Source organism: Trematomus bernacchii, unplaced genomic scaffold (genome assembly GCF_902827165.1).
Source record: "Trematomus bernacchii unplaced genomic scaffold, fTreBer1.1, whole genome shotgun sequence".
Classification (NCBI taxonomy): Eukaryota; Metazoa; Chordata; class Actinopteri; order Perciformes; family Nototheniidae; genus Trematomus; species Trematomus bernacchii.
This window is the reverse complement of record NW_022987869.1, coordinates 411,729-532,775: the sequence shown is the minus strand read 5'-3', so window position 1 is coordinate 532,775 and position 121,047 is coordinate 411,729. Positions and strand designations below refer to the sequence as shown.

The 121,047-nt window shown below is 41.5% G+C and overlaps 4 protein-coding genes across 6 annotated transcripts; 1 reads left to right on the top strand and 3 right to left on the bottom strand.

Moving 5' to 3' along the window:
• Positions 1–8,666: 8,666 nt before the first annotated feature.
• si:dkeyp-72e1.6 (transmembrane protein 238) lies at positions 8,667–10,754 on the bottom strand. Its single transcript, XM_034113560.1, has 2 exons — positions 9,913–10,754; positions 8,667–8,939 (listed from the first exon to the last, which is right to left on the bottom strand). The coding sequence occupies exons 1-2, from the start codon at positions 10,382–10,384 to the stop codon at positions 8,860–8,862; spliced, it is 552 nt and encodes a 183-aa protein (XP_033969451.1). The 5' UTR covers positions 10,385–10,754; the 3' UTR covers positions 8,667–8,859.
• An 8,733-nt stretch (positions 10,755–19,487) lies between these two features.
• Positions 19,488–47,927, bottom strand: gspt1l (G1 to S phase transition 1, like). The gene is made up of 14 exons (XM_034113769.1): positions 47,494–47,927; positions 46,345–46,389; positions 35,072–35,323; positions 27,096–27,129; positions 26,906–26,983; positions 26,456–26,636; positions 24,615–24,769; positions 24,131–24,271; positions 23,947–24,040; positions 23,443–23,523; positions 23,138–23,311; positions 22,385–22,474; positions 22,041–22,209; positions 19,488–20,125 (listed from the first exon to the last, which is right to left on the bottom strand). The coding sequence occupies exons 1-14, from the start codon at positions 47,684–47,686 to the stop codon at positions 20,073–20,075; spliced, it is 1,740 nt and encodes a 579-aa protein (XP_033969660.1). The 5' UTR covers positions 47,687–47,927; the 3' UTR covers positions 19,488–20,072.
• On the top strand, positions 37,138–40,982 carry LOC117469337 (piggyBac transposable element-derived protein 4-like). The gene is made up of 2 exons (XM_034113768.1): positions 37,138–37,888; positions 39,004–40,982. Exons 1-2 carry the CDS (start codon positions 37,761–37,763, stop codon positions 40,832–40,834), a joined length of 1,959 nt encoding a protein of 652 aa, XP_033969659.1. The 5' UTR covers positions 37,138–37,760; the 3' UTR covers positions 40,835–40,982.
• Positions 47,928–48,316: 389 nt separating the features above from the next.
• pdxdc1 (pyridoxal-dependent decarboxylase domain containing 1) lies at positions 48,317–90,286 on the bottom strand. 3 transcript variants are annotated; one of them, XM_034113765.1, is made up of 24 exons: positions 90,056–90,286; positions 79,726–79,867; positions 79,548–79,613; positions 77,562–77,645; positions 76,888–77,034; positions 75,836–76,025; positions 74,997–75,065; positions 74,825–74,903; positions 74,611–74,695; positions 73,672–73,720; positions 71,697–71,798; positions 71,031–71,156; positions 70,794–70,844; positions 69,967–70,011; positions 67,631–67,691; positions 64,720–64,790; positions 64,294–64,399; positions 64,028–64,202; positions 62,614–62,732; positions 62,389–62,510; positions 61,394–61,486; positions 59,451–59,547; positions 56,002–56,100; positions 48,317–53,173 (listed from the first exon to the last, which is right to left on the bottom strand). In XM_034113765.1, exons 2-24 carry the CDS (start codon positions 79,800–79,802, stop codon positions 52,884–52,886), a joined length of 2,403 nt encoding a protein of 800 aa, XP_033969656.1. In that variant the 5' UTR covers positions 79,803–79,867; positions 90,056–90,286; the 3' UTR covers positions 48,317–52,883. The 3 variants fall into 3 exon arrangements, with proteins under 3 accessions (XP_033969656.1, XP_033969655.1, XP_033969658.1); XM_034113764.1 differs by having other exon boundaries at positions 76,888–77,037; positions 90,056–90,285; XM_034113767.1 differs by lacking the exon at positions 69,967–70,011 and having other exon boundaries at positions 76,888–77,037; positions 90,056–90,285.
• Positions 90,287–121,047: the final 30,761 nt, after the last annotated feature.

Genomic DNA, 121,047 nt, shown 5'->3' with positions numbered 1-121,047 from the left:
GCGAGCTCCGCGCTGTAGTGGAAATGTGCCATAATTCTCTCTGGTTAGTCCACCAGCAGATGACAAACACCCACCTCTCCGCCTCTTCCAAGGAATGAGGGGACCGTGCGGCAGAGTTTCAGTTAGGTTTTCTTTCGCCGGTCAAGATGTCCGTTAAAGTTTAAATCTTCCGGACAAAATTAGAAAAGTGCCGGTCAAAGGTCTTCTTTGTTATTTATTGAGCTTTAAAACAAATGAATAACGACTCTATATAATAAAACGCGGAGGACGGAGATCTATTTTCTCCCCCTCTTCTGACTTGATCAGAGCACGCTATCCTCTCCTGCAGGGGGGCGTGGTCAGCTGCAGCTCACAGAATCAGCCACCTGCAAAAACAGGGCTGGAGAACAGCAAATAGAGCGAAATGAGGCATGGCTAAAATGCATGATCTGTTTGGTATTTTGAAAACAGAAACGTATAAATATACCTTATACAGGTATGGCCCTACAATATATCATTTAAATATAGCATGATAGGTCCACTTTAAATCAGACTTTAGTTCCACCTGGAGTAAATTCACAAGCTACCCTGCAGTATACAAAGTCATTCAAACTAGCTGCACCTTTACCAGCTTTGAGAACACTTTGATGATCAATCATTATAAAACATATCATATATATTATTCTGAAATGGACCAATCTGCACAATGACTACTTTTACTTTTGGTACTTTTACTATATTTAGATGTTAATACTTTTGTACTTTTACTTGAGTAAGATTTTTGAATGCAGCACTGTTACTTGTAACAGAGTATTCCTACACTCTAGTACGTCTACTTTTACTGAAGTACGAGATCTGAGTACTTCGCCACCTCTGATGTTATCTTGTACAATTCATACAACTAAATGAAGCATTGTTTGTGAACAATCCCCAAAGAGATATGTATCCACCATGACAACATGTTGACTGTTGCCCTTTACAGTCCTGGCCGTGTCTCTTTGAAAGGTAACTCTTTGGAAGTTACTGTCAAAACGACAAATAATCAATGTGATACTGAAGAAAATGAACAGTGATACAAATGTGTTACAATTAAAAAATGTATTCTGTCAGTTATTAATTAGTTTCTTATTTTGTAAGTGTCACAAAATAAGCACCTGCAATTGCATAGGATCAATTCAAATAATGTATTGGCTGGTTCCTCGAGGTGGCCTGCGGGTGGATATAGTGAAACCGCCCCGCACTAAAAAGAGCTAAAGATGTGGGAGTTGAGTGCTGAAGGATTCGGCTGAACCAACTAACCTTTTATGGATATGAGATGTCCATAAAAATGATGTATATGGTAATATCGTTGTGCAGGTATCATACAACAAAAAAGAATCTATTGAATGAAATAACATACATGTTTAAATAATACATCTGCAAAAGTCATTCAAGGAATAAAGGACAAAAAAAGAATCCAGAATGAGTGAAGATGCCTTTTCCTCAGAGCTTCTGGATTCAAGTCTGTTTTCTGCTTTATGAGGGACTGGATTAAATACACACCATGGTCAAAACATCTCAGGTATAAATATGTAGAACAGTGGACAGAGTGGTTTTATAACCCTACCACTAGGAGTCGCCTTAGTCTTTCACAGAGCGGCATTAGAGATACAAACTGTTGGAGTTCACTTTAGTAATGCAGCTTCAGCTAATTCATACATGAAATACATGAGATCAAATAACATATATTTCTACAATATATTTTATTCCAGTCTTGCACATATTTAAGGAGACTAATTGTTAACATTTATATTTATATTAATTTATATTAATACCAGCAAACGTTTGGTCCTTCCTCAGGCAGGTGCACATGGTGAGGAGGACGAAGGGTTTCTCTGAAGACCAGAGGTGTGAAGTCATTAAGTACATGGCGTTTTCTCCTGGAGGCCAAGGGAAGCCAGGCTTCCCCTGTTTTTTCGGATTGTAGTTATAATTTTAATAAATAAATAAAAACTCTTCGTTTAGTTTCGGTCATTCTTCTTTGCTGTGTGTTGCTGCCGGTGTCAGTACCATATGGCTGTGTTTCACTTCGGTTAAATGGATTCCTTGCGTCCCTCACTTGTGTCGTTTCCCTGCGACTAGTCCCTCCCCACCAGGGAAGCATGGAGAGACGCAAGGAAACCACGAGAAGCAGGGAAATGAGTTTTAAGAGCAATGGGACGTTGTTTCCTCCGGAGCGTCACGTGAAGCGACGTCTGTTTGTGATGACGCCTTTTACTTTTGGTACTTTAAGTATATTTTGATGATAATACTTTTCTACTTTTACTTGAGTAACATTTTGAATGCAGGACTTTTACTTAACAGACTATTCCTACACTCTGGTACTTTTACTCAAGTACAAGATCTGAGTACTTACTGAGTACTTTCCCACCTTGGCTGAAGACTCTTCCTCTGAGGAAGAATCAGAGGTCTGATCTTTTGGTTGATGTCATTAACTCGATCTGTTGTCCTGCTGAGGAGGGAGTCTGGAATCAGATGAACAGCCAACAGCTCACTGCTCTGAGGCCATGCGAGCGTGTTGCTGGGTTCTAAGACACTGGAGGGGATTAGCCTCCTATGATTACATCACTTTACACATGTTGGGTTGTTAACGCTGATCTGTAAAACTCCACTACTCATGTATTATCCATTTAGATCAGCTATTCCTTTTAGTAACATTAATGTTACAAAACAAGTCATCCAGAGCAGGAGCCAGGATCTCCAAAGAAGCGTGCGTTTACCCTTCACTGTGCATGTTATTCCTCACAACACAGCACCCACGGCCCGGTGTGTTTTCCTGCGGAGGACCGAGCCCCGTTCAACTCACTAGCAACACAGATTGGGCTTCGCTCGTGTGGAGGCTACTGCCAACTGTCATTGCCGGCGCCGAGCCCTGCAAGGCCAGTAGTCCGGGCCCCGTCTATCCAGGACGGGCTTCCATCGGCGGATCGGGTAGGCCTATGCTTACCTGCTGAGTGGATCTTGCCCCGCTCTTCCCCTCTGGCTATTACGATGGCGTATTTTCCTGTGTTCCTCTGCCTTGTCGTGGCATGGAGTTTTAGCGGCTATGCTATCGGCAACCCAGACTCCTTACGCCCGCGGCTGGTTACCACAGATGGTGTGACATCCACACTGGGCCATGAACATAATGGATGGTTGTCGCATTAGTTTTGGAAATGTTTCTCATTTGAATTACTGCCCCTGGGTTCGCGAGATCTGTTGTTTTCCTGGGGCCTTCACCGTGGGAAACCCTACGCCCTTTGCCAGTATTCTTCTTCTAACTCTTCTAGTCTCCCGACTATAACGAAATTTAAGCAGAAGTGCTTAATCATGTTGCTTCTTCTTCTGTCTGGTATTCAGCCTAATCCTGGTCCTTTAATGGCATGTAATACCCCGACGGACTTTAAGAACCTGTCTGGGTTACACATCATCCATGTAAATGCTCGCATTTACATGCATACCCAGCTTGCTTCCCAAAATGGATATGTTGCTTATTTGGTCAGAGTCAACTGGTGCTGATCTAATTATTGTTTCTGAGACTTGGCTTTCAAAGAAAATATTGGATAAGATGTCGGAATTGACGGCTTCAATATTTATCGTTCGGACCGCCCCAGGAAAGGTGGTGGCATGGCGATTTACGTAAAACATAATCTTGCTGCACTGGTCATCTTCTCCAAATCTGCTGTTAAGCAGTTTGAAATCTTAGCACTAAAGATTGATTTATCTGGTGGTCAGTTTTTAACTGTTGTTGGTTGCTATAGGCCCCCTTCTGCTACAAACGACACATTATCCTCGCTCATGCAGCTTTTATCTCAACTACAGTTTAAGGAAATCATCCTGGTAGGTGATTTTAACTGGGACTGGCTTTCACCACTGTCTGATGATTTTAAAGCTCATTGTATGTCTCTAAATGTTACACAAGTAATTGAAAGTCCTACTCGTCTTAACACCAGGTGTCTAGAAAAATCATCTCTTATCGATCTTTTAATTACTAATCAACCCCATAAATATACTGCAACCGGGGTCTTTTTCGTCAACTGCGTAATCGCTGTACTGCTTCCATTAAAAAAAGCCAAAAGCGATTTTTACTTATCCCAGACCACAGACAGTTTAAACGATCCTAGGAGATTTTGGCATGCCATAAAATCCCTCTCTGCCAGCTCTCGCTCCTTAGAGCTGCCTCCAAACATTGTTGTTGACACCCCTGTGTCAAATAAGACAGAGGTGCTTAATTGTTTTAATAAACATTTGATTGCGTCCAGTTCCTTGTTTGACACATTATCTTTTGGTAAATCATCTCCCTCCATCGCCAATAGTCATGCCTCCAGTAGCCACACTTTCTCCTTCAACCCCTTCAATGTTGGGGAGGTTTGTAAGGCTCTAAAGGGCCTAGACCCCAAAAAATCAGCAGGCCCGGACGATCTCCCCCCTTATTTCTTACGGCTAGCTGCAGATATTATAGCCAAACCACTGTGTCATGTTTTTAATCTTTCTATAACAAACAATGTCATTCCAGATGTTTGGAAAACTGCAAATGTTCTCCCCTTATTGAAAGGTGGTGATCCCATGGTGATGAATAATTACAGACCAATTTCCAAGCTCTCTATTTTAGCTAAAGTACTTGAAAGGCTGGTGAATGATCAAATCAAAGAATATTTAAGCTTGAACAACATTCTGTCTCCTCACCAGTCAGGCTTTAGGAAGCAGCACAGTACAGTAACGGCTGCTTTGAAAGTAGTGAATGACATTGTTGAAAGCTTGGACGCAAAGAGCTACTGTGCTGCCCTTTTTATAGACTTATCCAAGGCATTTGATACTGTGGACCATGGCATTCTATGCCAGAAGTTATCTTATATAGGCCTGTCTGACCAAGCTGTTGGTTGGTTTGCAAACTATCTTTCAAATCGCAAGCAATGTGTAAAATTCAGCGGTCTCTCCTCAAGCTTTCTTAATGTGCCCAGAGGTGTTCCTCAAGGTTCGGTCTTGGGACCGACCCTTTTTACTATTTATATAAATGATGTGGGTCAAAGTATTGATGCCTCTGTACATCTATATGCAGATGATACTGTTGTGTACTGTTGTGCTAGCACTGTTGCCCTTGCATTTGAACGTCTGCAGTCTGCTTTTGACACTTTTCAGTCACATCTGTTCCACCTTAGGTTGGTGTTAAATTCAGATAAGACAAAAGTCATGTTGTTTTCCAATAAGAAAAGGTTACCAACTGTTCTTCCCTGCATCATGTCTGCACAGCATAACCCCATTGAAGCTGTTAACACCTACAGATACTTAGGCATTACTATAGATGAAAATCTCTGCTTCAAACCACATATTGACAATCTCTTAAGGAAATTGAAATTAAAACTGGGGTTCTTTTTTAGAAATAAGGCCTGCTTCTCCACAAGTGCGAGGAAACGGCTTGTAGCTGCCACATTTTTGCCGCTCTTGGACTACGGGGATGTTGTGTACATGAACGCCTCAGCTCACTCCCTTCATCTGCTGGACGCTGTCTACCATGGGGCTCTGAGGTTCATAACCAACTGTAAACCCCTCACACACCATTGCACGCTGTACTCTTTAGTCAACTGGACATCATTATCAATGCGCAGATCACTGCACTGGTACAAACTCATCTATACCGCTATGCTTGGACTGCTGCCCCTCTACATATCCACTTACATATCACACAAACAGTACAGCTATAGCCTACGATCTCAAAATGACATCACTCTGTCCGTCCCCTCAGTACGCACGGTGCTTGGGAAAAAAGCCATATCATACTCTGCCCCCTCGACCTGGAACCCACTTCAGCAGGAGCTTAAGCTGACCAGTTTGATACCCATCACGGATTTTAAACTCATTTTAAAAAAGCTGGAGAAATCATCTGTGGGTGTTTGCACCTGCTATATCTGAATACTTTATATGGATTTTAATGACTACTTTTTTTACGATGTTGTATTTTAGTGTTGCCTCTGTGTTTAGTGTCCTGTCTGTCTGTAACTTTGTGTGGTAGTGTTACCACTGACAGGTCTCTCTTGAAAATGAGACCTTGTGTCTCAATGAGATTTTACACCTGTATAAATAAAGGCTAAAAAAAAAAAAAAAAAAAAAAAAAAAAAAATGTAGCCCTGTGATTACAAAGGTTTTTTCTCTTTTTTTGATGTGCTAACTTGAGCTGGCATTATTTTTCCACATTTAGAACTGATGATAAGCGGTCACAGTAAATGTGTTAACCCCCCTCAGAGCGGTGGAATGGCTTTATTTCCTCCTATTAGTAGAATCAATAATGCAGGCAGAAGTAGAGCACAGCTGTAATAAAGCCAACTGGTTCCAAAGGTTACACTCAATCTTATCACCCTGGGTGGGACCAAGAAGCCTGCTGCACCTCTGCACACAGTATTCAGATCACCAAACAACTCAGTGCACATGAAGGGATTTTATTATATTTTTGTATTCACTTTTTCCTGCTGTTACATGTTAGCTTCTGAAACGACGTTAAGTGCCCAGAAGATTCAACATGACCCATCTGAACACTTAAGACAATATATAAATCCTATTCGCAGGCTTCAGTGAGGTAAGGGTCACAGCATGTTGACTCATTTACAGCTACTCCTGCTTTAGGAACTACCTGAAGGCTGGGTCGTCATATTTCCTAATGAGCTTCATTTGCTTTTCACAAATACAAGTCGATAACGTTTAAATGAATGGATTCTACTTCAGGGGCGGACAGAATGGATTGACCCCTTCTCGTTCCTTTTGCTGCACTTATGTGCATCAACCTCTATGAAAACATACACACCAGGTGCCATTGTAGGCACACGTTAAAGAGGAAGTACCAAAATGGCGGACATGTTTGTGCAGAAAAAGCAGAAACATAATGTGAAACACGGAGAAGTCTGTAAGCTGAGGCGGGGAGGAGAGGCCAGCTGCTGTGTTTACTGCACCCTACACATCCTACTGACTGTAGGGTGGAAGTGAATCACATAAACCTACATGTATTCATTTTTTGAGCACTAGGGTCACCTTTTGAGGGGATTTGTCAAACTTTTTAGGAATCAAACTATTGTTAATAGCAGAAATAAAAGACATTGTCATGAGTAGGTGGTGTGCAGTGGGTTTTCAAGAGTGTATCCCATTCAAAACAGCTGCCATGCTTCATCTGAAAATGACACTATGAGAGCAGTAAGAGTGACCCAACAGCCTGTCAATGAGCTGTCACTCACTATGAAGCCTGTACAGGAGAACTGCTCAGCTCATATTAGCCTCGTTCACACCAAGTACTTTGCCGTACTTAGTGCCCCGGCACTTATTACCCCAGGGCACTTAGTACAGATCGCGTTCACACCGGAATAAGTTCCCTGAGGGAAGATTACGCAAATGAGCCGCTGACGTCACTTCTTCTTCTTCTGCTTTGGGTTTACTGGCAGGCCGCAAACCACTTCACGGCGTATACTGCCACCCGGAGTCCCCGGCCGGAAGTCGCCGGAGTTGGGGACTGGCTTCAGTAGAAGCTGCTGGGACTCCCAGCAGCTTCTACTGAAGCCTTCCGAGTAAATCGCCAGAACGCCGACACCTCCTCATCTCCACCGCTCCCATGTTTTCTTTTGTGTTGCCATAAGTTAGTCTCTCTGCATTTGTGCACTGGGCGAATGCTAATGCTAATAATGCTAATGCGAGGATAATAAAATGGCGGCTCTATAAAACATTTCAGAATTTTACGGGGCGTGGTTTGCAATTTGCCCAGCCAATCAGAACTGGGGCACTTTTTTCCCCCAGGAAAGTACCATCTCTCACTAAAAATGGGGGTAAAAGTTCCCGGCACTCAGTACTCTTTTTGGTGTGAACGCGACATAAGGGGTACTAACGGAACTAAACGCGAAAAGTACGGGGAAAAGTACTCCGGTGTGAACGCGGCTATTGTCTGGAGGTTCATCCCCTTAAGTCACCTTGTCATTTGTTACAGAATGTCCATCATACATGCCAGAAAAAAGTGTTCTACAGTATCCTCACCCGGAAGTTATACATGAAACTTGAACATGTATGTTTACATAAACTTCAAGAAGTTTTGGTGTATCCATATCTACATAACATACACATGACAGATCAGGACCAAACTTCTTATCATCTGCATACACAAAGCAAGACCAAGTTTCCCCTAAGGAACTCCGCAAGGCACTTTGTGGACAATAAGACACAGGGCGGACAGAATACCCCCTCCAGAGAAAGACACAAATACATTCAAACCTCTTTTTAGATTCTATCTGTCTTTTCTGTTTGTCTTTAAGCAGATCTAGGAATCCCATTGATGTAAGATGTTCCTCCATAAGGAAACATAGTGGGAAAGCCTTTCAGCTACCAACATACACCAACATATACAAACATGTCACATGATATCAGTGATCAGTTATCAGTTATCAGATTGGATGTTTAAACACGTAACTAACTGATTCATTGTAAGTAAGCTAAGCATTTTGATCAGGAAGTCTCAATGACACCAATAGCTCCATCACGAAAGAGACCTAAAGCAAATGAAACAAATACAAACAGACAGTGAGTGATGTTGGGACATAATGAACTGTCTCAACGTGAGACCTTCTAGGTTCTCCTAGAGAGCTGTAATGCTGTTGACTAAAACATGTCAATCTCAAACAGACTGGGGTAATGCTGCCATACTGATTCAAACACATTTATTAGGAAAGTATACATTTTAACAAAGTATTTAACAAAGACTCAAAAAACAAATTTTCCACATATCATTATTAATTATTAAAAATGTCTCATGAAACTCACAAACAGTATAAAAGTGGAGGAGGTCTGGAGGGTGAGGGTTGAGATCAGAGCAGGTTCAGGTGAGTCGGCCATTGTTCAAACCACGGGCGTGTCTGTTAATGTGTGAGCGGAGATAAGAGTCCTCCCTGCCACAGCCTCAGGTATTCCTCTCCCTTCTGCATCCAAACACATAGAGGGAAGAGCATGAGGCTACGCACAGCAAGAACACCTTCATCAAGAGTGTTGTAGTAACTAAAGGTCATTTAGTTTGAACCTTGAACTGCTACCCTCACACATTTTAGATGTGTCTTTCGTGAACACATCATACTTTAAACTTCACTTTGTTGATGTTTTATAAAAGTAATTATAATACAAATGCTTTTTTGTTGCTTTATACTCTTTAATATTGTGTTGAGATCATGGGTTAACAATTGAACAAAGACATACTTATTCTTATCAAATTGAAGGGCATTTGTTTGAAAGCTACCACTGAGGACACTGTGTAATTACTGAGGAGGGTCTTACATTCTAAAAGTACCCAAAAGGACACGTGGTGTTTTCACAGTCTTTTGACATCTTCCTGGAAAACATCCAATGATTAAAGCTCATCAGAAGCTCATCAGAACTCTATTCAGTAAAGGGTCATTGGAAACAGCTTCAATCTGCACTTCATGTATTACTGAACATATTATAAATATAATACAGAAACAAATAAACAAAAGATGAAAGGTTATTAAATGTCCCTTTGTGGTGTTAGTTAAGGTGTTAGTTAAGGTGTTAGTTAAGGTGTTCTTGTTTGAGTTACACTGATCCCTGTTTATTTTTTATTCTGTTTATGTGCAAACTATCTCATTTAAATTGCCAACATTTTTAAATATATGCATCTAAAAACGAGAATTCATAGTTTGAACATCACTTTCCACAATCCGCATTTTTATATTTCTGGTTTCAAATTATTGGAAACAAGCAACAAAATCCTTTGTATCTCAGTCTCCCTCCTACAGGGCGCTGATGTATGATGGTATGAAAAGATATATAGGCTCAAAACAGATATGCAAGTGGAACAAAGTCAGTAAAACATGAGGATGTAATACAACAGGCTGTATAACACTGTACAGTGTAGGCTGTATGTGACGTCACAGGCCTTACCTGCAGGCATCTCTACGTCACAGCCCCCCACTGATGAGACAGGAGTTCGCGGGGTGTGCTCCTGTGGGGTCATCGTTGTCATGGCAACAGCCACCTGCTCGGCCCCTTCTGACCTGGTCGCGCGGGCCGGTGCTCCGTTCCTGCGGAAGGATGTCCTGATGCCGGAGGTCACGCGACTGGAGAGGCGCCGCACCGCCCCGCTGAGGCCGCCCAGAACCCCGCGGTCCTTCTTCAGTAACCCCACATCATCCTCCAGTTCCGCGGGGGGCACCTCGATGTTCCCGGAGTACCAGAACACCCACCAGATGAGGCTGAGGAAGATGACGATGGCTCCCGCGTATATGAGCAGGTCATAGAAGAAGACGTTCACGAACACCCCGAGCAGCAGGACCAGAAGCCCCACGATGTCAAAGGCTACCGCGAGCCAGAAGCAGCACACACAGCGGCCCAGCCCCCGGTACACCGGCTCCATTTCGACCTGGAGAGACCTCTGACCGTTTATCTCCAGGAGCCTTTTGTGCCTGGCATCGAGTGTCAGAGCGGGGTAAGGTGAGCCAGGCTGCCGGGGAGGGGCGGGCTGCTCCTGGGGGAGGGGCTGAGCTCTACCTGGCGGTTAGGCAGGGCCGTCCCTGGCCAACTTGAGGCCCCACGCAAAGTTAGATGATGAGGCGCAGCGGCGAAACCGTGCCGCGCCACACTAATTGCGCCGCATAAACGCATAGGTGCGCCGCATTTGCGGCTCAGTTGAGGCTCCGTCCGCAAGATGAGGCCCCCTCCGCGAGGTGATCTTCCCTGTAGGGAGGGAGGGCCCTGCGGTTAGGTGTTCTTCTTCCCGGGGAATAGAGCGTCAGCTGCAGTCTGAACAGTTATGAACACAAAATGTCTGCAACACGTGTTTTAGCCCTGCCCTTAAACATGGAACATTACCTTCCATGTCACTGAGGCTCAGATAAATAAATATGAGATAGGCCAGCGCAATGTTGCATATGACCAATGTCATTTCTGACAACACTCATGAAGCACACATAAACTAAAAGAAAAAAGTTTATAAAGATTAACAGATTCATTTGTCTAAATGAATTTTTTTTTTAAATGAAACGAAAAAAAATGAAAATGCTTAATGAATTTAAAGCAGTAGTTTAAATGTAATGATTCTTACTTAATTCACTGGAGGGGAGCTGTAAGACTTGTGTGAGTTTATTATATGTATGCACTGTTATCTGCAGCATTCAGCACTCTGTAGACTTGTATTAAAAGTAATGGAATAAATACCACTATAATAACAAGGGTTATTCCAGTACCAGACTCTGTTCACTGTACTGAACTGTGTCACTCGTTCTTCTGTGTAAACGTGTTGCTTTTCTTCATCTTTGAGGTTGCATCATGTGATCCCGTTCTATTCATACCTTTGTAGTTGGTCGACCGCCCTTTGCTACTGTACTATCCTTTTAAATGCTACACCATAAATCTTATTTTTGTAAGGACAGATAATTGTATGTAAAACAGTGAGTGAAAACAGGCACTGATCTTCACTGTATTATCAATGTAAAAAAAAACAGAAACACAGGCTCCATTTCCAGACTTGATAGTGCATGTTTGCATAACAGCTGTTATATGTTGTGTTGTGTATGGACTGCACACAGACAGATGGACACGCTGCAGGTCACATCGGGTCAGAGCAGGTCATACACTGCTCTTTGGGCTGCAGCTGTGTGTGTGTGTGTGTGTGTGTGTGTGTGGTCTGCAGCCATGTCGGTCTCAGAACAATCACAGATGGATGTCCAGCAGCATTTCTCTGCCTCATTAATCCTGTTCTGGATTTACACAGAACACCAGCTTATGGAGAAGATGAAGAAAAATAAATAACAGAGAGCAACAATGATACAACGAGACAGATGGGCGGCAGAAAATGACCCATTTGGGGCGGCCTGTGTGACATATTCCTCACATAAATCATGACATGTGTTTAACACACTTTAAACCATGCATGTCTTCATATGTAGAGTCTCATACACACATGGTGCCAGAGCGAAGCACTGCTGGATTCCAACAATAATAAGTGTTGATTTATTGAAGGAGAAAGGCTATATAAGCTCCATTGAAAAGGTGTTTATTGTAATAAATAAAAAATATGTACAACTATGTAGTGCTTAAATATATTGACTTTTAGATGGACTAAACTATGATCAACAACAAACATCTCCTCAGCCGTAGTTTCTGTATTCTGATGTCAGTGTAGTTTACAAGGCAGACTATCATTTTATAGGTGTGTGAGAAAAGATATATATTATAAGAAAAACATGTAAAGTATTCTGTATGCTTTACTTGACGTCAAATAAACAGATTTCCTATTTTGTATTTATTTTTTAGCTAATTTGCCTTTTTTCCAAACCGTTACAAGAAAAAAAGGCTCTAGTTACGGCTCCTTATTTCCATGGAACCATTGCATCGTGACAGAGATGCGTGCAGGTTGTGGCCATAGAGCAGCAGAGGCTGGGATACAGCTCAGTCCAGCAGAACCTCACGTTTGGATGGAGTCCACTAAAGGGTAGCCCTAGATTTACCAAAACTCTTGCAAGACCCGCTGCCTGAGGATCTTTCCTAACCTTAACAAATCGAGGGTTTCCATGGCGACACAATACCAAAATGCCAAGCACCAGGCTTCCCAACACGACAGTACAGACAGTGAGTCCCCTTCTTTGACACATTCTACTGTCCATGTGCTTTGCATCTGTTCAGGCTGCAGCCCCCCCAATAGGACTATTACCAGGCAGGAAAGTGTTACTGGGATGGATCCACTGAGGTCTTAATACATTTACAAATTATAATAAAAAGGTTGGTACCACTTTACAATAAGACTACCCTTATAAAGGTGAACAACAGATACCAAGGATGCTGGCTGATGAAGAAGACGAAGTAAGCTAAGTAGCCAATATAAGGCTTAGCAGTACAGATAAATGTGGGCTCACTATTTGGCAAGCAACCGGTCACAGTGTTTATCTCATGTCTTATAAAAGCTTATTAATGATTTATAAAGTGTTCACAACCTAATTAATAAATGAATGACAAACTATTCCTAAACCCTTTATAGGGGTAGTCTTATTGTAAAGTGGTACCCAAAGGTTTGTAGCTCATCACTGTGCCCTTCAAACTGCTGATCAATCATACAGTGATGACTAATCAATCATATATGTTCCAACCGATCGATACAAATGTGTATTTTTTTTACATTACATTTGTTATGAAATGTAATAATGAAACTCCAGCAGTAGTAGTAACATGTTCAAGTGGGAAGAAAGTCATTTATTCAAGTGAAATATAGAAGGAACAAAACAGTAGAAGAAAGAAGTTGTGATGCTGGCCTTCCAATAAATCACAAAGTGGTTGATGCAAATGATTACAAAAAAGCCTATATGCCTTTTGAGTCTCCAGCTTTAACCCTTTAAACATGAAACCCTTTGTTAAGACATAAAGATCTGAACACAGCCTAAGAAGCTACATGCTTCAGCTCACTGGCAACATCTACCAACGGTTACTTTAAAGACTACACAATGTTTTATACTCAATAACATGTTGACATGTTTTCACATAAAACACATTTACTGTGGGAGTACACAGGACAGAGGAGTTCATGGTGGAAGAAAGAACGCTCAAACAAAATAACAGAGAAGTTATCTTAATAAAGGATAAAAACATCCTATTAGTTCAGAACCTTTTGGTGACCTAGTTTTGAGGGGGCAGGTCAGGCAGGGGCTTTGTGATCTCAGCATTTCTACAATCTTAAACTATGGCTGATCGGCCCACCAAACAGAAAACAGTTTGAAAGATTCAAACTAAAACATGGAGGCAGACGCAGGTTGAGATGTCCTGACCTTTAGTCCCTGGTGTGGGTCAAGCCTCCTACACTCACACAATGTCCATTCTGTCCTCAAGTGTGAGCACACACGTTTTACAGCAGATCGTGGGTCCTGTCAGTTCCCCATCAGTGCTGCCGGAGCTCCACCTGCAGTCCCTTCCCACGGCTGACTCTGGCTCTGTTTGAGCACGGGGATCCAGACCAGGCCGGTGACCAGGAACATGAGACCCACAGAGAGGAGGAGGGGGCCCAGCAGGTAGGGGACGCTGGCCATCTGGGTGAAGTAGAGCAGGGACAGGGCAGTGCCGGAGCCAAACAGCAGCGCGCCCACACCGATGGCCAGGATGGGCCTGGAGTAGAGGAGCCAGCAGGAGGGAGCCTGCTGAGGGTGGAGCGGGGTGGAGGCCTCAGTGTCGCCCCCATCCTGGCAGGAAGGATCCATGGTGGATATGGTTGAAGCTGTGGAGAGCATGGGCCCACTGGAGGGCTGATGAGACGCACCCCCCCTGAGCTCACAGTCTGATGGGCACAGAACAGGATCATTACTTTTCCTGTTGTCAACACATGCCATGAAGACTCTCAGTCCACAGCCTATTGGGTACTGAGAACTTAAATGTCATAATGTATAGTTTAACATGAGTATTATTACTAGTACTTTTTTAGTACTATTTATTTATTTTTATACTAAAAGTTGGTCAGTCCGTCCTACACGTTGCGGTACACTCCAAGAGCCTCGATTTAGTACACATTCATGTTCCATTTATGAATTTAATAATGTTTTTATATGCTTTGCCTCTACTACAACACAGCAAATGTTAGCATGCTAGCACACATAAGGTCATAATAATTAACCTCAAATTAGCATGTGACATTGTCCTTGTTCGCATGAGTCAGGGCTGCAGGATGCTGTATGATTGATGGCAATGTGAGTTTATGGAGCTGGAGGTGATGAAACATGGCGGCCCTGTTTCCAGCTGAAGGCAGCACAACTAGCTCAGACAAAACATACACAAACTGAAGGACTATATTTGAATTAATCTCGAGTGGAATGGATTCCCCGGATTTACCGGACCTACTAACAACCAGACAACACAACAAGATTAACACTCAGCTACAGAGGACCTCAGTCAGTGCTACTGGGCAGCATTCATCTGTAAATAATGTGATATAAACATATAAGCATACACTGAAGAAATCACTATAATTAAGAGTATTATGTCAACAGATTTCACATAACTGTATTAGGTTAGTTGAAAGCAATAATATTAAATTGAACCCATTAATAAACCTACGTTTAATTTAAACCTAATAGTATTGCTTTTAACTAACCTAATACAGTTATTTGAAATGTGTCATCATAATAAACGTTTCAGCTTTTTCAGTGTAGAATATACACACACCGCATGACATCTATCGCCAAAATAAGATTCAACCACTTCTCACAGAGATTTGTCAGAACTCTAACTGAACAGATTGAAAACGTCACTAAAGAAAAAACATCTTGGAACTGCAACTTAAAGCTTTCCCGGCAAAATATATGATCAGCGTTCATTTGTGTACCCCATACGGCAGGAGAATAAGAAAGGGCGTTCCTGTACGATCTATGCATGGACAGTTCTACACCGGCCTCACTCTGACTCCTCAGGGGCTCAGAGAAGGCTGCTTTAGAGTGAGGGTCCTGATGACTTCCTGTTACACATGGATAGAACAGAGCCCTCACCCTCTGCACAATACAGGGAGATCTAACCACAGCTGGATACACACAATACTTTTTAGTAGGATACATTTATTGTTTCTTTCTTTTCATAGGATGTGTTGGCAATAAGAACAACACAGAATGATGGCACACTTATCTAATTATTAAAAGCACAGAAAATCCTTTCCTGGTTGATGAGAAAATGACTTTTCAGTAAACCTGTCTGCAAATCGGAATGGAAAACAGTCGCCAGCCCTAAACCATATCAAATATCACAATTCACATAAAACAATGATGATCTCAGTCGAACAGCCTCAGAACAGAAGATCAACTATACATGAATGAAAAGATATTAGTGTCCAGCTTACCCAGAGCCTTGCTGTGTGTCTCCCTCTTGGACCAGCGCTGACTGACTGCTGTCAGCTGCTCCATCACAGCCCCCCCCCCCCCTCCACACTCATAGCTTTACACTGTTAGCCTGTTCTGCTCCCCAGCACTGAAGGATTAGTGATATCCTCATATAATATAATGTAGAAAAACAATACAATTGTGATCGTTTGAGAAAAAAAGATAATGTCATTAATCCTACTGAAGGGAGCAGTAATGCATAGCAACCATGGACGGTACCGGGGTACTTCAGCCCCCTCCCCCAGGAAACAGGCAGAAGGAAATGCAAAGATGGGTCATTTTCTCATTCCTGAAACTTCTGATTTGATCGAATAAATTAATGATCAAATTAAAACAAGCCCCGTCTGAAACCAGAGCCCAGTCTGCTCTGATTGGTTAGCTGGCCGGCTCTGTTATGATTGGTCAAATCGCTTATATATCCTGCCCTTTAGCCTATCACGTACAATGTGTTGGAGCGCTAGCCAATAGAAGCACAAGTGTTACATAGTGATGTCATTATTTTAAGTAAAAGTGGAGGGAGTGTGTGTGAGACAGGGATTTTATCTTTTGCAGACCATCTACATACACCAAAACCTATTGAACACACTACAGGAAAGGTAAACCCCCCACAAAAAGCATAATAGGGCCCCTTTAAAAAGAGAGTTGAATCTGGGTCTTCTTCTTCCTCATATTGACTTATCACCTGTAGAGGATCACGGATGCTCATTTCAGTTTATATCTCTGCAACCCTACAGACAGGACACTAAAACATGACCCTAACAAAAAGTTGAGTTGCTTAACTGCATCATTGTGTTGCCATGACAAAAAGAACGTTCAGGGATGCAAGCAGCTTATATGGGTTTTCTCCGGAGGGTGGCCGGCATCTCAGTAAGGATGCCATTGGATGAGACCGAGGGGCAGACCCAGGACCAGGTGGGGGGATTATATCTCCACCCTGCCTGGGAGCGCCTTGAATCCCCCAGTCAGAGCTGCTCGATGGGGCCAGGGAAAGGGAGGTTTGGGGCCCTCTACTGGAAGCTTCCTCCGTGACCCGACTCTGGAGAGGAGGTGGATGATGGATGGATGGCCTGATGGAAGTTAACACTATCTATAACACTCGCTTCTCTTTGTGGAATGTTGTATCATTTGAACTAATGGAGTACTGAGATTTCAGCAAATTATTATCATTTTTAACATACTTGAGTAGTTAAAGAGGGAAAACGTCACTTTAAATGAACTGCTGACATACAACGTGAAGCAGGGACAAAGACACTGTTGGATTTTTGTGTAAGTGGGAAACGCTGGTCCAATCTTTAGCTTGTGTTGCATATTATCTCAAATACTTTTTTTTCATTTATAAAATGTTTACCTGTAAAGGAATGTACTAAATACCTGCAGCTGCCGGATATATGAGGTTAAGTAAAAACATATGATTGTCTAAAATGCACTGCAAAAGAATGCGAAGGAGATACTACAATGCTATATGTACTAGATACTGATGTTAACTGCAAGGAAAAGAGAAAAAGATGCAAAAGCTAAGAAAACTGTAAAATACCTAATAAGAAAACAAAAAATGATTGTTAATGTGATTGTTAACTGATAAGAAAACAGAGAAACCAAAAGACACATCATTTTTAAATGGAGAACATTTACAGAAACATTCAATCAGGGATGCAGTGTGGAGAAGTAGCTTTAAATGTAGCCTCTATCATTGACCAAAAGTCCATGGAAAACTAATGACTGATGTAAGGTTCCTTTCAATTCTATTATATCTCCACTGCATTCACCTTCCTTTCAAAATAACTTTGATTTAAGCTCACTCGGTGCTGAACTGTCGGTAAAGCCACTTCAAATGTGCATCATAAATGTCTGGATAAAGTGCAGGTCACAGCACAGGCAATAACAACCCCACCAATAGTTCAAACTACCTTTTGCATAAACTAAAAGATATTTAGATCATTAAATGTAAATGGCGATGTGTGCATGTAGATTCAAAATGAAGTGGTCAGTGCTCTCTGGTGGACAGAGCATGTAGCACCGTTTCCATGATCCCCAACAGTAAGGAGTTTATGATCAGGGGCCTCATTTATAAACGGTGCGTACGCTCAAAAGATGGCGTACGCCAGTTTCTACGCAATGTTTGCGATTTATAAAAAACAAACTTGACGGGAAAATGTGCGGTCCTCCACGCAAACTCTGACCCATGCGTACGTACTAAGCACAAAAACGGGAGAGACGAGAAACTGCGACACCGTTGGCAGAAGGAAGAATGGAGAGAAATATGTGGAAATAATACCATAAATAAAATGTTACCTCATTTATCAAATGAATTCATTTTCACAAATTGATTAAAATGATTTAACAAACGCCTGTTTGAGACTCCTCAGTGCACACAAAAACATAACTTGGAGAAATAAATAAATACGGAAATGTTATAGATCACCCCTCGATTATGTTCTCTTGTTAAGAAATGTATTCTCATAAATGATGCGGTAAGCAGAAGGACAGAATTACTTTAAACTGACGCAGTTTTGCATTTCTATAGGTTGTATAGATACGAGCATGGTTTTATATACTATCATGTTTAATCATGTGTTATGCCGTTCGCCAATAGCCTACTTGATAAGTCGCTCGTAAAACACAGGAGGTATGGAAACTAAGAACACCATATGTGGTAAATTGTAAAGCTAATATAACACAACACATTAGTTGTATTTCCTTTAACTGGTGGATTATGGATATATAGTTGCTGCAGGGGGATGAGATACACAGGCTGCAGTGGAGACGCTGCGCACAGCTGATTGGTGGTTTGTGTTCCAGCTGTCAAATACAAACAAATAATTCAGATCCAGTCGTCATGACTCCACTCCGGAGGGATTCCCCGATCATGTCTACAGTTTCTAATCAAGGGGGTGTCTCCTGTCCCGGTACAAACACACTGCCTGAGGAAGGTTAGGCTATGTGTATTTCTTTTTGTCATTAACCTTTTTCGGACCACTTATTTATTTATTTTGGTGACGATCCGACCTCCATGCTGCTACTCTGGTTCAAACTGCATCCACCAAACAATATGATTAATCTCGACCTCCCCAAAAGAACCAAAATCTGACACGGTGCGAGATGTCTTTTTTTAGCTGTTCTGTCGTCATTTCCTGCGATCTTCTTCATGCAGTCAGTCAAAATGAAGATTAATACGGGGCGTTTCTTTGACTATAGGCAAATATGGGCGTTATGTGAAGTCCGCAAAAGCTGCGCCGCATTTCGAGTCGATTGTGATTTATAAAAGGGAAACCGGCGTAGGACGTGCGCCGGTGCGCAGTGTTTTATAAAATCGGAAAATGTCTGCGTATTTATTTGCTTTGTCCTACGTAAGCAACCTTCCTACGTGAATCCTGCGCAAGGCTTTATAAATGAGGCCACAGACCTTTGCCAACTATCAACTGATAAATATAAATATAGTAAAATTTAAAGTAGCTGAAAAGTTGTTAACAAACATTTCCCCATGTGCCCGGACAGTGTTTAAATATAAAATAATCAAATGGACTGTTTGGAGCTTCGTGATTTGTGGTAAATGTAACAGAAAGTGAGATATATGAAACAGCCACTGGACAGTGCTCTGAAAATGAACACACTCCGTTTTCCCAATTTATTATTTTATTGTCATAGTCGTTTGCTTTAATAACATTTGAACACGCTCAAGCACACTGCCAGAACGCCACGAGAAACCAAAAGGTGGGTAAAAGCAAAGGGAGACATGTACACCCAGGACACATTTTGGTTTCAACTGGTCAAGTTCTTTCAAGTGAAATCTTTTGCAAATTACTTCTGAAAATCATCCTTTATATTCCGAGCAGAAGCCTGGTCCACATCTGTTTACAGATATAACTCCCGCCATTTCTCATTGTCATTCATGAAAGCAAGAAAAAAAGTGGAAGAAAAAAACAATTATGTAATGATGAGTAGACCAGAGTAGGGGGTGGGGGGGGCTAACCCAGGAATGGCATAGCTGAGCTCTCAATATGAGAAAGCTGACTCGTGTGGACTTCATCTTGGTGCGTCATTTGCTTAAAAACTGGTTCTTTTTCACATGAGTTTTTTTCAGAAGCTGTTCTTCGACACACAGAAGGTACAGGAGGGTGCCGTCGCCGCTGACAAGTGTGGGCGGGTTTGAGCAGGCTCCGCCCATTCCTACTCTCCAGGATCTCAGGCAGCGCTGTGTGTTCAGTCCCGCTCCGCTACCAGCTTCAGAACCTTACCGATGGCGATGGTCTTACCTGAGACACAAACAAACAAAGTCATATACCTCTCTCTTATCAATCTCATCAAGTATATTCCAACTAGGGTTGCAAAGGGGCGGAACATTTCCATGGGAAGTTAAGCTGGGGAATTTTGGAAATATTCCATATTGGAAACTTTCCATTGGAACTAACTGGGAATTGAGGGTAAAGTAATCGAATTGTATCATATCCAAGCATAAATATAAACATTTTGTTTTGTCATCCATGCAAAATGATTCATTAAAAAACATGACATTTCAACAGATTTATTTCTAAGTAGAAAATAACAAGTTTTAATTATTTTATTGAACAAACATTTGTTTCATTGAACACCAAAAACATGAATGTTGACTTAAATATTACTTCTAGAAATCATCTGTGCATGTGATGGAGGAATGCAGTGCCTGTAGGGGGTGTGGTCTCAATAGCCATGCAGTAAGCACTGTCCTATGTGCATGTGATGGAGGAATGCACAGTGCCTGTAGGGGGTGTGGTCTCAATAGCCATGCAGTAAGCACTGTCCTATGTGCATGTGATGGAGGAATGCACAGTGCCTGTAGGGGGTGTGGTCTCAATAGCCATGCAGTAAGCACTGTCCTATGTGCATGTGATGGAGGAATGCACAGTGCCTGTAGGGGGTGTGGTCTCAATAGCCATGCAGTAAGCACTGTCCTATGTGCATGTGATGGAGGAATGCACAGTGCCTGTAGGGGGTGTGGTCTCAATAGCCATGCAGTAAGCAGTGTGCTATGTGCATGTGATGGAGGAATGCACAGTGCCTGTAGGGGGTGTGGTCTCAATAGCCATGCAGTAAGCAGTGTGCTATGTGCATGTGATGGAGGAATGCACAGTGCCTGTAGGGGGTGTGGTCTTAATAGCCATGCAGTAAGCAGTGTGCTATGTGCATGTGATGGAGGAATGGCATGGATATTCAAGTGTACTTGAATGGCATCTGTTTGTTTTAGTCAAGATTATGCTCAAATATACTTTCCCCAACTATATTTAAGTTCCCTATGAAGAGCCAACCTTCCATTTAGAAAATTCCCAGTTTATTCCCATAAATTCCTGTTTATTCCCATGGAAAGTTTCCATCTTTGAAAATTCCCGGAATTTTGCAACCCTAATTCCAACTTCCCCAAGAGACAAGAGAAATTATCCAACTTAAAATGATCTAATCTTCATTTGTTGTCCGAGCACAAATATCAGTTTTTGCCGTTAAGTGGTTTTATAGCTCCAACATGAAATGAGAGAAGCAATGTAATGTATGAGATATTATATTCATGTTTCTGCAGCCTCTGATTCAAATCAAGTTTTATTTATAAAGCACATTTAAAAGCGATTTTTGGTCGAGCCAAAGTGCTGTACATGTAATAAAAACACATTACTACAATCACAATAAAAGACAATAAATTACAACATATATAAAAAACACAGGGAAAAGTCAGGAGTCGTGCTCCGCTCTGACTAGAAGGCCAGGGAGAAGAAGTGTGTCTTAAGAGTAGATTTAAATACCCCTAGGGTCTGGGCCGACCTCACATGGAGGGGCAGAGTGTTCCAGAGCCTAGGGCCAGCTGCTGCGAAGGCTCGGTGCCCTCTGGTTTTAAGCCTGGTCTTGGGCACTACCAGCAGCAGCTGGTCAGCAGACCTTAAAGCTCTGGCTGGGGTGTAGTTCACCAAAAAGTGAATGAACTAAGTTTGCTCTCATTCGCCCTAAAAAACTAAACTATATTTTGTGGTTATTTGTTTAAGTCATTTATCAAACATACACCAGAGTCTTAGTGACACTTTTCTATATCTCTATTTTTGGGAGTTAAGGACTAGAGACAGTTGGAGACACCGCACTGGGCCCTGTGAAATGTGACCCTAAAGTGTAACTCCACCGGCCCCCAACACCTGTGTGCAGACGCTGTACCTTCGTCTCGTAGGGTGAAGCGTCCCATCTGAGGAAAGTCTTTGAAGGTCTCGAGGCAGATGGTCCCTGCAGTGCGCAGACGGGCGATGCAGACTTGGTCCTGTTTGACGAATCGTGGTCGTGTCTTACTCTTGTCTCCTGTCTTCTTGTCTACCATACAGATTAAGGCCTGCACACAGGAGGAACAGATTATCAGCACATGCTCAGGTTAAACAACCATCCATACAAAACATCACACTGCTACAATCCTAGCAACATGCTAAATGTGTTCAAATGTCTCTAACCAATCCTTGTTCCTGATCAGGTTCAGTCACCATGGAGGGGCACAGTTAGGTCAGACTTACTGTAATTTGCACTTCTTCAATGCAGGTGTGAATGTGAAGCACGGCGTTGTAACCCGGACAGATGATGGATTTGTGTTCAATGATGACGATCTGTAAGGGAAAGATTAGTTATGAGAAAAACATTCTTTAACTTTAAAAAGCTTGCACCAGCTGAGTTTAATGATATGAAAGCCTAACGGAGTTTACACACGGCGGCGTGCGTTGAAGCTTCAATGCTTCTGCCCATTCACTTTGAATGGTGTGACGTCACGCTTCGCCGAACTGTATTGTGGGAGCAAAGCGTAGCTTTGCTCGCTTCAAAAGTAGAGCAATGTTCTACTTTTGAAGCTTCGACGGAAGCGTCAGCCAATCAAATCATATGCCAGTACAAGCTCTAGCCAATCAAACCGCTGCTTGTGTGTCCGGGGCGGAAGATTCAGGTGATTGGTTGTTGGTCGAGCGTCAGACATGCCCGCCGGCAAGCTTCAACGCACGCCGCCGTGTGTAAGCTCCGTGTTGTTGTGAAGTCATGTGACTGTGATGTAGTCCCTTTATAGCCGGATATAAATCTTTATATGGTGTTAATGTGTGGAGATTAGCCTACTCGACAAAATGTGTACGTTTTTATAAACCTGCGTTTGCCACAGATCTTTTCTTTTGTCAACATTCCGAAATTCAAAGGAAAGTGCCCATTGGTATGTGGAGGGAACCCTTGTGATGCTCACTGTTTCAGGATCAAACTGCTTGAGTCTCTAGAGCTGCTCGGACACTGACCTGGGCGTCGAAGGTGCGCCCGGAGTGGCACAGGTTCTCGGCGTTACACAGGATGAAGCCGGGCAGGATCTCCTCCTCCTCGATGCCCTTCAGCCGCAGCTTCAGGTTTTCCCCCGGCTCGGCGTCGTCCGTCTCCACGTCATCTGACAGGAGACTCAACACCTCCACCGTATGCTGCAGGGTTAGGGTTAACAAACATGGTGGAAGATAAATGGTCATGTTTTACATCAGAGTGGGAGGAGTTTGGATTTTGGCATCTTTCTCAGCTCAATGTGATGGAAGCAGAGGCTTGTGGGATATCTCACCCTGTTTGGCATCATGACGAGCTGCTGTGCTTTACTGATGCAGCCCGACTCCAGTTTGCCCAGAATCACAGTGCCCATGTCCTGAGGAGACAGAAGGGAGAAGAGTGTTACAGAGAGAGGAAACATGCTTTACATCACAGACAGGAAGTGAGTTTGCTACAGAGCTCAGTCACAGGAGCAGTGTTGGTCGCGTTAACGGATTATTTTCCGTCTATGACGGAAAAATCCGAAAGCAGTCTGTCATTTTGACAGATTAGAACAAACCCAGAACAGCGCCAAAGTTTCCCTGCAGCGAGGCTCCGGTGTTATTCCGTGTTATGCATGCCCGTCAAAAAGGAAATGATATCGTTTCCAAACCTAACTTTGCCGTACAAATCATTGAAATGTCTGAGTTTATGCTTTACGCTGTGCGCGCTCCCGCGAGGTGCAGTGGGCATGCATAACATGGCGTTACAGTTCAAGAGCTTTGGGTGCTGGTGCTTCCTCCTCCTCCTTCATTCTTACCTTGTATTTGTCTACGATGGGCAACCTGACTGGCCCATCAGTGGATCTGTTAAAACTTGGCAAACTGTCCAATTGTGGAATGAATGGTAACCCTCTGAAAAACATCAAATATAAAAAGCAGTTAGTAAAAAAAAAAACCTTCAGTCAATAAAGTAAGAATTTCCAAAGTAGAGAGTGGACTCACATGTACCAGGAGCACATGTCAGTGGGCTCTTTCAGGTTGGCCCCTGTGAGTCCAGAGCACGGCATGAAGTGAATGTCTTTTTTTGGGTTGAAGCCCACCTTCTTCAAAAATGGCACTAGTTTCTCCTTACACTCCTCATATCTGAGGGAGCAACAACAGGAGCCATGTCAACATCGTCACAGGAAGAGAACACAGAGGGCAACAGACTGTGTGTGTGTGTGACATAGATCCAGAGTAACTGTCAACACTTCTCCATATGGCCGTGAGCATACAAAATGGGGGAAAAATATTAGAGCACCTCTACAGAGTGGTGCAGGAATGAGTCATAAATGTCAGAAGTGAGTTAGCATTTTACCACTTCCCGTTCCCATTGCTTTAAGTTGAGGGTAAACTTGCGATGCTAACTTCCATGGTTAGCCTAAAACCCCAATAAAATCATGAACTAAGAGCTACTTGAGAAATGTGTTTTTCTCCATGTGCCCACCTCTCCAGGCTCCAGTTGACTGTAGGGTCGTCCATTTTATTCACCAGTACGATCAGGTGCCTGACCCCTGCCGTTTTGGCTAACATGGCGTGCTCCCGCGTCTGCCCACCCTTCTCAAAACCAGTTTCAAACTCTCCTTTCCTGGCAGAGATCACCTGAGGGACAACACATTCATTTGGTTAGTGGTTCTGTTTTCAGAGCAGCATGGAGATAATCAAACTGCATGTATGTGACTCTTTTTTTCAGTTATTTATCTCAGCAGCTTTATTTGTCAGACACATTCAGTGATAAACTACATGAGCTACAGGATCTGTGTACAAACCAAAAACAATCCTCTTAACCTGTTAGACCCCAAGCCTGTTTTTCAGGTTTCAGGCTCGAAAATGACATTCCCAGAACAAATGACCATATCTTCCCTTCTAAAAGGGTTAAATTAATAATCTTTATTCTCAAAGTAATGATAAACCTGTGAGTTGGATGTAGAAAAGTCAGAATCAATATAGATGTTTTTTATTTTAAAGAAAATTCAGATTGAACATAGTAAAAAACTGTAAATGATAGTGTCCGTCCAAAAATTCTGTTTTACTTATAGTGAAAACTACCCTTGGATGATGGGTTAGTAGACTAAAAGCTTTAGGAATCCAAAGTACAACATATAAGTACCCTGTATCAAGATTGATGCAAAACAAGTGACATTTGACCTTATTAGAGAGGTTTAGCAAAGAAAAAACACTTCTGGGGTCATTTTCCATATCTCTGGCCCCCCTTGGTCGATTTTGATGATTGACATCTCTTTTTAACCGCTAGAGCCAATGGAATCGAGGGAAAGGTTACCAAATACCAGGTTACCAAATAAGGAGTGAGAGACGCAGAGAAAAACCGGAAGCTGCGCTAACCTCTGGTGGCTACCATTAGCAGCTAATTTTTCTTCTCCGATTTTTGCATAAAAATGGAATTATGGATTATCAATCATTTTTTCAAAGTGACAGACACATTGCTATAACCTATGGATTAACCTTCAGTCGCGTTTTTTCTCGTTTTAATGCCATTGAACACGACTTTTGATCAGAATAACAGTTAAGGTGAGCATATCTCCGTGTTTTGCTACCTAAAGCTACGTTGTGTGTTGTCTGTATTTGCTTCCCCTGTCACGAGTTCTGATCGCTCAGTGATTATATTTCTATAATCTGTGGAATCTCAGGATGTTATCTAAGCTTGTTTGTGCAGATCCAATAAGTATATTGATCGGTATAGCTAGAGTTCTGTAATAACAGCCTTAAGATTTTTTCGCTCGCAGCTAATTCAGAGGCTTGGCGTTAGCTTTGTGTTTTTTTTTGCAAAAATAAATAAAAATTATCAGTTAGCTGAGTTTCTTCCCGTTACATGGATATAAAACATTCATAGTTTATTAAATATTAAGAAGCCCTCAGACGCTGTTTCCTGCAGATGACGCTTCAACAGGTTAAAAATTGTGGATTTCATTTTTCAAGAGTGTCAATTAAACAGTGAAGGCTGATTGATGGTTGAATTGTGTGTCTATTTGAATGTTCCTGCTGAAAGGAATTGTGAGACAGTTGTATCTACTTTTCTTTGGTAATGTTGTTCCAGAGTTTCCCATGCTAAAGGAGATGAGAAAGGAAGCAGGAAAGGTGCTTCAATGCTTCATCTCCTGCACCACTCCTTAGTGCTGTTATATTTATCATTCAGGGAATTTGAACAGCTCTCATAATGGATGACACTTCAATGACTATTCAACCGCAGCCCAACACTCCTGGGTAGAAAAAGGCTACAAGCCAGGTTTTGCTGTGATGTTCCAACATGTGGTCCTCCTGTGAACTCACCAGAACAGCAAGGTCGGCCTGTGACGCTCCTCCAATCATGTTGGGGACAAAGCTTTTGTGGCCTGGAGCGTCTAGGATGGTAAAGTGCTTTTTGTCCGTCTCAAAGTACGCTCGGCCCACCTCCACCGTCTTTCCTTTGTCCCTCTCCTCTTGGTTGGTGTCTAAAGCCCAGGACAGATACCTTGGAGACAGAAAAGTGATTTGGTCACATGTGGGAAACCGGAGATGATTTCTAAAGTTTGTCATGTACACAATATTATGGATATATCTATAATGAACACCAAAGATGAGCTAACAGCTAGCTGTACACATGGCTGAAAAATAACAATTAACAATCAAATCTTAAGTATACCTAGTTGGCGTTCACATTTTATTTCAGCATAGAGTATATTTCCATGTTGAAGAAACAATACAAGAGCCTGATGGTTCAGACAGCAGGGAGCCACTCACCAGGTTTCCCTGTTCTTCTCCTTGGCTTCTCTCTCGTACTTCTCCAAGGTTCTCTTTTCTACCATGCCTGTCAGATACCTGTGAGGACAACAGAGAAATATACAAAAGGTCAAAGCTCTGTTGTGTTGAAAGAAACTCTGCTCAATATAAGAAAAGGCGATGAACCAAAAAAAGGAAGACCACGACTCACATGATTTGTCCGCCAATGGTGGACTTGCCAGCATCTGTAGAAGAACAAGCAGAGTGGGTTTAGAGCAGGGGTCTCAAACTCAAGGCCCGGGGGCAAAATCCAGCCCACGACTTCATTTTATGTGGCCCCGCAAGAGCTTGCAAAGAATATAATACGTTTATTATACGGTTACATGCCACTTTACAGAAGCAGGTTGCCCATAAACTACATGTCCCACAATGCATCTTGTTTTGTGACATGCGCACTGAAGAGACTTGTAATTATTTGCCCTGGACTTCTGCTTTCAGACGTATTTAAATACCAAGTTATTATCCTATCCGATAATAATCCAATTCAGAGGCAATAATGTAATATAATACATTATTTTATATATATATATATATATATATATATATATATATATATATATATATATATATATATATATATATATATATATATATATATTATATAGTTACAACCGGCCCTTTGAGTGCAACCTTTATGCGAATGTGGCCCGCGATGAAATTGAGTTTGACACCCCTGGTTTAGAGGACATATACTGGGACATTAGCCGTGTTCACACCAAGTACTTTGCCGTACTTAGTGCCCCGGCACTTATTACCCCAGGGCACTTAGTACAGATCGCGTTCACACCGGAATAAGTTCCCTGAGGGAAGATTACGCAAATGAGCCGCTGGCGTCACTTCGTCTTCTTCTGCCGGCCGGGGAACTTCGGGTGGCAGTATATGCCGTGAACTTGTTTGCGGCCTGCCAGTAAACCCAAAGCAGAAGAAGAAGAAGAAGTGACGTAAGCAGCTTCATTTGCCTAATCCTCCCTCAGGGACTTATCCCGGTGTGAACGCGATCTGCTCTTTAGTTCATCAGAACTAAGTACGGCAAAGTACTTGGTGTGAAAGCGCCTAATGACACTACAATGATTGAGTGAGGAGTCAGATTCAGCACTGCAGGATTGCTTTGCATCTACGGAGTGGGGTGTGTTTGACGACAACATCAACACACATGCGGACACGGTCATCTGCTACATTGGGAAATGCATCGATGACGTGGTACACAAGGTTTCTGTACGAACAATCCCTAATCAACGCCCCAACGACTACCGCCCAGTAGCACTCACTTCCATCATAATGAAGTGCTTTGAGCGGTTAGTCAAAACCTTCATCACCTCCTCCCTCCCTGACTCTCTGGACCCCCTGCAGTTTGCCTACAGAGCAAACAGGTCCACAGACGACGCCATAGCCCTCACCATCCACACTGCCCTCTCACACCTGGACCAGAGGAACACATATGTGAGAATGCTGTTCATTGACTACAGTTCAGCTTTCAACACCATTGTGCCCTCCAAGCTGGTCATCAAGCTCAGAGACCTCGGGCTCAACAGCGCCCTCTGTGACTGGATCCTGAACTTCCTGACGGGCAGACCCCAGGCAGTACGGGTGGGAAACATCACATCCTCCACCCTGATCCTCAACACCAGAGCCGCTCAAATCGTGAAGTTTGCTGATGACACGACCGTCATCAGCCAGATCACCGACGGCGATGAGACGGCGTTGTGAGAAGAGGTCGAAAACCTGACATCTTGGTGCCAGGATAACAACCTCCATCTCAACGTCAGCAAAACCAAGGAGCTGATTGTGGATTACAGGAAGCAGCCGAGAGAGGGACACGCCCCCATCGCCCATCAATGGGACTACGGTGGAGAGAGTCAGCAGCTTCAGGTTCCTCGGTGTCCACATCACTGAGGACCTGACACAGGGTGTTTCTCAATCTCGAGTAAAGCTGCTCCAGAGCCACTATTTCAAGCATACTACGTCATCGAGTGCCGCCGAAGGACTGTTCCAATGTCCAGCATACTTGGAATTCTACCGAGCCCGGCGCACTTCGTTTGGAGAAATTTCGAGGCTGCACATGCGTAGACTCTAGGGCTGTACCCGAATATCCGAATATTCGTTCGTTGGAGTCCTATTCGGGTTGCAATTTCGTTATTCGGATATTCGTTTTGTTTGTTTTTTCCCTGTTTTATTTTCAAATTGAATTGATTGAAATCTCCAATATCAACGTAAGAGCTTGTGCCTCTTCGGGGGGTGCTAACACTTAACCATAAACGTTATCGTTTACTTTCTCCGTCTTTATATGTAGATATTACTTTTCTCCGTTAATCTCCGTCACGTTGTTTCCAAAGCAAGAACAACTTTCTGTCAACTGCGCTAACTCTCCTTCAAAATAAAAGCATGGCCATAAATAGGAAGCCAAGCCAAATTACACTTAAGACATACAACTGCAACGAAAGTAACAAACACAATGCGATATCCTTTTCAATTTCAAAGAACACAAATTGGGTTACATTAACAAATAACTATAAAACAACAATACTGTAGAATAACAAAATGAATGCCGTGAATACACCGAAATACACGTGTTGAAGCGCTTTGCTGCTGATTACTACGCCGCCGCCGCCCCCCCTCCTCCCGGGCCGAATATTCGCTGCTGATTACTACCGTATATCAGGAGCCCGAAAAATGGTATTCGGGACAGCCCTAGTAGACTCTGGTCTTAAAATCCCCACAATGCTTTGCGCACGGACCACTTTCCCCAAAATCTGTTGCAAAAAATGTAATGCGGGGCCTCTCATATGACGCACACCTGCACACTTGCTCGCCTGTTCCACTCTTCGTTTTCCGAATGCCAGGAAGTATGCTTGCCTCGCTTCTGAAGCAAGTGACTCGGAAGACATGTGCTACCAAGCAAGCGTACTCGACATTGAGAAACACCCATGGACTCTTCACACTACCACCATCACCAAAAAAGCTCGACAGTGGCTCTTCTTCCTCCGCAGGCTGAGGAGGTTCAACATGGACTCCAGGATACTCTGCAACTTCTACAGGTGCACCATAGAGAGTATCCTGACCTTCTACAGGTGCACCATAGAGAGTATCCTGACCTTCTACAGGTGCACCATAGAGAGTATCCTGACTGGCTGCATCACGGCCTGGTACGGCAGCTGCACCGCCCTCGACCGTAAGGCTTTACAGAAGGTGGTGAAAACTGCACAGAACATCACCAGGACGGAGCTGCCATCCATGGAGGACCTTTACTCCCAGCGGCTCAGGAAGAAAGCCCTCAGGATTATAAAAGCCCCCATCACCCCAGCCACAAACTGTTCAGTCTGCTGCCGTCTGGTAGGCGCTACCGCAGCATCCGGTCTAAAACCACCAGACTCAGGGACAGTTACATTCCACAGGCAATAAGACAACATCTGTTAACCTGTTGAACCCCAACCTGTTGAACCCCATCCCCCCGCCTCATCTGCAGGAAACAGCGTCTGAGGGCTTCTTAATATTTAATAAACTATGAATGTTTCATATCCATGTAACGGGAAGAAACTCAGCTAACTGAGGATATGAACCATTTTTAGCAAAGAAAAACACAAGACTAACGCTGAGCCTCTGAATCTGCCCTGAGCGAAAAAATCTTAATGCCGTTATTACAGAACTCTAGCTATACCGATCGATATACTTAATGGATCTGCACAAACAAGTTTAGCTAACATCCTGAGATTCCACAGATTATAGAAATATAAGTATCATCACTGAGCGATCAGAACTCGTGACAGGGGAAGCAAATACAGACAACACACGACGCAGCTTTAGGTAGCAAAACACGGAGATATGCTCACCTTAGCTGTTATTCTGATCAAAAGTCGTGTTCAATATCATTAAAACGAGAAAAAACGCGGCTGAAGGTTAATCCAATGTGTGTCACTTTGAAAAAATTATTGATAATCCATAATTCAATTTTTATGCAAAGATCGGAGAATAACAATTAGCTGCTAATGGTAGCCACCAGTGTGTCGCAGCTCCGGTTTTGGCTACGCGTCAATCTCACTCCTTATTTGGTAACCTGTGTGTGTGTGAGGAACTTTCCCTCGATTCCATTGGCTCTGACGGTTAAAAAGAGATGTCAATCATCAAAATCGACCAAGGGGGGCCAGAGATAGGTCAAATCCACCCAAATGACCCCAGAAGTGTTTTTTTTGTTGCTATATCGCTCTAAAAAAAAAGGTAAAATGTCACTTGTTTTGCATCAATCTTGATACAGGGTACTTATATGTTGTACTTTGGATTCCTAAAGCTTTTAGTCTACCTTACCATCATCCAAGGGTAGTTTTCACTAGAAGTAAAAAATATTTTTTGGACGGACACTATAATTTACAGTTTTTTTACTATGTTCAATCTGAATTTTCTTTAAAATAAAACACATCTATATTGATTCTGACTTCTCTACATCCAACTCACAGGTTTATCATTACTTTGAGAAAAAAGATTATTAATTTTCCCCTTTTAGAAGTGTAGTTATGGTCATTTGTTCTGGAAATGTCATTTTCGAGCCTGAGACCTGGAAAACAGGCTCGGGGGTTAACAGGTTAAACACCTGAACTGTTGAAACAACATCCACAATATTCATCTGGCTGCTACTTTAAAATGATTGAACTACTTAGAAATTATTTATCTATTTACCTAATATATCATATTCCAATAACTTGCATGTAGACTGTTATTGCACTATTTCACTTTTTTAAACTATTTTTCTTTTTGTATTTACTATTTACTTGCACTATATTTGTCTGTTTATCTGTGTTTTGTGTTGCTCTGTTGGAGAAGCCTGTGACCTAAGAATTTAATCGGCATAACTACATTGTAGCTATGTTCGTATGACTAAATAAAGAACCTTGAACCTTGTCTGTGATGTAGGATGAGCAGGGAGTTCCTGAACTTCTTGAGTTAGCCCCCAGAAAACAACAGTTTTGCTGAGTGATAACAGGCCATAATGACTCCAGACTGTCGGGGCTACGTCACAGACAGTGTGAAGGTGGAGGGTAATGTGTCAGCTGGTGACACACACAGTGACTGCAAACCACACAGCTGTGTAAACACAAAACAAGGACATGGAACATAAACATGGCAGCTGCCGAAAGAGTCCAGTCTGAGGGACACGTCAGGACATTGTTTCTGTTCTTTACAATGGCTTGTGAACACCTGCAGAGGACGCAATGCTTAAATTGGTTCCTACAGTTTGATGAACAGCAATGCTTAAAGTAACATTTGATTTATTAACATAAGTATTTTCTTATATATTTAATATCTTAAGTGAAAATGACACGTTTTACGAAATATTTCCAGTTGTTCACTGACTGTTTACACACAGACACATAAAGTGATGCAATAACCAAAGCGCAATCTCAAATGATATTCCTTTAAAATATTTCTTGATGAATGAGTACGTGCTTGTTTTACAAACTTAATTTTTTTGGAAATATTGTTGTTATTGTATGTCATGATATATCAATATAAGATTTCATGAATATATGATTTTATTGAAAAACAAAACGTTATGAGTGACTGCAGAGAGTGATGTAAATGTTTTCAACATCCCTTTAGCAGGTAAAAAGATGAAATATATCCACCACAATTAGACATAAGGCTAGACATTTGTGTTAGTTAGGCCCCCCGATCTCTATACAGGGTTCTTACACCTTTTCCAAAGTCAAATTCAAGCACACTTCAAGCATTTTCAAGGTGCATTTTCAAGCATCTTACAGCTGTTGTAAATTACATATTTATATACACATACTTATACTCAAATGATTATTTCCCTACCTCACATTAAATCAGATGTTCTTTATGCTATAAACAACCAAATGTGTGTTTCGTAATAGCATTCTACATGAGGATGAAAAATTAAAGAAAAGAAAACTAAGTTTAATATTTCAAAATGAGTGACCCATCTGTACGTAGACTGGGCATCCCATATAACCTGGCTGAGCCAATATAAAACAATCAGCCAAATAACTTTTCAATACATTATTGATGACTATTTTTGAGGTACTTTTAGCTTGGCAGTAAACATAAGTCAGAGGTAAATGGTGTACTTTTCCTCCACTACATGTATTTAATACCTTTAGTTACTTTACAGATGTGGATTAATGATGTGAAATATAATCAAGTGTTAAATCAGACTTTAGTTCCACCTGGAGTAAATCCACAAGCTACCCTGCAGTATATAAAGTCATTCAAACTAGCTGCACCTTTACCAGCTTTGAGAACACTTTCATGATCACTCATTATAAAACATATCATATATATTATTCTGAAATGGACCAATCTGCACAATGACTACTTTTACTGTGGCTACTTTAACTATATTTTCACGAAATAAATGTAATCTATTGATTCGTGTTCACCAACACGATTTCCCCCTTTTTTTTCGTGTCACACAGAACGATTTTAAAAGCAATGTATTTCTATTGGTAATGTGTTTCGTGCCTGCGTCTTTTTGTCCGGTCGGGTTTTGGAAGACCGGAAGCAGTGGGGTTCATAAAAACATGTTCTTATTCAATATCAAGCCATGATTATTGTTTTTATTTTAAATTGTATAATGTCGGGCTTTTTTTGCCGTCTGTGAGGAAAAGAAATGGGGCTCGGAGCCTCAGAATACTGAAATCTGTATATATTTTTTTCCTTTCTAATAGTTATTATTTGTGACCCGCTCTATCGAAATCAGTCAAAAGTTGCAACGGCTCATTTAAAAAATAAACGTGGATTTGTGTAAAAAAATTAGTTTTTCAGGGTTCGGGTGTTTTGTTTGATTTTAAATAAACAAAGTCTTGGCTTTCAGAATATGAAACTGTTATTGCCAAAATCTCATGATAAATACATTTTTGAAGCTTGTAAAGGGAAGAAGAGGCACCTCTCAACCCGCACCCTGCCAGTAAAGGCGTATAGTAATCATAGATAACACGGCAGGGTACGGGACAGTTTGTTTTCATCTGTTTTCAAATAAACAAAGTCTTGGCTTTTAGAATATTAAACTTGTTTCGGCAAATTCAGATGATAAATACAACTTTGAAGCTTGTAACGGCATAATTACAAGCGGAGAACGGAGTAACTTGACATCACAGCAGGCATAACAACAGCAGGTGTTTCTTGTGAGTGTTTCCCCGGTACACAAACGCAAAAATACACAAACACACACTCGCGAGCTTCCCCCAGACCAGTAATACAAACAAAAATGTGTCTTCGGGTCAATGTGACTGATTTCGATAGAGCAAGTCACATTTGGTTTAGGCACGAAACATACTACCAGTAGAAATACATTGCTTTTAAAATCGCTCTGTGTCGAATCAATAGATTATATTTCGTGACTATAACACGAAATGCCGTGAGACTGGGTTGAATTACAACAGTGAGTGCTTCATCCTCTGAACACCACAGGATGGCGAATGTAACATAACATAGGTACGCTCCTCTGAAATGATTGTCCCCTGCAATTATTATTATCCCTCATCGAGTTCGCTATTCAGCTTGCTAACGTTAGCTTAAACAAACGTAACATGCAACGTTAGCCTAATCTAAAATGCTCTACTACGGCGTACCTTTCATGTGGCTCGTCAGCGCAGACTCTCCCATCGTTATTTTTTGCAAACTTTGCAGGAGGCTACTCGTGGGATTGACCCTCGTCTTAACCATGGCTTGTATTTGTCTTCTGCTAGCCAACGCTCGTTGAAACTGTAACCTCCTGGCATACTGTCATCTATCACTCTCATCAGAATGCCCAGGTCATACGTAAGAAAAACACTTGCAGGTCACGCGCATAGCGCGGGAAGGCCGGAGCGGAGCTGTTTTATGTAAAAGCGAAGCAATTAAGCGCGCTCCGACTTCTTTATTTTCTTTTAATCTAAAATGCGAAGTAAAGCATTTACAATTTCAAGCACTTTATCCCAAATTCAAGCACTTTTCAAACCTTGACAACACCTCGTACAATTTCAAGCATTTTCAAGGATTTCCAGCACCCGTACGAACCCTGTCTTTAGCAAAGATTGCATTTAATTTGTTATTTTCATCATCCATTGTCAGCACTTTATAGCCTGAATTATTGCCCCCCCCCCCTCACTTCAGTGGAGCGGTGTATGGACTGACCTACGTGTCCGATGAACACAACGTTGACGTGTTCCTTCTTCGGGGCGTCGGGCTGTGTGGGGGGGACTTTGGGTGCTGGTGCTTCCTCCTCCTCCTCAATGATCTCCGGAGCGACCTCCTCCGTCACAGCCTCCTCCGAAGGGCCCCGGTCCCCACAGGAGTCGCCTCCCGGCACCTCCTCATTTGGCTCCGCCTCTTTCTGGTCCCACGGCTCCTCTGTGGTCATCTCTGAGTCTCCGTTTTCCACAGGAGCTGCCCAGTCAAACACAACATTTAAAACCTGTTTGAGAGCTACCTAAAACGACTCAGCTGAGTTCAATATACACAAACCTCATGTTTTACACTTTTTAAATGATCAAAGAAGAATTATACAAACACAGATCTGAATATCAATAATAAGCAGTGGATTTTCCTCTTAGGGGGTAACAAATTATAATATCCTAATTGATACACAGAAGTTACCGGTGCAGTGAACTTTCACAAAAAAAAAAAAAAGAAGAATCCTTTTTAGTGAAAATTGTTAAATGGGCTCCTGAATTTAAAACACAAAAGAGTGGTGCGTCGTTAGAGCAGGGGTTCCCAAACTTTTCAGCCCCCGACCCCCAAAATCACAGTGCCAGAGACTGGCGACCCCCACACCACGTGAATTGTCAATAGTAATACAAATAACAGCGTTTCCCATACATCGACATACAAACCCCACAGATCCTCAACTCCGGTGTGTCTCACTCATTAAGGCGAGACACGGCAGGCAAAAAAAATGCACTGGTCAATTTTGAGATTTTGTGCTATTTTGATCCCATAAGATGTTTTCTTTCAGGCTTTTGGAAGGAAAACGTACAAAATACACATTTAGGTGTTTATTTAACTATAGTTTGTCTATTTGCGTCTGTAGATTCCTCCTAAATTCACCAAAAGTTAGCATTCTAACGTAACATAAAGTACCACCTATGTACCTGGACCATGTAATCAGAGGTATCGTTGGAAAGCTCCGTCTCTCCTGCACAATCTCATCAGATCCAAATATAGTCATTTCCTTTGTAACAAATCGTGAAAGTACAAAGGGGTCTTAAACCAAAAAACGAAATCTCATTGGCTGGTGTCAATTTCTGCGGTGCCCCCACAAATCGAATACAATTCTGTGGTTAACACTGTAGACTGCATGTCTACTGTCATTGGATAATATGTTACGTTTTCCAGCTTATAGTTTCTTAAAAAGGTGTAAATGTATGATTCTACTGTCGCAAGGTTTATATGTTCATTTGGCGGTTAAAAAGAGATGTCAATCATCAAAATCGACCAAGGGGGGCCAGATATATGGAAAATCCACCCAAATGACCCCAGAAGTGGGTTTATTTTGCTAAATCTCTCTAAAAAGGTCAAATGTCACTTGTTTTGCATCAATCTTGATACAGGGTACTTATACGTTATAGTTTGGATTCCTAAAGCTTTTAGTCTACTATCCAATCATTCAAGGGTGGTTTTCACTATAAGTAATTGGTTTCTTTTGGACGGACACAATAATTTACATTTTTTACTATGTTCAATCTGAATTTACTTTAAAATAAAAAAAATCTATATTGATTCTGACTCTTCTACATCCAACTCACAGGTTTATCATTGAAAAAAGATGATTAATTTTCCCCTTTTAGAAGTGAAGTTATAGTCATTTGTTCTGGGAATGTTATTTTCGAGCCTGAGACCTGGAAAACAGGCTCGGGTTTAACAGGTTAACCTGTTACGCTCCGCCCCCCCGGTACCGGGCGGAAAAACGCGTCACGGCAGGAGACAGCGTCTGGGGGCTTCTTAATATTTAAAAACCTATGAATGTCTTATACTCAATAAACGGGAAAAAACTCAGCTACCTGACGATACAAGCCATTTTTACCGAAACAAAACACAAGTCTCACAAGAAGCGTTAGCATTAGCCCTTAGCCAAAACGGGCAAATGCTACTTCCGGTGCTAACTAGCAAAAACGATCTTTATACCTTCATATTATCTGCACAAACTACACACAATCTGAAAGCTGATACTCCACTGATTATTTTGATATAAGTATCATCACTGGAGGACACAAACTCACTGAGCTAGCAGCCAGAACAGAGCAAGAAAAGAACAACAGTTTTCAAAACCGTAACAATAATTTTGTCTTACCGTTGCTGTTTTGTGATCAAAAGTCGTGTTCAAGGGAATAAAAACGCTGCTCAAGGTTAATCCAAAGTCTCTTAGTCCTTTTAGAATTGGTCCTGATAATCTATCATTACATTCATGGCAGCAGAGTAGGTATAAAGTTTTGCAGTCCGGCACTGATGCTGTCTCCCACGAGGTATACGCACAGCTCCCCCTCCTCCACGTAGTTGTTTAGCCGGTTTTACTAACTGCAGCTCGATCCTATTGGCTCTAAAGTTTCAAAAAAGGTGTCAATCACCCAAATCGACCAATGGGTTCCAGAGTTACGATCCTGCGTAACATAAATTATGCCAGCTCCAGCCACATTACGCAGACGACGCAGCAGCAGCAGCACCGCCAGCAGCACCGGAGGAGCAAACGAACGAAGCGACGAACACAGTGAACAGAGAACACGGAGACAACAGAGAAAACCGAGACGACAGCATAACATAATATTATTATTATATATAAGGACAAGGACAAGGATTTATTTGCTTTTAGGACTTATTTGAGCAAATAATGCCACCCAGAAAGAGGCTGTACAAGCTTGAAGATGCCGTGGAAATGGTGTTCGCTGACTCTCCGTCAGAAGATGAGGATTTACTTGATTTGCCACAATCAGACCCGGATTATGAACTTCGGGAAAGGTATGTACTCTCTCTGTTTGTGTCTATTAGTTATGTATTTGGTGTAATCTATAGTAATTCCACACTCGCAAAAGAAAAAATGGACGCCGCTTTGTTCTCGCGTAATCGTTCTGAGAGTCGAAAAACAATGGGAAGATGCGTGTTGTTGAACACGCATCAATAGATTAATTATAAATAAATAAATTATTAATTAAAACAGTATATAAATAAAGCTGTATTGTATATCAACGCAGTCTATAGGCCTACTGTACGCGAAATGGATGCCGTTTTGTTGTAAACAATGGGAACACGTGTTGGTGAACACTTATCAATAGATTAATTGTATTTCGTCACTATAACACGGCAGTATATAAATAAAGCTGTATTGTATATCATATATATATATATATATATATATACTGTTATTTCACACACGCTAAATGGAGGAATTATTTCTGATTTGAGTTACATTTTTGAAAGAATAAGCCAGTGAAGTAATCGATTTGTTTTTCCCACAGTGTTGGTGAACACGTATCAATAGATTAATTGTATTTCGTCACTATAACACGGCAGTATATAAATAAAGCTGTATTGTATATCATACATATATATATATATATATATATATATATATATATATATATATATATATATATATATATATATATATATATATATTGTTATTTCACACACGCTAAATGGAGGAATTATTTCTGATTTGAGTTACATTTTTGAAAGAATAAGCCAGTGAAGTAATCGATTTGTTTTTCCCACAGTGTTGGTGAACACGTATCAATAGATTAATTGTATTTCGTCACTATAACACGGCAGTATATAAATAAAGCTGTATTGTATATCAATGCAGTCTATAGGCCTACTGTACGCGAAATCGATGCCGTTTTGTTGTAAACAATGGGAACACGTGTTGGTGAACACTTATCAATAGATTAATTGTATTTCGTCACTATAACACGGCAGTATATAAATAAAGCTGTATTGTATATCATATATATATATATATATATATACTGTTATTTCACACACGCTAAATGGAGGAATTATTTCTGATTTGAGTTACATTTTTGAAAGAATAAGCCAGTGAAGTAATCGATTTGTTTTTCCCACATTTTTCACAGTGAGTATGACGAGTATGACGAGTATGATATGGCTTCTGGATCACAGCCATCAACATCTGCCTCATCCGAGCTACGACGTGCATCAGATCAGCATACAGTTGCCCCAGAGCCATCAACATCCAAGCTACGTCGCCGGATGTCTGCACCTGTACTAACTCAGCCTCCCTCTGCATCTTCTGATTCGGAACCATCATTTGAGCTGCCCAGCAAAAGAAAAGCATCGAAAAAAGCTGTAAATCTCAGAAAGCGTGGCCGAGGTCGAGGTAGGTCTTCCTCTTCCAGAACGACAGAGGAAGAACTCGGGTGGCACAACAAAGAGGACAATGACGAAACACCAGAGCCACTGAGGTTCATGCCTGCCAGGGTCCCAGGGCCAGCGTTGGACACCACTGCACAATGGTCTCCCCTTCAGCTTTTCAAACTATTTTTTAGCCATGCCGTGGTTCATACAATCATTGCCAACACAAACACAAAGGCCCTGTATCAATTGCAGGCTGGAAAGAAGTACCCTTGGAAAGTGCTGACTTTCAAGGATTTTTATATTTTCCTGTCCATTGTCATTTTCACAGGCCTAGTTATCGTTCCCAACCAAGCAGACTACTGGAGGACATCATTTCCATATAATTTCAAATTCCCAGGTGATACGATGTCCCGGCAACGCTTCCACGCCATCCTGTGGTCATTGCACATGAGCGACCCGAAAGAAGACGAAGAAAATGATCGCAAAAGAAACACCGCAGAGTACGATAGACTTTTCAAGATAAAGCCCCTGTACACTGAAATCACTGCTGCCTGCAAAGCACATTTCCAGCCCCATCAAAACATATCAATAGATGAAAGGATGGTCGCCTCCAAAGCCCGCATAAGCTTGAAGCAATACATGAAGAATAAGCCAACAAAGTGGGGTTACAAGCTGTTTGTGCTGGCGGATTCCTCCACGGCATACACATGGAACTTCTTTGTGTACACAGGGAAGAGTGAGTTCCTCTCAGGCCAGGGACTCAGCTACTCCTCCGTGGTCGACCTTCTGCCTTTCCCTCTGCTCGGTGGGGGCTACACACTCTTTGTGGACAACTTTTACACAAGCCCTGCCCTCTTTGGGGATTTGTTCGCAAAAAACATTGGCTGTTGTGGGACCATTCGAAAAAATCGAGTTGGTTTTCCACAGACTGAGTTGAACGACCTTCCGAAAAAGGCTGAAAGGGGAGATATGCGTTGGATAAGGAGAAGCAAGCTCCTGTTCATAAAGTGGATGGACAGCCGTGAAGTGACCATGTGCTCCACAGTGCATGCAGCCTTCAGTGGACAGACTGTCAGGAGGAATGTGAAACGGGCTGGTGTGTGGCAGACCAAGATTGTTACCGTTCCTGACGCTGTGGTGGACTACAACAGAAGCATGGGCGGCGTGGATGTGTCCGATGCTTTGATTGGGTACTACAGCGTTCTCCGCAAAACCATGAAATGGTACAAGACATTTTTTTACCATTTTCTGGACATTGCCGTGGTCAACAGCTTCATTCTCTACAAGGAGCTGCACAAGATGAGGGTTGACGTGATGAACCCACACACCCAGAAGTCCTTCAGGGAGCAGCTTTGTGCAGAGTTGAGGGGTGATGTCCCTGCAGCACCACCACCACTCCCCCCATCATCACAGGTATGCATGCCCGCGTATTATGGGGAAGATGCCACCGCGCTCAGGAGGTACTGCAGGAGGTGCTCTGAGGCTGGCAACAAAACGGTAAAGACACCTATATACTGCACTAAGTGCCTGATCCCTCTGTGCCTCACTTCAAAGAAGAACTGCTTCAAGGCGTGGCACACCTCTGACTGAACACTTTTTCTTTTTGTGTACATTTTTGCTTTTTTTTTTTTTGCGAGTGTTTACAAAACAAATGCTTGTGGTTTTATTTAGGTTTTAGTGTAGTTTTATTTTATAGTGTGTTGTGTAAATAAATCTGCTCCTGTTGGAGACAAATTTATCCTATGTTTCCTAATTTTTATTGTGCAAGTAAACCTTCCTAGAAGTGTTAGTCGGGTGATAAACATGTAAGGACTGTGGAAAAGTCCATACACAGACACACACACACACACCATTTACATTAAAAAAAGAAATGTAATTTAAAAAAATATATATATATATATTTTAAAATTATTGAAAAAAATTTTTTTATAGAAAAACACGGAATGGATGGAATGAATACCTATAGTGATAATAAAATGATTTTTACGGTATGGTACCTGAAAAAGGTCAAATGGCACTGATGGTATCCAAACGTGCCCAAATGTGCCCAAAGGTTAGTCCGCCTGGACTTTTTTTTACTAATCCTCTCTAAAAAGGTCAAATTTCACTTGTTTTGCCTCAATCTTGATACAGGGTACTTATTATATGTTATACTTTGGATTCCTAAAGCTTTTAGTCTACTAACCCATCATCCAAGGGTGGTTTTCACTATAAGTAATGGGTTTTCTTTAGGCGGAGGTAAGAATTTACCTTTTTTTACTATGTTCCATCTGAATTTACTCTGACTGAGAAAAATCTATATTGATTCTGACACTTCTACATCCAACTCACAGATGTAACCTTGCTTTGATAAAAGAAATTATTCATATAACCCTTTTAGAAGTGAAGTTGTAGTCATTTGTTTTGGGCATGTCATTTTCGAGCCTGAAACCTGAAAAACAGGCTCGGGGCTTAACAGGTTAAAATGATATTGTATCGAGTCCTGCACTTTATAATGTCTTACACGCACCAATGATGTTTAGTTAATGAGTTTCCTGACTCAAACACAGGACCTTATGCCTCTTTTCCACCAAACAGGATCCGGTCCAAGAACTGTTCTTGTGCTTTTCTGGTGCTGAACCGGTTCTTCTCTGTAGCACCACTTGTGTTTCCACCGCTCAGAGCCCGACTGGTGCTGCGTCATGACATCACCGTTTACGTTTCTCCCAAACGCCGCTAACAACAACGAAGGACTGCGTTGGGTCGATCGTGTTTCTTTTAATCATACGAAGCTAGATTAAAATAAATAAATACTTTTCAACCTTATACTTTTCTCTAGAGTGCCGTGGTTCATTGTTTATTAATGTGATTCAGCGGCATTTACCGACCGCTGCAGTGCTGCTCGTCCACCGGAGTTTAGTCTACCGTTAACTCTTGGCAGCGGCCTCTGTAAAGTATTCACTGTCTTACACAAGCAGCTGATAAACAAAAACAACAGGAAGACGTCTGCCTGCTCTCCACAATGATCAATAACAGCGAACGGATGCTCAAAGTAAGTAAAAAATAAACAGAATCACACTAAGCCTGATTAGTGTTTCCTGACTTTATAAAGTGTGTGTGTTTTTTTTTTTACAAATGTGTGGTTGCATTCTAGTCACTTTGCTCAGCGCTACTGCTTGTTACTTTCATTTGCCGTACTCGCCATAAACTGTTATTGCTCAGGTTAATCTCGCCCCCCCTCCGACATAAGCGCGAAGTATTGGTTCTTGGTTCTTGCCGGGCAGCAGAGTGGGGCCAGCTAAGAACCGGTTTTCGGTGCTTAAAGGTGGCTCGGGTGCGGTGGAAACAGGAAGAACCAGAGCTTAATCGGGCTCTAGCCTGCAACCGGTTTGGTGGAAAAGGAGCATTAGAGTCTTTGAAAAGCTCCCCACATTCACCCCGATGGAACACTTTACTCTTTGAGACTTTTTCTGAATTGAGGACTTTTAAAACTGTCCATGGCTTTATCAGAGCAGTGGGCAGTTCGCCACATGCCATACAAGGTTTAAAGAGAAGGTCTTGAGGCAGATACTGGGTGATGATTGTAGGGGTTTAGTTAATATATTTAAATAGTTAAATTACTATTTGCTTTGAAATAGGAAATTAAAAATGTCTACTACAGAAACCTGGCCAACGTGTGAACTGTCAACAAGACAAGGTTGCCTCACTGTAACGGTACGTCCACACGGCAGTGTTGCATGCTTCAATGGAGACGCTTCCCATTCACTTTGAATGGGGTGACGTCACGCTTTGCCGAACTGCATTGTGGTTCCGTCGCGTCGCTTTGCATCCGTTGCTTGCTTCGAAAGTTGAGAAAAGTTCAACTTTTGAAGCGTCGACGGTCGGCCAATCAAATCATATGCCAGTACAAGCTCTAGCCAATCAAACCGCGTGCTTGTGTGTCTGGGGCGGGAGATTAATGTGATTGGTTGTTGGTCGCACGCCAGACACGCCCACCGGCAAGCTTCAACGCGACGCTGCCGTGTGGACGTACCGTAACGGTTGGGTTGGCCATCTGTTAACATTCCCTTTCATCTAACAATGTGACACTTTTTCCACTACAGTGTAGGGCTGTTCGATTATGGCAAAAATCATAATCTCGATTATTTGGGTCAATAATTGATATCACGATTATTAAAAACGATTATCCATTTACTTTGAAAATATCAATTTATTGGAGAAAAAAAATGTTGAACAGTATGTTTTTAACAGTTGATTACCCTGAACTTTAAGTATAATTCAACTGAAAAACCAATAAAAAGAAAATTCATTTGAAAAATGAAAAGAAAATGTAATAATAAAAAAATAATCGTTTTATTTCGATTACGTTGTTTTCGTAATCGTTGCAAGCCATAATCGTAATTGCGATTAAAATACGATTAATTGAGCTGCCCTACTAGTGTAAAGCAAATAGCACAGCCGTTAATTGAAAGACTGCACATTTAAATGCCTCAATAACAATGGTATCAGAGCTGCTGTATGTATGATAAGGTAATGTAATCAATGTTAGTTTACAACTATTTGTGTAACTATTAACATCATCGAAGGAAAATAAATACCCTTTGAAGGAGCTCACTTGTAAAAGCACTAAAAGAAGCACATATCATAACAAATAGCATCTCAACTGATTAAGTATGCTGGATCGGCCACTGAAATATGGCCATGTGTGTTCAAAGTAGGGATGGGAACGATTAATCGAAATTATTCAGGTATTCGAATAATTATTCAGGTTTTTTTTTTTGGGAGGGATGCCTAAATTGATTACATATTATCAAATTGAATAATTCAATGTATACGACAGTGCCATAGCTAAATGTGTTAGGTGATGTCAAAAGGTGTGTTTTGCTCCGCTCACCGGTGCCTCACAGCGGGCAGAGCTGCAGGTGCTGATCTCTCTCTCTCTCTCGCGTCCGGTTATACTTCACTCGCGTTTATGTCCAAATCCATCAGATCTAGCTAGTTCTAGCTAATGATATGGCTGCTGCCCCTCCCTACACGCAGATCACGCAGACTCAAACCTCATCTTATGCCCAAATGCGGCGCAAATGCGCTCCGCAGCCGTTGCGAGGTTCCGGCGCTAACAGTTCATGAGCGTGCTCCCCCGCCCCCTGTCAACACTCGCGACACATGAGTGGCCAGCCTAAACAACAATAAGCACTGCTTGGCAACCGTGTGTGGCGGCAAAGTACATAGACATTTTGACAGGAGAGATTTAGTTTTGCCGGTATTCAACATATTTTACCAGTCATAGTCAGGTAATTAATTACACTCTAAGAAGAGTCCTACACAGACATGGCGTCAAAAAGGAGTAATGTGTGGAAATATTTCGACCAGGTTAGAGAGTGCGGTGTAGAGTGCAAACTATGCCAAATTAAACTCATATATACATACTATACCTTGCTATACCCGCAACCTCCGTTCCAGCTGAGAGGGTCTTCTCTACAGCTGGCCTGATTGTGAATCGCCTCCGCACATGAAAGCTGTAGGCCTATAGCTGTCAAACTGTGATCACCAGTTCAATACATTTGACAAATTCGACTTGGTTTCTATACTTATTTGAACATGTATTTATTTATTTCCAAAACTTATTGAAAAAAAATGTTTATAAAAAAAATGTCTAACATTTTTTTTTCACACAATTTTTTTAAATTATAGGATATGTACATTTCGGTTAACCGTTTTTTGGGGGGTATATACATTTGCTTTCAAATTCCCATCCCTAGTTCAAAGTGATAATAGTTCCTGTAAATGTGTCAGAGCAAGATGCAGAGACAAAACAAACATGTGCTAATCTACAACTAAACTCACTATTCAGGGCAAACACTGTGAGCTCAATCTTAGGCCCCGCTCACACGGGACCGTTTGCGTTTATGCACAGTATGCGTATTCAAAAAAGTCTTCCGTTCACATGCATTAGTTTCATTTAACGTGTCTGTTCAAACGAGGCCGCTGGAAACGCTGTAGTACATATGCCGTGCCCGTAAGTGGCGCTGTAACTTCCGCCAAAATACACCAAAAGCAGCAGAAGAAGACCCAGAAGCAGCCGCGCAACAATGTTGCCATGGCTACCCTTCCAGTGTTGCCAACTTGGCGACTTTCTCGTTAAATTCGGCAGCTTTCCAAACCCTCCGGCTACTTATTTTTGTCAAAAGCGACTAACGACTAATTTAACGACTTGTAATGGTGTTATTAGGGACTTTTCTGGTGTTTGGAGACTCACATATTGTTCAGCAGTTAACGAGCCGCGGGTGCTGCCGTGAGCCCCTCTGCCCTCCCATAGTACTCACAGGCGCTCACCCCGCAGCAGCTCAGCTGCAGTCAGAGCAGAGAGGAGACAGCCACACTCTCCCGCGTCGAGACGGCAAATGAATTGCGCATGAGCGGGATTTAAATGTAAAATGTAAATGTTTCTCAGAAAGAGAGATATTCTCTACAAACACCGGGTGAGATCCTCCTTTGTCAATATAATGGATCAATGCATGAAATCTGACTCTGTTTATTTTGTTTAAGGAGTATATTGGGCGTTAACAATTCTGGTTTGCCTTTTATAATATTATTTCATTCAAGAACCCCTTGTGCGTTTAATTAACACAGCTATTTTTGATAGTTGCTACAGCAGTGAGCAGGAGAGGCGGGGCTATCGCTATTTTTTCAGGAAATATTCGTATAGAGGTGATTACACGGACTCGGTTGACCCCCCAGAGCGTTTCGTTTGCAAATCTATCCACCTTGGGACCCCGTTATCGTTTGTGGGGTCAGTTTCTATCGGCCTCGTGTAAATAATAGGGCTATACGCACGCGAAACTATGCAGATACAAGCAGTTTTCTCCTCGTGTAAACGGCGCCTTAATCTGCAAGAAGGCACCTTGTGCAGGATATAGATGTAGTCTATACTGCTAAAATATTAAAAAGGAGGAATAAATAGACAAGGCACAGTCAACTTCTGTATTTTGGTCTCAGTTACCCATAAAGCCAAAGGCACGTTAAGCTAATCCATGCATTCAGTGTGCACATGTCCGGACAATGAGGTGAGCAGTAACAGCACAGAGATTCTCAACACTAAACAAACACTGCACACATACCAGCACTTTCCAACACGTCCATTGAGGATATCTTCTCCACAGCAACTGAAACAGAAAAAATGTATAGGTTAATCTTTCAGGTGATCTTAAAAAAGGAGCATGACCTGTTCTTGTAGTTTTAGGAAAAGTGTGGGAACACAAGGAATATCTAAACCGACTGACTAAAACAAGTTTGTTTCGCCATGTTCCAAGCAGCTTTCACTACCAGAGGCCACCTTAAATTCAGGCAGGAGAAAAAGTAAGATAAATGTGGAGAACATTGACAAATCCTCTTGCCAAGTCCATCCTTATGTAGGTGCACACACATTCTTTTGTAAAATGATCCAGGAATAGTGTGAGGTGGGAAGTACATTTACTCAAATACTGTACTTAAGTACAATTTTGAGGTACTTTACTTGAGTATTAAAAAGTAAAAGTATAGAGTAGAGTACGAGTTTGAATGCAGGACTTTTAATTGTAATTAAGTATTTTGACAATAATGTATTGGTACTTTTACTCGAGTAAAGGATCTCAAACCCTGCTCCACCACTGATACAGGGATGAAACTGCTGCGATCAGAAGTGCCTTCACGCGGTTTCCGACCTATGACACATGTTACTCCTCTGTACCGGCAGTGCGTCAGAAAATCCACGTCACAACTAACACTCACGTTTCCATTATTTTATTTCCAATCAAGCGCTTAGCTTTAGTTTTCAGGTGAAACTGTGCTTTTCTAAATGAAAACATTGCTGTTTGCCAGCCGCTCATTTTGTTTGGTTCCATTTACTTTTTCGAATAAATGGTAACAAATCTAAAAAGGCAAAGACTCAACTGAGAAACCACAGCAGCTAACCAACATGCTAGATAGCGCCGGTTTGTTGTAGCATGCTAATGCCGGCTGGGTTGATTACTTTTAAAACTGCTTTGACAGGGCTCTACAAGTTACAACAACACGATTTAGTCTAGCGCCTAAGTAACATGTACATAATTAATACGTTGTAGTTAAAGTTGCAGTGTCAGGTATATCATGTTAATTACTGCTACACCAAAAAGCTAGCTATTTTTGTAGCGCTTCAAGAACGCATGTGAGCTAGCCACCCAGCCCCGGCTCCTGTTAGCAACTAGCTAACTGCTAGCTAAAGTAGCCCCCCAACGTGTCTGTGAACTTACCGACAGAATCGAGATTTTCCGAGTGTTCATTCATGGGAAAAGTCGGAACAAATTCGACGGCATTCACGTTGGGCACAAATGGTTTAGCGTTCACATTAAAGGCTGTGAATGCTTCTTCAAGTGTTCCGTCGATTGTGGCCTCCACATCGTCCTCTTGTTCCCAGGAATCAGGGGCAGTGTCTCTCGGGTCCATCGTGGGTCTTAGATTTTCACAGCTGTGAGATTTAAGTTAACGTTACGCAGTTATTTGCCAACACAAGTGTCCGCCCAAAACCCGGCGTTAAGGTCCCCCCTTGAAGTAATTGAGAGCGTCCCAACTCCAAGTGTAATGTTATGTCTCCAATTCAGGTGAATAAAGCAGCCGGTTTCTAACGGGGAGACGCCAGAGAGGATATTCGACTCAGCACTCCCAGAGACAGTCCGCGTGAGCTAATGCGTCCCGTCAATCGACGTGCTACACGTAGTGAACCCTGGGATATGAAGTCTTTTTTCAAAGCGGAAAACGTTTGCCTTGAAAGACTCCTGGGGGCAAGAAAACTACGTTCCCCAAAGACTTGTAATAGTCCGTTTACGTTAGTAGTTTCTGACCTTTTTCAGAACTGCAGATTCGATTCGTTGCGATTTTCACTTGTATGTTATGCTTACGTAATTAACTTAAAATATAATATGTATTGATTATATTGATGAGACAAATGTTACTTTTCACAGTGAAATTCCTATATATTCTGGGATTTGCAAACGTTGTGGTCACGACTACTGTAACAATAATATCAGTATTCAAAACGTTTTTCCGCTACCCCAAAAAAGCACGCCAAAACAGCAATTTACAGAGCTTGTGATTTAATAAAAATGTTAGGCTTTTCAACACAAAAATATAAAAAAATGTTAATTATCTGAATTCAATCCCTTTTATTTCCTTTCATTTCACACATTAATGCATTTTATCTTTGGGCACATTAGGCGTATCACAGCTTTGTAATCATACATAGGCCTACAAACTAAACCGAATAAATCAACATAGTATATTGGTTGAATGTCCTCAATCCCCACAAATATGATACACACCTTTTCCCATACAAAGAATCCTCTGGGATTATTTCTGTTAAATTAACTGAAACACATTGTGTTGCTTACATAACAACAATCTCAGAATGTTTAAAATATGCCTGCAGGCATTACAGTGATCAAATAATTACTTACCAGTTCTGACAATATTAAATGAAGTAATTATTACTGCCACAACATAATATAATATTGACGGAGGTGAGAACAGATACTGTTTTGCAAGTCACAAATAATATTAATTAATCCTTTTAATGTATTTTCAAATAAATAAAAAAACACAATGCAAATTAAGTAGAGCCTAAACCATTGACATTCAAGACTCTTATTCTCCTTCTATTATTTACTGGTGAGACTGCTGTTTATTATTATTTTGTTGCAGTTGTTAAGGCCGCAGTTTGCAAGAAAGTGACAAATGTAGATTTAATTTCAGTCCAACATGCCTCAAACAAATAGAGTTTTAGTTTTTACGTTTTCATTCTACAGATTACTCAAATTAATTTGGATTCTCCTTCTATCCTCTTTATAGATACACTTAAGTATCAACAATTTTTTCTTGTCATTTGTCAAATTCTGTTACAAGGCCTTAAATCACATTTAGACACAGAACATTTCCATATTGTAATTTTCATTTTTTTTCATAAATGTCCTTTTTGGCATTGTTTTTGTTTATCTTGTTACCATTTGTTTATTGCTACACCTGCCAGAAACCTATGTCTCATGTAAAAATACAGACTTAAAGAATGTACTGCTCAACTGAGCCACCAAGATGCTAGCTGCATCAATTCCCATCATTACAGAGGAAGACTCAAAAACATAAGCAGAGCTGATTTGACAAATCTAACTGAACCACAGACAGCTGTGGGCTAGAAAACTTTGAATGTATTCTGTTGAGAGACAGACTTTATCCAAAATGTCAAAGCGTTTGTGCATTGTAAAGTAAAGATATAAAATGTTCTGCTAATCAAATGTAATCAATAACTCAGACAGTGACAGAGGACGGTTCAGGACATTTCACTGTATCAAATCAAAAGTTGTATTGATTTGGCTTTGCATTATATTCACATAAAAATAATCAACAACATTCTGCTTCATTTACACCATGTTCTTAATTAAATAAAGAACAGTAGTAAATCAATTATCTACAGAACAAGTGCAATTACGCTGAAATAGATTATTTTGCAATATTTATCCTCACTGTTAATTCCCTCATAAACCTGTATTCAATCCACATTTTACAACTCTTTACAGTAAACATTTAAAAACATTTTTTTTCAATTTTGACACCTTCATGAGAGACATTCTAAACCATTCTGCCAAACCCATAAAGGCTCATTCACCTTCATTCAATCCCAAAATGCTTAATATCCCCGTTGCATCAAAAGTAGATATCAGGCGACAGTCTCGTGGTTCAGACAAGTTGCTATCATGTTAAGTGTGACGTCATACACACTTCCCATATGTTCATGTCCAAAGCAATGTCTAAACCCATTGGTGACACATTAAGGCCCCTAGACCAAGCTAATTCTTGAAGTTGCCAAACGGGGGTACTACACTTTCGTGTCGGTTTGTGACGTCATTCTGCCCAAACAAACTTTTTCCAACTGACTTACATTGGGAAAGAGGTGTCTGTAAATCAGCGGATATCTCTTTTGAGCTAAATCTAGTACCCACGATGAACAATGAAAAGCAAAGGTCCCTAATGTTTAAAAAGCATTAAAAGCCGAATCCATAGTTATTTTCCCTCTCAATTCATTAGACTGAGCAGAGAGTGGGCGGGATGTTGCAGTTGGAGGCGGGGCTTAAGGCTGGGAGGCGGGGTTTCAAAACTATGCAATTTAAAATGCTCTATGAGCCCAATGGAAGATCAGCGGAAGAGCTAGTGATGAATGATCCAGGTACATTTGCATTTGTTAGTTAAAGTTAAAGCATTAAAGTCAGGACACTTCGGCTTCATCCACCACTGAGCAACCTTCATTGGAAAAACTGCCCGCCGGCAGAGTTTCCAGTTATCTTCATTCATCACTGGCCTACGATTAGTTATAATGTCCTGTGGGCAGTCTGTCCTGTGTCACACCATGGTGTTAATAGTTGGTTGTAGCAGCACTCACATTGAGAGTTTGCTTGTACATTTCTGACCCTGTAAGAGTTTTTGAAGCAGGCTGTCTTTGGTTCTCACAGAGAAGTCTACAGTTTGAATTGCCAGCCACAGATTTCACTACATCTCTCTCACAATCGACTGACAGCTGATAGGATCTACCCAAAAAAATGAAAACATCATCAGCATGTTATCTGTGATGATTTATACCGAAAGACGTCAAAGGGACTAGTGCAAAAGACGAGACATTAGTGTCTCCAAGCCCAGCAGAACGGTCAAACTAAAGAACAAATAAACAATAAAAACCTTTGGCCCTTTGATATGGCACTGGAAAATGTTTAAATGCTAACCCTGGACACGAAGGACTTTGACCCAGGTCTGGCAGGATGTTTTAGGCGAAAAAGAAATATCTCTACAGTAAATAAACCTGTGAGAGGACGTTGCTGAGGTTCCATAATCGACACAAACAATACATTTAGATATAAATTAAAAATAATTACTCCTACCCGGCTGCATGTGCAATTTCAAAGGGCATTTGATTTTGATCCACAAAGCTGTGGCTGCAGTTTATAGGGCCACTGTTAGTGCACAACCTTGAGATTATTACAGTTAAGTCATATTACTTCAGCAAAAGTCACAAAATCAAAAATAATTTATATACTAAAGAAGTCATATCATGGGAACAAAGTCTTAATATTCAGAGAAGAAATGTAAAGTGTACCAAGATACAAAGTATTTTTATTACTCCTGTGTAAATCGTTCTAACAAATGTGTCTTTATTGCTATAAAATCATTACTTGTTTTCTTGTGAAGTTACCACTTTCAAAGGTTGTCTCATAATATGCCTTTTATCACATTCTTAGGCCTGTACTTTTTTGCCTTCTTAATATGTTAAATCATTTTGTAATCGTACAATCACATATTTGTTTTTGTAATACTCTGACTTTTCCTCAGGATATTAAAACATTATGTTCATGGCATTGTGACTTTATCCTTATTTAGATTTATTTCAGTGCAAACATGAAGGGAGTGTTTGAAGCTGGAGAGCAGGCTACAGCTACTATCAGCAGGTCATTTGTTTTATTAAATAGATCATTATACTTGATTATAAATAATTATAGTAAGTCATTTCCTGGGTTAAATATATAACATCTGTGTAGAATATTTACAGTGGCTACTCCGCTGCTCTGATGAGATCAGGGTGTACAACTCACCGCTGGGCAGCACGGCCCTCTGAAAGGGAAAGATCCCCCTAAACACTTCTCTGTTGTTTAGTGTACTCTTGTTTCACATCCTTAAACATCAATGTGCAGCTGGAATCATGGGGAGACCCCGCAGAGATGAGGCAGGGGTACTCATTTCACTCCATCACTAGGGGTATAATAATTCATGTTTTTGTATGAAAGAAAGCTAATGATTCATCTTATTTTCACTTATGGGAGTAAGTCTAGTTGCGAGCTCAGAGTCCACAGTGAACCCGGGAATGTTTAGTACCCCAAAGCTTTATGATAAAAATGTAGAGTTTCCCAGAAACTGCCGGATGCTAACCCTGCTAACCATATGTTGGTCAATTTGCACAATTAGCACAAGTTGCATTCATTGGCATATGGAACCATTTTGGAGTGGTTTTCGGAGTTATTGAGGATGCTGAATGCATTTCTGCCATTTTCAGGATAAAAAATGGTAAAGATAGTGGCCATATTTATACCCCAGGTGGGCTGATTTTGATGAATTTTGAGTCGATTTAAAAGTTTTAGGGGACTCAAAACTGCCATTGTTGATCCTGAACATTTCAGAAAATGAATTCAGCATCCTCAATAATCCTCAATAATGCATATGCTTAATAATGTTAATTAATGCAACTTGTAATAATTATGCAAATTTCCCAACATATGCAAGTTAGCATCCAGCAGTTTCTATGTGCTGGGGACCCTACTATACATTTAACTTTGGGGTAATCAACATTTCAGGGTTCTCACTGCTGGCAATTAGACTAAGTGGTTAAAAGGCATTCTGAAAATGATAGGAAACAAATTCCTCAGAATGCAGGTAAAATATGGAATGACTAAAAACTAGAATGCACTCGGAAGAGATCAGGGGTGGACGTCCCCTTTGACAAACAGACCAAACAGCTCCATCAGCGTCCCCACACTACTGGAAGAGTTGGATTCACAACATAAGAACACCTCTCTTAGGCTGGTAGCATTCAGAGGACGGCTGGAGGACACACCTATCTCCCGCTCTGCTCTGCCTCCTGGCCTTCAGGCTGCCTCTCCTCCTCCTCCTCCTCCTCCTCTTCCTCCTCCACCTCCACGTGTGTGTGCTCCTCCACAGCAGGCTCCTGGGTTTCCTCCACCACAGCATCAGCGGCAGAGTGTGAGTCCTCCTCAGGGGGAGAGGAGGGTGGGGGGATGCCCGGAGAGCTGCTCCCCTCCCTTGGTGTCTCCTCAGCTTGTCCGATGGAGCTGGTTTCACTGAAGGAGTCAGAGCCCCCCCCTGAGCGCCGGAATAACCTCTGACCTGTGAGGACATCGAAAGACAGGAAGAGTATAATGTGAGAGTGAAGTCCCCGTCAGTGAGAGAAAGTACCAGTGGCGTAGCCACCATAGGGGTGGGCCCAGGCCCACCCAGTTTACTCATTGGCCCACCCTGAGAAAGCTTCGGTGTAACTTTTAATTTTTTTAATTTATTTTTTTTTAATTATTATTATAAAAAAATGTATTCACCCATTGAGAATATCCAAGCATTCAAAGTGAAATTCAAGTGAACAAATATCGAGTTGAATTAATGTTGTATGTGTTTTATCCTCTGAACCGAACTCATTTACGGTAAAAACTGGTTGTTGGTTCCGGCGCGCGCCATAGTAACGTGAGAGACGCAGAGAGCTGCCTGCAAATGATGGCTCAAAGTTCACTAATGAACTTTGGTTTTAAGAAAAAAGCCAGACTCCAAGAAGAGCCCCCACTGCCCTCATCTAGCAGCGATCCAGGGCCAGGCTCTCCGACTAGTCTGGAGACTGTTACGGCCGCTTGCTCCACGGCGCTAGCAGTGCTCCCTCCCGCTCCCGGTCGTCAGCATGAAGCAGGTGTAGGCGTACCCGCTGGTCTGTCTGCAATTGATGAACCGCCTTCACAGCCAACATTGAAGAAGTTCCCTTACACTCTAAATCATGGGAAAGCAAGGTGCTTCTTATCGAGGTGGTATAGAGATTTTCCCTGGGTGGAATACAGCGCAAGTAGGGACGCGCTTTTCTGCAAAATGTGCAGACATTTCCCCAGCCCAGGAGCTGAAGGTGCATTTACGAGGGATATGTAGACTGGAAGCACCTGCGTAAGTCGTTGGAGAGACATAAAAAAAGCGAGGACCACTGCAAGTCCATGAGCAGGTTTGAATGCTACAACCTATTGTTGCTGTTACGTAGTGCAATACAAGAGTAAATAACCCAATTTGTGTTCTGTGAAACTGAAAAGGATATTACATTGTTTTTGTTACTTTCGTTGCAGTTGTAAATGTGTCTTAAATGTAATTTAGGTTAACTTCCTGTGTTATTTAGATGCTTTTATTTTGAAGGCGAGTTTACGCTGTTGACAGGAAGTCGTTGTTGCTATAGAAACAACGTGACGGAGAAAAGGAGCAGAGATTAATCTACATATAAAGACGGAGAAAGTAAAGGATAAAGTTTATGTTTAAGTTTAGCACCCCCCAAAGAGGCACAAAGTTGGTATTAACTATAATATAAACATGTAGGTTGTGTCCTAATTTGTTTGTATGCTGTTTTGTAGCTTTGCTGTCTGTTTACAGTTCACTTTTGGTAGTATGCTAAAGTGATTCTAATACGGATGGAGCCTAAATGTATTTGTTATTTTTGTGTCTTTATAGCTCTTACGTTGATATCGGAGATTTCAATAAATTCATATCATCAGTCAAGTCTTCCACCATTATTCGGAGGGAAATGCTACAACGATGCTTGGCAATGGGCATTATTATATGTTATTATTATAGGCCAGGCCTACCTTAAAGTCATTTTTCCCCCTGGAAAAAGCTGGCCCACCCTATTTTATACAGGCCCATCCTAAAGTACATTTCTGCCTATGCTACTGGAAAGTACTGTCCACTAGTTTCATGTCAGGGTCACACTTTAAATCGCAAACTCTTTCATCACCTAGGTAACCTGAAGCAAAGAAGGAGGAAAACCATGTGACATTTAGAAATAATAAATATAGGATTGCTTCCTAATTTGAAAATTAGGTTCCTTTCCTCCTTTTCAGGAGGGAAATGTTTCTACACAGAATATACAACAGAGATTGAAAGTTACTAAGTACATTTACGCAAGTATAGCACCTAATTACATATTTGAGGTACTTGTACTTTTCATTTTATACTACTTTATACTTCTACTATACTCTACATTTTGGAAACAAATGTTGTACTTTTTACTTATTTCATAGATTGATGTATAGTTAGTAGTGTTGTAGTATACTCGAGACCGGTCTTTTCTCGGAATCGACTGCATTTCTACTCGGTTTTGTCTCAGTCTCGGACCTATAGGAATCAAGATGTTATGTAAAGACCCGTCAAGACCACGGCTGTGGCTGGGGATGTGACTAGATGTAAATCGCCATGTTTCAAATGCAACCAATCACGTGACTTCACTGACTTACTTTCAAGCACTCATCAGACTCCGAATCTTAATGTCTGTATATTTCCCCCCCGTTCAAAATACTCAAATGCTCTTGAAGTGAACGTGTCAGGAAATTCAACGATAATTACAATTGGCTACACAAACCACAAAAATGTAAACTGCGAAGAAACACTCAAGAAAAAAACACTGGGCAGTGTGTAAATGATGTCATGTGACCCTCACAGAGACGGCTGGGACTACGTCCAACTTTTCTAGACATTTGAATAACCTTACAATTTATATTACGATGTTTCATATGAAGATCTTACCAATTTACTGTTTTTAAATGAAAATAATCACTTCTTGAATGAATATGATGAAGTTGAATGTATATCTTACTGTTTGTATGTGGTAAGTTTTTCGTTCAGAAATATTTCACAGTTCAGCTTCTTTATTATGTAGATTTGCTGCTTTTGCTTTAAAATATTTTAAAATATGGGCTGCTGGATAGCTCAGTGGTTAGAGCTGGCGGCCCATATGCCTAAACCGCTGCCTAGTAAGCCATTCTGAATCCTGAGTCGGTCAAACATTCAGGCAATGTCCTCTCCTCTGTCTCCCCCTTGCAACTCTATAGATCTCTAAGAGCAAATAGTCTCTTTCTTAATTGGCAGACCTTGGTTTAAAATGTGTGCAGACAGAGCTCAGTCTCTCTGAAAGACAGTCCTACCTGGGTGTTTCTTTGAGGAGGAGGTGGGGGTCTCCTGCTGGGACTGCCTGCCCGCCTGAGCCTTGCTTGAGTAAGTCCCCTCTGTGGAGTCCAGGGAACCTACAGACACACACCATTTACTTTCATGTTACCCACCAATACTCACAAACATTTACAGCGGGTATAAGTATTGAACACGTCACCCTTTTTCTCAGTAAATATATTTCTAAAGGTGCTATTGACATGACATTATCACCAGATGTCGGTAACAGCCCATGCAATTCAAGGAAACCAAAACAAATAAGTTCAGAAATTAAGTTATGTGTAATAAAATGGAATGACGCAGGGAAAAAGTATTGAACACATGACAAAAGCGAAGACACCAGCTGAAATCTATCAGTAATCAGAAAGCAATCCTGTCCCTTGAAGAGGCAAATTAATATCAGCTGGTTCAGTCCCAACTGATGGCCTACAAAAATAAGTCTCATTATCAAGGAGTCACACAAGAAACCTCTCATGGTGGGGAAAAGCAAAGAGCGCTCTCAAGACCTTCGCAACCTTATAGTTACAAAGCACACTGATGGCAGTGTTGTAGTCAAGTCACCAATTCACGAGTCCAAGTCACTCTTGAGTCACCACTCTTCGAGTCCGAGTCCAAGTCCGAGTCACCAAGGGAGAGTCGTAGTCGAGTCCGAGTCCAAGTCCGAGTCACCCAAGGAGTGTCCGAGTCGAGTCCGAGTCCGAGTCATCATTACCTGTGTTCGAGTCCGAGTCCAAGTCCGAGTCACCCAACGAGTGTCCGAGTCGAGTCCGAGTCCGAGTCAGCATTACCTGTGTTCGAGTCCGAGTCCAAGTCCGAGTCACCTAAGAAGAGTCCAAGTCAAGTCCGAGTCACAAGTCTTCATGTATTAATCTTCATGGATATATGTGTTGAAATGTAGCTGCTCCTCCACATTGCTTTTATCCTGTCATGTTATACTAATCTGTCTATTGAACTGCTGTGAAGCCAGTTTGGCTACAATTCTTGTAATAGGTGCTATACAAATATAAAGCGTATTACTAATATTAATATTATTATTATTATTGTAAATGACCTATAATATGTCTAACTATATTTAAAATGAGTTACCTTTTAGAGAAGTGATTATATTTGTATGCCAATATTTTCCTATGGTAAAGTTTTCGTTTTGCACTTTTATTTTGATAGTAATAAGATCGGGACTCTTATTTTGAAGGAACTTTTACCGGTTAAATCGGTTTACTGATGAAGATTTAGCCCCAGAAAGCACATGGCTACTTAGCATGCAAAATGACTCATTCTGCATGTTAAGTAGCCATGTGCTTTTGTGTTATCGGCTGAATCTTTATTTATTGATTAGATCACGTTACTCTGATGATAGTGTTCAAGACAGCCTATATGTCTGAACTCGATGTTTAGAGTAATGTGTTACGGAGCCTTCTCTTCAATATTGTTTCCACATAACGAGCATTTTGCGCTGCTCTTTTCCAATGTGGAAGCAGAATGTGTGAAAGCATACAGCACGATGCGGGGTGTGTCTCTAGACATCTTTAGACTGGAATAGCGGGGCCCAGTACGTGAACTCGCCTTGCAGGTGCACACGCAGGGATAGAGGACATCAGACTCCATAGAAAACTTGCTCGAGTCCGAGTCCAAGTCGGAGCGTCAATGTACAAGTCGAGTCCGAGTCATCGTGGGGGGAAAAATTCACGAGTCCGAGTCCAAGTCATCGTACGCCAGAATTCACGAGTCCGAGTCCAAGTCATCGTGCGCGAGAATTCACGAGTCCAAGTCCGAGTCGCGTCAATCAGTGCGCGAGTCCGAGTCGAGTCGCGAGTCCGAGTCGAGTCACGAGTCCCGAAAATCGACACTGGAGTCCGACTCGAGTCCGAGTCCAGGACTCGAGTACTCCATCTCTGACTGATGGCATTGGTTACAGAAGGATTTCTGAACTTCTGAATGTTCCAGAGAGCACTGTTGGGGCCATAATCCGGAAGTGAACAGAACATCGTTTCACCATAAACCATCCACGACCAGGTGCTCCTCGCAAGGTTTCTGACAGAGGATTGAAAATAATTATCAAAAGAGATGTCCAAGAGCCAAGGAGCACTTGCGGAGAGCATCCGAGACCTGGAGTTAGCAGGTACAATTGTTTCAAAGAGAACAATAAGTAATGCACCCACCCGCCATGGCCTGTATGCACGCTCACCACACAAGACTCCATTGATGAAGAGAAGGCATGTTGAAGCTCGTTTAAGGTTTGCTGCATGACATTTAGACAAACCTGTGAAATACTGGGAGAATATAATCTGGTCAGATGAGTCCAAAAGTGAACTCTTTGGATGCCATAAAACACACCATGTTTGGAGGTCAAATGGCACTGCACATCACGCCAAAAACACCATACCAACGGAGAAGTTTGGAGGTGGGAACATCGTGGTGGGGGTCTGTTTTTCAGCATAGGGCACTGGCAAACTTCTTATCATTGAAGGACGGATGAATGGAAAAAGAGACATTATTGATACAAATCTGCTGCCATCTCCCAGGATGATGAAGGTGAAACGAGTGTGGACATTTCAGCCAGACGATGATCTCAAACACACAGACAAGGAAACTCTCAATTGGTTTCAGAGAAAGAAAGTAAAGCTGATAGAACGGCCCAGCCAATCACCTGACTTGAATCCAATAGAAAATCTATGGAAAGAACTAAAGATCAGAGTTAATAGAAAAGGCCCACGGAACCTTCAAGATTTGAAGACTGTGTGTGTGGAAGATTGGGCCAAAATCCCACCTGAGCAATACATGAGACGAGTTCCTCCATACAGGAGGCGTCTTGAAGCTGTCATTACAACAAAGGCTTTTGTACGAAGGATTAAATACATTTCAGTAAGCATGTTCAATACTTTTTCCCTGTGTCATTCCATTTTATTACACATAACTTAATTTCTGAATGTATTTGTTTTGGTTTCTTTGCATGTGTGGATTGCATGGGTTGTTACCGATATCTGGTGAAAATGTAATGTCAATAGCACCTTTAGAAATATATTTACTGAGAAAAATGGTGACATGCTCAATACTTATTTTACCCGCTGTATATACTTGTCTTTTATAAGAGATGAAGTGCTATGGTTACAGCCCTGTATATAGCAACACACATCAATTAAAAGGACAATTAATATTCATGTTTATTCAGTATGTATGTCAAAAATGTGGCACATTTAACATAGGTATATAATATATATATACACATTTTAGACATGCATGATTTACAACTCTCCACTCATAAATGTGGGCAACTTCCAAAAATACAATGAAACCGCTGTGTGGGTCGAAGTTTGAAAAACTACAATAATATTCACGAGACATTGAGTTTACACTTTATCCCTTGATTGATATGACATTGTCATCACTCGTCATTGTGATCATGTAATAAATATAAGTCCCACTGTACCTGCAGCCAGGTTGAAGGTGCGGCCCTTTATGGAACTCTTGGATGGAGAGAACCAGTTTAACACGGAGCCCACCAGAGGCAGCTGTCTCAGAGCCCCCTGCACACAAACAGACAAATATGTGTATCCTTACATGTTCACGCTCACACAATCAATTAAACAAGAGGGCAAAGAAGGCAATCCTTTCTTACCCCAGATCTAATTCTTTATTATCCAAGTATGAATCCTTACTCATTTAAGGAGTGGAGAACATCTTTGTCATTTAACCCTCCTGTCGTATTTGTTTCTCCCACCTTACTTGGGGTTCCCGGTCAAATTTGACTCTTACATTAACACAAAAACCCTTAACCTCTTAAGCCCTGAGCCTGTTTTTCAGGCCTCAGGCTCGAAAATGACATTCCCAGAACAATTGACCATATCTTCCCTTCTAAAAGGGTTAAATTAATAATCTTTTTTCTCAAAGCAATGATAAACCTGTGAGTTGGATGTAGAAAAGTCAGAATCAATATTGATTTATTTTATTTTAAAGAAAATTCAGATTGAACATAGTAAAAAAATGTAAATTATAGTGTCCGTCAAAATAAAAACATTACTTATATTGAAAACCACCCTTGAATGATGGGATAGTAGACTAAAAGCTTTAGGAATCCAAACTATAACATATAAGAAGTACCCTGTATCAAGATTGATGCAAAACAAGTGAAGTTTGACCTTTTTAGAGAGGTTTAGAAAAAAAAAACACTTCTGGGGTCATTTGGGTGCATTTTCCATATCTATGGCCCCCCTCGTTCAATTTTGATGATTGAAACCTCTTTTTAACCGTTAGAGCCAATGGAATCGAGGGGAGTTCCTAAAATCCATCTAAACATTAGTCATTGGTGAATGAGTGATGCGTAGCCAGAATGCCCAATACCGGAAGCTGTCATACATTCTCGTAGCAGCTAATATGAAATCTCCGTTATTGACATAAATATGAAGATGGATTATCAGTAATCATTTCAAAGTGACACAGACACATTGGATTAACCTATGGATTAACCTTCAGCAGCGTTTTTATCGTTTTAATGCCATTGAACACAACTTGTGATCAGAAACAGCAAAAAGTAAGACAAATTAGCCGTGTTTGCTACCTAAAGCTACGTGGTGTGATGTCTGGTTTTGTTTCCCATGCCGCGAGTTCTGATCGCTCAGTGATGATACTTATATGTCTGGAATCTGTGGAATCTCAGTTTGCTAATCGATATATTGTTTGTGCAGATCCGATAAGTAATAAGGGTATTCTACCGTGAGTTAACATATTTTTGCTCAGGGCTAATTCAGAGCCTTTGTTATTACCCTTGTGTTTCGTTTAGCTAAAAATTGTTAATATTGTCTGATAGCTGAGTTTCTTCCCGTTAAGTGGATATGACACATTCATAGTTTATTAAATATTAAGAAGTCCTCAGACGCTGTTTCTTGCAAGATGTTGCGTTTTGCCCCCGGTACCGGGGGAATGGGGGTTTAACTGGTTAATCATCACCGAATGTTATTTAACACCCTTTAACTACTGGTTTACATGAATAACTGCATCGAATATACAAATAATAGACACTGAAAATGTATTCCACATTGACATGGTTGTCGATTTGTAGGTGTATCATTTGATATCTGGAGATAATCTAGGGTTAACCATGAATTTCCTATGGCGCTCATTTGTGACTGAGAACAGTAACAAAGTTGACTAAACCTCTCAAAATTCAATCAAAGTGGTGATCAGCAAGTTTATAAGTTCAAATCCCTACTGTGGAGGATATCATAAGGCCTTGAGACAATCAGATGTAAAACACAATATTTATGATTGATGAAAGCAGTAAATCGGTCAGATTTGACCTGAACACGACAGGAGGCTTAATAGTTCCTCATTAATTCTAACAACACATCCGTGCACCAGCAGGCGCGCACACACCTCTTCCATGAGTTTCTCCTCGTTGGCCTTCTGCAGCTGCAGTTCCGCCTCCAGGATGCCCTTCCTGACCACCTCCGTCATGTTCTCCAGCAGCTTCAGGAAACATCACAAAAGTCACACACATGATATGCCACAGGGTAAACACGCCATACATCACAATCATCATGTGATTCAATCAACAGCAAAAATGATTGTGTATTTAATAGTTCTTAAAATGATGGTGTCACTAGCCGCTTTCACACCAAGTACTTTGCCGTACTTAGTTCCCAGCACTTAGTGCCCCCATGGAACTAAGAGCCGATCGCGTTCACACCGGAATAAGTTCCCTGAGGGAAGATTACGCAAATGAAGCCGCTGACGTCACTTCTTCTGCTTTGGGTTTACTGGCAGGCCGCAAACAACTTCACGGCGTATACTGCCTCCCGACTGGGGACTGGCTGGGGACTGGCTGGGGACTGGCTTCAGTAGAAGCTGCTGGGACTCCCAGCAGCTTCTACTGAAGCCTTCTGAGTAAATCGCCAGAACGCCGACAGCTCCTCATCACTCCACCGCTCCCATGTTTTTTTTTGTGTTGCCATATTATTCTCTCTCCGTTGGTGCGCAGGGCTAATGCTAATGCTAATAATGCTAATGTCAGCAAATACAATGGCGGCTTCAAAAAACCTTTCCGAGTTTTACGGGGCGTGGTTTACAATCCGCCCAGCCAATCAGAAATTGGAACTTTTTTCTCCCCAGGAAAGTACCTGCTCTCTAGCAGGCACTAAAAAGGGGGTAAAAGTTCTCATGAACTAAGTTCTCTTTTTGGTGTGAACACAAAATCCCAGGAACTATCGGAACCAAACGGGAAAAGTACGGGGAAAAGTACTCCGGTGTGAAAGCGCCTATTGTGTTATTTTGCTACTGCAGAGCGTCAAATATTTATTAATCTTTGATGAGATGTTTTGCAACTACGGCAACCTTCCAGTATTCTATACATTTAGATTTATAGCAGTTACCCTTCCACTCTCCTCTATGTCCCTCCCGAGGGCAGCTACTGTGTCCACCAACTCTGAAACATCCACGTCCTCGGTCACCATGCCAACAAAGATACAGTCCTCCTCTGTCCCAAACTCAGGGCCTGTGAGGGGACAGGAGACAGGAAACGAACACACCAAACCAATCAATCTTACTTCACGGAAACATGTACGTCTCACAGGCCTCTGAGATGTGCGAGTGCTCACCAGTGGAAAAGATGATGTCGGAGTCCAGTTCTTGAAGTTTCTTCAGCAGCTCACTGTTGATCTTCTGCAGCTCCTCCTCCCTCCTGCTCTCATCCATCCCCTCAGCCTGAGGCTCGTACCTGCACATTGCAATCAGAGTCACACAGAGGGGACGTTCACATGATGATAGAGACAAAATAAGAACAGTATTTAGTAAAATGAGCACTCATATAAAAAATGTAAAATCAAATAATAATTACACATTCCAAGTATAAAAAGGTAAGTAGCAACATTACAACAATTAAATGACAGCAATGAGGAAGTTGCAGCAGGACAGTAGTAAATTCCATAATTACTATTGAATATTGACTGAAATAAGGTCTGTGGTTAACACAAGAGATTTTCACATTTATTTCGCACACATCAAATCTGTCAGTAAATACCCCATTGGTGGAGGTCTGAAGCTGCTATGTGTCATAAAACAGCTGCTGCTAACAAGTGTCTAAATGAGACTACTAAACAACATCACGCTGAACATTCGCCACCCTTAGCTTAGCGCTGGTGTTGTGAAGTCATGTGACTGTGCTGTAGTTTGTTTATAGCCTCACTTATTGAGATTTCATCTACACTTCAAAAATCAAAAAGTGGTGTGAAAATGTATCATAAATGTTTGTTTGCCACAAAGCTTATTTTTTTATTCCAAAATTCTTTGGAACAATCCCATTGCTTTTTGTCGACGGAGCCCTTGGGATGCTAACTTCTGGGTTGGCGCTAAATATACGTCACCACTGCACCACTCTATTATGATCCAAACCATACCTCTATGGTTATTGTCTGCGGCCAGGAGGCGTTTTCATACGTTTCGGGCAGAAATCATGTATTTGTACCATAGGTCAACATGTCACGACAACAGTCACAGGACTAGATCAATTCTCAAATCCAACACATTACGAAATATTTAATAAGTATTTTGATATTGCAGGTATACAGTATAATTCAACAGTTTTGTTTTTCTTTCTAAAGCAGCATATTGTGGCTGCTTCACTGAAAATATTAAAGAACATTTAACATATGTTGTAACACAATTTTCCTTGTAATTGCACTTGTCTGGTTAATATTACAGTTAATGTATGGTTAGTTCATTACTGGTAATGTGATGCTCATGTTTATATAATACGAAGATTATTATTACCAATGAAGAAGTTTGTCCTAATAACGTCCAGAAGAGACATGAATTAATGTATCTAAGGTCAAACATGTAATTGTGTAACTAAGCACCTCTCATGATATTTGTAATATGAATGTAAGAAAATAAATTGATGCACTTGATTTTTGCACTATTTGGGGTTGGGGCACCTGTTGGAGTAGCTTTGGATATCAGCGTCAGATTAATGAATGTGATGTGACAGCAGGCCCTCAAAGCCTCCTCTCTTACCGGACAGCGCCGAGGCCGGGCCAGCTCAGCTGCTCTCGGTACGTGAGCGAGGGCGAGTGTCGGTGGACCTCCTCTCTGAAGTCCTGTCTGAGGCTCATGGTGGAGCACATGGCAGGCACCAGCTCCGACAGCTTCTCCACCAGCTCCTCTGTGTTCTCCTGCTGCGTGCCCAGGACTGGACACAGGCAGAGAACCATGGTGTTGTTTAACCCTTATTACAGTATCTAAGATATCTCAAGGACACTGTGTGAGTGTGTGGAGGCTACCTGCAGCAGTCAGGAGGGGGCTGAAGCGAACACATGTGCCCTCGTCCTCCAGCTCCACCACATCTACTCCACTGGAGGGGACCCACTGAACCAGCTCTTCTCCTAACTACACACAGAAGAATAAACACATCAACTGTGGGGTTGCTCAGAGTTCAGTTTTAAGAAGAAACACTTTTTTCTAGAGAAAGATTGTTCTGTGAACAGTTGGAAAAATGTTTGCAACGTCTCCTATTTTTTTTTGTTAGGGCGTTTGTTGTTGTAATTATTATTTTGGACACAAGAGCCTGAAGTGCACAACTACCCAATGTTCTAAATAGGTGAAGAACTTCTTCAGTCATTATAGTTTTATTGACATATTATTTATTGCAGCTCTAAATTATAGCATAGGCACAGAACAAAGAACAGGTTATGTACTACAGAACTCACCCATCTGTTGAAGGCATCGAGCACCTCCTTCTCCCCCGCACAGAAACCTTCCACTGAACCCCCACTGGATGCTAGCGACATAGAACAAAGGGAAAGTAAGAATACAACAATGTACTTTAAATATTTGTTGCTCCATAGTGACATTATTATCCTGGTTCAATCTCAGTAACCCCTGAAATGTTCTATCCGCAGGTCTCAGGGTTACTCCGCACCACGGAACGAGGAGGGGCTGCACTCTTAGGTCAACAGAACCTCCAGAAACCAACATGCTTATGGGATGACGACACGGCTGATGGGGAACATGTGACTCTGTTGATAACTAGTAAGTGGGCCTTTGAGTTAATAATATGGCATTACACTAATCCCTTTTAGTTTGAGAACTCAAATAACTGCCTTGCCCATACAGTTTAAATCCATATCTTTCCAAAATCTCATTATATGGAGCAAGATTTGCCACAATATTATTTTGAGTGAACAGAAATCGACAATCTGTGCGTAAATGTGTAATCTACGGTGGCCGGCAGGTGCAAACGCGGAACAACGGCCAAAAACGCATACATAAGCAGGAAACAGCTGCAAATAATGAAATGAAAAACAAACAAACCCTGAAAATAAATACAACAAAAAAACGCTGCATTTACAGAAATGATGCAAACTAAATACAACACACAAACCCCGAAAACAAACGCAACAGAAAAACTCTGCAAATACAAAAACGATATGCAAAGTCAAAAACACATACAAACTCAAAAACACACAATGCTCCAGGCCTCTAGGGGGCGCGTTACGTGGAACAGATTGATGTCGGACCAGACATAGAGAGAACCAACGAGAGTGATGGAAATTGAAGCCGGAGGAAACAAAGTTGATCGAAGTGGACAAAGTCGATGTATAAGAAGGTAAGTTTTGTTTTGTTGTTATACAAAGAGCTTCATATTTACACAGCTAGCGTTAGCGTCCCTACAGTAACTACTACACCAGCTGAGGAGAGGAGAGCTTCACCTGAAGAGAAGATAAAGTGAGGGAAGAACATTGTTAAAAGAGATGACAAATGGAGTGCAGGTAAATAACACGGGCCATAGTGAGTACCGCAGAAACATTTGAAGAGAGAGAGAGAGACATTCTTAGCAGTTTGTTTATATGTATGTATTTGTGTATAGATCATGTTGCAACTATACAGAGCTTTTGCAATACTATATGTAACTATGGTCAGTGGAGAAGTGATAAAATGTATGCATGCAGAGCTGTCATTGGCTGAGATAAGTCCGGCCGTGCGTCACGACTCTTTGAAACATCACTGTTGCCGGAAATACATCCACGGAGGAGCCGTGTAGGAACCATCAGTGGGTGTTTCTTAATGTTGAGTACGCTTGCTTGGTAGCACATGTCTTCCGAGTCACTTGCTTTAGAAGCGAGGCAAGAACACTTCCTGGCATTTGGAAAACAAAGAGTGGAACAGGCGAGCAAGTGTGCAGGTGTGCGTCATATGAGAGGCCCCGCCTTACATTTTCCGCCACAGATTTGGGGAAATTGGTCCGTGCTCAAAGCATTGTGGGGATTTTAAGACAGCGGAGTCACATGTGCAGCCTCGAAATTTCTCGCTACGAAGTACGCCGGGCTCGGTAGAATTCCAAGTATGCTGGACATTGGAACAGTACTTCGGCGGCACTCGATGACGTAGTATGCTTGAAATAGTGGCTCTGGAGCAGCCTTCCTCGACATTGAGAAACACCCCGAGTATCCTCGATTATAGCTCCTCCAGAGAGCCTCCTCGATGCTCGATGCTCGGTCCTCGATGGGCATTTAGAGAAATTAGATGTCCTTCAACATGGCACACTGAAATCTATTTCCGGGTCACTACCGGAGGACCGAGGAATCGAGGAGGGGATATTAGAGAATTGGGAAGCCTTTTATGTCTGGTCAGACATCAATCTGTTCCACGTAACGCGCCCCCTAGAGGCATTGTGTGTTTTGGGGTTTGTATGTGTTTTTGACTTTGCATATCGTTTTTGTATTTGCAGCGTTTTTCTGTTGCGTTTGTTTTCGGGGTTTGTGTGTTGTATTTAGTTTGCATCATTTCTGTAAATGCAGCGTTTTTTTGTTGTATTTATTTTCAGGGTTTGTTTGTTTTTCCATTTCATTATTTGCAGCTGTTTCCTGCTTATGTATGCGTTTTTGGCCGTTGGTCCGCGTTTGCACCTGCCGGCCACCGTAGTAATCTGTATATGTACAAACACTTTCCACATGTGCAAAAAAAGATTTCCGGAATATAAAAAACAGATTTACAAATACATCAAATTGAACAGGAAATTAAAAAGCGCTTGTGAATATCTTTCTAACATTCTCAACCTTTGATCAGGGATTTGTGAATCTGAATTTATTTTTGTATCTCTTTTCTCTGATTGTGAATTTGCATTTGACACACATTTTCATCCGATCCGAAAGAATACCTATTTGTTTCCCTCTGCCTTTGTTGGATATTATGTGATGGCCTGCTGATGACAGGGCATTTCAAGCATGCAGTCTGCTTACTGCCGTTTTCTTTTTTAAACAAGCAGCGCTTAGCAATCTGCTTTCATTATGTAATTATGACTGTGAGTATAAGTGTGTATTCATATGTTTTATGTATATTATCTAGCAAACATTTTCTTGTCCTTGACATTTGATCACAAAATTCTAATCAGTTCATACTTGAGCAGCAAGAATGCTTTCCTGGCCATTCTGACCCACAATCCTTTGTTCAGCGAATATAAAAACAAGAGGGTCAAAGGTCAAGGTGCCATGTTGGCACAGAAGCATATCTACCAGTTTACACTTAATACGTATACCATAGATAGAGCTCCTTTCCTTTATTATATTACTGATTGACAAACAGTCTTTATCAAAAGTGCCATGTTTGTGCGACCCTCACCAGCACTCATGTCCTGTGAAAACTTGAAGAGCACCACAGGAGAGCTGAGTTCGTCCTCCACCTGTTGGACACACAAGGACACACATCAGCCGTCTGTCACACAGGGATGCTTATCATCATACTGAACAGTGATCTGCTGTATGGCATGCAAAACAAAGATCTTCAGTTGGAAGGGTGCGATGTTAACGTTTCAGATGTTGCTTTGTGTCCATGCCTAATGAATTGCGATATGTTATGTAACTGAATGTCACACACAAGTCAATATGGAAGAGATGGGCCGAGTCCTTTCCTCTCAGTGGTGTGGAGCAACCACCATCACAGCTACAGCTCCAGTTCACAAGATTTTACTAAAATACCTTAAGTATGAACTGATCAATATGTGGCATTAGGCGTTTAGACTACTCCATTATCAATAAAGACATTTCCAAAGCAAGGCTATGCACCATGCAATAGGTCACAGATGCAGGCAGCACCTGGACACATCTATGTTTCTGAGGACATCACCGGGGTTACATCATGCCTGGCGGGGGGCTGAGATGAAGGCTAGTGTGTCTGGGTGTTCATGTGAGAGTCATGAATAATCCACAAGTATGTCTGCGGTTGTCAAGTTAGAAAACCAGAAAGAATATTCTAAAACGTTTTATCCATAATAAGAGACAAATATAGCTGCACCCAGGAGGTTTCAAAGCTGTAGCATGCTAATGTTAAGTGATACACAGGTCTTGCTTCCTGTCTGAGTCATCCTTTACGATGGAGGACTCACCCCAAGGCACATATTTTCTAGGTGTGAACTTTTACAGGATTTGATTTGCTCTCTTTTTCATCTTTCTATAACTGCAAGAACATGCAATAAGTTGGGCAACCCTTCAATGCCTTAAGGATAGACTGCCCACAAATGTGTGCAGTAAGCTCCTTTTGATCAAATGATCATATCTTGCCCCTCTTTATGATGCATTCTGTTCACCATGATGTGGACAGAGGACACATTGTGTCACATAGTTGATGTAAAGCCAACTGATAATTTAGTTTAGCTATAGTACACAAACTGTTGGAGGGTTGAGCAAAAGTCACCAGCTCCACAGTGTCCTCTGAGGCAGCAACATGCTGTATTTAACCAAGCAGGAAGAAGAGACAGCAATGCAGACACAGATCTGTTAAGCAAGAACAGAGCAAACAAAGGTTTACCCGTGGGAGGCCTCTACGTGTGTAATGAAAGTCAAAGCAAACACTATGTTACAAACATGTGTTGTTTAAATAAAGGAGAAGTATAGCTTTAGCAAAAAAGCTTAAACACACAATAGTCAAGACAATCCAAACATATTTGATGTTCGTTCAATAGTAGATACTGGTTAACATTAAATAGTTGTTATCTTTAAACTACGTTAAGAACACTGCTATGGGCCTGTTCTTCTGGATACCAAAGAAATACACACAACCCTTACTGCCAAGGATTACATGTCCAAATAAAACTCATTACACAGTACTACAGAACTGACTCATTATGGCTGAATTTAAATGTCAGTCACATAGTGGAGGGACTTTACAGCTCTTTAGTGAGGTGATGTATCCATTCACATGATAGGTGTCGGATCAAGTATAAAATATAGGTGTCAAATGGATTACTCTGGTTGTTTTTGTTGGATTCAAAATCAAGTAATGAGATGCAACAGCACATGACCCATTCATGAATTATGAATGACCCTTGCATTTCTTCCAAGGCAACAAAACAAGTGTGGAGAGGCATTCTCTGAAGTACCTCATATAACATGCCTGAGTGGTCCACATCCTAAACAATTAGGAAGAAGTGAACAGTCCATCAGCCAATGGAGACCCAAATACCGCTGAGCTAATGTGAATGACGGAAAATGGTCAGGAGTGACAGGAAGTAAGAAAGGGAAGAGAATGGAGGAAAAGGGGAAGGGGGGAGTGGGGAAGACAGGCAGAGGCTTGGTCCCACCTACAATAGAGAGCATGAGAGAGCCCAGAACGTCCCGCAGTGAGGCCCCGGAGATGGGCGGGATCGGCGACACCACGCCCTGGAACCAAGGCAACCCACACTGACTAAAACCACCGCCATACACACACACACAGACAAGAATCACACTTCTTTCTCCAAGCCACTGGTTTGAGTTTGAGTCCCCCTGTGTAATGGATCTGATCCCCAGCACTCTGATTGTTCACTGCATTTAAGTTACACTTGTGTTCATGTAGAGTACTACTTTCCCCAGCCCCTCTGCTGGCATGAACTCACATCACACTACATGTCGGTGACTGTATGAATGCCAGTGAACAAGCCTCCCCCTGAGCCTGTTAGTATCATCACTACTCTGCTTTACCATGGTCAGAGCCTCAAGGAGAGAGATCTCTGTCTGAAGCACATCCTACAAACACAAAGGCATTTGGTTTTTGAACAGCTGGAGGTAATTTCTTCATGAGATATTAGTTATACATGTTATTTATTAATACACGTAGAGATGTTGACTCTGAGCTGTCTTTCATTAGGCATCATTTCAATGTTGATAAGTGTTGGAATTTCACCAATGGGTGATAAGAATATCATATCATAAATGATGATGTACTGGCCACCAGCCGGCTATGTGAAGCATGGAACTTACTTCAGTTCACTGGATCAGCTGCCATACATGTTTTCGTCTACATCATTTCTTTAAGCTGCTTTTATAAAGAGTGAGATATTCTTAGTTATCTTCTACTAAATAATATTCCCATTAAAATCAGTTTGGATTTCATTTCATTTATAGTAGGTTTAATAGCTTCATATAATTATTAATCTATACTTTTTAGCATATCTAAAACGTCTTCATTTTTAGTTAGGATGACCTGTTTCTTCAAGACTAACCATCCAAGGTATGGAGCAGTAATCAGAACCAGGCAGGTCAGTACTGAGAGTATGTGACTGCAGTACTATGAAATATACAGTTGGACTCTTACTGTACTGCAAAGTCATAGGGGCACAGGAATATTGTTTTTTGGATATTATGTGTTGGGTTGCAAAACAGTAACTGCAAAGATTTGATTTCATTTATATCGTCACTCGCATTGGGCTTTCTGTGACTGTGACCCCTGTTCTCACAATACATTTGATGACCATTATTATGGGAGTCCTGAGTTTTTTTTAATGGCAGAACATTATGAGAGCACCTACCGATGTTTTGATGGAGGTCAGAGCTTTGAGCCTCTGCAGGAGGTGCTGGCTCTAGAGGGGAGAGAAATAAAGGTGAAATGACTGACTGACCATATCTAGAGTATATCATTAGATTTTATTGCAAACTCCATAATATGACATTTAATATCTGCCAATATTCAAATCCAGATTTTATTACCCTAAATTGTTATTTAGGAATGACAGTTTGTGGTTTAGGGGAAGTGAAGTGGTGCTCACCAGAGCAGTGGCGTGTCTGATCTTGTGGACGATCCCATCGTGTCCGAGGTGCTGCAGGGAGAGCCAGAGGGGCAGCGCCCGTAGCCTGGCCACCGGCTGGCTGGAGGTCAGGCCTGCTGCCAGAGACTGACACACAGCAAGTCATTCAGACACAAACAGAGAATAGAACAGAACAATCAGAATCTGAATTAGAAATCCTTGATTTGTCCCACAGTGGGGACACTAACAGTGTTACAGCAAGAAGACAAGAATAAGATGAGTAGACTGACATTAAATAAAGAACTAAGCACACAGTTAACAATATCTAATCAAATAAGACACATCCTCTTTAATAATCAAAAGCAGCATTATAGAAAAGTGAGTAAACATATAAAAGTAATGAGGTAGCAGCATGTAGCAACATTATTAATTGTAAAAACTGTAAACTGCACACATAAAAGAATTATGAAAAGTGTACTGTATATTACATGTAATAAAACCAAACGTAATGATTTGAAGAGAAAAATCTGAACATAGATAGTTTAAATAGTGACAATTGTGGGAAAGGTTAAACAAGTGTGTGTTCGATTGCTGAACATTTCCTCAGCGAGGATCAGCAGCATGAGGACATCCAGAAACATGGTGGCTCTGTGTCGGGAACATCTGTAGAAAGTGATATGAGCGTACCATGGCTGGGTCCTCATGTCTGTAGAGGGTGACAGCAGTGACAGCAGGCAGGCCCAGCCACTGACCTGGGGTCAGAGTCATACTGTCACTCCTGGTGGCTGCCTGCAGGGGGGAGGTCAGAGTACACAGAGAAACACACGTCACAAGAGAAAGTAAGATGGCTCTCTTCGTGTGTGTATTGTCTGGCATATACAACCTAAATGAGGTTAGCCAAAAATACTTTGGGGGGGGGCTGTCTCAGAAGTTGGCAGGTGTCAAAGGTGTATGTGGCTGCGGTTGAATATTCTTTTTCCTTATGAAGGTTTCTAACTGAGTGAAATTACCCTGAAGTGCCCTAGTGTCAGCCATGATCAGGCCATGATCAGGCAGTGGCTCAGTCAGTAGGGGCTTGGACTGTGAGCCGTAGGGTCGCTGGTTCAAGTCCCCAAACAGACCTAAATATGGAGTGTGGACTGCTACTTGGAGAGGTCCCAGTTCACCTCCTGGGCCCTGCCGTGGTGCCCTTGAGCAAGGCACCGGACACCCCCCCACACTCCCATTGCCCCCCGGGCGCTGTACAATAGCTGCTCACTGCTCCTAGTACTAGACTCCTGGTACTAGGATGGGTTCAAAGCAGAGAACACATGTCACGGTGTGCTGTGTGCTCTGCATGTGAGACCATTACAGAGGGGTTCATCCCTTCCATTCTATTATATTCTATTAGCTGTTTGAATGACCTAGAACAGGGGTGTCCAAACTACAACCGGGGCGCCGACTGATTGTCCACTTTTAGTTGGCCCTCATCAAATTCTAAAAGTATAATGGAACATGTCCCACACCTGAAACTTGAGCTTTTCCTATATTGTACTTCTTAAACATATATATGAACATATATCACACAGTAGTATTCATGTGTTAATAAGCCCACTTTTCAAATACATTCAGTCAATTAAAGTTGAAAACATTTTCTCACAAATCTTAGTTGATAAAGCTTGAAATATCCCCTTCATATCTCCCCCTTATTATCAGCAATTTGAGGCTTTTGTTTTAAGGGATGGGCTGCAACACTGTTTGTAACACAATAAAGTAAACCCTCTGGAGAGCTGTGAAGGAGGCTGTTTGTTTTCTTAAAGCATATTCAACTATCAAGCATAATTGACCTTCATTTGATTGCTTTTTCTAACTTATGACTTTGGTGTTACTTACTTACTGAGCTGGGTGGTGTTTCTTATGTTATTGTTTGAAATTCAACATGTTGGAATGACGATACCCACTGTCTTGGTTTTAAAATGATATATACATCCCAGAGTCGGGCCAGAGCTAATAAGGCTTAAAGGAGTCAAAACAAGTTGGTAATATCCAAAGTAAGTCATGATAAACTAGTCCTCGCTTCATGTCCATTTGCCACAGTTCAGCAAGCAATCTGTGCAATCTCCAATAGGAACAGTGTGACTTTGGAAGATATCCACTTTATGTGTTTACACCAGCTAAAGAATCCTCATGTCAGCTTCTACTCATGTAAGGAACAACTGGACCAACAGCCTTCCAATACACGTTTTAGCCTGTTGGTAGCAATAGTTCAATTATACTACTTTTCCACAGTTTGTGTAAAATGGTAAGGTAACATCTAAGGACTACAAGAGGCTAGGAAGGGATAACAAAAATAAGCAACCACCAGCTGGTACTGGTACAAATAAATGCCATCAGTAATTTCTTGTGAATCTGTTATTCATTAAAAAATATAGACACCGAGCTATTACTGTGCACACTACGCATGCAAAATATAAATAGACTGGCCTATTTTAGAATCCGGATCTCTGTGAAACTTCATTTTTTTCCCATTTACAGAGGCAGGACTGTATATATATACACACCTTGTTTCTTTTCAGCGCACGCACAGAACAGACAGCTAGCTATTGTGAGGAAATATTGGTCGACTAAGCATGTATTGGATTAGAATGCACATTTAAGTAGACGGGAGTATTTTTTACATTACCATGATGGCAGAGGAGGCCTGACCCAGAGCCAGCGTTGCCAGGTTGACCCTGGAGAACAAAACACAATAACATAATAAAGGTTAATATTTCTCTAGCGGAACAAGGACTTCATACTATACAGAATGATCAGGGCCAGCAATCAGAGTCATCTGCAGCAGGTCTTTGCAGGTCTTTGCAGGTCTTTCCAGGTCTTTCCAGGTCTTTCCAGGCCCCCGCTCATTGACTGCAGTTCAGTTTTGCTGAAGGATGCTGGATTTATGAACAGAATGACTGAAGTCTTTACTTCCCTGAAGTCAGCATGCACAATCAGATACTGGAACAACAGCACTCGCCTATTTGGAAATCGGTGTAGTACCACAAGTAGCCTACTGTACTAAAATATAATTTTGAGATACTTGTACTTTACTTGAGTGTTTCCATTTTATGCTACTTGGTACTTCTAGTAGAATTCAGAGGTAAATAATGTGTTTCTACTCCACTAATTATTTGTAATACTTTAGTTCCACCTGGAGTAAATCCACAAGCTACCCTGCAGTATACAAAGTCATTCAAACTAGCTGCACCTTTACCAGCTTTGAGAACACTTTCATGATCAATCATTATAAAACATATCATATCTATTATTCTGAAATGGACCAATCTGCACAATGAATGACAATGACTACTTTTGGTACTTTAACTATATTTTGATGCTAATACTTTTCTAATTTTACTTGAGTAACCTTTTGAATGTGAAGTATTTGTACTTCTACTTTTACTTAAGTACAAGATCTGAGTACTTCTGCCCCAGCATAGAAATAGAATGACACAACTTGGAGATGCGTGCTCACGACCTTAGGAAGCGCCATGTGTGAAGTTGTTTGGATGAGCAGTTCTTCAGGAAACTGGGGCAGCAACAACACAATCATGTATTACACAGAGAAAAGGAGTTGACCCACCCCTCCACATGCAGCCACATGCTGTACTGATCACATAGGTCTCTCAGTCGGGACAGCTTGTCTGTATGTCCTGCCCCCGGGGTACCTGGGGGGAAAAACACACAACAAGTCTCATGAGCAACTCATCTGCTGATGATGTTCACCTCCAATAGTGTACCACCTGTGCATATAGTGGAAAGTAAATAAGTGGGTTTAAACTGTAGTTTCCTTTCACCTGCGTTGGCGATCAGCAGCAGAGGAAGCTTCCCGGCTTCTACGTCCTCTTTGATCAGTTTGTCCAACAGGGCCACATCCTGACAGTGAGGAACAGGATACGAGTCAAAACGTTTTATTCATTATTATCTGAAAGAGTGTTCTCAAAGTGATCTTCATTCAGATTCTCCTACCATTTGGTGCTGGGATCCAAAGATGGTATTACATGGGACTGTGCAAAGGCTGGAGAGAGGCAGGCCCAGCTGAAGACACAGAGACATTACAACCATTTTCTATTGTGCTGGAAAAAATGCAATCTTATCTCTATTATACAATACCTTAAAAAGTATATATAAATATGCAATAATTACGCAAAACTGGAGGAATACAATTATATATTTTTATTAAAAGAGAAATATCAATCTGCACAATGACTACTTTTACTTTTGAGCTCCCCATTGACATCAGGACAGCAGAAAGCTTACACATCTTCCGGCGCAGACTGAAAGCTCATCTCTTTCGACTCCACTTCGAGCGATAGAATTTCTAACAAAGCACTTATATACTAACTAAGAACTTATATACTAACAAAGCACTTACTGTACATACTAACAAAGGACTGGCTTATCTAAAGCCAGTTGAGTAGCACTTGAAATGTTTTGGCTCTATGAAACCTAATGTACTTATATGATTCTGTTTTCTTCAAGTTTGTATCTTCCTGGTCGAATGCACTTATTGTAAGTCGCTTTGGATAAAAGCCTCAGCTAAATGTAATGTAATGTAATATCATATAAAAGTGTGTGTCTGCTTTTGGCAGAATATTGTTATGTTGTCCAAAAGAGCGTTTGTAAATAAAGTTGCACGGGAAGCTAATTTAATATAACATTTAAATTGTTATTTGCACCGCTAGCTTTTTAAGCCCCGTAAATATGAATATTTTATTTCAGATCCAAGCGATAGTATAGGTCTCTCCAACATGATATATTCACATGCCATGCTGGCACACAGGGGCTTGAACCCCCCCCCCCCCTACCTGGCTGCACAGATGCTGGCCCAGGCCGGGCCTCCCGGAGGCGCTCTGGTAGATGACTGGCTGTTTGGAGCTGAGCACTGCATATCCCTCAGAGGAATACTCTTCATAGCGGGCGTTGATGACCAGCCGACACACTTTCACCAGGCCGTCCCTGTCATCCTCGTGGAAGTAGGCGGAGCCGTTCTCATAGCTGAGGGACACATTGAATTAGTACATAAGCAGAAATTAACATTAGAGGAAGTTTTTGATCAAGTTTTTGATCAAGTTTGCTAGAAACATAAATGAACATTTGAAGAGTCTTTGTATTTGTTGTGTTGATAACAGTGATGTCAGTGAGATATGGTTAGGTCCAAGCTTTTGGATATTAATCTTAACAACTTAACCTTTCTCCACCTCATTAACTACAGGTTATGATCTTCTTTTTAAAATATAATATAATTAGTTATCTTATTGGTATCGGCCATGTGTGTGTGAGGACTATGGAGCGGTGCAGTGATAATATAATGGATTTTGGAATATTGAAGAAAATAAAATCTTTGGTTAAAAAGTTTATGATACTCACACATTTGTTGTTTGATGTTATTAACACCACTTTAGGATTTTTGAAACATAAATTCATCACCAGAGGTTAAGCGCTAACGCTAATCACACATTTCACAACTTCACTTCACCACCGCTAAGCTAAAGGCGGCTAATGTTTGGTGTGAGAACTTTTAGTAGTCTCATTTGGACACCATTTTTACGAGATATGGAACCTTCATTCATTCACCAGTGGGATAGTTACGGACTGATTGTATGCTGCAAAACAAAACACAGCTTCTGTTAACCAAAGATCTTATTTTAGGCTTCTAACCAAAAACACGTTCACAAATCGTTGAGGAGGGAATGGGAAGTGGTAAAATGCTAACTCATTTCTGGGTTTTAGGATTCATTCCTCACCAATCTACAATGGCTGTGATAGAAACACACTGTGCTGCTACTTTTTTTACTTTGTAATAATCAACACAACCCGAACAAAACGGAAGTGTGTTTTCCATCCACAGCAGGCGTACCTGAAGAGTCTGCAGAGCCACAGCGTGGTGTCGGACAGGATCCGGGTGGTCAGCTTCCTCAGTCTCTCTCTGTCTAGCACAGAGATGTAGGCGGCCAGGCTGTGACCCAGCAGGGCCATGTGACCCTGCTCCCCAACATTCTGCATCCTGCTGGAGACATCGCAGAGCGGCGTTATGACCCCATACTGACAGCTGTCTAATCCCTCTGATCATAACGTGTGGAAATAAGGAGTGTGATCTCTGCTTTCAGATAAACCAGCTATACTCTGTGAAGTGTCTTCACCTTCATTTGTTTATGGCTAATTCATGTCCACATACTCACATGTTATTACCAAAAACTATATTTGTATTTTACTATACAGTATTTATGTGTACTTTCTGTTCATCTTATTCTCTTTTACCTGCATTTGACCTATTTACTTATTCCTGCCGTTTACTTCATCATTGTGTTTCTTGCAATATTTTTGTGTTTTCTTCTTTAATGTTTAAGGTATATTGTATGTTGAACCGTTGACAACCAGTCCTCCAGATGTTTATTGCCAACAATTACACTGTAGCTATTGTAATAATAAAACCATTACATCTTGAATATTTATAGTTTTAACAGTTTTCCTCCCAGCATTTCCTTCCTTGTTTCCACTGACAGTACTATGATATTTCTCAGTTGTGCTTACTGTTGGCTTGGCTTGTCCTCATCCTCCTCCTCATCATGAAGGAGGTTGTGAACTAGGTGCAGCACAGTGGCAACATCCTGACCCCTGCACAGGAGACACAAAGAAACAAGTGATAAGCTTCTGTAACTTTCACAAAACAAAACAGTTCCGTGCTTTGTCCTCACGTTGTATAAAATGTGCATTGATTGTGTCCCCTCTTATTCAATGTACCAATTCAAATGAGCAGATAAGCTGAGTAAGCTTCAAACTGCCAAGAGAGCTTCCGATTCTCAGTTGCATCTACTGTTAGTTAGTTTTATTAGATTTAATGTACTGCTTAACAGTTTTAAAATGTCCCAGATGACGGACAAAACCTCACCAGTTGATAGCGTTGCAGCCAGCAGTCTACTCTCACTAAATGTGATACATCCTTTAAATCAGTGATTTTCAACTACTGTGTCGTGAGAGATCGCCAGGTTAATTGTTCCAAACATTTTGGGGTTGTTGGAGTGCCGCAGGATTTTTTAAATGTAAAACATTTACTGTGGCTCAAAAGAGGTTGAGAAACACTGCTTTAAATAATGAGCAGGAGATGTAGTCCTGTAAACATTGCTGACCTCGATGTGACAGAGTGAAATGCTAATGGTGCTTTGAATTGTAGTAACAAAATGTGATGCAGATGAAAGTTTCCGTTGAATTATATTGTAAGTTCAATGAAATCCACTGTTAGACCAACACGTTTTGTAATATGAAATAATGAATGCATAACCTTTCAAAGTGAGAAAAAACCTGCTTCCTTATAAATTCCAACTGTTACAGGATTTGTAATTTGAAAAGTATTTTTTTAATTTTTTAATTATATTTTTATTGTATCATAACTTAGTACTTTTTTAAAAACATATGTAACATTAAGCTGTCTGTGGCTCTTTCCTGCTGTAACAATGCACATTTCCCCTCTGTGGGACTAATAAAGGAATTCTGATTCTGATTAAAAACTGCTGAGCTCTCTGTTTTTATCTTTTCATAATTTGATCATCTTTTATCAAAGAGGGAGTAATAGAGTGTGTGTGTGTGTGTGTGTGTGTGTGTGTGTGTGTGTGTGTGTGTGTGTGTGTGTGTGTGTGTGTGGGCTACAGCCACACAGGGTAAACCAACTACACTGCACCCTCACCTTCAGTAGTTTTGCTTCAGTGCAGCTGCAATAAAACATGCCAGTTAACACCACACATTTGCTTTAAATGGTAAACTCTTTATTGGATTGTAATCTGACATTACTTCAAACATTTTAGCACAGCTAACACAAGTATTTGTTTGTATTAATTACTTTCTTTTTCTCTTGAGTTACCATGTCCATTGGGGGAGGTTACTTCCTGGTTCAGCAAAGGGCGTGGCCGAGCACTGAGGACTCATAAATACTGCAAGGAGCCAATTGGGACAAACCACCTGCTTCCATGTCAAAGGGGGGATTTGGGTTTTATCAGTGTCCTTTGTGTATTCTGTTACTACATTGCATTACATTACATTACATCTTACTTGTAAGTCTTTTATCCAAAGCGACTTACATACTCAATACTGTGGACAATCCCCACAGGAGCAATTTGGGGTGAAGTGTCTCAGGGACACAACGACATGCTGACTGCAGTGGGGTTTGAACCTGTGCTCCCTTGATCCGAACACCAACGCTCTATCCACTGCGCCACACGCCTCCTCCTCCTCCTATTAATTATCCCTTGGTTTCAACTTGGTTTGGCCAAGTCACTATATAGGTTCATTGGTTTTTCATTGTAGGAGGTCAGTTTGTTAACACCTCTTAAGTTGATGCATGTTTCTTTGAGGTATTTTCTGTTGACCTCTTTTATAGTCCTAGTTATTAGAAATGATTGATGGATGATGTGTTCTGTGGACTTTTGGGTAAATAAAAAAACCTAGTTTATTTAAACCACTCCTGTGTCCTGTTGCCTTACTGCTTGGTCCCTGACAGAGTGTGTGTGTGTGTGTGTCTCTTACTCTCCCTGCAGGGGTCCAGGGATGCTGGCTCTGAAGCGCCACCTCTCTGGTCCTGCCTCCGTCCCTCTGAACAGAAGCAGAGCACAGACACAGAGATGTGTTTATTGGTTAGTAACTAGACAAGACAGACATAAAAGGGGTTTACATGTTTTGCTAGTTGTAAATTGTCTCATCTTACCTCTGGCTGTCCCCTAGGATCCTCATGGCTTCACTAAGGTTCTTCCCCACTAGAGCAAACGTGGAGTCCACCATCATCTAAGTGTAAGTGTAAGTGTAAGTGTAAGTGTAAGTGTGTGTGTGTGTGTGTGTGTGTGTGTGTGCTGGGAAAAAATTCAAGAGGATATATTTTTATTATTTTAGTCAGAACTTTACAAATGTTGCAACAATTACCAAGTTTGCATACATGTACACACTGATGATGTATTCACAGCATACAGTATATTCTACGGTGGCCGGCAGGTGCAAACGTGGAACAACGGCCAAAAACGCATACATAAGCAGGAAACAGCTGCAAATAATGAAATGAAAAACAAACAAACCCTGAAAATAAATACAACAAAAAAACGCTGCATTTACAGAAATGATGCAAACTAAATACAACACACAAACCCCGAAAACAAACGCAACAGAAAAACGCTGCAAAGTCAAAAACGATATGCAAAGTCAAAAACACATACAAACCCCAAAACACACACAAACCCAAAAACACACAATGCTCCAGGCCTCTAGGGGGCGCGTTACGTGGAACAGATTGATGTCTGACCAGACATAGAGAGAACCAACGAGAGTGATGGAAATTGAAGCCGGAGGAAACAAAGTTGATCGAAGTGGACAAAGTCGATGTATAAGAAGGTAGGTTTTGTTTTGTTGTTATACAAAGAGCTTCATATTTACACAGCTAGCGTTAGCTTGTTTGGTAAAAGAGCTTGCAAGTCAAGAGACAGCATTGTGCACCTAAATGTAACTCTTGACATCATATAGATATAGTATAGGTGCAGAGAGGAGTTGGTTTATTGTGCCCCAATGTAAATCCTAATGTCAGAGTTAAAGGACACTCAACAATATAATGTACCTTGGTCAGTTTGGATTTATCGTGGCATTTATCCTTAATTAAAGTGAATTTATTTTATTTCAGTCAGTCATTTGTGTGTATGCAGGTGTGTGACATTCCAAATGTTCCAAAAGTGAGCACTCAACTGACAACAGTTTGCCAGGGTAAAATAAAACATTGTCAACATATTATGTTGTGCCACAAGAAGCAGAATGTTTTAACAGTACAGTAGTTTGAATATATGTTTTATTTAGCTTTATCAGACCTCTCAGGCACCCACAACCAGCGTCTGATCGGGTAAGGCTAAATGTAATTATACCATGTAGGTTAGAATTTGTGAACATGAAATCAATAAATACCTTTGTGTGCTAATGACACTGTCATTAGATCAACTGCACTTATAAAGATAGGATGGAGCACCAACCCCATTCCAGGAAGAGGTCCAATCTGCCCCGGGTCAGAACCACTTCTATTAGGTAAACGAGGTTGACAGTTGCATCGTGACACAGTTGTTTGGTGTGTATCTTTATTTGTACAATTGTTTGTTTGTATAGCCTCCAATCACAGTGGGTAACATGGCCAGGAAGCAGAACAATTACACTTTTATACATTTCCAAATGACACCCACAACATCTTACATCTTAGTGAAGACGATACAAAAAACACCCACAAATATTTTTCAAAGATCAGATATTGTTTCTTGCATCCATTTCAAATGTTTACAAGGATTGTGCAGGAGTATGCCAAACGTGCTGTTGTCAGTTTTAGAACCTAATGTATTAAAAAAAAAACAGGAGGGGATCGACATCCTTTTGTAAATATGACTGTCATGCATATATGATGTATTTGAAAGTAATTATTCAACGGTCTTCTCACTGCAGCAACTACACAAATGTGTATGCACCTATCATTATTGATAGCCAGTCTGAGCCAGAAGACAAAATGGAGCAAACTGCAGAGGAAAGGTATGAATTGTTACTATTACCACTTAATTGTTCTATTCTATACTGTAAATCTTATTACTAGCTTCATCATTTAATATTACAATAAATCAGTGTGTCTTTCCCAGCACAGAATACCTGACTGTGGAGGACATTGTTGCAGAACTCTCTGCAAAAACAAACAAATACATCTTGGAGCAGGTTCAATATTAATAGAGCCAATGTATGGGATGGAGCAATCTGCGGCTTCAAAGGTGCCTCATTCGATCCCTCTCATGAGATGTCAGTTGAGTTCACTGATGATGAGGGACAAACTGAGGATGGAGTGGACACTGGTGGTCCCAAGCGTGAGTTCCTGACCCTCCTTATGGAATGCCTGAGAACTGTTGAGCTTTATGTTGTGCCCAGCATTCTCCTGTCCTGTGCTCTGAAATCAAAATGTGGATAAGCATAAAACAACACTAAAATAAACACTACAATACAACTTGTTATTTGTTTTTTGACAACAAAGGTTGTTCATTTGTGTGTGTGTGTGTATATATATATATATATATATATATATATATATATATATATATATATATATATATATATATATATATACACACACACACAATTATAATTAATACAACTGTTAATTTGATTAGAGCTTTGACACATATATCTTTATTGATATATGTATAAGTATGACGACTTCCCCGGGCGATATCATATGGTATAGCGAATGAATCAAACTGGGTCAAAACCCTACAGTCTATGGTCAAAACGTGTTTTGCCCACATGCAAAGGTTGTACGCTCTGGCTTATCCCTGCGTGGTATTATATAGTAATAGCAAACAGCTATACGTTCAACTCCTTTAATGGTAGGCTATATTGCAAGTGCAATAAGAAGCTACAGGGACGTTAATCTACGTCGGTAATATTAACTAAGTCTTTGTTTAATACAACATTTACGGTACAAGATTTACATCATACAGCCCATGTAGTATAATATTTTACAAATGATGAATTACAGCAAACATGTGCAATATATCCATTATTACAGCTCCGTGGGCTGGCAGTAAGGAGATATGGTCCGTTCTTATTGTGCATCCATGGGTAAAGGTAAAACGCATGTAGTGCTGAACACGTAACATGAACGTGCCGGGCGGCGCGGCCCCGTGGGTTGGATGCGCGTTCATAATGCCGAGGGAAATAACTCTCAGAATAACGTTATTAGCACATTTTACAACTTGAGGACCGAATGTTTTTAATAAGGGCTATACAAACGTTCATACTGGGTAGTTTATTTAGTTTAAAAAAAAAATTATCCAACGATTTACAGACTACTCTTTCCCAATGTAAGTCAATGGGAAAAAGTGTTTCCGGGCCCAGCAACCTAACGGAAGTGTAGTACCGCCGTTTAGCCACAACGAATATTTTCCTCAGAGTCCGGCGCACTTCCTGGGGGCTTGGTTGACACGGACAACGTCAGCTAACTAGTGCCCACTATCCACCAGCCACGCCCCCGCCAATCACAAAGCTTTGATGCGTTCAAGTGCATTATTCTGGCACAGGAAGATTATGATATAGGACATTAACGATAAAACAGAATATTGTTGTTCTATTTTTAGACACATCTCGCGATCGACTGGGAATCTCCATCGACTGATTGGGCACCCCTGATGTAGTAAATCCATTTAATCAAGTCAATCAAAAACACATAGTCTAAATAGTGGTTAGCTAAATAAATAGAAAGATACATCATGTTTACCGTTGAATCTGTGTTTTGTCTCTCTCTCTCCTTGAATGTCTTCTCTATATTTGTTCTTGAGCATGTCTAATGCAAAGTACTCTCCTGTCATTACTTCGTCCCTCTTCACATTTTATCACTTCTCCACTGACCATAGTTACATATAGTATTGCAAAAGCTCTGTATAGTTGCAACATGATCTATACACAAATACATACATATAAACAAACTGCTAAGAATGTCTCTCTCTCTCTCTTCAAATGTTTCTGCGGTACTCACTATGGCCCGTGTTATTTACCTGCACTCCATTTGTCATCTCTTTTAACAATGTTCTTCCCTCACTTTATCTTCTCTTCAGGTGAAGCTCTCCTCTCCTCAGCTGGTGTAGTAGTTACTGTAGGGACGCTAATGCTAGCTGTGTAAATATGAAGCTCTTTGTATAACAACAAAACAAAACTTACCTTCTTATACATCGACTTTGTCCACTTCGATCAACTTTGTTTCCTCCGGCTTCAATTTCCATCACTCTCGTTGGTTCTCTCTATGTCTGGTCCGACATCAATCTGTTCCACGTAACGCGCCCCCTAGAGGCCTGGAGCATTGTGTGTTTTTGAGTTTGTATGTGTTTTTGACTTTGCATATCGTTTTTGTATTTGCAGAGTTTTTCTGTTGCGTTTGTTTTCGGGGTTTGTGTGTTGTATTTAGTTTGCATCATTTCTGTAAATGCAGCGTTTTTTTGTTGTATTTATTTTCAGGGTTTGTTTGTTTTTCATTTCATTATTTGCAGCTGTTTCCTGCTTATGTATGCGTTTTTGGCCGTTGTTCCGCGTTTGCACCTGCCGGCCACAGTAATATTCACATATATACAGTACTGTACACAGCAGTGTTTCCCATACATTGATTTATTTGTGGCTGGCCGCCACAATTAAATATTGTCTGCCACAAATGGATCTCATAAAAAAAAATGTTGGTGGTCTAATGGATAGTGAGGTGGGCTGATGATCGGAAGGTTGCGAGTTAAAATCCCGCCTGCACTCTAAAAAACGATTCATGGGGTTAGTAGATTCCACTTTAAAAAAAATACTTTTTCAACATAGAACATTTTGTTTTTTACCTCAACTTATTTTAGTTAGTTTACAACTCATTTTAATAAATCGGTGAAACTGAAAAAGAACAAAAAAAATGTTACTTACAAATGTAATGATTTTGAAAAAATATTTCTGCATTCACTCAACTATAGGGATATATTAAAGGGGACCTATCATGCAAAATGCACTTTTGTACGTCTTTCATACATGAATATGTGTCAGAAAACACAACCCTCTCTTTTCTTCCATACCCAAATCTCTAAAAACGGGGCTGCAACGGATCTGATACAGACTGATACAGATTTGAACATTTCTCTGACGTCAGGACGGAGGAGCTGACCTATCAGGGGAATGAGAGGTTGCCGTGGCATGGTAACAGCATGGTAACACGACGCTCGTAATTCGGCCCCCTCCTTTGCAGGGGGGGCGTGGTAAGCTGCAGCGCATGCAGAGACAGGGTGGAGGAGAGCAAAATAGAGCGAAATGAGGCATGGCTAAAATGCATGATCTGTTCGGTATTTTGAAAAAGAAAACGTATAAATATACCTTATATAGGTATGGCCCTACAATATATTATTCAAATATAGCATGATAGGTCCACTTTAAGTTAGAGTAACTCATATCTATTGAGTTTCAACGGTATAGTTTCAAAACTGAGACCTAGACCGCATGTTGAGTTGGAGCAATCTGCATTCATCCTGGAAGCGGAACACTTGATAGCAGTGGAACAACAGGATTTTAACCTAATAATCTATCAAGTTAACTGGTAAGTAGCCATTTTTGTTCAGCTTAATTTACAACAGCTGCTTACTGCATATAGAGTGTAACACAAGCTGTAAGGTATCATCAGCTACTTGTTTTAAGCTACTGTACCATGCATACTGATTAGCTAGCTGTTTGTATCCTCCTGTATCCTTTGTTTCACATTTGCAGTCAAAGTTCATTATTTGTAATACAGTATGTATACAGTATATATATTTTTTCTTGTTAGAATTAACGTTATATTTGATAAAAACTAATTTAAAATAAATATGAACAGCAACTGACAATGCTCGGCATGTTCATTTTTTGCAAACAAGCCTTTGTTTTTCTTTCTCAAAATTAAAATGTTCTCCTTTTAAGGATGATTCGGTGGAAAGAATAAGAGAGGTTGCTATCCGGTGCTTGGTGGTGTGTCTTCGTGAAAAGGAGGATCTCTTCAAGGAAAACTTAAGTAAGTAAAGAAGATGCTTAAATCATACTGTAACTTGTGTTAACCTGAAACACAATGCAATGTTTTCAAATCTGATTGCACCAAAAACACTGAAATGTATTTTCTAATCTACTTATTCCAGGATGGTGAAGTGGAAGTTGGCAATGAGGTGCTGAAGATTGTCTTGACCAGGGGTGCGGATGCAATAGTGATTGAAGGAACAGAAGTCCTTCAAATCTCGGATGCCCCAAGAGCCTGTGCCTGTGGGGCTAATATACTCACTCAACCTGAACTACCTAAAAGAGATGTTAAAAACGTTGGAAGCAAGTTCATGCCTTTATTTTAATTTTTGTATTTACTTTTATTTCATATTTGAGAACATTTGTTATAAAAAGGTCATTGTGTAACGAACATTTTAAAAATAAACTGTTAACAAGTGGAACTTAAATGTGTATATTGTTTTTGACTCAAAGAAATGAGTTTCTAATACTCAAACTAATGAAGGTAACAATTTGCATGGACATTTTTGAGTAGTATGGACTTAAATAAATAATTACAATAGCTTAAATTAAACAAAATGCAACTTAATATCACTCCATCTTTACGATTAAAATTAAGTTGGTTCAACTTCATTTAGTTTTTAACCTGTTAAGCACCAAGCCTGTTTTTCAGCTCGATATGTCGAAAATGACATGCCCAAAACAAATGACTACAACTTAACTTCTAAAAGGGTTATATGAATAATTTCTTTTATCAAAGCAAGGTTACATCTGTGAGTTGGATGTAGAAGTGTCAGAATAAATATAGATGTTTTTTATTTTAAAGAAAATTCAGATTTTACATAGTAAAAAACTGTAAATTATAGTGTCCGTCCAAAAATTATTTTTTACTTATAGTGAAAACTACCCTTGGATGATGGGTTAGCAGACTAAAAGCTTTAGGAATCCAAAGTGCAACATATAATAAGTACCCTGTATCAAGATTGATGCAAAACAAGTGACATTTGACCTTTTTAGAGAGGTTTAGCCAAAACCACCCCACCTCTGAGGTGATTGGGTGAAAATGTTTTTTTTTTCCATATCTCTGGCCCCCCTTGGTCGATTTTGATGGTTGACACCTCTTTCTGACCGTTAGAGCCAATAGAATCGAAGGGGGAGGCCCCCCACACACACACACACGTTGTGAAGAGAAAAGGTGGGGGCTGCGCGCATGTAAATTTGCAGCAGAGTGGACCTATCTCTAGCTCTGGCATTTGGAAACGAAAAAGCAGTTTTATTGCTTATGGATTATCAGAAATAATTTCAAAGAGGACACAGACACATTGGATTAACCTATGGATTAACTGCAGCATCGTTTTTTTATCGTTTTAATGCCATTGAAGACCAGTTTTGACCAAGGTAAGCCATGTTAGCGTTTCTAGCTACCTAGCTCCACATGTTATGATGTACGCTTTCGTTTATAGCGTCGCAAATGTTTATCACTGAGTGTTGAGGTGGGCACCAAACGATTCTGTGTCTCCAGCTGATGCAAAACGAGTGGTTGGCTGTGCATCTAGGATAAGTAATAAGGGAGTTATTGTGAGTTTAGGTGCCGTTTTAGGTTACATTTTTCGCTCGTGGCTAATTCAGAGGCTGAGTGTTAGCATTGTGGGGTTTTTTTTTAAAACATTTTTTTTTAAAAAGATCAGTTAGCTGAGTTTCTTCCCGTTACATGGATATAAAACATTCATAGTTTATTAAATATTAAGATTCCTTAGACGTTGTTTCCTGCAAATGACTCGTTTATCCGCCCGGTACCGGGGGGGCCGTGCGTAACAGGTTAAAGGTGAAAGCAAATTATGTTTGTAGTACTGAACTAATTGAGTTAATCAGATTATAAATGGGTACTCGGATTAATTTAATAATCGATTAAATTGGAAATACTTAAAAAGATCAACGCAAATTGTTACCTCAATTTATTTAAGTAGAGCCGGCGTATTTATTTTTAGAGTGTGGAACACCACTACTAGTGTGCCCTTGAGTAAGGCACCCTCAGTTACTCCAGGGAGAATGTCCCTGTAATTGGTCATTGTAAGTCTCTTTGGAATAAGGCATCTGCTAAATGCCTAAATTGTAAATTGTAAATTATATATTATATTTCTGGGAGAATAAACCCCACAGATCCTCAACTCCGGTGTGTCTCACTCATTAACAACGCAACACAGAGCAACAAGAACGTTGTCTACAGTAGCCATGAACTCGCATGTATTTTCTTATTTGAGAGGGGGGTGGATGCGTGGGCCACCCGAATAGGTTAAGGGGCCTTTGGCTTTTCTTGCCGGGGGGGTGCGGTGTGGTGCCCCCACAAATAGAATCAAATTCTGTGGGAAACACTGCACAGTATATTGTAATATTGTAGTACAATGTGCACATTTTTACTCTAAATTCTAAGCTTTATATCAATAAGTTTACTCTATTTTATATTTAGTTGGACATTTTAAATTTGACTTCTTATGTTTAAATAATATTTGATTCCATATAAAAAAATGTTTTTATTGTATTTCTCTTTAATTTTACTGTATTTTGAAAGGGAGCAACTGTCACAAAGCCCAAGTTGTGACACCAACTTAGTGGGGATACCTACCCTAGCTTTTAATGTGTAAATAATGTTATGTATTTTATCATTTAAGTGTTGTTTTTATAATTTATTGATTAATTTTAATATCTATCTTGGTCTTTGAGCACCTTTGTAAAGGGCTCTATAAATAAAATGCATTATTATTATTTATATTATTATCATTTATTAATTTAGTATTCGGTTGGCCAAAGAATCATATCACACATTGGTTAGGTGATTCTGTGAAGGAAGCGCCATCTGGTGTTGACAGCCTGTAACTGGATAAATGGGAACAGTTACTGAAGAATAAAGACACACTTTGTCAGGTAGCAGGAGAAGGGGGGGGGGGGGGGGGGGGGGGGGCCTGGAACCATAAACCACAGTGTTAGCATTGCTGGTCTGAGCATCAGTCTTATTTTCAGTTTACAGTTCTAAAGGATCTAACTTAACTCGTTAGAAGGAGCATCTTCTGGTTGGGAATGCAAATGATATTTATAATAAAATTCCCAAATACTAAACTCAACTACTCTTTTCCATCCTGATAAAAACTGATGGAGTCTTCACACTTGATGGCTGTAATGTCAGGTATGAGTGAAAGGGGACCGTGGAGCATTATATGGGTGTGGACACTTCATTTGCCAATCACTGTTTACTTTAGACAACAGCTGCTCGGAAACCAGCGACACAGGTTCTAGAATTAAAATATGGGAGTAATAAGCATAACTCTATGATGAGAGCGATGGCACTTCAAAGAGAGATCTGTTGTCATACGCTGCCAGAATAATACAATGACTGTGGGTACAGAAACTAAAATATTGTAATACATAACATATTCTGATGTTTGTTTACATTTTTTGCAGTTTGTGATACTCCATTGTGTATATTTCACCTTTTATTGTAGTTTAAAATATTTTATTACAGTTTCATTACTTGCAATTTCTGTATAAAAATATAACTGAATAGATTATAGTGAATCGTTTGTCAAAGATGTAGACATTTTGAAGTGGACTGCACCACAAAATCTGATATACTGTAATCTATTTTTTTTATTTTCAGAGTAATTTGTCATATTCTTATTGTGCTTAATTTTTTGTATGTTTATATTTTTGTTAAACATTTAAGTTTATTTGTATTTTTTTGAAATAGTTTTTTTAATAATTGTAAAATAATGACATTTTCTTCTTTACAACTTAACTCCTCTTAGTGTGTTTATGCACCATTATACACCAAAGCATATTCCTTTTTCAAAGATACAGTAGCTATAGTGTAGAATTGGCAATGCAAATCTGAAGTCTCAGGCTCCTCCAACAATACAACATAATATATAAGATATAAAACAATAAAAATAGTACAAGAAGCACAGAAGTGACCAATGAGCAGGTAAATGCACACTTATTAGGCGTAAACTATTACAGTTTAATGTTATAGGCCTATGTGTATAGGCCTGTTAACATTCTAATAAGCTTTACTTTTTAAAGTGATACACAAGATTCATTTGTAAAGGCTGGCAGTATATTATTATCAGTGTTATAATCATTGTGATTGTTACTATAGTAATGCAAGCAGTAAGTCAAAAATAAGTTATACGGTATATTTCTTATTTTAATGTAACATGTAAGGGCATGTTGACAGCAGGACCAGAGGAAGCGCTTGCGCACCTCCCCCCTCCCTCCCGACAGAAGCAGGTCAGCAGGGGACACAGTGAGAGCATCTCCATGTTACACTGAGAATATTACAGCATTCATTTATAAATATAGTCTATAGTTTCATGCAGCTTCCTCCAGAAAGCTGCCGGTACAGCTCAAGAGGACAGCGGGCACAGGACAGCGGGCACCGGACAGCGGGCACCGGAGAGCGCTCAGCCCGGCACAGGGCGGACACAGAGGCTAGTTAGCACCTGACTCCTTACCTTCAGTGCGGAGCCCGGCAGCCTCTGCTGGGGGGCGGGAGGGACGGACACTCAGCGGCAGGGGCCTACAGCTGTGTCCCTTCGGAGGTGTTCGGGAAAGCGGGCTGAAATGGAGACTTCGACACGTATTCACCGCTCGGACTTCTGTCTGTATTACGCAGACCCGGACCGGACAGTTTACTTCCTGATTGGAGAGCGACGTGCGTTCCACGCTGGCAGCTGCTACGTCACGCTCTGTCAGAGAACCACCCAATCAGGTGGCAGCTGATGATGAGGAAGGATCTTTTTTTGATGAATGATTTATTTATATAGAGAGGCGAAGTCCCGCCCTTCTACTTCCGCCCCATGGGACCTTATTTCGGAAAAATTATGCATTGAAGTCAATGGGGAGAGAAAGATTATCTTTCTATCCCGTTTGAATTGTGCCACGAATTACACATATGATGTTTGTCAATCTTAAATAATAATTTCCATGTCAAAAAAGTCACAGTTTGTCGTAAAACTGTTGAAATATAAGACTATCAAAAATACGCAACTAGAAAGTCTACAAATCCCAGAATCCCGGTCCCGCATGCTGGCTCTTACGGAACCGACTAACTCCCCTTTTGTGTATGTACAGCTCTCAACATGCCCAGACTTGTAGTGATTTTCACCTCTTTTAATACTTTTCGCCTCATTCTGAAAGAAAGAAGTGAAATGTGCCAATGTGACGGCCGTCTTGGTGTGTGGTGCGAGACGGGAGATGTAGTTCATTGAGCGGTTTCACACAAAAAATGTGTTTTCTTTTTACTTGCAAAATTATCTTTTAAATTGTCAAACATCATATGGTCCCATGGAGCTCAACCGGAAGGGGAGGGACTTCGCCGAGGCAAAGTCCCTCCCCTTCCGGTGGACCTCCATGGGACCTTATTTCGGAAAAAATATGTATTGAAGTCAATGGAGAGAGAAAGATTATCTTTCGATCCTGTTTGAATTGTGCCACGAATTACACATATGATGTTTGTCAATTTAAAAGATAATTTTGCAAGTCAAAAAAAAAAAAAGTGTCGTAAAACTGTGAAGTAACACATTTTTTTGTGTGAAACGCTCAATGAACTACATCTCTTGCACAACAACACACGTCACCAAGATGGCCGTCACTACTGTCTTGTCAAAAAAGTGATTGACTACCCTCACTATCACCACAATGAAACACGTCCAGAAGAATGTCATGCAAAGCTGCCTGCCTGCCTGCCTTCCTTTGATTCTCTCTGAACTGCCTGATCTTTTTAATGTTTAATGTCAACCATTTGTGCAGATAGCATGAAGTAGAAAAGATCGCCGATGCTAATGTAGCGTTAGCGTTAGCATTTCTCCCCCGGGCTTAAATGGTGTATTATAGAATGATCACACCGGTGTGACAGTACTCTTCAAAGGGTTCACGAAATATGACTACTACTCTTACTGTTTAACATTTTGGGTTACTTAATGTTACTTCATGTTAAGGCTAATAAAAATGACAAGGCTAAGCCGGCTGTAATGCTAACTAACGTGCTCGCTACTAGCTAGGTAGCTAACTTGATCCAGCCACTCCTGGTCCTTTCATCAGACAGGAAGCGAAAGAACGAGCAAGACCCATTGCTGGTATGATAACAACCTGGTACTAAGCACACAGGCATCTTGTTAAAGTTATCTTATCTTAGCTATCTCTATTTTAGTGGAGGAAAACAATTGTGACATCAGTTATGAGTGACATCACTTACGCGACTCTGGGATTTGTAGTCTTTCTAGTTGCGTATTTTTCATAGTCTTATATTTCAACAGTTTTACGACAAACTGTGACTTTTTTGACATGGAAATGATTTTTTAAGATTGACAAACATATGTGTAATTCATGGCACAATTCAAACGCGATCGAAAGATACGTTTTCTCTCCCCATTGACTTCAATACATAATTTTTCCGAAATAAGGTCCCATGGGTCGGAAGTAGATGGGCGGGACTTCGCCTCTCTATTGAATACAACCTGCAAAAGTACTACTGCAATGAAATGCTAAATATATTTTCAAAGTGTTTAGAGACAAGTAAACAATGCTCTACCACTCTCTGGAGAGAAGAGTTGAGTTTCATCAGGGCTGGATAACCTCAGCTGCAGATCCATAACCTGATATTGTGTGTGTGCTCCTTGAGCTCCTGGAACTTCTTTAAAAAACAGTGTTTTTTCCTATATGATTTTATCTATAAAAACCAATATTACAAATTACACATTTGGCTCTTTACAATCTGTATAGCATACAATATCCTCTTTCCTTCACCTTGCTCTGCATTAGAAGAACATCTTAGAGATCCCCCATACAGACATGCAGTATATGGTGTATGCAGTGACGAGTAGAGATGGGTGAGTCCTGATTCATCCGGATCAGCGCCATATAGAGAGAGAGTTACGACAGCGGAAGTCCAAAATGCTTGATCGTCACGTGGTTCAGGGAGAGTCAATAGTTCCCCGGAAGTTCGTGGCGGGACATATGAATGCATGATTACCGGAGATAGAACTACGATTTTTGGTAATAAGTAGTGAATAAAGGTCTTGATTTGCAATATTTATACAACATACCGATATGTGCATGTATTTACATCAATATGTTTTAAAAATAAAATAGAATCTGCTAATATTTATGGATAATATTAGGAATAGTGTGAACAGTTAGTTTACTTGTTAACATATACATGTTAGGCTGTTGCCTTGGTTACAGAGCCTGTTGCTGTTGTGTATTGCTTTGAATTATTTAAAACAAATATTATCTTCTTAAACAGGTATGGTAGTCAGGAGCATCACTTCCTAATGTTTATTGATATATTTAGAGGGAGGGGATGGTAAGGAATGCTTCAAAATTTAGATTAGATTCATTTCTACCATTTTTTTAATTCATGGTGGTTTCAGTAATCCCATGGTACTTGAGGACATAAGTAATCTAAATGACTAATGTACTCTTTATGACTTTCAGAAAGGACAGGAGACCAACAGGTGACTATTAATGGACTAGCAGCAACATGATTATGACGTTAAAAGTGTTGTTTTAGGAACATCCATTGTAAATACATGGAATTCAATAAACATTGAATAGCATGTCATGCAGTTTGTCTGTGCCTTTTCCTCCGTGTTGTCCTGGCATATAGTCTCCACCATGGTTTGCTGTGCTGCCTGGGGATGCTCCAATCGCTCAGAGAAAGGAGTAAGAATCAGAATGTACGGCTTCCCCAATGACACAGAGAGGAGGGAAAAATGGCTAGCTCAAGTCAGCAGGAACAATTTAACAATCAAAACAGACAGCCGCAACAAAATATGTGAGGTAATCATATTCAAACACTGCATTTGCACTTTTTCACAAAACGAAGACCACACCATTGGGAAGCTTAATGTTTGGTTTAATACAAATAAAAGGGAAAGGCTTGAAGAACTCTGAGAGTTGAGACTCAGGGTGCAGGGTGAGGGTCTCAGTGCAGGTATTCAGGCTCTATTGAATCCCCCTCTGGTTCTTGTGCTGAAAGAGGGAGAAACAGACAGGAGAAAGGGTTATACACACCTATATAGCACATCTATTGGATGGGAAATTGCCTTGGGGAGATTAGGTGTGGTCTTTGTTTCCAACTGAAGTTATGGAACTTTATTATTTGTGAGTTTAACAAAGTATGACAAATGGCATCAGTAATGGATGTGATATGAATTTGTATAAAGTTGTCTCACATTCTTGGTCGTATTTTACGTACAGTATGTAATGAGTGTATACATGTCCAGTAAGTCCTCCACCTGTAACATCACTGCCCCTCCACCTGCCATACAGTAGGTTACTAATATACACTAACAAGATTACTTATATAATACAGTGATAGAATACATGTTTAGTATGCTTACTTATATACAACAGTAGTATTAAATGTACCTTGTGTTTTCACTCTCACTTTGCCATCATTTCAAAATCAGCTGAGCTGCAACATAATACAGACAGGTAATAATCAACAGAATACACTAAAAACACTCACCCATAAATTACGTTTTTGTTTACTGTTTGGAAGTCTCAAATATGCACTCTAAATTAATATCAAATAGCTCTCTTCCTTATTATTGTGTAACGTTAACTTTATTATACTAGCTTGTAGGTCTACTCCAAAATGGAGATCGTAATTTCTCCACTTCCACTCATTACAATCACACGTGCCCCAATGTTATATTTAACTAATATTATATTCCTCCACCCCACAAAAAAATCACGTTTAGAAGCCCTTTTTCTCTAATTCCACAACGTTGGATGAAATAACATTAGGAGAACGGATTAATAGCTGTTCATGGTTAACGTGTGTTGCTAACTTTATCCGGTATCCTAGCCTAATCTGTTATCTGTAAACGTTCCCTAAATCTACTGATTTAGGGATAATCCACTAACATCCTTTAATACACATGTTCATTTGACTCAGATGTGCTGATAATATCCGCAATATAAATCTTTAAACGTCTTCTTACCTTTAAAAGTCCATCACGAACGCTGCAACTCTACTGCGCTGCCAGCCACAGATCGTGGAGCCTCTCGAGTCAATAGTCAATAGCGGCAAGCTAACTTCCGGGGAACTATTGACGACTCCACGATCCACCATTGCTGTAAAAAAACTGGTCCATTGGAGTGAACGGAGATGTCGTAACTCTTCTATTATACAGCTCTGATCCGGATCATTAACCCGGATCCTAGTAATGAGCTGGTCGTGACGAGTCTCCCCTCTCGATTAACCCGAGTCCTTTGAGTCCTACACCTGGTGACGTACAAATTAAAACTATAAATTGTGTCACTCGCTACTCTCCTTATAACATGTAAAATCACATTACAACGTACCCCAGTCCATCTGCCTTTAGCAAGTAGGATAGCTGCCAGAAGTTATCATTTGGCTCAGGGGAGGGGACGCGGATCAGTGAAACTTCCTGCAGACTCGTGCGGACTCAGAGCCGTAACCGTAGCAGATCCAGAGATCCAGAGATCCAGAGATCCAGGCAGACTCCTCATGCACGAGTCAACAGCAGACTCAGATTCGCAAATCCTGACTCACTGAATCAAGGGAACTTCCTTCACTTCCTGCAGACTCGTGGGGACTCAGGGCCGTAACCGTATAGCAGATCCAGAGATCCAGACTTGTCATGCACGAGCATAGCCGCGGGAACTGGGAAGTCATTTTATGTAGGGGGTGCGGACAAAAGTGGGGAGAGATTTCAACAACAGTAACATGAAGTTTTTCAAATGTACACGATTCGCAGCCCCGCCTCCAGCACCCCTACTTCCCGCGGCTATTGTGCACGAGTCAACAGCAGACTCAGCGATTCGCAAATCCTGACTCACTGTGCAAAACATAAGAGACTCGTGCGGACTCAGAGCCGTAACCGTATAGCAGCAGATCCAGAGATCCAGCAGACTCGTCGTCATGCATGAGTCAACAGCAGACTCAACAGCAGACTCAGATTCGCCAAATTGCAAAATAACCCTTTTTTTTGTGATCAACATTTTTTATTAAAGCAAAATACACTGTGTAGCGGAGGTTAATGTAATGTTAGTTTAATATGCTCGTGAAATGCAACAACTTTTCGGTTTCACCGGTAGGATTTCTACGCTCTTGGTGATGCTGACTCATATGACTCGTGTGATCCGGATCTCTTCAATGACTGACTCAGAAGACTCAGAGTCCGTAAAAGGATCCGGATTTGCCATCTCTAGTGGCGAGCCGTGACTTTTATACCTAGGCCCTCTGACCCCCACCCCTTCCCTCGAAAAAAAAAAAAAAAAAGCGTTATTACGTCACAGCGTATACTTCAGCGGAATATCAAAACAACGGCCCGGGGTGCAAAACGCATCAATGAAAGCGATCCTCTACCATACAAAACAACACCTGTAAATAACCCAATTTGTGTTCTTTGAAATTGAAAAGGATATTGACCCTGGCGGCGACTGGCTTAGGCCGTCTTCGGCGTGGTCCGGCCCCAGGCACTGGAAGCACAGGCGGTGCGGATCAGCCCCCGCGATCAGGCCAGGGCATGTCGGGTAGGTCCGGTGCACAAGGAGTGGTGAGTCCACTTTCTTCTCTTTCTCTATTCACTTCTTAGCTCAGTGTTCACTTCCGCTCGCTGAAGAGAAAGGGATGACGGTCAGGAGGCGAGGCCTCCTATTATACGGTGTGATGCGCGCGCATATCTTCCCTCTAAATGGGTGGGCTTTATTTTCGCGGACTTTATGACAAGTGGGGTCCACTGATCCAATAATATCAGGCCTAGAAATAGGACTTTTTTAGCTTATTTCTATATCTTTCTAACACTCTTAGCAGCCTCAAACTGTCTTAACCTGTTTCACGCCTTCCCCCCGGTACCGGGCGGATAAACGCGTCATTTGCAGGAAACAACGTCTAAGGAATCTTAATATTGAATAAAACTATGAATGTGTTATATCCATGTAACGGGAAGAAACTCAGCTAACTGATCTTTTTTAATTTTTTTTTCAAAAAAAACCCACAATGCTAGCACTCAGCCTCTGAATTAGCCTCGATCGAAAAAACGGGACCGACAAAGGCACATAAACTCACTCAGAACTCCCTTATTACTTATCCTAGATGCACAAGCAAACACTATTTTTTGGTGTCCTGGAGACACTGAATCTAACGGTGCCCACCTCAACACTCAGTGATAAACATTCGCGACGCTATCAACGAAAGCGTACATCATCACATGTGGAGCCAAGAAGCTAAACATGTAAATATGGCTCACCTTGGTCAAAAGTGGTCTTCAATGGCATTAAAACGATAAAAAAACGATTGATTGATTGATTGATTGAAAAGTTTATTAACAGCTTGTATATTGGGTACAGTACAGTACAGCTCAAAACATACAATTGTTAAGGGGATGCAGACCAGAGAAAGACTTTCGTCTTGTTTACATCAGGGTCCCCCATTTCCAATTCATCATATCATTTAAGACATATAAGACATATATGACATACAGATGGCTTATTTACAATTTACATACAGGTGGTTTTTTACATACAGATGGATTATTTACAATTTTCATTTTAGATTTCGTTCTAATACATCCTAACCGGACATTTAAGACATACCAAGTCTACAGATATACAGTTAGTAACAGAGTCTAAAATGCGAGTATATACATAGATGGGGGGGGGAAGCTGTCCATTGTACGACAGGTTGAGATTTGTACCATTACCGGGGCCAGTTTTGCAATGCTTTCCCCCGAAGGTGCTCTTTAAGAGAGGTTTTGAAGGTAAGTATAGTTTACTTTCCTTTACAGTTGTGGGAAGAGCGTTCCACCTTGATGTGGCATAATTGCGAAACGTGTATTCCCCTTTTTTTGTGCCAAATCTGGGTTTTACATGATTTGTGGAGCTCCCTCTGGTGTTATGATCATGGTATTCCTTGACCTTTGGGAAGAATTTTGACATGTACATGGGTACCATAGAGGTGTAGTGGATCTTGTAGACCAGGCCCATTGCAAGTAGCTGTACTCTGTCGTCTACTCTAAGCCATCCTAGGTTGTCAAAGTGGGCAGAGGTGAGGTGGGTTCTAGATGTAAGGTCAAGCAGTAGTCTGACCAGTTTATTTTGCGATGTTTGAAGTTTTGTTTTTAGCGCCTTGGAGGTGCTATGGTACCATGACGTGCAAGCATAGTCATAGTACCCTTGAATGAGTGCTCCTGCCAGAGTTTTCAGGGTGTTTTTGTTTACCAGAGAGGAGATCCGGTATAGGAATCTAGTTCTTTGATTGACTTTTTTTATTACATTGGATGCCATTTTGTCACAGGAGAGGTTTGCCTCAAGAATAGATCCTAGGTATGTAATTTCCTTCTTACTTGTGACAATAATGTCACCCACTGCAACTGAGAAGTCGTCGGATTTGCTGAGATTATGTTTCGAACCGAAGAGAATGGACTCTGTTTTACCCAGGTGTAATGATAATTTATTATCGGCGAGCCAGGTGCAGATTCTGCCGAGCTCGGAGCTGAGGGTTTTTTCAACCTGCAATCTGCTCCTGTCAGAGACCAGCAGGGCTGAGTCGTCCGCGAACAGGAACAAGTTGCAGTCACATGCTGATGACATGTCATTTGCATAAATTAGGAACAGTAACGGACCTAATATGCTTCCTTGTGGAACACCACAGCTCACTGGGAGGGGGGGGGACAGAGTACCGTTTACCTCCACCATCTGTTCTCTCCCCTCCAGGTAGGATTGCATCCAGCTCACCGATAGTTTATCAAAACCAATTGCTTTTAGCTTGTCAATCAGAATGGGGTGATTGACAGTGTCGAAAGCCTTTTGTAGGTCCAGCATCACCATGCCGCAGTATTTACCCTCGTCCACCTCTTGTTTGATGTGGTCGGTCAAATAAAGAAGGCATGTGTCAGTGGAGTGGGATGTTCTAAAGCCAGATTGAAATTCATAGATTAGTTTCTTTTCTGCGAGGTACTTTTCGACCTGTTCATATACTATTTTTTCCATGACTTTCGAGATGGAGGTAAGTATAGAAACAGGGCGGTAGTTGCCTGGGTCCAATTTGCTGCCCTTTTTGTGCAGGGGGGTTACTCTTGCAATTTTGAAGTCTTTGGGTACTTTTCCCTGTTTTATGGAGAGGTTAATTATGTGAGCTATGACTGGTGAGATGGCGGTTGCTGTGTCTCTGAGGAATTTGGAGGGGATATTGTCGTGGCCAGTGGCCTTGTTAGGTTTGAGGGCGCTCAGTTTAATGAGTACCTCTGCTGTTGTTACCCTTGCTAGACTGAAATCATCTTTGCGTACCCCTAGGTTTTTGTAGTAGGTCATGATGTGATCTACTCCAAAAAGCCCTGAGTGGGAGGGTAATTTATTTACAAGAGTTGTGGCTATGTTTGTGAAAAAAATGTTCAAGTACTTGGCCACATCCAGTTTGTCTGTGATGAGCCTGTTATCTGTCTTTATGTTTACGTTTGAAAATCTCGTTTTGAGTTTTTTACTGCAGCCAAGCTGGTTATTGAGTAATTTCCAAAGTTCACAGGGTTTATTTTTGTTTTCCTCAGTTTGATGCTGCAGTTAATCCATAGGTTCATCCTATGTGTCTGTGCCTTCTTTGAAATTATTTCTGATAATCCATAAGCAATACAACTGCGTTTTAGTTTCCAAACTCCAGAAGGAGACATTCCTCCAGTTTAGTTTCGCTTTCCACACGCGAAGCGGCAACATTTTTTCTTTACAATGTGTGTCTATGTGAGTATCCTCCTTCGATTCTATTGGCTCTAACGGTCACAAGGGTATGTCAACCAACCAGATCGAGCAAGGGGGGCCAGAGATAGGTCAAATCCACCCCAAATGACCCCAGATGGCCCAGTTTTTGGCTAAATCTCTCTAAAAAGGTCAAATTTCACTTGTTTTGCATCAATCTTGATACAGGGTACTTATTATATGTTGTACTTTGGATTCCTAAAGCTTTTAGTCTACTAACCCATCATCCAAGGGTAGTTTTCACTATCTGTAAAAAATAATTTTTGGACGGACACTATAATTTACAGTTTTTTACTATGTAAAATCTGAATTTTCTTTAAATAAAAAACATTTATATTGATTCTGACACTTCTACATCCAACTCACAGGTTTATCATTACTTTGAGAAAAGATTATTAATTTAACCCTTTTAGAAGTGTAGTTATGGTCATTTGTTCTGGGAATGTCATTTTCGAGCCTGAGACCTGAAAAACAGGCTCAGAGTGGAACAGGTTAACTGGCCTTAAACCTCTTATAGCAGCCTTAAACTGTCTGTATCAGCCTCAAACTGTCTGTATCAGCCTCAAACTGTCTATATCAGCCTCGAACTGTCTATTCTTAACACTTCTTTATAACATTAAAGAGTTTTTTCGCGGGTGCAGACGGTCAGGAGTGACCCGATCTGGCCACGTTTCCCGGCCGTCAGGAGGTACCAGGAGGGGGCTGCGGCGAACCCGAGGACCCTGAAGGCTCCGGTGGCCACATTTGTTCCCCTCACCAAGGTGGAGGGGTTCACAGATGCTGGTTTCCCAGCCACCCCTTCTCTGGAGCCGAGCCTGACGGCGTTTTTTGGGGTAAGACAGGCCAACATGATTGCCGGACGGCGCCCTACGTTGACCGCCCCCAGAGACCAATATGTCGCCCGCCAGGCCGACCGGGTGCACCCATGTGTCTTTCAGGCGGCGGCGAATAACTTCGCGCTGCTCTCCAACTCGGTGGTGACGCTGGTAGAGCGGTCCACCACTTTGGCCGCTGACGAGGCAGAGGAGATCAACAAGGCGGCCAGCACGGCGCTCACTCTGTGCGCGTCCGTCGCTGTCTCCCAGGCGAGGATTGCCGCGTGGGTGACACAGATCCAGCGCCACCTCTGGCTGCAGCAGGCGTCCGTTACGGAGACGGCCAGAAAAGTGCTGCTGGACGCTCCAATCAGCCCAGACGGGCTGTTCGGACCCCAGTTCCACACCATGGTGGAGTCCATGAAGACGGCCGCGGAACAGGCGGACGACATTCGACAGCATGTCAGCTGGCTCCAGCCTGCTGGGCGCACACAACGGCACCAACGCCCGCAGCAGCAGCCGCAGCAGCCGCAGCGTCCACACCGGCCACAGTGGCAGCAGAGGCCGCAAGCGGAGAGACGCCCACAGCAACCGCCTCGGCGTCGGGCTCGCCCTTCGGCGGCTGCAGGGGCTCCGTCCCACGTCTCCGCTCCCCCGCCACCCCAGAGACAGGGTCTCCCGGCGGCGAGTCAAAGGGGAGTGAGGCTCTCCCGCTCCTGGTCTGCTCCGCGAGAGCCTCTGAGGAAGCAGAGCCGGTTCTGACGTTTTGGGGGGTTGTGAGTAAAATAAAGTGTGTTCATTTTCCAACTTTTTGTCTGAGTCATCAGTAACAAGTGTTTCTCACATATCCCCCACTCTGTGTAAACCAGCTGCCTATAACCTATCGGTTAGTAGCCAGCAGGGCTCGTTGCTAAAGCCTGCAGGTTTTAATCTATCGGTTAATAAACTGCAGAGCTTGCGGCATTCCTCTGTCCGAGATACGTCTCCTACACACGGTCATAATAAACCCATGAGCGCCGTTGTAACGCCTCATGTGAACAGCACTGCATACACCTCCACTCATCCCCTGAGCGTGTACACGCCTCATGATGAGAGCCGGAGTGAAACGCAGCGTATGGAGGCTCCCTCACAGCCTTTCGCTCCAGGCCCACCTAGGTTTGCCTCACGGGCAGCGGCGGCGAGGGCTCTGACGTGGCTCATCGCCATGACGACCACAACACATCTCGAGCATGTGCGCCCGCTCTCAGAGTGTTCTCACAGTGGCAGCACATGTGTCTGATGGACAGATGGATGAGCAGGCTGATCAAGCAGAGGGTACACCCTGCAGTTCGCCTCTCCCCCCCCCACAGTTCAATGGGACACAGGAAACCCTCCTGTCATCCCAGGAACAGTGTCTTGCTCTCCATTCAGAGCTGCAGGAACTCCTGTTGAAAGAGGCTATTTCCAGGGTTCCTCAAAGGGAGGAAAATCATGGGTTTTTACTCCCGTTATTTTTCTAATCCCGAAAAAGACTGGGGGAATGAGACCCATCCTCGATCTGTCAGTATTCCACATTCTAACGATCAAACAGGTACTGGAATGTGTTCACCAGGACGACTGGTTCACTTCCACCTATCATCCCGAAACACAGGAAATTCCTGCGTTTCTCATTTCAGGGAATATCAGACCAGACAATCGTCTGCCGTTCGGATATTCCCTGGCTCCTCGCATTTTTCAAAGTGTGTAGAAGGCTGGAGCCACTACACAGAGGAGGGATGAGAGTGTGGTTTTCTCTGGACGACCTGCTATTGCTGGCTCGCTCCAGGGAGGAAGTCGCTTTACAGACGTTACATCTCGTATCGCATCTGTTAAAGCCTGGGTTTCATAATGAATTGGAAGAAGAGCTGTCCTCTTCCCTCTCAGACAATCATTATCTGGGAGTGGAATTAAACTCAGCCAGCAGGAGAGCGCGGCTCTCGCTGCAGCAAGTGGAGAAACTGACAGCTCTCCTCCGGCGTGTCAAAACCCGCACAGCCCTCTCCGTGACGCAGCTGCTCGGCGTTGACGTCAGCTGGTCACGTGGTGATCCCCCTGGGTGTCTTCCAACAGGGGGAGACTCCAGAGGTGGTTCATTCGCTGCAGAAGCCTGCTGTTTTAACCTATTGGTTTATAAACTGCAGAGCTCGTGGCATTCCTCTGTCCCAGAATGCTGACGATCAAACAGGTGCTGGAATATGTTCACCAGGACGACTGGTTCACTTCCATAAACCTGAAGCATGCACATATACTTCCATGTACCCATCATCCCGAAACACAGGAAATTCCTGCGTTTCTCATTTCAGGGAATATCAGACCAGACAATCGTCTGCCGTTCAGATATTCCCTGGCTCCTCGCACATTTTCAAGGTGTGTATAGAAGGCTGGAGCCACTACACAGAGGAGTGATGAGAGTGTGGTTTTATCTGGACGACATGCTATTGCGGGCTCGCTCCAGGGAGGAAGTTGCTTTACAGACGTTACATCTCGTATCGCATCTGTCAAAGCCTGGGTTTTTTCATACATTGGAAGAAGATCTGTCCTCTTCCCTCCCAGACAATCATTTATCTGGGAGTGGAATTACACTCAGCCAGCATGAGAGCACGGCTCTCGCGGTTCTCGCGGCAGAGAGTGGAGAAACTGACAGCTCTCTTCCAGCACTTCGCCCCGTTGCTGTACAATCAAACATGTGTTGATTCGCACAGACAACAGGCCACGGCAGCCTACCTCAATCGCCAGGGAGGAGTACGATCTGCGCAGCTTCTGAACGCAGCCAGGCGGCTGCTGTTCTGGGCGCGCACACACGTCGCTCTCCATCAGAGCAATGTATATTCCCGGCGAATTGAACAGAGGGGCTCGCAGAGCGCAGGATCACCCCCCTCTGGGGGTAGACGCGTTTGCACATCGGCCGTGGCCCAGGGTGCTGTTATACGGTTTTCCCACCAGTTCCGCTGACCCCTCGGTTCCCGGACTGAGTGCGGGAGAAGCGGCTATCAGCGGTCCTGATTTCCATGCCTACAGCGTGCGCTGTCAGGCAGACCGTGGCAAGTTCCGTGGCGTGGGGACGCTCTCTCCCAGGCGGAGGGAGCGATCAGCAGCCACCCAGCCGTTTTATGCGAGGAGTACGGAGACTCAGACCTGTGTCACGCACACTGGCGGGTCACGCGCACTGGCGCCTCAGTGGGATTTGGCTTTGGTGTTACGCGCACTAAGCAAAGCCCCATTTGAACCTTTAGATCAGGTTCCCCTTAAACTGTTATCAGCCAAAGTAGTATTACTTTTGGCTCTGTCAGCGAAAAGGGTGAGTGATTTGTCTGCTCTCTCTGTGGCTCCGTCATGTCTCCGGATCCAAGGAGATGGCAGTTCAGCTGTTTTACGCCCTAACCCGGCTTTTATGCCAAAGGTCATCATGAGCTCTTTTAGATCAAGAGTGATCACCTTGGATGGCTCCTTTCCTCCCCCTCACAGGTCGGAGGAGGAAGCCACATCTCATCTCCTCTGCCCCGTGCGCTGTCCTGCTATGTGGCGCGCACGGCTGCTTTGCGCCGTTCCCAGCGCCTGGTTGTGCATTACAGAGAGCGCTCATTCGGGCTAGGGATGCCAGCGATTATTCGAATATTCGTTACAGTCTCCATAATCGAAGATTATTTTTAAAATTCGATTTTATTAATATATTTTTTTATTAATATTTATGTTTTTCTTTTTTTTCCTGGTTTGGTTTCAACCAAAATATAGACTAATGCTAATAATAGTAATAGTATTAATAATTGTAAATGACCATTGATCACACCACCAGTTTGTTTTACTGTAAACTTGGAGGAAGCCAGCAGCGCAGAGTGCAGACTGCTGCTGCAGCCTGCTACACACCGACCCATATGCATATGTCTCCTCTGGGGTGGATCCCCCGGAGAACGTCAGTGCGCACTCCACCAGAGGAATGTCAGTGGAAGACATTTGCACTGCTGCTTCTTGGTCTTCCCCCTGTTCATTTAATCAATTTTATTTGAGGGATGTCTCCCTTTCCTCTCTGACACACCCTGTACTGAGTGTCCTGTCAGAGTGAGTGACGTCAGGGACCCAGCTGTGCGCCTCTCTCCTGCCTCTCGGCACGCGGAGAGCGGCCCTTTTTCCCTCTTGTGAGAGGGATGTTTCCTTTTTTCCTCTGACACACTCTGTACGGAGTGTCTTGTCAGAGTGAGTGATGTCAGGGATCCAGCTGTGCGCTCTCCTGCCTGTCTACACGCAGAGAGCTGCCCTTGTTCCCCCCTTATTGTTTATCGCTGGACAAAGTGTGACCAAATAAAAGTTGTAACAAGCAGTAGTGCTGAGCAAAGTGACTAGAACGCAACCACACACTTGTAAAAAAAAAACACGCTTTATAAAGTCAGGCAACACTAACCAGGCTTCTTGTGATTCTGTTTATTTGTACCTTACTTTGACCATCCGTTCGCTGTTATTGATCATTGTGGAGAGCAGGCAGACGTTTTGTTTGTTATTATAGCAGCTATCGGATGGAATCAATACATGGGCTGTACAGGTTGTCATGTCCGACTATCACAAGTAGAATCATAATGAAAAATACGCCGGTAAAATGTGCCTGTAGAAAACGGCTTATGCCACAATAGGATAGCAACAAGTAGTCAAGTTATAGTCAGTTTAACTTCGGTTGCTATGCTAACATCACCCATTTTATATCAGAGACACTTTCATAACAGCGTTGTGATGCCAAACAGCGTCAATTCAGACTGACACACATTCACTTATGGGGAATTGGGGATATGTATCAGCTGCTTGTGTGACAGTCAGACAGTGAATACTTTACATCGGCCGCTGCCGTGTGAGCTAACCCGGAGCTAACGGGAGAATAAACTCCGGTGGAAGAGCAGCACTGCATCGGTCGGTAAATGCCGCTGAAACACATTAATAAACAATGAACCACGGCACTCTGGAGAAAAGTACAAGGGTTGAGAAGTAGTTATTTAATTTAATCTGGCTTCGTATGATTAAAAGCAACACGATCATCGACCCAACGCAGTCCCCCATTGTTGTTGTTGTAGTGAGCGCCGTAAGCGCCGTAAACTGTGACGTCATGACGCAGCAGCGGCAGCACCAGTCGGGCTCTGAGCGGTGTGAACAGAGCGGGAGCTGAACCGAAGAACCGGTTCTGAACCAGAAAAGCTCTAGCACGGAGCTAGAACGGGAAAAGCCTTGGTGTGAAAGGGGTATATGAGTATTGGCGTAGCCCTCTAAGTTCTGGGCCCCACTGGCTCCACGAATAGCTGAAGACAAGTTGTTTTGTGTGGGAACAGATTGTCGGGCCTCCTTCCTATTTATACCGGAAGGGAGTCCGAGGGTGGGGCCCACCTTGCGGGTGGGCGTGGACTACAAGTGTTTCAGTGCTGCGCGGGTGTGCAGGGGGATTACCCAATAGCGATAGCCTTAGAGGGCTACGCCAATACTCATAGAAGCTGGAGTTACAGTAGGTAACTTCAGTTCTACTGTGTGTGTCTCTCTCTCTCCCCCCCCTGCCTGCTGGTCTGCTCTACACGGCTGGGAGCAATCTCCAATCAACCACACCTGCAACCTGCTCATCAGCCACACTATGAAAGCCTGCAGCCTGCACTCATTCCCTGTCGGATTGTTGCACGTTATCCTACTCTAAAATAATAACATTCTGGCAACATAAAAAAATCTAACTTGCAGCTGAAAACGTTTTAAGAATGTTTTTAGAGAACATTATCCTACCTTTCAGAAGAACATTCTGGGAACCAAAATAAAACGTCCAGCTGAAACCGTTTTAAGAATAGTATGGTAAAATGTTCGAACAATGTTATCAAAAACATCTTAAAAAGGTTATCAAAAACATCTTAAGAAAGTTATCACCAAACATTTTAAGAATGTTTTAAGAGAACGTTATCCTACCTTTCAGAAGAACATTCTGGGAACCAAAATAAAACTTCCCGCTGAAAACATTCCTAGAACAGTGAATGGTAACATTCTCAGAATGTTTTTAGAACCAAGAATTTCTTCTTTTTCTTGCCATCGTCAGCATCTGCCCCGCCCCTGATTGTTTCCACCTGTGCCCACTTACCTCATGTATATATTGTCCTGTCTCCCCTTGTTAGTTGTCGGTTCGTATTGTTCGTTCGTTCCATGAAGCCAGATCCAAGCCATCATTTAAAGGACTCAGTGTTTTGCCTTTTATCCTCCATTGTGAGAGCTTTACTTTTGACAGTTTGTTATATCCTCTGGAAGAGTGATTTTGTTTTTGTAAAGTAAAGATTATTGTCTTCAAACCTTTTTGTCTCTGGGTTGTGCATTTGAGTCCTCATACTATTGAGTCAAGATTCCTAACACATGTGGTTTAAAGAGAAAAGTGTAAATGAAAGAGCATGTGTTTAACATGTGAAAGTATGAAATGGTACTAGAATATTTTATGAACAATCGAAGGGCTGTAACTCAATCTTAAATTAACCATACTCGCAGAACACCCCACAGACAGCAGAACTATATGATCCCAGGAGGGAGTTTTTAAGCTAAAGACAGCATTAGAGTGCCTCCTGATGAGTTTACAGATAGAAACCAAATATCAGCAGGTTTTGAATTAATATTCCTCTGTCCCACAATCAACAAGAATGTGGATGGGGTGAACTATATCAACCCAGTCTCACGGCATTTTGTGTTATTAGTCACAAAATTAATTTAATCTATTGATTCGTGTTCACCAACACGATTTTCACCTTTTTTTCGTGTCACACAGAACGATTTTAAATGCAATGTATTTCTATTGGTAGTATGTTTCGTGCCTGCAACACGTCTTTTTGTCCGGTCGGGTCTTGGAAGACCAGAAGCTGTGTGGTTCATAAAAACATGTTCTTCCTCAATATCTTACCCTAAGCCTAACCCTATCTCTTTTATTTTAAATTGTATAATGTCTGAGTTTTTTTGCCGTCAATGAGGAAAAGAAATGGCTCAGAGCCTCAGAATACTGACATCTGTATTTTATGTCATCTTGTTATTATTTGGTGCAGGCACGAAACATACTACCAATATAAATACATTGCTTCTAAAATCGTTCTGTGTCAGAATACTTAAATCTGTATTTTTTTAAATGTCTTTTTCCTTCTAATTTGTTATTATTTACATTGCTTTTAAAATCGTTCTGTGTGACACGAAAAAAATGGCGAAATCGTGTTGGTGAACACGAATCAATAGATTAATTTCGTGACTATAACACGAAATGCCGTGAGACTGTGTTGACTATATCTACTATAACCAGCAGAGATTCATAAATTACACCAGAGACGCAGTAAAAAGAAAAATAGACGTAGATTAGATTCACTTAAAAGGTGTGAAAGGAGGGATTTGTGGAGTCTAATTTTATATAACATTAGAAAGACTGATTCGTATTATTACATTATAAGCTTATTGTGCTCATTTTATGTTGATATGACTTTGGAATAAATAGACAAAATCACCAATCCCAAGGTTTGATGGATTGGATAGGAAACGAAGGGAAAAGTCCAGAAGAAAGTTTTTAGCCTGCAATACTAATGTAGCAAGGTCAGGTGCAGACACTGGAAGAATACAAAGAGTTATTCATAAACAGGACATCGCTCCGGCCTTGAGTTATATGGGAGCTTCGCTCCCACGCATAGCTAGGAAGCAGCATTATGAAGGTTTTCCACTATATCTGTAGAAACGTTAGCGAAAACAAATTACTAGGATAGAGACAGAGTAGGGAGGGACTTCGCCGGCCGGCCGAATGCTGATTGGAAGGTCGTGTTGCCAAGAAACTTTGTCTATGTCTGCGCACCAACAAGAGAGAGCCAAAGTCTAAACCAAGGTTACTCTCCATCTAGTCTCAACCAATCATAAATGTACGGGCAACGCCCTGTATAATAATATGTACGGTATCGTTAGGCCTTGGTAGGCCAGGCTCACTTTATGCTGCGTTTCCATTACAGTTTAGTAACTGGGGTAGTAACTATAGTAACGCAGTGTATGCGGGGCGATCGGCTGTTCGGCGGGCGGAGCGACGCTGCGTAAAACTGCCGTGACGTCATCTTCAATGCGACACAACTCACAAAACACCACAACAATGGAGGATATGGAGGATATGGAGGCGATCGTTTACTTGGTTCTTGATTTTTATCACAGCAAGGAGGCAAACGTTGTTTCGGAAAAGGCTGCGTATAGCAAGACGAAATACAGAAGAAGCTAACAGAAGAGTTTGGGCAATCATACAACGCAGCAGAGACGACAAGACGACTGATCACTACAAAACGACAACGCTACTTGGTAAGCTAACGTTCGCTAACTTGCAATGTGTTAAGGGTCACGCTCACTATACGACCAGTGTTTCAAGTATTTAATTAATTTTAGCTACCACTTTTACGTATTAAAATATGTATGCTTTTTTATGTGTATTTCAGAAGTTATACCATTTGCAAAGTCGCCGCCGCAGACCTTGTGTTTGGACGTTCAACCGAGCTACCGAGTGGTGGGGTGTGATTATTTTATCTTTCACACACACTCAGTGGGTGCAGAACTTCAGGACGTCTGAGTAAACCGACACCTATCTGTGCAACAAATGTCATGGAGAGGCCTATGATGATGAATGGGATGCAGCAGCAGCAGCAGAGCCTGGGGTAGCAGTGGCACAAGGTGCAGAGGAGGAGGGCAGTGACATACGAGAGGGTCTGATGCGCTAATTTAATAGCAACACATTAATTGTACTGATTGTAAATTGTATTGAACATAAATAAATATTTTTTACTCTTGTATATACATGTTTGTCAAATGATTTAAAACATTTTTTTTTATCAGAATTGACTATTTAGTAAATATTTGAATTTCAAGCACCTGTAAGTACTGCCCCATAATATGAACATTTGAGAAAATAACAGATCATGAAAAGAAAATCTTTCTAATAAATTAAGAAAATTGTATTTGTGGTCTGTTTTGTTTGTTTAGATCTACTATTAACACAGAGGAAATCACGATAAAAATACTTGTTAAAAACAAACAGTTTAATCATCAAACAAGTGCAAATAACAAAGCAAACTATAAACATAAATACAAAAGTGTAAAACACAGCAAAACTATATACATAAATGCAAGTGTAAAAGGCCACTACGGCCAGCTGCAGGTGCTGTTCCTGCTGGGCCCGGTTCAGCTCCTGCTGGGCCAGATCTGCACTGTGCATCTCCCTCAGGACAACACAGTCTCACCCCCTGATCGTCCAATAGCAACGCTTGGTCAGGGTCCTTTGGCGTCCAGTTGTGACGCGCCGAGTCTCCTTCAGCTTCATAAACGGACGCAAAGAGCTTTCAACTGATTGCAATGTATTCCCATCGGCGGCGGTATTTGACGCTCAGGGAAGCACCGCATCGGTCCATGTCTGCGGCATTTAAAGGCAATGTGAGCGTCCATTCCCATTGGATAACGGAGGATTTTACACCCGGAAGTAAGTATTCTCCTTACTGTCGATTTATTTTACAGTGATATCTGCACTACTCATCAACTCAAAAACACCAGATTATCCTTGTTAATTACACAACATTGATTGGTTTAAATTGTGTACAATGCTTTTGTATTTTCCCCCTTCGATTCGGAGAAACAATGTTGTGTCTCGTCAGATTTGTTAGTATTATTTCTCTGTTTGGTTCATATTGTCAAGTCCGCGTCTGCTAACCCTTTTTTGTTGTCTGTCATTTCCTGTTTTACTTTTGTGAATCTCTTCTCTCATTTCAGGTAGTTTGACTCCTACCTGGTCGGCGTGTTAACTGACCTGATTACCTGCCCCGCCCTTATTGTTTGCACCTGTAGAGTCCCTTGTGTGTGTATTTATTCCCTGTTTTCTCTGTGCCAAGTGCCAGATCGTTTTGACTCTTGTGTTGCCTGTCAGCCAGTTGTCTTCTGTGCTACAGTGTATTTAGGTTAGCTTTTGAGAAGTCATTTGAGAGTTTTTGTATTACCTTGTATATCACCACAAGTAAATCCTTTTTTTTGAATCATCTTTTGTCTGGAGTCGTGCATTTGGGTCCTATCATTTTTGTGTGTGCCCCAGTCGTAACAAACAAATATTTTTTCGGAGTTTAGGATGGCAGAAGACACTACACTACCCAGAATCCTCAGCTATCGTTTGGGACTACTACCTCCCCCGGCTGCGATCGGCTATTCTCGTCTACTTTCGAGGCGAGCCGCAGCTCGTCTCAAACAAGCCTATTAATACAGATACACTGAAAAAATAGTAAGTAAGTAAATACAAAAAGAAAAATGTGCAATAAGAGTCTATATACAAGTGATTGGAATATATAGTAGATACATAATTTCTAAGTAGCAGCCAGATGAATGTTATGGATGTTGTTTCTAAGTTCAGGTGTTTAATAGTCTTCTGGCCTGTGGGATGAAACTGTCCCTGAGTCTGGTGGTTTTAGTCCGGATGCTGCGGTACCGCCTGCCAGACGGCAGCAGACAGAACAGTTTGTGGCTGGGGTGATGGGGGTCTTTTATAATCATGAGGGCTTTCTTTAAGGTTAACCTGGTATTTTTACTCCACTACATTTATTTTAGTTACTTTACAGATTTGGATTAATGATGTGAAATATAAACAACCCTTAAATCAGACTTTAGTTACACCTGAGTAAAATTCAGTGAAGGTGATTGTCAAGTGCCAACAATCAGGCGAGATATTTGGTAGTGGGTGCTTGAAAAGACTAAATATTTATCTGCAGATCCCTATAAAGCATATTCATTACTCGTTATTCTCTAATCGTTCATTAAAAACTGTATATAATGACTATTTTGCACATCCCTTTCAAGATTTCAAGATTTTCAAAGGTTTATTGACATATCATATACACAACTACGGTGTAGTTATGCAATGAATGAAAAACTTGGGTCATAGGTTCCTCAACAGTGCATTACAAGACATCTATCAATATGTGTGTATACCTCCACCATTAAACTGTAATATTCTGCACATTTCTTATTCTATCTACATACATCTTATAAGAGTATAATAAATATGTATAATATCGGTTAAAATAAGTGCTTCAACATAGTTAACATTGCAGGAAAGTTGATTGTCAAGTTCCAAAAGAAACCTTGCAATATATTAGACTTTAAGTACTTTGTCAGGCTTAATATTTATCAGATACCCCCAAAGCTTTTTTCTTATTTAAAAGATGACCTTAACCTAAAGTATTCTTTAATGTTTAAATAAAGCCTTATTAGTTTGTCTGTTTTGCACATCCTCCTATCCGGCACTAAACTGTTTTATTGTAGATATTATTTACAGTATCTTCTTGATATTTTCTATTCTATATTTATATCATTGATCTTCTACTTTCCCACTTGTATGTACTCTTAATATTTAAATGTTTTCATAAAATATAACACATTCAAAAGTGAACATTAAGAAAAAGGCATTTTAAACAGTCATTAAAAAGCAACACAATCTACCTGCATTGCAATTACTCTAAACGTGTAATAACGTGCTTTAACCAGTAGGAGGTGCGGGTTAAAAAGCTGTCAAGTTTACAGTGTTAACAAAATAAAATATACTGCTGTTTCTGGTTTAGTTTACGACGGATATATTCTGTTATTGTTTTGATATTTGTAACACAAAAGCGATGTAAAAAACCCACAGCAACACAGAAAAGATGGTCTTAACATGACCCAGCGGTCTAGTAGTTAATAAAAAACAATAATATCAAAACAAATTATTACTACTAACTTTATTGTGAAATTAAAACAGAACGGTAAAAGAATAGTTTCCGGTCTATTCTGAGGCCCGATCTCTGTAGATAAATAAAGAACTACGACAGATGTGTAATATTTAATGCAGCCAAACCATTCATTACAATGCATTCATGTGATGACTTTCAAAGAGTAAAGCAAGCACTGCTGAATAAAGTATGATTTTATCTTTTACGAAAGGTTTTTTTTCATATGAAATGCAGTTGGAGGTCAACCAATCACAGAGCTTGAGGACTAATCACGGGGTTTGTCCCAAACGATAGCTGAGGATTCTGGGTAGTGTAGTGTCTTCGGCCATCCTAAACTCTGAAAAAATATTTGTTTCTCCGAATCGAAGGGGAAAAATACAAAAGCATTGTACACAATTTAAACCAATCAATGTTGTGTAATTAACAAGGATAATCTGGTGTTTTTGAGTTGATGAGTAGTGCAGATATCACTGTAAAATCAATCGACAGTAAAGAGAATACTAAAATCCTCCGTTATCCAATGGGAATGGACGGTCACATTGCCTTTAACTGCCGCCGACATGGACCGATGCGGTGCTTCCATGAGCGTCAAATACCGCCGCCGATGGGAATACATTGCAATCAGTTGAAAGCTCTTTGCGTCCGTTTATGAAGCTGAAGGAGACTCGGCGCGTCACAACTGGACGCCAAAGGACCCTGACCAAGCGTCGCTCCTGGACGTTCAGGGAGTGAGACTGTGTTGCTCAGGACTGTGAGGTGCTCCTCTCCTCGTTTCCTCTTGCCTGGAAGACAATAAGATAAGATAAACCTTTTGTAATCACCATAGGGAAATGCAGGTGTTATAGCAGCAACAGCAATAAGAATAAAAAACACAGGACAGGTAAAGGTCACATAAGGATATAAGAATCAAATATATAAGTATAAACAGAACAACAGTAAGGATGAACTAAAGACAGTTCTGGCCCTAGATGTTTACAATGATTGTGAAAGTCAATATGGATTCAGGAAAGATAGATCAACATCTATGGCACTAATGGAATTAAGTGAGGAAATAGCAAACTGCATGGACAATAAAAAACAAGCAGTGGGAATATTTATAGACTTACAAAAAGCATGTGACACCATAGATCACAATATTTTACTGACAAAACTGGAACGGTATGGCATCAGAGGGGTGGGATTAGACTGGGTGAGAGATTATTTAAGCAACAGACAACAATTTGTTGAAATTGGTGAACATAAATCAGAATACATGAACATAACTTGTGGAGTACCTCAGGGGTCCCCGTGTTGGGTCCAAAGCTGTTCATAATATACATCAACAACATTTGCAGAGTATCAAATATATTGAAATTTATTTTATTTGCAGATGACACTAATATTTTTTGTTCCGGTGACAATTTGAAAGAGCTAATGGAAGTGATAACAGCAGAAATGATTAAAGTAAAACATTGGTTTGACACAAACAAATCATCATTAAATATAAGCAAAACAAAGATTATGTTATTTGGAAAACATAAAACAAATCCACAGGTGCAATTAATACTAGACAACATAAACATAGAAAGAGTATATGAAATGAAGTTCCTCGGTGTGGTTTAGAGCACAAAATCAGCTGGAAACCTCATATCACTCATGTCAAAGCAAAACTGGCTAAGACTATCGCAATATTGGGAAAAGCCAGACACATTCTGGACTACAACTCATTGTATGCTCTGTATAACACACTGATATTGCCATATCTGATTTACTGTGTGGAGATTTGGGGAAACACGTACAAAACCAACCTACAGCCGTTATGCACATTACAAAAAAGGGCTATAAGAGTTATCAATAATGTTGGATATCTTGAACACACTAATGTATTATTTTTGAAGTCACACATATTGAAGTTCACTGATCTGGTTCAATTTAAAACGGCACAAATCATGTACAGAGCGAGACATAATCTACTTCCTAGGAAATTAAAAACATTGTTCATAGACCGAGAGGGTGGGTATCATTTGAGAGGAAATCTACATTTGAAACAACTCAAGGTCAGAACAACTCTGAGAAGTATGAGTATAACAATCTGTGGGGTGATTTTATGGAATGGTTTGGAGCAGGAGTTAAAACAAAGCACAAGCATAATTCAGTTTAAAAGGATGTACAGAAACACTTTTTTGGAAAACTATGAGAATGAAGAGAGGTGATTGAAGATGAGAAATTATTGTATATGTATGTATAAATGTAAGTAGGAATAACTTGCATAATGATTTAAAGGACCATCATTGATCAAGTAAGGGGTGGGAATTAATCAGCATTTGCTTCCTCCTGCTCCCTTTCGGACACATATGATTTATTATTATTATTGATATGAAGACTTTTTGTTTTTTGTTATATAATATATAAATATTATCATGAATGTGGATAAATACTGTATTTTAACAATAAGGTATTCTGTTTTTCACATTTGTTATTTTTTTAATTGTTATTTTTTTAATCTGTTCGAAATAAAGATTGAAATGAAAATGAAATGAAAATGAATTACTCTATGTCCAGCCTGTTGGTAATGAATATAAATATATGTATACATATGTATGAGTATGTACAAATATACAGTCATGAAGTAAAGTAAGTATGAATAAATATGAGACCAGTTTAAAGTGCAAAAATCTAAAACAAAGCACAGTCCAAAATAAGTGGAAAGCAGTGCAGGTCCATGTCTCTCAGGCACAATACTTAACAATGAACAATAAACAAAAATATATTAGGATGTCAAACACAATTTTGGAGCACTGCCATCACTCGTTGTTCGGGACTCCTCCTCGCTAGTCACAACAGCATCTAGAACAGCATACATGACTTGTTAATTCCACAAACTACTGCAGCACGATACTAAATAGCAACAACAACTCTAGAAAACTGGACGTAAACAATGGTACATATGGTGTTAGCAAACAATAGCTCTAGCTAATGCTATCTGTGCTAACCGTAGCTCTTCGGGGCTCCATAAAAGCATGGGTTGTCGAACATAAATGTAAGGATAAAATAGGTTTGTTTGCTAGAAATGCGCTTTACAATAGATAGCGACACAGCGCTTTCAAGCAAAGAACAGAGCGTTAGCAAAAACGTACCGGGACGCCGTTGCCGAGTCCAGGCTTCGTTTCGCGTTGAGCCGTCGAGCTCCCCGCTGTATTCTTTCATCCGCAACGAGATTGAGTAACGTCTGTACCTTGTCAAACGACCACGGCGTGTTTTTGTTGTTGCTGCCATTTCTTTACGGATTTGTTAGACTGTAGCTTGTCTGTTTTAAAAATTGTGCTTATGCGACGCTTGGAGACTGTCTCGCCGAAGAATTGTGACGATTCTCTCTGACCAATCAGCAGTCGACAGTGTTTACGTCACTAGTTTAGCATATTCAGCTCGGTTGTTGGCTCGGTAAGAACCTCGATTTTGGAGGGCCATAAAAAAGGTGAAAAAGTAGCCCTGAGCCGGAACTACCCCTAGTGGAAAAGCAAAGAAAAGCGGGCCGGATTTGGCCCGCTTAAACCGTGCTACATGCTGCACTGGAAAAGCGCCATAAGACAGCCTTCTTCCTCCTACAGTAAGAAAAAATTGCCAAAGTACGCTAATTTTTAAACCAACAAGACGCTGAAAAGCTCATACATGCCTTCATATCAAGTAGGTTGGACTACTGTAATGCACTCTTCGCTGGTCTTACAAAAAAATCTATAGAAAAGCTGCAACTTATCCAGAACTCCGTCGCAAGTAAAAAAAGAGAGCACATTACTCGGTCTCGTTTTCTGTCCCTGGACGAGCCCTGAAGTCCTCTTCAGCTTTTTAAATATCCCTAAAGTCACCCCAAAATAAAATGGGTGAGGCTGCTTTTATCCACTACGCTCCCAAACTGTGGAACACCCTGCCAAGAAGCTACTGAGGTTTTTTAAGGGTCCTTTTCCCTCAGTAAAAAGGAAAAAGTGTTTTTTGGGACCCTTCAGCCCCTTCTTGATCTCCAGCCACCTCTCCAACCAGCCAAACTCCTTCTCCTGCAGGAAGATCTGCGCCTCCCCGAAGGAGCGGGCCGTCCCTGAGCCTGCCAACACACTGGAGGTCCCTGAGCCTACCAAGGTACTGTAGGTCCCTGAGCCTACCAAGACCCTGGAGGTCCCTGAGCCTGCCAACACACTGGATGTCCCTGAGCCTGCGAACACACTGGAGGTCCCTGAGCCTGCCAACACACTGGAGGTCCCTGAGCCTGCCAACACACTGGAGGTCCCTGAGCCTGCCAACACACTGGAGGTCCCTGAGCCTACCAAGGTACTGTAGGTCCCTGAGCCTACCAAGACCCTGGAGGTCCCTGAGCCTGCCAACACACTGGAGGTCCCTGAGCCTGCCAACACACTGGAGGTCCCTGAGCTGACTAACACACTGGAGGTCCCTGAGCCTACCAACACACTGGAGGTCCCTGAGCTGACCAACACACTGGAGGTCCCTGAGCCTGCCAAGACCCTGGAGGTCCCTGAGCCTACCAAGACCCTGGAGGTCCCTGAGCCCCCCAACACACTGGAGGTCCCTGAGCTGACCAACACACTGGAGGTCCCTGAGCTGACTAACACACTGGAGGTCCCTGAGCCTGCCAAGACCCTGGAGGTCCCTGAGCCTGCCAAGACCCTGGATGCCACTGAGCCTCTCAAGCAAGTTGAGGTTCCTGAGCCTACATATACACTGAAGGTCCCTGGGTATCCCAAGACACCAGAGGTCCCTAAGCCTAGCAAGCAGAGGTGGGAAGTAACGAAGTAGAAATACTTTGTTACTGTACTTAAGTAGATTTTCAGGTATCTGTACTTTACTTAAGTATTTATTTTTCTGACAAATTTGTACTTTTACTCCCTACATTTTAACACAAATATCTGTACTTTCTACTTCTTACATTTTCAAAACAGGCTCGTTACTTTTGTTTTTATGCATGTGAGGTGAATTATCAATTATTTTATTTTGCATCATTGCGGGCCTTCCCCGACATCAAGACTGATTTAAAACTAAATGGATGTGACAATAACACGTAGAGAAGACGAGCCATGGTGTGCAGATCATGCACGAGAGAAGAAAACAACGTAAAAGACGTACAGTACCAGTCAAAAGTTTGGACACACCATCTCATTCAATGGTTTTTGTTTATTTTAATTTTGTTCTACTTTGTAGATTAATACTGAAGACATCAAAACTATGAAAGAACACACATCATCATCTACTTAACAAAAAAGTGTTAAAAAATCCAGAATATGATTTTTATTTTAGATTCTTCAAAGTAGCCCCCTTTTGCCTTGATGACAGCTTTTGCACACTCTTGGCTTCTCTCAGTCAGCTTCATGAGGTGTAACCTGGAATGGTTTTCAATGAACACGTGTGCCTTGTCAAGAGTCAGTGTGTGGAGTTACTTGCCTTCTTAATGTGTTTGAGACCATCAGTTGTGTTGTGCAGAGGTAGGGTTAGTGCACAGGGGAAAGCTCTATTTGACTACTGTTGTAATCCATATTATGGCAAGAACCACTGAACTCAGTAAAGAGAAACGACCGTCCATCATCACTTTAAGAAATTAAGGCCAGTCGATACGGAAAATGTCAAGAACATTGAATGTATCCTCAAGTGGAGTACTGGAGGTCCCTGAGGTCCCTGAGCCAAACAAGACCCTCGAGGTCCCTGAGCCGACCAAGGTAATGGAGGGCCCCGACCCAACAAAAAACCTGGATGCCCCTGGATCTCCTAAGGCACTGGAGGTCACTGAGCCCACCAAGACGGTCATGAGGCTGCATATTGGTGGAGGAAAGAAAAAAGGTTCTCAGTGGAGGAGAAGTTTCAGTAGATGGCGCAGGAGAAAGACTCAGCCACTGGAACATTTAGATGAGCCCGTCAGTTATGCTAGCGCTGACTTGACATCTAGGAGCAGTGGACAGTACAAACAGAGCTCTCTCTGTTCTCATGAAACACCCTCCACCACATCCTGCAACGCTTCTAGTCGGTCCATTCTGCTAGAGTTAGTGGACATAGAGGACAAGGACCAGACACCGGGAGCTATCAGAAATGACTCATCTCTGTCTTCTACCAGATCTGTAACATCGGTTCATCAGTTTACCAACTCTGATGATGATGAGGATGAAGAAACCCTCAGCTAGATCTCTGTTGTCCAGTGTCAGCCGGACTCTGAGCGTCTCAGTCAAAACACAGTTGGTATTGAGGTGAACAAGGCAAAGAGGAGCAGCAGTCGCTTCTCCCGCTTCTTCTGCAGTATCTTCTCAAAGGTAGGTATTCACTTACATTCTAATCAGTCAGACAAGTTAAACAGTACACAAGAATAGAGTGGACCCTACCGGACCAGATAGGATTTCAAATGTTATCAATGTTGAACTTCTCTTCTGCTTGCTTCGCTTCCTTTTCTTTCTCTACTGATTCTCTTTTTTTTCCTCCACTTTCCTAGATTGAGAAAGAGAACACCAGACAGCCTGCTTTTTTGGAAGAGACTGGTGTGCTGCACTTGCCTTGACAAGTGAAGAAATGGATTAGGACCAGCTTCAGCCACTGGCCTGACAACAACTTGTCTTTTGTTTTAAATGTAATGTCAATAAATGCAAACAAATATACATTGCACTGTGTTTTAAAGTCATTCAGGGACAGTTTCCTTTGAGTGCGTGTTTGAGGACTGTGTTAAAAGGAAACCCAGGGCCACTGGCCACTGATGTAATAAGATAAGACAGGAACTATTTATGTACAAACCAGACTGAGTCACAACACCATGTGCGTTGCGTGCCGTCCTTACCCATGGGGAGTTTCTTGCAGACAGAAGAAGCAGTTAGTAAAGAGCTCAGCCACTTTGAATATCAAGTGCAGCTTGAAGCAGGCATTAGTTAGCCAACATTGCACACTTCTCAACCTTCATGCCCCTCATTCAGAGTGTAGGAATACTCTGTTACAAGTAAAAGTCCTGCATTCAAAATGTTACTCAAGTAAAAGTACAGAAGTATCAGCATCAAAATATACTTGAAGTACCAAAAATAAAAGTAGTCATTGTGCAGATTGCTCCATTTCAGAAATATATATGATATGTTCAACCCGGTATCACGGCAAGACGTGAAAATGTGACGATTTACCACGCTGGGAGACGTGAGGTGTTACGATTTCGTCCCTTCAAACGTGACAGTTACACGGTATTGTTAACATGGCCCACCAGTGCAGAAATACCCAGATGTTGACAACATCTCTCGGCGTGAAAACAGTATTTCCCGTGTTATGGAGGTTATTCCCTATCTTTATTCAAGAGCGTGTTCTTTCAATTTGAGAGCATAATTTATTGATTTCACGTTCAGATTTTGTATTTCTTTCAGTCAAACCCTGTCCTCGCACTCAAAAAGCGTTGTCTCCTTGCGGGCGCGTTCGCTTTACTTATTAGAGTAAACGTGTGCCTCAGAAATACGTTTGAGACCCACTGAGATAACTAGACTAAAGTGAACTATCTAAACACTGAGAGAGTCCTTTACCTCACTGAGGTTATCTGAGACTCTCAGTCTGACAGGAGAGAGTCCTCCCTCCACCTTGTTGTTGAAAAAGCTCCTTATATCCGTTAGCGTAGCTACCTAGCACCAGATGCTAACCACAACGATCTCCGGTACCGGTGCACGCTCTCTCTCTCTCGCTCGCGCACGCACACAAAATGGCTCGTGCCACACACACACAGAGCAGAGCTTGAATGAAACACAGAGACCCAGAAGTAGGCTACTTGTACTTGTACTGTAGCATATTATTTCCGAATCAATCCTTTTTCAAAGTATGAATTTCATACATACAAAAAAAAGACATACATTTCTTGGGGGTGCTTAGGGGGTGCTATGGCTATCCTGGGGGTTATCCCTAGCGCCCCCCCTGGCACCGCCACTGCCGGCAGATGCAGCTAAATGCTGCCGTGATTAAATGCCATATCATGTTCCAAACCACATCAAGCATTATTTCTGAAACAGTATGGAGCTCAAATGCTTTTTCTCTTGCGGGTTTACCACAAGGTGAGTTCCTTTTTATATCCTGCTTTTTTACACAGTACAGCGTTAGCTCTGAGTGTTAGCAATGCTTGCTAATGTAAACAAACACAGACCATATTATTTCCAAAACACGTCGCGCATTGTTTGTGACAGCAACGTTTCTGATGGGGCCGTGGGCGTAAAGCCAGCCCACATTTTAGTAATGTCGTCATGACGCAGAAAATCTGTATCAGCTCCGTTGTTCCCCCGTTTTTAGAGATTTGGGTACAGCGAAAAAGAGAGAGGGTTTTATATTCTGACACTTTGTGAGTTCCCTGACACACCGGGTATACATATTTATGTATAAAAGACATCAAAAAGTGCATTTTGCATCATAGGGGACCTTTAAGATATAAGATATCAGGATCGGGGTCCAATCGCCAAAGACTATTGACATAGTCGCATGTATATGGCGCATGTTTCAATAAATGGTCTTTAAGCAAAAAATGATGTCTCCTGAATTAAATATTTATATGTGAGCGTTCGGGCTCACGACAGGGTTAAAAATGAAGGAAGGATAAAGTTGGGTGGTGAAAACAAACAAAGTTTATTGAAAACGGAGGGAGTTAACACAAACATAGGCACCAGGCTGTTTACATTGAGGTGGCTGGGTGATATTCGGTCCTCCTCTCAGGACCCAGCCTACTGCAAGAGAGGCCAGGGCCGTTTCTCAATGTAAAGCTGCTGCAGAGCCACTATTTCAAGTATACTACGTCATCGAGTGGCGCCGAATGCTGGGAATTTAAACAGTCCTTCGGCGCCACTCGATCACGTAGTATACTTTGCTAGCTGAACAGCTGATCAGAGTGGTTTCTTGGCCCGATAGCTTGTGTCCGACACACGGCCGATTCAACATGTTGAATCGGCCTTGTGTCGACCGTGAAAGGCCAAATAAGGCGTGTCACGGCCGAGGGTTCGGGACACACCAAATTGACTTTGGGCGACAGGGCACGCTTCGTCGTCAGACAACCGAAGACGGCCGATTTCGGCCTGGTGTGTCTGGGCCTTAAAACTGATAGAATATAAGAAACATATTATCATTTCACTGTTGAATACCATGAACACAACAAATATTAAAGGTCACCTATTGTGCAAAATCCACATGTCTTTT

Excerpts from the sequence above, each read along its gene's own strand:
- pdxdc1 (XM_034113764.1), bottom strand. The coding sequence starts at position 79,802 with ATGATGGTGGACTCCACGTTTGCTCTAGTGGGGAAGAACCTTAGTGAA. Across the intron at positions 74,696-74,824 it reads GCTGCTGATCGCCAACGCAG|GTACCCCGGGGGCAGGACAT; the intron begins GTGAAAGGAAAC and ends TTTTCCCCCCAG. Across the intron at positions 70,845-71,030 it reads TCAGACACGCCACTGCTCTG|AGCCAGCACCTCCTGCAGAG; the intron begins GTGAGCACCACT and ends TCTCCCCTCTAG.
- LOC117469337 (XM_034113768.1), top strand. The coding sequence starts at position 37,761 with ATGCCACCCAGAAAGAGGCTGTACAAGCTTGAAGATGCCGTGGAAATG. Across the intron at positions 37,889-39,003 it reads GATTATGAACTTCGGGAAAG|TGAGTATGACGAGTATGACG; the intron begins GTATGTACTCTC and ends CATTTTTCACAG.
- si:dkeyp-72e1.6 (XM_034113560.1), bottom strand. The coding sequence starts at position 10,384 with ATGGAGCCGGTGTACCGGGGGCTGGGCCGCTGTGTGTGCTGCTTCTGG. Across the intron at positions 8,940-9,912 it reads TGACGTAGAGATGCCTGCAG|AAGGGAGAGGAATACCTGAG; the intron begins GTAAGGCCTGTG and ends GTTTGGATGCAG.
- gspt1l (XM_034113769.1), bottom strand. The coding sequence starts at position 47,686 with ATGGACCCGAGAGACACTGCCCCTGATTCCTGGGAACAAGAGGACGAT. Across the intron at positions 26,637-26,905 it reads GAGAAGAACAGGGAAACCTG|GTATCTGTCCTGGGCTTTAG; the intron begins GTGAGTGGCTCC and ends TCTGTCTCCAAG. Across the intron at positions 24,041-24,130 it reads GACATGTGCTCCTGGTACAT|AGGGTTACCATTCATTCCAC; the intron begins GTGAGTCCACTC and ends GATGTTTTTCAG.